At 33.7% G+C, this 121,896-nt stretch overlaps 8 protein-coding genes and 1 long non-coding RNA gene across 17 annotated transcripts; 4 read left to right on the top strand and 5 right to left on the bottom strand.

Moving 5' to 3' along the window:
• The first annotated feature begins 1,487 nt into the window (after window positions 1-1,487).
• Window positions 1,488-4,871, top strand: LOC126725179 (non-specific lipid transfer protein GPI-anchored 12-like). The gene is made up of 3 exons (XM_050429723.1): window positions 1,488-2,012; window positions 2,958-3,014; window positions 4,508-4,871. The coding sequence occupies exons 1-3, from the start codon at window positions 1,625-1,627 to the stop codon at window positions 4,633-4,635; spliced, it is 573 nt and encodes a 190-aa protein (XP_050285680.1). The 5' UTR covers window positions 1,488-1,624; the 3' UTR covers window positions 4,636-4,871.
• A 7,285-nt stretch (window positions 4,872-12,156) lies between these two features.
• Window positions 12,157-13,260, bottom strand: LOC126725171 (NDR1/HIN1-like protein 13). The gene has a single exon (XM_050429711.1). It carries the CDS (start codon window positions 13,153-13,155, stop codon window positions 12,301-12,303), a length of 855 nt encoding a protein of 284 aa, XP_050285668.1. The 5' UTR covers window positions 13,156-13,260; the 3' UTR covers window positions 12,157-12,300.
• An 8,304-nt stretch (window positions 13,261-21,564) lies between these two features.
• LOC126725165 (uncharacterized) lies at window positions 21,565-30,662 on the bottom strand. Its single transcript, XR_007655336.1, has 4 exons — window positions 30,116-30,662; window positions 29,004-29,063; window positions 23,145-23,211; window positions 21,565-21,876 (listed from the first exon to the last, which is right to left on the bottom strand). It is a non-coding gene; the product is annotated as an uncharacterized LOC126725165 (long non-coding RNA).
• A 9,435-nt stretch (window positions 30,663-40,097) lies between these two features.
• Window positions 40,098-47,803, bottom strand: LOC126725131 (probable inactive receptor kinase At5g10020). Of its 5 annotated transcripts, none has more exons than XM_050429688.1 (5): window positions 47,409-47,803; window positions 47,188-47,245; window positions 46,194-47,099; window positions 42,486-44,054; window positions 40,098-40,969 (listed from the first exon to the last, which is right to left on the bottom strand). In XM_050429688.1, exons 3-5 carry the CDS (start codon window positions 47,095-47,097, stop codon window positions 40,380-40,382), a joined length of 3,063 nt encoding a protein of 1,020 aa, XP_050285645.1. In that variant the 5' UTR covers window positions 47,098-47,099; window positions 47,188-47,245; window positions 47,409-47,803; the 3' UTR covers window positions 40,098-40,379. The 5 variants fall into 5 exon arrangements, with proteins under 5 accessions (XP_050285645.1, XP_050285625.1, XP_050285651.1 ...); XM_050429668.1 differs by having other exon boundaries at window positions 47,199-47,245; XM_050429694.1 differs by having other exon boundaries at window positions 46,194-47,091; window positions 47,199-47,245; window positions 47,409-47,801.
• Window positions 47,804-56,130: 8,327 nt separating this feature from the next.
• Window positions 56,131-59,472, bottom strand: LOC126725125 (protein ETHYLENE INSENSITIVE 3-like). The gene is made up of 2 exons (XM_050429659.1): window positions 59,286-59,472; window positions 56,131-58,522 (listed from the first exon to the last, which is right to left on the bottom strand). The coding sequence occupies exon 2, from the start codon at window positions 58,359-58,361 to the stop codon at window positions 56,511-56,513; it is 1,851 nt and encodes a 616-aa protein (XP_050285616.1). The 5' UTR covers window positions 58,362-58,522; window positions 59,286-59,472; the 3' UTR covers window positions 56,131-56,510.
• Window positions 59,473-82,473: 23,001 nt separating this feature from the next.
• Window positions 82,474-82,794, top strand: LOC126732096 (14-3-3-like protein). Its single transcript, XM_050435103.1, has one exon. It carries the CDS (start codon window positions 82,474-82,476, stop codon window positions 82,792-82,794), a length of 321 nt encoding a protein of 106 aa, XP_050291060.1.
• A 7,584-nt stretch (window positions 82,795-90,378) lies between these two features.
• Window positions 90,379-91,341, top strand: LOC126725118 (lamin-like protein). Its single transcript, XM_050429646.1, has 2 exons — window positions 90,379-90,803; window positions 90,880-91,341. Exons 1-2 carry the CDS (start codon window positions 90,557-90,559, stop codon window positions 91,209-91,211), a joined length of 579 nt encoding a protein of 192 aa, XP_050285603.1. The 5' UTR covers window positions 90,379-90,556; the 3' UTR covers window positions 91,212-91,341.
• Window positions 91,342-91,546: 205 nt separating this feature from the next.
• LOC126725089 (protein argonaute 4) lies at window positions 91,547-99,702 on the bottom strand. 5 transcript variants are annotated; one of them, XM_050429603.1, is made up of 24 exons: window positions 99,592-99,702; window positions 98,897-98,957; window positions 96,990-97,277; window positions 96,680-96,885; window positions 96,363-96,587; window positions 96,113-96,249; window positions 95,931-96,028; window positions 95,742-95,839; window positions 95,434-95,602; window positions 95,222-95,338; window positions 95,029-95,136; window positions 94,842-94,904; window positions 94,657-94,770; window positions 94,416-94,581; window positions 94,204-94,316; window positions 93,908-94,045; window positions 93,585-93,715; window positions 93,172-93,237; window positions 93,024-93,087; window positions 92,792-92,903; window positions 92,617-92,690; window positions 92,411-92,505; window positions 92,281-92,312; window positions 91,547-92,091 (listed from the first exon to the last, which is right to left on the bottom strand). In XM_050429603.1, the coding sequence occupies exons 3-24, from the start codon at window positions 97,272-97,274 to the stop codon at window positions 91,916-91,918; spliced, it is 2,787 nt and encodes a 928-aa protein (XP_050285560.1). In that variant the 5' UTR covers window positions 97,275-97,277; window positions 98,897-98,957; window positions 99,592-99,702; the 3' UTR covers window positions 91,547-91,915. The 5 variants fall into 5 exon arrangements, with proteins under 5 accessions (XP_050285560.1, XP_050285567.1, XP_050285580.1 ...); XM_050429610.1 differs by having other exon boundaries at window positions 99,588-99,684; XM_050429623.1 differs by having other exon boundaries at window positions 99,584-99,658.
• An 18,384-nt stretch (window positions 99,703-118,086) lies between these two features.
• LOC126713772 (protein CLAVATA 3) lies at window positions 118,087-119,242 on the top strand. Its single transcript, XM_050413636.1, has 3 exons — window positions 118,087-118,535; window positions 118,673-118,743; window positions 118,853-119,242. Exons 1-3 carry the CDS (start codon window positions 118,448-118,450, stop codon window positions 119,027-119,029), a joined length of 336 nt encoding a protein of 111 aa, XP_050269593.1. The 5' UTR covers window positions 118,087-118,447; the 3' UTR covers window positions 119,030-119,242.
• The last annotated feature ends 2,654 nt before the right edge of the window (window positions 119,243-121,896 follow it).

The following is a 121,896-nucleotide window of genomic DNA, read 5'->3' as shown; positions in this document are numbered from 1 at the left end:
TGAGCTTTACAATCCTTACCCTCTCCCTATAAGCAGTACACCCCGTAACCAACTAACTACCTACTTGATACCCTGGCACAACCAACTAACAACCCACAATAGCAGTATAGTTTATCTGCAGTAGTACACTCCCACGCACCCACATGCAGGCACACACGCACACCCCTGCAGGTATATACGCACCACCTTGCACACACACACGCACACTCCCCTGCACACACTACAGCTATCACACCTACATACGCACACCCCTGCAGGTATATACGCACCACCTTGCACACACACACGCACACTTCCTTACACACCCTTACACACTACAACTGTCACACCTATTACAAGTATCTACAAATATCAACAATAGCCTACAACTGTCACAATGCCTATCTACAAATATCTACAACAAATATCCACAATAGCATACAACTACTGTCACACTACAGTACCTATCAAACTCATAAACCTCACCAAATACAAAACACTCTCAATCACTTGCAAACACAAAGGCAAATACAAACACAAACACAAGCTCTCACCAATAAATCAAAATCATAAACCTCACCAAATACAAAACACTCTCGATCACTCGCAAACACAAAGGCAAATACAAACACAAACACAAGCTCTCACCAATAAATCAAAATCATAAACTTCACTTCTCTCACAAGCCTAAAACCCATTGTACCCTTTTTTACAACCCCAAAAAACTATACGAAGTACAAGAGATCTTCCAATTTAAAAAATAACTATAATCAAACATCGTTGGTTATGGATATTTGAACCCATGAATTTTTTGGTTAGATATTATTTTACAATTATAAGGTAGTAAATCCCATTAAATTGATCATAACTTTACATACAACGATTGTAACTTGGTATTGACTCATTCAATAAATATAGCCAGAAAACTCAAACATCACGTATAAAGGATTCGAGAGTACCATAGGATTTTTTGTGCTCTATAATAAGACAATTGTGCATGACTAAGCTAAATTTATTTATTTATTTTAAAGAGTTAAGGTGCCTAGTCCCCACAATATGTCCTTTGGAAATAGTATGACACAGAATAGAAAATAGATAGCTTATCATGCATGCTCATCCGAAAAATTGATATCACAGCGGTTCCATTTGCCTAGTTGTAACTTGTAATAGACATTTGATTATATTAGGGAAATGTTAACGAATATTCTTAGAGCATTGTTTTAGGAATTATTTTTAGAAATCTTTTACGGAAATATGATAAAATAATTAATTTTTTGTCGATTTTTTATATTTCTCATAAAAATGATGTCAAATGTTTTTTAATATAGTTCATTAACAATTGTTCTAAGAGCATCAGATAACATTAATCTATTATATTAGTATTTCACATCCAAGTAGGAGAGAGAGAGAGAGCTTTCAAGTTCAAATTTATTATTTGCACAACATAGTTAGCTGGTAGTTACAATCAATAATTTCGGCTACCAACAAAAGATGGGGAACCCCCTTTCCCAAAGCCTCTATTTTAACTCCTACAACAACTCTCTACTCTCTACACACAAAACTTTTATTAGTGGTTGTATTGCAAAGTAGAAAAACAGAGAGAAATTTGAGCTAAGAGAAAGACACAAGAATAGATCACAAAAAAATGACCATGGCCACTGCCAAAGTCTTTGCCATGGTTGCAGCCTCAGTCGTATTGTTTTCTGCATTTTTTCACAGTGTTTCAGCTCAGGCAGAGGCACCAGGTTCATCACCAGCTTCAGCTTCGGCACCAGCAGTGGATCCTTGCCTTAATAGTTTGGTGAACATGTCTGACTGCCTAACTTTTGTGGTGACTGGAAGCAATGCTACAAAGCCTGATAAGGCTTGCTGCCCTGAGCTTGCTGGGCTGCTTGAAAGCAACCCTATTTGCTTGTGTGAGTTGCTTGGGAGCAACATTGCAGAAAGTTATGGGTTCAACATTGATGTCAAAAGGGCTCTCAAGCTTCCTTCTCTTTGTGGTCTTCAAACACCCCCTGTTAGCACTTGCTCAGGTACACTCCACAGTCCACACCTTTGATTCTTTGGAAGATTTTTATTCTTTTTGTACATAAGAAAAGTCACGAGAAAGTTAAATTATGTGGATAAATAATAAGTGTCATTCATGCCATGGTGGTTTAGATTTTGTTGGTTATTCAATCACATCATATAATATCACCTTATATGAGAGTTTAAATTTTTAATGTAGTCTTCCATTTATTGGATAAAGTTGAATTTTTAGTGAAAATCACAGATCATTTTTGGATCTCCTCCCTAGTTATGTTTTAATGGAATTAATAATTGAAATTAGCTTAATTTTGATCTTTTAATTTTAATTTTTCTATATTAATCTCAGAGTGTGCGTTACATTTGCCACATCAATTATTTTGGTTAAAAATTAAACGGAGAGGAGATCCAATAATCAAATTGATTTTTTTTTTTATAGTTGATAGACTAAATTGACACAATTAATAGTTGAGGAACCAAGGGCGAAAAATGAACTTTTTAAAATTGATGGATAAAAAAAATTAAAAAAATAAAAATTTTTAGTAAAATTTAGAGATGAAAACATTATCTTACTCTTAAAATTATTAATGTAGTTTGTTTTAAGTAGAACTTTAAAATTTAATTTAGTTTATTTAAGTAAAATTCTAATTTGCTATAAAGTAAATTAAAAATTTTTAATGTGAAATTATATTGCCTCTACCTCAATAAAATCAGGGTAAAATTGTGGCACAATAGACTCTGTTCCTACATTTTTTGAAGACAACGAGTTGTTAAGAACACTGACATGCTTGTACTGTTAATGTGACCAACTTCTGTCCATACGAACCAACCTTTTTTTCTTTTTAGGTTGGTGAACGGTGATTGGCATTCAATGTAGGTAGGTACTAAAATTAATGCATCAAAGGCTTTGAAATGATAAATACTAAAATCAATTTTTGTGTTGTGTTTGACAGCTGCGGGATATCCAGTGCCTGGCCCAGTAGGAGGTCCATCACCGAGTGAGTCACTAGGTAATTCCTCCCTCTTTTTAATCTTTTTGTTTGTTTTCTTAAAAGATCACATCATTTTTCACAATTTTTTGTTGCAATTGTGACGATTAATGAAAAAAAAAATTGTGAATTTATGTGTAAGTAATGATTAACTACTCACAGTTTGCCACATCAAAATTTTGACAAAAAAATTGTGGAAGAATTTGTAGTTCTTAAACTAATCTCAATAAAAAGTAAAGGGCAAATACTATTATATATTCACACACTTATTTCACACAAACTTACACGCACATGCGAAATGCACTAAAATTGTGAAATGGTGAAAGTATAATGACTTAAAATCACAATCTCAATGCATTTTGCACGAATATGTAAATTGTATGGGTAAATATATACACCACTCAAAAGTAAATGTAAGCAAATAAGTTAGACTAAAAAATGAGGATGGCAAACGCACTCTAAAGTTTAAGATGGCCGGAAAGGATTTCATTGCAAAATTTGTGCTAATTCGACTTGTATGTAGTATATGTCTAAAAAGCTTGAAATTCAGCATAATTAAGGATTTTCTTTTATTCTATTTTTCGGTTGTATTTCTGTCAAATCTCAAATTTGTACTTTCGTAGTTGGATACAGAGGACTGTTGGGTCTATATAAATAATGTGCAATCTGTTTCTAGAACAAAAGAAACAAACACCATTGTGGACCTCTTCCAACATTCAGCATCGTATTTTGACCCTACCACAAATGGGGATCACGATAGCTGTCAGCATAGTTTTAAAACCCATACCGGATCAGTCTAATTGAGAATTGGGTATCAGTTTAGTCCGGTAAAAATATCAAAATTCGGTCAAAATTGGGAACTCGAAGCAAATTTGGTTTTACCCCCGGTCCGGTTTTTAAAACAATGGTTATCGGAATAGTTATTAAACTAGTAATGCTACTTTTACTATATATATATTTTTAGGATAATTTTATAATAAATTTTAAGTGACAAGTTTTTATTAATTTTAAACTAAGCATATCACTGACATCATTTTTTTACTCTATCAATAACAGCTTGCCACCTAAATTTGATATGAAACTATTTATGAAAATACGGTATACATAATATTTCTCTTATTTTACTTACGAGAAATATTCACAACATTTTCACAACAAATCTTAAGTAATAGATTGTTATTGGCTGTTATCAAGTTGGCAAAAAAGTAATCTAAGTGTTGGTAAAAAAGTAATTTCAGTGCTTGATTCAAATTAGAACCAATAACATCTTATCACATATGATTTGTTGTAAAAATGTTGTTAATGCATCACTTCTCTTTACTTGCATTATGTTTTTCTTATTTTAATTACATGGGCTTATTTGTCTAGATCCTTAATTATTGGGCCGTTTAATTGAGATCATAAAACTCAGTCCAATCTCTAATTCATTCTTGGCCACTGAGCTGCTTATATGCTTTTACTTTCAATGTCCTAACAATGTCCTAACCTTATTTTTTTCCTGGAAAAAAAAAAAGGATTATCACCAGGAGCAGAACCAGCTGCCCTCCCCACATCAGGGAAAAATGGAGCTTCAAGCAATTTAGGGTTCACCCTAGCTTTTACTGTTGGCTTGGCATTTGCATTTCTTCCAGTATTCTTCTGATTATATATTACTAGCTACTATCTGATTGAAATTCATATTTATTTAGATGTTGTAACCAGATTTATTTAAGAAACACATATGTCGTGACAGTACTAAATCCTTTTGCCTATATGCCAATAATGTGTACGAGTCCTTGATTTCGTTAAAGGTTTATACCTTTTGTATTGAGCTTTGATTGAGATTGATTATTTTTTGGGATGATCTCTATTATTCAAGTTTGAGCCTGTTTATATCTACATCCAATGTGGTGATTTCTAGAATGCATGTTTAAGAATTGATGATGTTTAATTCTGTACTATATCCTCTTCTCAAAACAAAAACAAAAAAAATCTGTATAGTATCTATTCACCAAAAAAGTGTTACACCATTATACAATATTCTATATCATTCACTAATATAGGAGTATTTAGTTGTAGGTTCTAATTAGTTCATGGAATCCCTAGGAGAGCCGCCGACTCCAATTGGAAAAAATTTGTCATCGAACAAGGTATTTTAGGTTAAAATTCCACCTAAAAAAAACTAATTTCATGCATTTTAACCTAACGATAAAAAAATATTTATCTTGGAGTGATAAATAAATAAATATATAATTATTATTCAGAAAAAAAAAAAAAAAAAAAAAAAAAAAAAAAAAAAATCTAATCATATCTATCAAAAAATATAGTATTATATTCATTCAAATATTTATGGTTTTTACTTGTTATTAAAGCCAAGATTCTAAAACTTCACATTTCTCCCTTTGTCCTATGCTCTTCCTACTCCTACATCATCACTTGTAAGATCTCTCATCATCAATCTACAAAATGTCGAAGAAGTCATTGCAAATAGACAAAATATGTGCCTACATGCACCGCCTAAAGGTTTTGTCTCTTATAGCTAAATGCTTCACATGCCACAAACTTCGAGCCACACATCAACATGTGCCCTGTCAAACTCATCTATACGAGCTAAACACATTGCTCTGCCACACGTCAACACCAGATTCCAACACGTCGACCCTAGGTACCACATTAGCTATGGCACATCATCACAGGTTGCAATCAACATTCAACACCATCCTAACTGCCATGCCACTTTTTTTTTTGGTTCTAGATCTGATTTTATCCATCCCAAAAGACCATAAAGGCGTAAACACTTCTAGTTCTAACTTAAAATTGATAATAAAATCAAATAGCAAAATCACATCTTAGAAGTCTGATGATTAGTAATGAATCCTTATTTTATTTAAGGTGGCAAAACTTGATACGATCCATAAACTTGACATGACTAGTCTGTTTATAAACATGTTATAAGTTAAGGTTAAATGAATTCGAATCATGTTTGGGTTGATGCAACTAACTCGTTTAATAAACGCATCTAATTTTATCCACCAACACCCCAATTAATGCAAAATGAATGTACAGAACATATCCACGCATAACATGTGTTGCCAACCCAAGGGATCAAAGCCAAGAGGAATCTTGGTGTTACACTAGTGTCTCCCTTTTTCCTTTGTTTTCTTTCCTATGGTCCGTTTATATCTCTCTTGTCTGACAATACATAGTTTGTATGCAACTCAGTTTGGAAGAATTCCTCCAACTAGGTTAGGTGGCACCTTAAAAAACTGACATGTGTCTTGACTAAAAATCACCTAGCCGGCTAACCCACTTAATCATAGTTCACACACTTTAGTGGGTTAGGAGATTTTGGATCAAAACACATGTCAATTTTATAAGGTGTCACCTAACCTAGTTTGGAAGAATTCCTCCATTTGGTGTGCATATAAACTTTATCCTATAAATTAATGCAAAGAATTTTGAGCTAGGATTTTATCAAATTTGGTGTCCCACTGGGCTTGGGCCAACCCAAATGCCAAGAAAGAGTAAAACATTAATATAAGAACCTGTGGCCCTGTTTGGTCATCCAATTTTTGTTTTCCAAAAACTTAGAAAACTGTTTTTTAAAATTGTATTTGGAACTAGTTTTCAAAACACAATTTTGACATGATTTGTGTTTGGCTCCTATTTTCTAAAGGAGAAAACCAAAAAATGTAAGTGGAACTTAGTAGTACCAGTACCACCTATCATCTATTTCTTGTACATTTTGCGGTAATATAAGCTCATGTAGTGTGCAATGGCAATTTTTGAACGTTTCATTATTGAGATTGTTTAATCAGAAATTCTGCTAATTAAAATTGCACACGACTTGGTCCAACAGTTGGGAAAGTTTCTTCGTTCAATACTGTTTCTTCTTGATGGAAGTAATTGCAGACTTAGACAAAATCTTAACTGAATAATTTTCTTTCTACTAGTTTCTTAACAACCCCACGAGATCCAAATTTCAGAAACATACACGCAAGCCTGCACAGAGATTATAGATATATATATATATATATATATATATATATATATATATATATTAAAGAATGAGAAGCAGGGCAGCTTGTGTATGTCAATATGTGTATACAATCTTGCGGTCTTTCCTTCTCGTTTCAATCGGTGAAAACATGAACGAATAATAATTTGATAATAATATATGGAATTTTTATACATTAATTGGTCAGGATGTTTCAGAGTATAGCAATTGCGTCACTTCAAGACTGGTTCATCACATCACCTCAAATAACTGAAAAGAAAATGGAAACTTAATTAGGGAGCACAAACTGCCACGTGAAAGTACAATTTGCATTAATTGTTGTATTAACTGTCACAGTGTGTTAAGAGTCTTATAACTAAATCGATATTTTTTAATATTTTCAAAAAATACGTTAGAATTCAAATCCTTCCTCCCAACTATTAAATAATCCAAAAAAAAAAAAAAAAGTTCTATGCACCATTTAAGATGGAAAGATCGATGAAGCACCAAGAAGAGTGCCTCAATCCCTATAATGGCAGAGCCTCGTGTGAGAAAGGCCAATTGCTTTCTATTTTTTGGATAGAAGGGGCGATTGCAATCTTAACATTTTTTTTTTTTTTTTTGAGAATGACAATCTCAACATGATGCAATGTAGAACAATAAATTAATACTGTATACCATATAATGTAATTTTTTTTTTTTTAAGGGAACTTATAATGTGAATTGAGTACTATAAATCATAACTATGCCAAGGATTCATCATTTTTATGCGATATATCGCTACAATCTCCTTTAATAAATTAAAATTTTAAATAAATTACATAATTTTTCTAATGGTCTAAGATAGTTCAAAATTTTAAAAAATAAATTATAGTTTTAAATTAAAATCACTAACTTTCAATAGTTTCAATTCACACTCTCAAGGAGTCTCTGATAAATAAATTATTAATAGAAATTTATATAAGTTGTTACTAATAAGAAACTTTGGTTTGAATATCGCCTAAATCAAAATGAAATCCATCGATGTTGTTACTAGAAGGTAAAGAATACCATCATGGAGCTGACATCATCTATCCAAATACAAAGAAAGAAAAAAAAATATCTATGTTAAATTATAAGACATTTGATACACTTCAAGTTATGACATTGTTTATTAACCCATCATTTAATGTCAATAAATATTCATAATAAGGTTACATATTATGTCAGTTAACATCCAAATCTTATAATATTGTATCACATATTATATAACAAAAAGTTAAAAACTTTATGTAGCCAAGGCCATGGCAGCTCCCGTGGACAAACTACCTAGGCCATGGTAGTGATACAATATAAGTATATTAAAATATTTAACATATCTACTTAAGTGAAGCTCTATTGCCAGAATTTCAAAGAATAATACCCTGCTTAAAATTCTACTACCAAGAGCTTTTAGAAATTTAAAAGAATTTTCATTATTGATTTTATATTATATTAATAACTTACCATAGTTTTTTTTTAGTTTTAATTATAAAAGGGGGAAATATACATATTTTGCTCACACCATCTGGCTTAATATATGTATTACAAGTTGTATAACATAACTTTGTCACGTGACTCATTATGACTACATTTATAATATTAACACAATTTACTTTAAGTGAAAAAATTACCAAGGGTTTTTTTAAAATAAATTAAAATTTTTAAAACACAATTATCAAAAGTTTAAAGACATTTAGAAGAAGTTTAATCACTTATTTAAAATTATTGTATAATCTATTATCATATTTGGCTTTTCAATAAACTCTTGGACTTACATCAAGTGTATTTTTTCATATAACTTAATTTTTCTTCTCTTCTTTTTACCATCTATTTTATTATTGAAATAATTTTTTAGTTTACTTGTAATACTTATTAATTGTATCTAGAAAAACCTGAACTCTTCGGTTTGGCCAAAGAAATTATTTGACACATACATCTCAACTAATTCTTTGCATTTATTTTTTAAATCCACCTTTAAATGCATCTTCAAGTACAAGAGATAGACTAGTGTCGATTTCCCTTGGAAGATTAGTACCTCTTAAATTCTTTTATCTGGATCGATAACCCATCAAAGCAAGTAAGACATACGGATTCAATGCCCACAGCAGACCGTCATGCAGTTTTGAAGAACTGAAAATAAAAAATAAAAAATAAAAAGAAAGAAAGAAAGCAAGAATAAAAATAAATAAATTACTCGGTTAACAGGTGCTCTTAAAATATTCGTTTATTGACTATTTTAAAAAATATTTTATACAACTTTTATGAGAAACATTTTTTTTAATTGTTATAAAAGTTATTTACTCTTTTATTTTGTCATAAAATCTTTTTTAAAAACTGATCTATGAATAAATATTCATAGAACATCCGTTAACTTTTGCCATAAATAAATGAAGATTAAATAGAGGATATCCATAGTAATAGTAGTATTTATTCCCTCCAATAGAAAGTGGTTTAGGTATTTGAGCATGGGTCAAATAATGCCTACCTAATTTTATATCAAAATTCTGGCAAAGACTGTTTCCTATTTATTGAATATGACACATGCTAAAGTGGTTCTGCAACTAATTAATCAGTAATCATGGACTGCCTTGTTAAATCTCATCATTTTTTTCCTGGGTATAGTTGAAGATGTCTTTAACAAGTTAAGAAATGAGTACAAGTTTACACAAAACTTTTTAACCTCAATTACTTGAGTTTTACTTTTAAATTACTTCCACAGATGATTAATGGTTTCCATGTCTAAATTTCGATAACTTTTGGATTCCCAAATGTTGATGACCACTTCCCTTTTTTTTTTTTTTTTTTTTAAAAAAATTAGGTGCAATGGTGAAAGAGAGAGTCTTGGACTACTTCACTTGTCAACTCTATAAAATTTTCAAAAAAATACATGATGACCCACATACAAACACTAAGTCAAGGATGAGAAAATGTAAATTCACACTAAAAATAGTTAAGAATTGGATTAAAATAAATCATATAATAGTGTTGAAAATGAAATAAATAGTATCATATCCTACATAGCAATGTTCTCCATCAATCTGCTGTGTACAACAAAGCTAAAAATTTATTTCATATATCAAATAACATATAAAAAATAAAAATTTAAAAAAAAAACATATCAAGCACTATATGTTTATACAACATTCTCTCACCACTGAAACATCATTGCGCAATCAACGACTTTATGCATCTTTCTTACATCCAAGTTAGCTAGGTGTGACTGTTTCACTAATTTGACAATTTTGATTTGTTTCAGTCCAGCGACTTTAATTAATGCAGGCTGGCTTGTACCAAACCTCAGGTGTCCCATTTCTAAAAAGTCAATAAAGTTTAATAATACAAAAATTTTCACTATTTTTTTACTATTGTTTTTAGAACCTTCTTTACTACTATTAACGTCACGTGTAATTATTATTAAAAAAAATGTGACTAAGGTAGCATTTGGATGGCTGATGTGTTTCAGCGTTTTGCGTTATGATGACCCATGTGTGAACAGTAATTTTTTTATTATTTTTAGTTTTCAGTAAAATAAGTTGTATTTAAACGCACCATATAATTGGTAGATAATAAAAAATAAAGACAAAGTTTATCTACAATATTGTTTGTAGCCTTAGGTTACAAACTTATTCAATAAAATAAACATTATTACATATTTTAAAAATCTAATTGTTGAATTGCATATTCTTTATACTCTTAATACATATGTCAAGATTTGTATCATTCAGATATTATTTACTATATAATTTAGAAGCTCATATTTTATGTATAATTTTAAACTACGAAAACTTGCAATTCAAACAATTTATTGATGAAATAACTATTGACTTTTAATTTTTTAGAAATTTTGCAAGTATGGAGGATATAAGAAAAAGATGTAATCCAATGGTAAATTTGTCAGAATTCACCTCTAATAAGAAGATATTGAGTAATAGAGTAAGATTGTAACATAAGGTTACAACCAATTTTGTAATTAAACTTTATTCTAAAAATAATATTATAATAAATAACTGTGGAAGTGAAATATAAATAGTTAAGTACTAATCTATCTCTTGGATTTGCAAAGAGATGCATATTCCCAACAGGTCCTAGCCAACGAGAAAGTATATCCTAGATCTGGTGTATGTAATGGATGTCTTACAATACGTGTGGACCATACTAGTGCATGGAGCCCATTAATTGTGAGAGAGTTGTTACATGCATCGGTAATTTAACATAGTATCAAAGCAGAAAATTATGAATTCAATTCCTATCTTTACTCTACCTTCCATTTAAAATGTTAAAAATAAATCTCATGTGTTAGGCTCCATTTATTAAGGGGATGGTTAGATCCATAAGTGAGGAGGAGTGTTAGAGTTATGATTGAGTGATTAAATTCACAGTTTTCTAACAGTTTAAACTTTTGGAACAATTTGTTATTAAATTGATGCCGGGTAAACTTTCTCCCAATCAACTCCCTATAAATACTCAAAGTCTCCGTTTTTGTGCGATATGAAATATACTACTTAGAAACTTTGTTGAAACTAACTTTCACATTAGTGTCCTAACTAGACTTTTGGAGCACTAGTTTCCAACCAACTCTAATTGGTCTCGATTGTAGTTATTAAGTTCAATCTCTTTTGCAAGATTCGTCAAGTAGCTCAAGCATTTAGAAGAGGACATTCCTAGTTAGGAGTATGCATGGGTCGGATTGGACAGATAAAGGGTAATATTTTTAACCAACCTGCCAATGGCGGGTTAAGAAAATTCCAATCCACCACCGACCCACCAATTTATAATTGAGGATCGAAGTTTCACTAACAAAATTTCTTATTTAAAAATTAAAAAAAAAAATTCATGTCATATTATACACACACAAAGGGAGGGGGGGGGGGGGGGTGGGAGTGTCATGCGTGATAAGAACTCATATAAACTAAGGGGAGTGCCATTTATACCAAAGTTTTTCTATAAAATATTAGATGAAGAGAGGAAAAATTTCTATTTTTTTTAGTAATTGAGTTAGCATATTTTTCTTGGTCATCTTTACCTATTATGCTATTATCGACAACTTGCTACCCCATGCTTGTGAAATCTTTTTAGTCCAAAAGCAATTCCCAATTTCTTGGGACCGAGCCCCATCTTCCAATCCCAAATTATACAATAAGATAATTTTGAAATAACAAAGATAGATGGTAACTAAAACAATGTGTATATTACTTTCATAATCTGTATAAAGAAGCTATAACATAATCACAAAAATTAAAAAAGAAAAATTTATACCAAAAATCCTAATTCTAAAACCAAAATAAACATACTGCCAAACACGTAGTATGTCTACCAAATCTTCACACCGTAGTGACAATCCTTAGAAAATATTTTAGCATTGGCCGTTAAGCTATCGACCGTTATGTCACAGTCAACCTTAACGGTAATCGTCCAAGACTTAACGGACCCCACTTTAATTTTAACCGGAGCTCTAACCGTCAAAAGTAACGGCACTTTCCCTTGGCTCTGAGCTTGCAACAACGAATTCTTAACCGTACTGGTCAAAACCACACCGGAGCCCTTTAACGCCGTTTCGAAAACCGTCACGTTATTAGACGGCTGGTAAAACGAAGGCACCGCGCCGTTACAGAGAGAAACGTCGTCGTAATAGATCTCGACGGAGCTCTTCGGTTCGTAGTAGATCCCGATCTTCTCGTTCGGGTTATCGGCTCTAACTGTAACGTCGAACTCAGGTGAGACCGTTAGAGAAGCTGATGACGCGGCGGCGGCGGCGGCGGTGAAGTTCAGGCCGGAGACGGAGATGGCGTCGACGGAGTAATTCGGAGACCGGGGCTTGACTACGAGGTAGAATATTGCGGCGGAGACGGCGAGGAGGGCGAGGAGGAAAGCGAGGATTCCGAAGGACCAGCAGAGGCAGCGACAGCACGGCCGGCGGCGAGTTTTGGATTTGCGAGTGAGGGCTTGGTAGCGATCAGCGTTTTCCGGCGGAGGAACACGGTAGACTTGGTCCTTAGGGATGTGGATCACGTAGGTACCAGGTGGAGGAACGGGTTTGTCGGGACAAGGATTCGGACGAGTGGCGAGTGTCAACATTGGTTCGGAACTCTCCGAGGATGTTTCGTCGTTTACTGAAACCGGTGGCTGTGGCGGCGGCGAGTCGCGTGGGTGAACTCGGTCGGTCATTTTTATTACTATTTTTTTTGTGGGTACGGAGTTATAGAATTTAGATATAAACTCGGTGAGTGAATCAGCGAGAGAAAATTGTAATGTGTGAGAGAGAGAGAGAAAAAATGGGATATATATACGAGGCTAAGAAGAGAGAGAGAGAGAAATGTAGGAGCGTGTCGAATGAGTAAACAGCAATGGATTTCACAGGTCAGCATGAGATGTCTAATAAATTACCACATGAACAAGTCCAATCCGTGTACCGAGTTCGTGTTTCCTTGCCTTTTGTCTGTTTCTTTTTTTTTTTTTTTTGAAAGACCGTGTGCAAGAGAATTTTTAATATATGTTTGTTGGATTGGCTACACACGGTTTTCTTTTCTAATAAAAGGTAAAGTCAAAAGTCTACCATTTTTACTATAATGTAAAATTGTTTTACTTACCTAAGTCTACTGTTCTAACCGAACAACTTATTTAGCTTTTTATTTAAAGCATTGTAAGTAAAAAATTCATGTAAAATCTGAAAATAGTAGGGGAAAAAAAAGTTTGCTTATAATTAAAATTCAAATTGTACACTTAAATAAAGCTTTTAAGTATCACTGATTGTTGTGATGGAGTGAAGACTTCAAGGAGTGTATCTAACTTAACAAAGAAGAAAACAACAAAGAACAAAGGCAAATACAATGTTCGATAAAGCTCATCAATATACTATTATGTCCCATATAAATCCCCCCAGAACTTGACCGAAATGAGGCCTTTAATACTGTCAAATGTCATTGAGAAAAGCAAAAATTAATAATAAAGGAACATAAATCTGTGGGAATAAGCACCAACATCGAAGGGTTAGGGTATTAATTATTAAAATCTTTTCGAGTTATTACCATTCTTCATTTCTATGGTTGGGATCGCATGGAGTGTTAAAGTTCAATTTGGTTTCCCTTAGGTGACAATCAGGGGGTAGAGTCCGCGCCAGGGCGGGGTGGTGGCAACTGACCCCCTAGCTCCTCCAAAACTTTCGTAGCTATAGGCATATGTGAAGAGTTTGTCCCCTGTCATTCATTAACTTAAGGAAAAAATAAATAAATAAACACCACTCAGTAAAAGGAATAAAAAAAACTAACACATTCTTACTCAAAAAGACAAAAGAAAATATAAGAACCTGCCACCGTAATTAAGGCAGCAAGAAATTCCCTAACACATCAAACTATTTTTTTTATTTTTATTTTTTGATCTGGATACATTAAAGTCAAGAGAACTTCTAACTTTTTTGGCTTGTCTTAGATTTTCACTTTCACAACACTTCTGCCTTTTTTTTTTTTTTCTTTTTTTTTTATTTAATTTATTTACATAGTAAGAAACACAATAATTTACACAACAATTGAATTAGTAAATTTTTACTTTTTTTTTTTATTTGGACTCATCTTTGACATTCTTATTTATTTACTAGTTAACAATTAACCACTTAATAATTATGAAAATTTTTGTGACTCCATAATTATTGAAATTTGTTCATATCGCTCACTATTTTAATTAGTGGACCCCATATTTTACCAATAATAATAATAATAATAATAATAATAATAAAACTACCTAATGTTCATACCACTAAAACTCTAAAGACACCACTATTTTTTTTCCTTCTATCTCTTGGTGTTTTTACAATTTCAAACTCAAGGTTTTTGACCCCCCGGAACTAAAATCCTAGCTCCGTCATTGGTGACAACTCTTTGATTCATGCTAAATGATGATTTTTTATGTATATACTAATTAACATATCCCATTCAACCACCTGTTAGCCTGATGAGGTAATGATACATGGGATGTTTTTGAATGAACTTAACATTATAGGTGATATATTAGATCACCTAGAAGAGCAGGTCAATCTGCAAATTTTAATGTATGATTAGAAAGTCTACCATATGATTAATTTAGATGTTGTATTTCAAACCAATCTGATTCATTAGCCTGATGAGGTAATGATACATGGGATGTTTTTGAATGAACTTAACATTATAGGTGATATACTAGATCACCTAGAAGAGCAGGTCAATCTGCAAATTTTAATGTATGATTAGAAAGTCTACCATATGATTAATTTAGATGTTGTATTTCAAACCAATCTGATTCATTAGCCTGATGAGGTAATGATACATGGGATGTTTTTGAATGAACTTAACATTATAGGTGATATACTAGATCACCTAGAAGAGCAGGTCAATCTGCAAATTTTAATGTATGATTAGAAAGTCTACCATATGATTAATTTAGATGTTGTATTTCAAACCAATCTGATTCATTAATAAAATCTTTCTTGCCTTTTGCTAAAAAGACCCCAAAAAAAGAATGGCCCATTTGTTTCCAAGGTAGACTTTTGTTATTTTTGGGGGAGAAAAATTAGCATTTTGGTCAAAAAGTCAATTATAAGCCAGATTAGTGTATTTGGCAACAGCTTATGACGTAGCTTGTTTTACTTCTTAACTGGTATGTACAGCTTATACTTTCAGTAAACGTTTTCAGCAATAAGCTAAATAAGCTGCGCCAGAAACGCCTTTTAGATTTTACGCGGCGTTTTTCAGATGAGATCTAGTGGGAAACCGCGTGGGGCTGGCTGCAGAGTACACTGGAGGACATAATTGTCATTTCATCAATTTTTGTGGACTGGGTAGTCTGGGTCTTTGAATTCTTCAGTTCTTTTTAGATGTGGACGCGGGTTTCTGAACTGGGAGTTGATGATGACACACAGTTTTTTTTTTTTTTTTGATAAAGACAGAAAGTTTTGAGTGATCAATTACTTTATTTATTTATTAGTTTATATTTGGAGTTATGCTTCTTATATATCTCTTCCCTTGGTTTATACCATGATGTTGGATTTTTGAAAAAAATGTATACTTGTTGAACTGGTAAAAGAACAGCACCAAAAAAAATTAAAAAGAAAAAGATAATTGTAAGGTTGAATTTATTCAACCATCTAATTGGCTTTATTCCGTGCCAAATTTGCTTGTAATTCAGCATTTAGTAACCCTGTATTTAGGTGGGTTTGTTGTAAGGGTAGTGAGTGAGATAGAGTGAAGATTGCTCAAGAGTGTGCAAGAAAACAGAGACTCGCGGCTGGGACTCGCGGGTGACTCGCGGCTGGGACTCGCGGGTGACTCGCGGCTACAAGCCGCCAGAAGCAGCACACGTGCCAAGCATGCTGGAAGATGAACAGTCATGCTAGCTGGAGCATTACAGGACAAAACAGGACAACTGGCCATACGGTTAACTCGCGACTGGAACTCGCGACTTAGTCAAGCCGCGAGGTCAAGCCGCGAGCCACCCCTGTTTTGTAAAACCTGACATTTCACATTCCTCTCCCACTCCAGTATAAATACCCCTTTTACCCACGATTGAAAGAGAGCTTCCAGAGAGAATTTTGAGAGAGAAACCCTAAAGAAAAACCAGATTGCTTCACCCACAATCTCTACCTTAGAGTCTCTTCAAATTCCTCAACTCTCTTCCTCTCCATTGTCAAATCCTTGAGAGGCATTATACCAAACCTGGTTCTCACCATCATCTTTACTGTGAGACAGTTGTTTGGATTTCTGGGAAGCAGTTAAGAAGGAGCCAATCTTCATTGGTTGATGCTACGGTCTAGTAGCGGAATCCGGGAAGCTAGAAAAGAAAAAAGTTCGGCGCAACCTCGTTGGAGCAAGAAGCTTGGAGGGCTTAGGTGCACTGGGTAGATTAGGCTTGGAGGGTCTATTGCTGTCCTTGTATCCCAACTGTATTTTCTAGTGGATTGATTACCGCTTGTTGTCTTTGTGTTTGCATCTTCCTTCCTATCTATCTTTGCCTTTATATTATCTGCTGTGGTTTTATTTTGTTATGGCTTAGATAGTCTTTAACCAATTTCGTATTATAGCATGTGTTAAGTTTCCGCACACTAGTTGTTTGACATATTGCTTGTATTGGTTAAGTTGTAATTTGGGGGTCTAAACGTTCAAAGGTGTTTTGTACACGTTTTTGAACTTTCAATAATGATAAATGGAAAAACCAAACTGAGATGCAGAATATGACAATAAACAGGGCAGACCAGACCAACTCCAAGTTTCCTATATCGGCTATGGCCTCATTCTCCTAGTTCATGAAAGCTTCAGAGCATCTTCAACAGCTTAGTTAAATTTTTGTATTGTTTTGATAGTGAACAGTGATATTTAGTTTTTACTTACCTACTTTTTCAAATATACTTTCTAACAAATTTTCTATCATTTTCTCCATCTCATTTAAATATTATTTTTGCATTCATTTTTCATTCATTATTTATTTCTTTTTTTAACAACTACACATCTTTCAACATTTTTTTATTCAATAGCTGATTATTATAATAGCTAAAAATGTTTGAAGTGTAAACAGTAAACGCTACAGTATTCTCTACTTGTAGAGAAGTATTGGAGCAATTCTAATCTAAAAAATGGAGATAGAAAAGCTATTGGAGTGGGTTTTTGAGGTGTTTTCTCTCTAAAATTAGATTTAAAGAAGCCATTGGAGATACTCTCAAATAGGAATCTAAAAGACCCTATTATGAATGGCTGATTCACAAATTTCGAGAGATTTTTTATTTTGTTAATTATTATTGTACACATTGAGTTATAGTATTAGCGTACACATTCTAGCTGAAATTGTGTTTTGAGGATTTCATAATTTCATAATTTTAGTTAAAATTGTGTTCCAACACACCGTGTGTTACTATCACCGCTCTTTTCATTTTTTTTTTTCAGTACCTTTTCTGAGATACTTGTTAACTTTCTCACATTTGCCAAAAGTTTCCTACAGTGTTATTTTCCAGGTGAATGTCTAAGCAGTTGGAACTTTCTTGCATGACAGAATATTCGCCATTTTGTGCCTTACCAGTTAGAACTTTCTTGCATGACAGAATAGCAATGTTGCCAACGAAACTTGTGGTTGGACTCTGCTTACTGTGTCTCCGAAATAGATTTCCAGGTTAAATTCTCCAATAATAGCACTTACTTGTAACCCAAAAAAAAAGGAGAGTCATAGCAATGTCTCCATTGATTATGACAATGTGATAATGTGGTTTTTATGGCTTTCATGAGTATTTGTACTAAAATAGATCAATATAGTTCTCAATTGAAATATATTGAGTTTTAATCTTAATTGAATTAGGGTCATCAATACATATTAAAAAACAAATTAGGTCATCGCTAGAGTGGCCAAAAGTAAATGGTCTTAATTAAAAGAACTCTATGCGATTAAGTATCTTAAAAACTCTAGAGTATCATGATTCCCTAATGTCAAAGCAACTATCCAAACTACACCATGTTTGAATCTTCACGGAGCACACAGGGGCGGCTCCACATAGAGTCTAGGGTGGTCACAAGACCACCCTGACCTGGAAAAAAGAAATATCATTATGTATAAATTTTAAAAATTTATGATTTTTTTATCGTTAAAAAAACTTTGTGACCACCCTAAAATTTTTTTAGATCCAACATAATTAAACTTTAGCAATATACTTGGTTGTAGACTAAGACTACAACTCCATTCAATATTTTTTTATTGGATGTGAATTTTGGCAAATCTATTGTAGGGGTAATAAGCCCAGTGGTATATATCTATGTATATATTGGGCCGGGAGTCCAATCCGAGGACATTAAGTAGTCCGAGAATGGGTAAATATTGTCATAAGAATCTGTGTTAGTGAGTAAGGAGGTGAGGTCTAATCATAATTGTCCAAGAGGGCGGTCCAAGGAGGAATGCTTCCTCGGCTGAGCAAAGCCGAGGTCAGAAGGTGCAGTTTGCATCAATAGCAATGTTCCGAACAATTCCACTATTAAGGATAAGTATCAGGAAGGAACAGGATAGAGGGAGGCTATGAAATATCTAAAGGAAAACTGCTACCACCGCATTGAATGCTCTGCAGCTAACTCTCTAGCCGCATTAATGAGGAAGTAATACTTGAACAATAGTTTTTAGCCTTACAGCTACTCCCTAAAGACTTTAGGAAGGTGCTGATGTGATAAGGATCAACACCAATAATCTAATCTACATGTGGAGGGCAGAGATAAAAGAAGGAAGAAAATATAAAATAGAAGGGAGACCCTAAGATAAGGGGATCGGAGAATTGAGAGAGAAATAATGTACCAATAAAAACTGTACTTGTAATCAACTTCAAGAATTATATACAAAAACTGATCTCCTTGATCTCTGCCAAGGACGATTTTCTTTAGATCAAACTAGTCTATTTTTAATTTATTGTCATTTGGATCCATTATAATCGTTACCCAACTCATTAGAGCCTAATTTTTCAATCCACTCTCTACAAATTCATTGTATTAGGCTCTTTGGACCTAAATCCTTTTAACTTTTGGGTTTAGGACTCAAATTCCGTCCCTACACCCCCTAGCCCCTCCGACTTGAGCCCACCGACAATAAGAGGAAAAGGGAGTAGAAGGGCAAATAGGTGGTAGAAACAGGAAAAGGCCACCCCTCTCAGGAGGCTAAGCCTCAAAGAAGGGCCAAACAAGCCAGAGTGGGGAAAATGGCGGCTGAGAAGAGACATGACTCTCAAGTTAGACCTCCGGCCTGGACCCCTACCCTCATGCTGGACAGAGCCCCCCTGCCTGTCAACGTGTCTATCAGGGAGTTCTAGTAGAGGCGTGCTGGCTATGTTACCGATGCAGTGGAACAGGCGCTGCTGCTTCCCGACGCGTTTCCACCAACTTGGGACTCCAATAGTTCTTGGAGACTTGATCTTGATCTACGTTGGATCCCCATAGCGTTTAGAATGTCAATGGCTTCCTAGTCGTGGCTAACTTGAGTTGGGAAGAGATGGCCGAAATCACTGGTTCAGTTTCTAGGGACTGGGGCTGATTGAAGACCTCATAATCGACCTCCGAGTTTGAAACGTCTACTATTTCTTCTCCTTCCTCTTCTTTGATTATTGGTTGAGAGGGAGTTGCTTCTGCCTCAGTTGCAAACCAAGAGGGTAACTCTACTTGCAGTACACCCTTTGGAATGGGGTCGAGGATAAGGAAGCTGGGGGACTGCTATGTTGATTTGATGCAGATGCGGGTCCTTCGCCTTGATCACACACTTAGGTGCTTGGAAGTTGGAGGAGATTAGGTCATAGCCGAGGATGAGGTGGGCTACCCTTAACTACCCATCACTGTGGACAAAGACCTCAGCCTTGAGTACTTTGTCTAAATCTACCTTGTTAACAAGATTTATGTTTGTGATGGCAGGGCGTGGATGTGCAAAACCAACAAAAACAAATAAACACTATTAAGAAAACAAAGAAAGAAAGGCAACATGAATCAAAGAAAATGAGAGTTGTAAGTACAAATAGGGAAAAACAATAATGACAATTGCGAGATATGCCAATTAAAAGGGGGTTGCATTACTAAGAACAGTAAACTTAAACCCATAATACCCCACTTAGTGTCCCTTCTCTGGTCAAACAGTGAAGCCCAGTGTACCATTCTCCCGAAATGATTAAGAAATCTTTGTTCATGCCCTTATTGGACTCGGGTAAACATGATATGAGCCTAACTGCAAATTCTCTAGTTTTTAGATAATATCCCTACCCCTTTAGTTTGTGGCGGTTGTAGACCCAATTAACGTCGTAATGGGAGAGGTTCACACCCATCTTTTCATTAAATGCGTCAACACTACCTAGGATTCTAAACATGTTGGGGGTACACTGGGTGGGGGCTAATCTATGAGCTATCAAATAATCCCTAGTGACTCTACCCATGGGAATTCTCATTCCTCCCTTTATGAAAGCAATCATCGAGATTACCACTTCTCCCTCTTGCCTTTCAGTGAACCAATCCCCTTGTTTACAATATCTAATGGAAACCACCTGTGGGATTCACTACAAGAAAAACGGGCTATTGCGGCGGTCCAGAACCGCCGCTAAAGGTACATTCGACCTATAGCGGCGGGTGCTATTGCGGCGGGCCGTCCCGTCGGTGCTGCAGTGCCGCTATAGGTATATTGCGGCGGTCGTTAGAAGCGCCGCTATAGATGCACCTTTTAGCGGCGGGTGAAGGTTTACTGCGGCGGGCATAAAACCGCCGCAATATGTCTTCAGAATTCATGAGATGGACTTTTAGCGGCGGGATAATGCCCGCCGTTATTGGTATACTTGTAGCGGCGGGCAGATACCGCCGCTATAGAGAATCAATGAGAAGAGCTGAATGTACTTTTAGCGGCGGGTGCATGCCCGCCGCTATATGTTTAAACCTTTAGCGGCAGGCTATAAGCGCCGCTATAGGTATTTATTTAGAACGTAAAATGTGAACCTTTAGCGGCGCTTTTTGACCGCCGCTATAGGTTTTTTTTTTTTCCCAGTGGGTTTTAAAACTGTTGTTTGCTTGTAAATAAGTTCACAAACCTGTTATAAAAGACATGTAATAATTTTAGCTCTACTAACATAATATTGACATAAAAATATATTATCAAATACATAACATTGTCTATAACCACCATCTTTAAATTAACAAAAAAAATATGTGGTCATTTGAATAAAACAACTGCTGAAATTAATCTAATACTATAATCAAAATTCTAAAGTGTTTAAAAATGTCTTTCAACACTTGCAAGAAATGCGGTTGTTCTTCCATAGTTCTCTGTACACAAAAAAGCCCAAGAACTCCAAGATAAAACTTATAAGCTTCTTGGTTGATAAGATGCGGCTGATGATTTGGGGAGAGCTGGAGATTGTTCGATCAGAGGAGCATCCTACATACAAAGTATGATTACTTAATAAGTGCATATAAATGAAATAGAATGATAAGAAAATATTATGAAGGTAAAAAATGGGAAGAAGTTAAATGAAGACATGTTTCTTGATCTGGGGTAAAAAAAAAAAAGCTATTTAAGCTGGCAGTGTTTAAGATGATAGAGGAGATAAGGTTGCTGATGGTCTCAATGACAACAAGCAGTAATAGTGATAACCATGTAAAGAACAACACACTCACACTTAATAGTGATTGTTAAAGGTGGCCAAACCATGCTCATGTTGGTAGTAAGGACAACAAAAAGAGGACAACCATGATTGTGACAATGTTGGTGGGAGAGGCAATTGCCAATGGCATTAGGCTTGCAATTGAAGCACCAATACTTTTAATTGGGATTGCATTTTCATGACGAAAGACTAATGAAGTTTACTAATAAGCAGTTAATTGTGGGGGGGAAACAGTATATTTCAGATTCAAATTTTAGGGATGATGGATCCCATTTGGTCACCATGGTTGCCTTGCGCATGTTCCCAATTAAGTAGTGTAAAATTGTTCTATAATTGTAATATATATCTATATCATACTTTACAGGCAGCAACTATACTTTAACCTAATCAACTATAATGTGATTTCATGAAAACACAAATCAAGAGTTAACATACATTTTATTTACATAATTTCACATCAATTTAAGAAATAAATCATCTTTAACCATTCACTTTTAACTATGTTCCAAATCAAACAATGAATTTAAATGCATAGAGAAGTTATCAATACATTTGGTAACTATAACATCATTACTAGCAATATTCTTTAGGAATGGACATCTCTTTAAATATGCAATTCCATTTTAGCATTCCATATGTGTGAAAAAGATAGAGAGAAGCCCCTAAAATGAATTAATCAAATAAAACAACTCAACAACAATCATCTTTACTCATTCACTTTTAGCTATGTTCCTAATCAAACAATGAATTTAAATGCATAGAGAAGTTATCAATACATTTGGTAACTATAACATCATTACTAGTAATATTCTTTAGGAATGGACATCTCTTTAAATATGCAATTCCATTTTAGCGTTCCATATGTGTGAAAAAGATATAGAGAAGCCTTTAAAATGAATTAATCAAATAAAAACAACTCAATAACAATCATCCAACATTACACAAAATAGTCAACACTCCCAATATCAGCTAAAACCACCTTATTACTCCATGCAAGCCACCTGCTTGCCCCAATTCAACAACCCACACAGAGAAAGAGAACCTTAAGTTTTTCACCAACTTCACTTGTTTTGATCACACAAACTTATAGTGCCTCTTCTTTTTGCAATCTGCCAACAAGAAAAGAATATATATATATATATATATATATATATATATCTAAGTTAATTTTCAAACAAGACTCATTTCAAAGCAATTTAACTGAGAGTGAGTCACAAAGGAAGCTTATCTAGATACAACACACAAGTTTATGCTAGTATATTTGCACCAAAATGATAAATAAATAAATAAAAGAATTTGGTATGAAATTACAGCATAATCTCATTAAATGAAATTACTAATTATCTCATTAATAGCATCCAAAATAAAATTACAACATAAGTGCTTATGTGTTGATTCTTTTTGTAAGTGTGTATATCCATGATGATTGTAGAATAGTATTGTGAGGGATTTTCCTTTTATAGTTCCATAGTGAATGTCCCTTTTGCCCCATCACCCTATGGATCAAACAAACAAAGTGAAGCTTCTTTCTTTAGATCCTTTGAGTTTTGACTAAAAACAATGGATCTCATTGTAAAATCAAGGTCTAAAGTTAGCTTCTTTATAGACAAACAAATATAAATGAATTTTTTATCAAGCCAAGTGCAAGATATTTATGAGCAATTTGGTGCATTTACAATCCTAGAAAGTTAATGGATCTCATTGTATTGAAAAGTAACAAAAGCAAATAAATAATCATTTCTTTAACTAACTCATGTATAGCTTTCCAATTGAATATAATATATAAAAGGAATGATTTGAAGATTTATTTATAGAATAGCATGATCTTGAATTTCTATTCGTCCCTGCCTCTTAACAGTGCTGAAATCACTCTCTATTTCAGCAAAGTTGGTTCCCATTAAAAAATAGGAATAAATCCAACCAAAAGATGTGCTATAAATAAAAATATAGGAAGTGGGATCACACAGCCTTGGTGCTTGTCAATTAGTCATACATTAGAAATTGATGATAATAATAAACAAATGGAAAGGAGGGTGAGAGGCAAAGAAAAAGAATTGGCTTTATGAGAAAGTTCCAAATTTGGATATAATTTTGATGGAGATAATTAAATAAATAACTTTCTAACAGCTTTTTAATTTTTAATTATAAGAAGAAATCATATCATTGATATCTCAACAGTAGTGCTAAGTACCAATGCTTTAACCTTCAATCCAAAAACCAACCTCCTTTTAAGAATATCAATACTATTGGTTTCTAAGATGAACTCAAGGTCACTGATATAGTATGTTCTAATTTGAAATATATTATTATGATAAAATGCATAATGTCATTTAAAAATAAAAGCTAAGGGGCATGAAGTCACTAGTCAAACCTATGAAACAATTTATGCCACTTACTATTTTATTAAGGTTGGTGGATTCAGCAAAAAAGCCCATTGGAAGAGCCCAATGTAGAATGCTCTAATATAAACTCACGCCCAAAAAAAAAAAAAAAAACCAAGGCTTTGGGATTTTCTTTTTGGGTCGTCGAAAAAGGCCCAGTTAGACTACAACAAAAACATCTGAGGGCAAAATTCCAGCCATTGGCATTTCTCAGAGTTCAACATACTATAAAAAAGAAAAAAAAGAATTTTGGGTTTGAAGGAACGAAGGAATTCATGAAGGGATTTTTAAGCTCTTTCACTGTAAGTCATATCATGGTTTGGTCAGCTTCATATAGACTCCACTCCATATATTTCAGACTCAAATTATTAGTAAAGAATAAAATATATAGGAATTCAAGCTTATTCAGCATTTAAAAAAAAAAACCTAAATAAAGAAGAATGAAATATATTAAAAACCTATAAATTATGCATACAACTAATAGTAACAGCATTTTCAATGTATTTCAAAAACAAAATAAGACCTATGCTTATCCCAATTCCCAAACCCTCCCCAATAGAAAACTAGTTTAAAGCTCAACTACATCAACCTTCATGATTAGGAAGCTAAAATTTGAAGCTTTTAGGGAAAGAACTCTACAATTCACTAATCATGCTTTATAAATCTACCACTTTAAAGCATTGTTTAACACAATTTGTCAAACACTCAAAAGCCAAAAAAGCTAAAGAGCTTCTCAGTTAAAACTCTATATTACAAACTACTAAAACTCTATAATTAAAACTCTCTTCCTAAAGTAATGCCAAACATGCATATAATTTTATCGATTTCATTTGATTGTCAAAATTTCTTAGTGGAATAGCAAGTTAAAAGTTCAACATTGCAGACAGATCATATAAAAAGTTCAACATATATTAGAAGTATTAAAGTATTACTTAGCCTAGGTGGAGCCTAGCAAAAATTATTTGATAAAATAATGAACATTAACCATGGGTCACAGTGTCAGTGGAGCCCAGAAGTATTCAAGACAAACTTAGCGTCGAGGTCTAACTCTTACTTTTATCATGACAAATATGGACCTAACATGAACTAGAAATTTTGGAGGTTTTCAATTATCTTAAATATGCAAGGATATTGGTTGATTTACTGAATTGGTGTCTAAACCAGCCACAACTTAGGAACATTCATCATTAATAATGGTCAAGTGACTGAGTTTAACTGAAATTTTGGTCATTAAGAACTGTGACAATAAGCTTATACTTCTCAAAATTGTAGTTCACAAGGCTAACTGGCTTATGAAACACTCCAGAATTTAAGTTGACAGGAACCTTAAAATTTTAAGAACCAAAGATCAAATCAAAACAGAGGCCACAAAACAGAGCACCCATGTTCAGTTTTTGTTAGCTTTTACACAACTGTGTTGACAATCTTATGACAAAATCAAACTCATTATATGCTACACTAGTATTTTAAGCATTCAAATGCAATGGACAACCCCACATACTTGTACCAAGTAATGCTACCATTGAAGCCATGAGTCTCACAGTAACAGCCATTGTCCCCAACAGAAAATTTTACTGACTCCCTGAAAACCAAAGATTTAATCTTCAGCCCCGCTAAAAAGAATTGTGAAAACATAATTGTGAAAACCAAAGATAGCATATTTCAAAAAAATGTTAATTAAGTTTGTTAAGAAATATTTTGCTTCATGTGAAGAATAATAGTACTTAAAAAAAGATAAAAGTTTAAAAATTAGTTCTCAAGGGTCCAATAACCTTTTTCCTTTTTTTTTTTTGGAAAAATGCTTGTTTATTATTATTTTTCCCACAAATCAGTGAAATAATTTTAAAATCTTGGTTTTATTTTAGTATCTTGAGAACCATGTATAATATTTTAAATCTAATAGAGTTTACTCAACTTAATTGGTAGACCGAAATTATTAGTAGTTTTTTAGAAGGTTTGTGGCCTGTGTTTTGACAAAAGTCGTCTTAATTTGTGAAATTTACAAAGCAAATAACTTGTAACTAGAGGAAAATGGGGATTATAAAAAATTATATATTAGCTGAAAGATTATAAATTTTGAATGCAAGAGGATTTTGCCATTTTAGGTGTATGTGTGACAGACAGTGTGAGGAAATTGATTGCAAACTCAAAAAAAAAAAAAAAAAAAAAAAAAAAAAGCGATGATAATCCAATCAGACTATTTTACTGCAATAATATTTTACATACATACATACATTATATTATATTCATAGATGGCGTTGGGTACTTCCAACCATGTGTAAATAAGCTAAATTCTATTCTCGAAATTTATTAGTAAACAAAAAAACAAACTGACACACATTCTTCTTTTTTTTTTTCTTTTTTTTTCCTAAACTTCAATATCATCCCTAAAATTTAACAGAGATTTATTAGAGCACTTTATTAGAGCACTTGGTATGACGGAAAATGCAAGTTAACAGAAATGTTTTTTCAACTGACAAAATTCCCAATAGAGTGAAAAAGTTAAGCAAAATCACCAAATAAAAATTAACAAAGCATTATAACTACCGAGACAGATTTAACCAAATCACAAATTTTTCCAAATTAACATTTAACAACCATTTAACTTGGATTAAACCCAATTACAAGAGTGTCCAATTTTTTCAACGTGCCCATGATTCTTAGCTTATATAACACTAATAAATAAATAAATCAAAACTAAAAAAAATAAAAAATAAAAAATAAAAATAAACATGCTGAAGATGGTAGTACATTAGGGTACAATGAGTGAGAATACATACGAATTTGGAGAGGGACCCTGAAAAGCGAGGATTTGAAAACCCAATTGAGCTGCCATGAAATTTGGCAGTGGCAGTGGCAAAGTGAGAACCGTTTGATGGTAGAGCACTTGGTAATAACTCATTACCAGCCCTACCGTTTGATGGTAGGGATTGACCCTAAACATTTTCACTCTATTGCTAATAATACTTGCATTTATTGGAGCACTTTTTTTAAATAACTCATTCCCTAAAATTTTTTTAGTAGCATCCATGGCTTAATAAAGTATCTTAGTGTCTGTTTGTTACTTATTATTATTTTTTTGTAAGTGATAAAAATTTCACTATAGTACCAATGGAATTGACTTGCTAGCTCTAACAATAGTGTTCCATAGAAAAGACTCCAATCCCTCCACCCCCAAAGAAAAAAACATGATAATGAATAGCCATTGTTTTGACTTAATCATTATAGTTTAGCATAAATTCTCATAATGACAAGCTAGCAGAAATTAGTATAAGGACGAACAAGAAATTCAACTGGTAGTGGAGGTTTGAGAGAATTTACTACGTTGCATTAGTGGAGAAGATTAAATTTGAATAACAAAATTTTATTCAAAAGTTGAGTCATAAATCCAAAAAGGAAAAACCTAAGATTCAGTGAGAAGAGAATAAAGTTAATCTAATTCAAATTATTCACTGGAAAATTTAAACTAACACATAGAGGACAAACACAAAGATGTCAATAACAATGAACCAAGACAAAACCTTCAAAGCCACATACCTATACCAATCAAACTCATTACAAACTAATTGTATTTTATACAATGAATTCACTTCAATTGGAATTCCTAGAACACCAGGTTGAACCATAGAGACATAGAACCCAGTCCCTAAATTCGTATGGCTTAATTAGGGGAAAAGTAACCCCAGTTCAATCTTAATAGATTCTTTGTTAGTAACAATACGATATTTAAGTTCACTATTGAAATAAACAAAAAATCCACATTATAGAATTTCCATGCTTAGCCCATTGTACATCACTTTCCTCTAAAATAAAATCAGGTAAATACGTAGTTATAGTGGGGGTAACAAAACATAGGTAATAATACTATGTTGACTACTTTGCAAAAACTTGTAGGTTGAAGTGAAGGTACCAATGTCAGAGGCTGAATTCATTCAACTACATGAGACAGCCCAAATAGTAACTTCATGAATATTGCACAAAGAACATATCAGCTATTCGTAACTTGAAAAGAAGTAAGAGAAGCTACCAAATATATAATTTTAGTAATTTAAAAAGATACTTTACCTATTTTAATAATTTATTTTACAATACACTTTCAAAACAACTACATTTTATAAAATCCACGTTTTATATTATTGATCCTGCCAAAACAGGGCCCTGAGAGAGGTGACTTGGTGATATCTCCGTCCTCTCACCATTACAATGGTCACTATTTTTTTTGGTGTAAAAGCACCAATAATCATCAATAAAGCATACAAACATGAGAAATTTGATCAGTTCATCAGTCACTATTCACTGCAGAAGCAAGTATTGCAACAGAAGTGAATTAACATCTGAATAGCTATAATACCAAACACAGCAATGTTGAAAATTAAAAATAAATAAACAAAGAAAAAGCTAAGTTCAATATCTATCCTGTAGCCCCATAGGAAACTGCACAAACATCAACTTGGAGTAAAAGTTTCAGTAATCATGCATGATTGTGACAATGCACCAAACGAATTTTGAACTTATCATACTTTATTTAAAGAGCCAAGCTGTACAACTCCATGCGGGGCAACAGAAACAACAACGATAGTCTACAGGACAAAACAAGAACAATATTGTTAAAAGGATATGAAAGTGGATTAGTGAAAACCAGAAACCATAAAAACAGAGAAAAACAAGATACATCAATGGAAATGTTGGACCACCTAAAACCATATCTCCTACCATGCAGCCATCAACTTATCACAATACAACTATTAATAAGTCATCTGTTTATTCATCTCTGTTGTCCAAATGTTAATAAATTGTACCTCAGGTTATGATAAGTCAGTAACATACGTAGCAAATTAGGAGTTGAATGAATACCTTATTCTAATTGATATTCTACAAGGTAAGGTTAGTTTAATCTGAGTAGCCTATCAGAGTGGCATGCACCACTACTGTTAGTCCAAGCAGAATAAAAGCATGCATTGGTCCAATGGTTGGAACACATTCAGACACTTAGGTGTGGCACATGGACAAACAAATAGTATCTTGTGATTCACAGTAATATATATATATATCAACATGCTTTAAGTAAACAAACTTCAGTAAATTAACTGGTTGTTCCATTTTCAATCTCACAAGCCAATTAAATACTAACTTAACAAATGAACATCAGGTCCATTGTATTTCTCATAGATAATGCCACCGTCACCACCACCACCACCCACAACCGCAACCCCAACCACCAAACCCACAACTGCATCACCACTACCAGTCGGGAAAATAAAAACAAAAACACCACCCCCCGTTGAAATCAAAAAGCCATTAAAATGCACACAACCATGCTTAGCCCATTGTATACACTGTTTGACTCAAAATTGAAACAAAGCTGATATAAGATCAGTCATTATCATCAACATAAGAATTTCCAAAGAAACCCAACTAAGTTCAAAATTGTAAACAAAAACAAAAACATCTAAAAAACAAAACACCTAAAAAAAATAAAAACAAAAACACTACCCCCCGTTGAAATCAGTCTATAACTTTGAAGAAATGGTAAAATGCAGATACCCAGAAACCAAAACATCTAAAAAAAGCAATCTTTAACACAAATTGAAGCGATAAATGTACAAACAAAAACAAAAACAAAAAGGCAGACCTGGAACTTTGCGAACCAAGTTGGACAAAACTGAGTGGTCGAATTCAAAGCTCAAAGGAATGTTGATCGGAAAGGCCAATCAAGGTCTAGAGGGAGAGAGAGAGATCGAACCTAGATTAGAGAGAGATCGAACCTAGATTAGAGAGATCTCGGTAAGGGTTTTTGATGAGGAGCAACCCGCCTCTACTGATGGCGGTGCCGGTTTGAGGCGATGAGATCAGGTTGCTCAAGCCATTGGTTTCTGTCAAGAGGGAAGGTTCTAGATTAGGGGCATGAACCGTTAGGGTTAGAAAGGATAAGAGAAATGGGTCGGGCTAGACCTAACCCATTTCTTTTTGGACCTAACTAGGCTCGATTTTTGGGTGGTGGTGGTGGTTGTGGTTGGGGGTTGGGAGGTGGTGGTGGTGGTGGCTGTGGCTGTGGGTTTGTGGGCAGTGGTAGAGATGAGACAGTGAGGAGATTTTCAGTGTCTGAGAGAAAGAGAGAGAGTGTGGGAGACAGAGGGAAAACGAAGAGGCGCTAAAATGAATAGGGAAAAAAAAACAGAGGGAAAATTTAGGATCGGGTGTGGGAAATGTAAGGGCCTATTGCGGCGGGTCAATGACCCGCCGCTATAGCTAACCTTTGGGCCGCTGAAACACGTTTATTACGGCGGGATATTGGCCCGCCGCTGTAGCGCGCCGCAATAGATCTCCTCTACAGCGGCTGGCCCAATTCGCGCCGCAATAGGGCGACCTATAGCGGCTGTTTTGGCACCCGCCGCAATAGGTCCGCCGCAACTGCTTGATTTTCTTGTAGTGATTCCATATCGTGCTTTAAAGCTCTCTGGGGAGTCTACCAGATGAGCAAATCTACCTATTTTGTCAAAGATAGATGAAGGAGAAAATGAGGTGAAAGGAAATTAAGAGAGCCAAGGAGAAGAGGACTCTTTATAAAGAAAAGTAGAAGAAAAAGTAAACAGAAAAGGTTAAAAAGACTTATGCAAAGAAAGAATTTCTCCTCACACTAGCTCTTGATATTTATGAATGCAAAGGTTTAGTGTAAGAATGCAAAGGTTCAGTGAATGAAATTCAAAAGTGAAGTGAAGGAAGTGTACGGACAATATTTGTATCAGAGAGGTGGGTAAGCAGGAAAATTCCCGCTCGAGTTCCAATAAAAATCCCAATCGTAGGATCTGCATCTCATCGTAGAACGGGGGGGACATGGAGTCATAGAAATTTAATGAAGGCGCGTCTCGGATGCCGAAGCGTCAGGAGCGTGCGTTGGGCAATTAAAAAGGTACCTACGTAAAAAGAAATGATGTGTAATAAGGGCAAGATAATTGTAGTGACATCAAAATCCTCCTTTCTTCCAGAGGAGTCGAAGAGGAGAATTTTGAGGGGCTATTGTAAGGGTGATAAGCCTAGTGGTGTATATATATATATATATATATATATGTATATATTGGGCCGGGAGCCCAATCTGAGGATATTAAGTAGTCTGAGGATGGGTAAATACTATCATAAGAATCCGTGTTAGTGAGTGAGGAGGTGAGGTCTAATCATGATTGTCCAAAAGGGCGGTTCGAGGAGGAATGCTTCCTCGGCTGAGTAAAGTCGAGGTCAGAAGGTGCAGTCTGCTATCAAGAGCAACGTTCCGGACAATTCCACTATTGAGGATAAGTAATTGAGGATAAGTATCAAGAAGGAACAGGATAGAGGGAAGCTATGAAATATTTAAGGGAAAGCTGTTACCACCGCATTGAATGCTCTGCAGCTAACTCTCTGGTTGCATTAATGAGGAAGTGATACCTGAATAGTGAGTGAGGAGGAAAGGTTTAATCATGATTGTCCAAAAGGGCGGTCCGAGGAGGAATGCTTCCTCGGCTGAGTAAAGTCGAGGTCAGAAGGTGCAGTCTGCTATCAAGAGCAACGTTCCAGACAATTCCACTATTGAGGATAAGTAATTGAGGATAAGTATCAAGAAGGAACAGGACAGAAGGAAGCTATGAAATATCTAAAGGAAAGCTGTTACCACCGCATTGAATGCTCTGCAGCTAACTCTCTGGCTGCATTAATGAGGAAGTGATACCTGAACAGTAGTTTTCAGCCTTACAGCTACTCCATAAAGAATTCAGGAAGGTGCTGATGTGACAAGGATCAACACCAATAATCTAATTTAGACGAAGAGGGCAAAGATGAAAGGAGGAAGAGAGTATAAAATAGAAAGGAGGCCCTGAGAGAAGGAGATCGAAGAATTGAGAGAGAAATATTGTAACAATAAGAACTGCACTTATAATCAACTTCAAGAATTATATACAAGAACTGATTTCCTCGGACTGTACTGAGGACGATTTTCTTTAGATCAAACCAGTCTATTTTTACTTTATTATCATTTGGATCCATTATAATCGTTACCCAACTCATTAGAGCGTAATTTTCCAATACACTCTCTACAAATTCATTGTATTGGGATCTTTGGGTCTAGATCCTTTTAACTTTTGGGCTTAGGACTCAAATTTCGTCCCTACATCTACCATTTAATTAAATTTTCTTCTTATATTCTTCATACTTGCAAAATTTCAAGAAGATCAAAAATCAATAGCTATGTCATCAATCAAATGTTTAAATTTTGAGTTTTTGTAGTCTAAAATTATACATATAAAATAAGTTTATGGGTCGAATAGTAAATAATACCAATTGGCATGAAATTTGACATGTGTTTTAAGAACATAGAGAACATGCAATTCTAGATTTTCAAAATATGTAGCAATATTAACTTGTTTAGTGAGAACTAAGTTTGTAGCCTTAGGCTACAACTAAATTTGTAACCAAATTTTGTTCTTAAACTTTGGTCCCCTTAACAATATATTAGGTCCTTCCAAACAAAAAGTAAAAAATCCAAGAAAATTTTTATTTAACTAAAAATTTTGAAAGAGATGTAGTTTGCAACATTGATAATAAGACTATTATGTAACAATTTCAAAATAAGAAAATTTATAGAAGGAAATTGTAAGACTTTATGTGTTTGCGTGTGCATTTTTCATTAATATATGAAGTTATGTTTTTATTAGATTTTGTATAATTTAAGTTTCCTAATGACCACCCTTAAAAAAATTCATATAGTCGCCACTGGGAGCACAAACTTGATCCTCATGCATGGTGCCATGTGTGATCAACACAACACATTCATACAAATTCTCTTTATGGACAATAGATTCTAAAATGACTCTAAAGGATCTTTAGAAAGATGAATACTTAAATACTACAATATTGTCTAAAACACTTAAACTCTCATAAAAGTTGAGATTTGTGTAGACATGATCACTCTCTTACAAAAACAAGTTTTCTTGACAAAATCTTACGAAAATATTGTAGCAGACTTAAGAGAAACCTAACTCTTAAAAGATTTTTTCACCTAAGAACTAGAGAGACTCATGAGAGAGAAAATACAGCTAATTAAGCTAGGAACTCAATCTGCGGGGGCTACAGCAAAAGCTTGATGAGAGTGAATTCTAATATGTAATTAGTTGTCTAGTTGATAAAGCATGAGTGAGGATGATTTAAAAGGGAGAGAGTGACATTAAAGGGTGCATGCTTCATGTATTGTTGTAAAGACTGTGATTGGATTATATATATATATATATATATATATATATACATATTCATAATTTTGTTGTTTCAAAAAATTTTATCAAGAATTATACCCCATTAACTCAAATTGTTGTTAAAAAAATTTGTGTCATTATCATCTATATAGGAGTCTCAACACTTTCGAGATGAGGCAGGGGGGTCGAGAGGGGGCAATTGTCCCCCCTGACTCCTAAAAAATCTCATAGATACTAGGAAGAGGGAACCACTCTTTGAATGTTTTGCCCTTCTTCATACAGAAGGGGAAAAAAAAGCCAATCCCTTAGCTAAAAGAAAATTGCTTTGACACCAAAAGAATAGGGAAAGACTTCCAAGAAAACTGCAAATGAGGTAGGGGGGTCGAGAGGGGGCAATTGTCCCCCCTGTTTCGTCCTAAAAAAACTCATAGATACTAGGAAGAGGGAACCACTTTTTGAATGTTTTGCGCTTCCTGATATATATATATATAATTAAAAAAAAAAGGAAAAAAAAAAGCCAATCCCTTAGCTAAAAGAAAATTGCTTTGACACCAAAAGAATAGGGAAAGACTTCCAAGAAAACTGTAGATGAGGCAGGGGGGTCGAGAGGGGGCAATTGTCCCCCTTGACTCCTCCTAAAAAATCTCATAGATACTAGGAAGAGTGAACCACTCTTTGAATGTTTGGCCCTTCTTGATACGGAAGGAAAAAAATAATAATAATAACTAGATTTTTTTGTGATTGGAAAATATAGTAATTCCAAATTATAATAAATGCTCTAAATTAACTCTTACCCAAAAAATAGAAGAGCCTAACTAGATTTTTTTGTGATTGGAAAATATAGTAATTCCAAATTATAATAAATACTCTAAATTAACTCTTACCCAAAAAATAGAAGAGCCTTTGAGCGCGTGCTCAAAGGCTAGTCAATACTTATATTGTATTTTATAAGATACGTAACATTTTCTATGGAGTAGTAAATTAATAAGAATTTTGTTAAACGAAATGCTCCTAAAAAGATCCTAAAATTTAGTAACTACCCATCCATGTTTTTTTCTTTTTTCTTTTTTTTTTGTGTTTTTTTTCCTTTTTGGTGTTGTTGATGTTGTTCTTTTTTTCATATTTTATGTATGACAGTTGTCATTTTTTGTCTAATCCTAAAATATAGTTTTTTTTAATCCTAAAATTTAACCATTTACTACACATCCATAACATAAGTAAATAAAAGCTTAAATTGCAAACTTTATGGCAAGAGATACACGTTAATTGTATAAAACCACAATTTATTTTGAGAATTTTTTTTAATAAAGTATTAAATGGTGCTTTAACCTTAACAAAAGGCTAATACAAGTGGGAATTAATGATTAGAAGTATCTAGAAAAAAAATTGTATAAAAACTTCATGATTGTTTGTTGAGAAGAAAAAATAATAATACTCTAAAGTATTATTAAAGGTGGTTTAACAAAAACCCAATAGGAATAACAATGAACTTTTATTTTAATTCGTCAATGCTATTCTTCTAAATTTTTTATTGAACAAAAGTATATTAAATGTAGTTTAAGTTCATAGCAGTAGGAACAGCATCCAAATTCACGTTTTCCTCTTCTTCTTTTTTTCTTTTAAATCACTTCCATATTTTGGAAAAAAGAAAAAAGAAAAAAAAGACTTCTAATATAAAACCAGTACTATAACTTCTCCATCCAAATCCTTATATTTAGGCACTAACATATTTGATTTTGAAAGAAAATAAAAGGCTAAATTTTAGGAAAATTTAAAAGATTAAGGTGGGTAATTAGTGTGACCTTATCCTTATTTAAAAGTTTATAAAAAAAATATATAAAAAAAACTACACATTTAAAAAAAAATCTCATGTTCTGTCCATGAACTATTTAAAAAAATCCCACTTTCTATCCCACATTTAAAACTACCCGACCACCTTCTTTTTTTAACCCAAATTCACGTTTTCCTCTTTTTTTTTTCTTTTAAATCTCTTCCATATTTTGGAAAAATAAAAGACTCCTACTATAAAACTACTAATATAACTTCTCCATTCATATCCTTATATTTAGGCACTAACATATCTAATTTTGAAAGAAAATAAAAGGCTAAATTTTAGGGAAATTTAAAAGATAAAAAATTTAAATTGAATTTGACATAGAATTATACAAATTATAAATATAGTTTCTATTACAAAACAAATTTTTTTACAACAATTTCTTAGATAACAACCACTTTATGTGAGGTTTAATACATATAATAATTATTGTAAAATCTCTCACCCGAACTTATCTAATATTCCATTCCAATGACTCCTCAATGCAATTCAAAAAATTTGTGCGTACATGCTGAGAGAGATAAAAGAATTAGGGTTAAACCAAGTATTTTTAAAAAAAAAAAAAAAAAACTTTAATCAACAAACCAAAGTTAGCGTGCATGTTATTAAAGATAACAGCATAAGTTTGTTAGAGTTTGTATTTGATTTAAATTTTGATGAGATCATTTTTCCTGAAAATCCTATTAAAATTGTTCAGAATAAAGATAAATATTTTTTAGAATTTAAATCTATCATGGACTCTTTAAAATCTTATCACCACATAATCAACTATTTAAATAAATAATTAATGGAGATCTTAAAAAAAAAAAAAAAAAGGGAGTTAACGTGTCAAAATTACATTTTTATTTAAAAAAAAGGGAGTTAACATTTCAAAATTACATTTTTTTTAAATAAAAAAAAAAGAAAAAGAAAAAAAAGGGAGTTGTGATACATTTAAAAAAAAAAAAAAAAAGAAGTAGAACTCAAGGTTGCTACATACCTAAATAAAAAAATTTAATCAACAAACCAAAGTTAGCGTGCGTGTTATTAAAGATAATAGCATAAGTTTGTTAGAGTTTGTGTTTGATTTAAATTTTGATGAGATCATTTTTCCTGAAAATCCTATTAAAATTGTTCAGAATAAAGATAAAGATTTTTTAGAATTTAACTCTATCATGGACTCTTTAAAATCTTATCACCACATCATCAACTATTTAAATAAATAACTAATGGAGATCTAAAAAAAAGAAAAAAAAAAAAAGCGGGAGTTAACGTGTCAAAATTACATTTTAAAAAGAAAAAGAAAAAGAAAAAAAGAGAGCTAACATTTCAAAATTACATTTTTTTTAAAAAAAAAAAAGGAAAAAAAAAAGGGAGTTAACGTGATACATATTAAAAAAAAAAAAAAAGTAGAACTTAAGGTTGCTACATACCTAAATAAAAAAAAATTAACGCGAAAAACATATACAATGATGGTAAAAAATAAAATAAAATAATTTAACACCAAAAACATATACAATGATGGTGTAAAAAAAAAAAAAATCCTTAAAAAGAAAAGAAAAATATGAAGAAGGAAAAAAAAAATTGAGGAAGGAGAAGGAAATAGTAATCGATCATTTATATTTTGATCATTAATCAGGGAGTATTGTGGTAACTATTTTTATTTCAATTCCAAATTTTTAAATAAAATGTAAACAAAGGCTATTAAAGGAGGTAAGGGAAGCCATAATGTTTAACTATTTACGAATAATTTTGAATGCTTCTTTTATAGTATAAAACAACTCTATCTTTGGATCACAATACCTACAACATGAAATAACATTTCATTAAGAAGTACAGTGGTAGAACATATAAAGGAACCATTCATTTCAAAATTACATTAAAAAAAAGAAGAAGGAGTTAACGTGATACACATAATAAAAATAAATAAATAAAAAGTAGAACTCAAAGAAAGTCAATCATAAACAAAAGAAAAGAAAAGAAATAGGAACTTGCAAAAGATAGAACTTGAAAATTTGTTGGAACCTCTGACAGTAAATGTCTTTAATCTAAAGAAAAAGAAAGGAGGATATAGAGCTAAACTAAATGTCTTCAATCTGAAAAAGAATGAGAGATAGAAAGTGAGATAGAAACTGCAAAGGATACGTGAGTTTGTGGGTCTTAAAATGTAAAAGTTTTAATTTACATATTTATTCCCGTTAGTTGAAAACTTGTAAGTGGGTATGATGAGGATATTTTAGGTATAAAAAATGAGAAATCCAAATAGAAAAAGTCCTTTAAATAGTAGTATAGATAATCCCTCGGCTAAAAGAAGACTGCTTTGACACCCAAAAAAAAAATAGGGAAAGACTTTCAAGAAAACTGCTTTGACACCAAAAGAACAGGGAAAGACTTCCCAAGAAAATTGCTCTGACACCAAAAGAATAGGGGAACACTTCTCACGCACAGTAACTTTTTTTTTTGCTGGAGCATAGTAACTCACCCTTGAGGCCTTGACTGTGTTGTCTTGCACCCAATCACGGAATCATAAGCACTTATTTAACCCCCCCCTCCCCCCCCCCCCAAAAAAAAAATAACGGTACATTTGTATTTATCATTTTTTTTTAAAAAAAAATTATCCTTTTTTTTTTCAGCATTTCAATTGATAGTCCTATTTTTTACCCAAAATAGTTTTTAAAAGGTGTGTCCTTATACAGAACTAAACCCCTAAAGCCTCCATTATCTTTTTTTTTTCTCCTCCATCTCTTGATTTCTTTTTCAAACTCATAGATTTAAGTGATAAACCCAAATTTTATATACTTGAGAATAGAGAAAGAAAGTTTGAATCCTACCAACTTTTTAAAAAGTAATCAAGGTAAGGATTTATTTATTTATATTAATCTCTTACTTTAATGATATATGGTTGTAGTTAATTGAAAATATAGAGAATTCTAAGCGTGTTAACGAGTCCATATTGAATTTTAAACGAAATTGTGTTGAAATTGAAGTAACTATGCAACAACTTTAAAATACGGAAAAAGTCAAGAGTTGTTGAGTAAATTAAATTAGGTATCAAAAATTCAAAATTTCAATCTTAGTTTACATTTATATTAGATTTTGTATGATACTTATGGTTATTTACAATTGTTTATTTATTTTGGGATTGGGTTCAAGTTATACATGGTGTAATTTTAAGCAACATTATACCATCTAATAACTTGTTATAGAATTCATATTTTGAAACTCCTACCGTTGAATTACATGTTCTATATGTTCTTAACATTCATGCCAATTGAATATTATTTACCATTCAATCCATAAACTCATCTTTTATTTATTATTTTAAACTACAAAAACTTGAATTTAAATAATTTATTGATGACACGACTATTAATCTTTGATCACTTTGAAATTTTGCAAGTATGAAGAACATACAAAGATAATGTAATCTAACAATAAATTTGTTAAAATTCGCATTCAATTAAAAAATATTGAGTAATGTAACATTGCTTAAAGTTACACTAGATGTAACTTGAACCCAATCATTTATTTTGTTATATATATATATATATATATTGTCTTATTTTTTTAGGTTTTCTTTTTTTAATTTAATTTTTAATTTTGCCACCCTGAACTAAAATCTTAACTCCGCCACTAGAGATGGTTATTTAATAAACCATGTGAGTGTACACACAAAAATGTAAAAATTAGAAATATATAAATACGTATATAGAGTGAGTAAGTTTTGTTAATATTATATTGTGGGCAAAGAATGGTGTTTCTTTTTGTAGAACTTTTGCTCCGTGGAGTAGTGCAAACTCGAGCTTATAACATATGTGATGGGTTGTTGTATCCTTGGTTAGCATGCTAGTGACTTGTTCTTCTTTTCTTTTTTCTTTTTTTTTTCTTTTTTTTTTTTTCTTTTTTTCCTTTTTTTTGATAAGGCTAGTGACTTGTTCTTAGGTGGCCGTTTTGTTTTGCTTATGGCTGAATTGGGTCATTGGGCCCTTTTGAATCTTCCACGTTTGTAGGGTGAAACCCATAAGGGTCTTTTTTGTCCGTGAATTGGGCTTTTAGCATTCAGCCGCAAGAGGCTCCTTTCATCTGTAAAGAGATCTAGGCCTCAATAGCCTGATCTTGCTTCCTCCGTAGATTTGAGCCTTTTATGCCTAATTTAGTCTCTATCAAATACTTTCTGCCTGCCAGTCAGATTAGTTGAGTTCAAACATTCTGCCAAGCCCAATGCTTGTGAAGTTCAATCAGAAGTCCATGAACAAATTATAGTTTTGTAAAGTACCCTCCATATCTTCCAAGATTAATCACAATAATTTGTTTTTCCCACTAACTTTTGGACACCATATCTGTATGATAGTTCTTGTCCAAGCTAATCATGTACTGTTCAGTGAAAATCTCTTGGTGTTTGAGTAAATGAGATGAAATAAAAGTTATCTAGACCTTGAAATAAGCAAATAAAAGAAACAAGGCTAATCTTTATGCTGAAAATTGGTGAAAAGACGATGTAATCCAATTTATATTACATCTTCCTATCAATTAATTATCAAGCCTCATATGTATAAATACACCCAAAAGTAAAACTAAACGGATGAACAAAACCTCTTGCAAGGTTATTTCCATAATGAAAAATTAACACTACTTGAATTCAAGAATGAAATTACATTCCCAATTTGGGTGTGGAAAGAATGACCTAGCCTCAAGCTGTTAAAAACCTATCTAGAGTTGTCATTCACGATACTATTCACACAAAAAAAAAAAACAGTTAAAATAATTAAAGACAACAGAGAAGAAAATCAATTTAGGAAAAGAACCAACTAATAATTGGTGTGAGTACCAATAACAGTTAAAGCTGTTTTAACTGGTGGCATCTTCTACTGCATTACCCCAGAAAGATCATCAAAAACTGTTTTCATGTCAGGCCTCTCAGGTGCAGGAAGGATGCACCTTAGAGCCACATGTAGCATATGATCAAGAACTCTAGGAGGGTGCTCCACTTTGCTCCTGTCAAGAATCAGCCTGTCAAAGCACTCAACAGAACGATTTTCTCTTGCCAATAACCTCACCCAGTCAGTTAGACCAACCACAGCTGGGATCCCAGAGACTACCTGCCCAGAACTTTTACCAGTCAGAAGCTCTAACAAGATAACTCCAAATGCATAGACGTCACTCTTTAATGATGGGCTCGGTTTACTTGAGCTAGCAAACTCAGGAGGGAGATAGCCAAGGGCACCTGCATTTAGAACTTGCTCAGCTGTTCCTGCTGGAGTCAATATTCGATGTAGACTGTAATCAGTGAGGAGTACATTTAGATTAGGAGTTTCCAATAAAATGTTTGTGGATTTGAGGTTTCCATGGGGTATTGCTTTCTCGTTATGTAGGAAGTTCAGACATTGAGCCACATCTACAGCAACCTGAAGCCGTTCACCAAGGGACAAGGGTGACAGTTTTCTTGGCTCCACCTCTGTGGAAGATATTAAAGGCATGCAACATAATTTTCTATCAAATACAGGAATAATAAAGCCCGAATAAGTAACTTGAATAGAAATTTAGGAAAATGTATTCTCTATAATCAGTAGTCAGTCCTTTTTGCAGTCATCATGAGTGGTTCTATCAAATCATAGGTTTTTTTCCAACAAAAAAATTGGCAGGAGTCAACTAAGGATACTGGCTCTGTACATGCTTTATGCAAATTAAGTGCCAAATGCCAATAGCAGATGTTAACTTAGAAAAGCCTTAGGGCCCAAGTTATGGCAGGTGCCAAGTTATTGTGATTGCCATAATGTTTAATTGATTCCATACTTGTAAAGAATTACGTTATTGGGATATACATGAATGGATTAATTGAATCAATGTTAGGTTTCTAAAGTTTGTCAACAACTTTGATTTAAGGATTAAATAAGTTGTGCAAGACCATAGAAATATAGTGCATGGAAATAAATTTTTTTTTTTTTAAAAAAAAGAAAAAAAAAAAGGTAAAATAAGTACCAAAAAATTCCCTATGTACACACAAATCCAAACCACAATTTGAAATAAACATAACAAGAGCAAGTAGAGTTTAATGTGACTTCACGAAATCCAAGAATTCAAAATCTCCAAATTGATATTTCTAATGTTTCATCTTCTTTTTTTTTTTTTTTTTTTTCCATTTTTTGAATAAAGGAAATCCACTTACTGTGGTTTAGTTACTTACATTCAAAATTCTCTAAAAAATACGTTCCTACCATGGTATAAAAAATACGTTCCCACCATGGTATAACATATTAAAGGGCTGACTAAATGGACTCTGTGTTTCAATTCCAACTCCTTTTTATTAATTAATTGAGGAAGATGAGCTAATGAAGGCCTTGTCCCAAGCCCATTTCAAAAAGAGTATTCTAATTCCATCTCTTGATTCATCTGCTAATATATGTGTACAACTAAATTGTGAATGCCCTGTAACGTATACCCAAACTTAGGGTTGCATAGTTTACCACTGCTTCCTAGGACAAAAGTGCAAATATGGTTGGAGTCATCTGACTAGATAATTTATTGCCAACTGTCAAGGAAAGTCTCTTAGCTACATTAATCCCATAAAGAATACCTAATAGTAGAAAATAACTAATAAATAATTGATAAAATTAAGGAAAGAAAAGAGAATAAGACCATCATGGACATAGATCAGGTCTCATAGGATTGCCAGCCCAGATCCAGTGCAAGTGGCATAAAAATTCTGTCCCAGCTTTTGGATCTAATTGGCTGAGCACCAATCAGATTCCACAGTATCAACCATCAGAGAAATTCCTCATTTCAAGAAGAGATTCACCCGAAGGATATATAGGCTATAAATTTAAGGCAGCTTTGAGCTTACCATATTTCAGTATAGGCTATAAAAGGTGTGTCCATTGACTTGATATCCTATGAATTGAATTTCTAAAGTGAAAGAGTTCAAAAGATTCTAGAATGCATGTCTACCATTAAGAAGAAAGAAAGAATCTTACCATGAAGATGTATTGCCAGAGACTGTGCATTGATATAATTTGATATTATCAGTTTCTCATGCTCCTTTGGGCCCCAGTAGTAACCCTGCACAGAAACTAAATTTGGATGTTTGATGTTCCCAAGTTTCTTCACTTCCCTTGAAAATTCCTTCCTTCCTTTCACTATTCCCTCCCTTAACCATTTAACAGCCAATATATGACCAGTGTCAAGTGTAGCTTTGTACAATGTTCCATGACAACTCTTTCCAATGGCTTCTGCTGGAGCACGAAAAAGTTCTTCTGCTTTAAATAGAAAGGAACTATCAAAGAGATGTAAATCCCCAGCTAATTTATCTGGAGAACAAACTTTGAGCATGCCAGGATTATCAGGTAGTTGTTGGTTGTTAGAAGGTGATGGATTTGAAGATGAAAAGAGAGACATAGGAGAAGATACTCCTGCCTCATATTTTACTGATTCTGGATGCCCAAGATTTTTAGGCTTCTTTACAACTGATGAAGTGTCACCAGCAACATGTGCAGATCCCAGTTGGGATGATGATAATGTGTCTTGATCAAATCTAAATGAACCTAATGATGGGTCCACATTTTTGTTGGTTCCTGATCTATGAGAAATGGAGGAACTCCCTTGTGCAACACTTTTCTTTGCACCATTTTCTAATGAACTGTTTCCCCTATATTCCTGCCAGTGGGTTCTACAATATATCAATATGCACATAAGAGATATCACAGCAGTGCCACCAACCAAACCTGCAATCAGGGCAATTCTAACAGCAGTTGTCATATGAGACCTGTGTTCCCTTGGAGTCAAGTTGGGAATACCATTCGGAGGTGATGGTGAATAAGGAAAAATGAGCAAGGAATTTCCTGGATGGAATGCTGACTCAGGGAACCGTCTTAAGTTTTCAGGTACAAGACCAGAGAAATTATTAAATGACACATTGAATGCATTCAATTTATCTGTAAGGTCATCAGGGATGCTACCATCTAAGTTGTTTTTAGATAAATCAAGATATTCCAAGTTTTTAAACTTACTTATCCCTGGGGGCAAATGGCCACTCAATGAGTTTTTGGACAGATCAAGAGACACCAGGCTCAAATCTTCCACAGAACCTATTGAAGTAATATTTCCAATTTCTTCAAGAGGTATTGATCCAGAAAATTTGTTGCCTGATAAGTTAAGGCTAGCCAAATTGGTTAAAGTGAACAAGCTTGGAAGGAGGGCTCCATTAAGCTGGTTGAGGCTAAGATCAATCACTTTTAGTTCTGGGTAAGTACCCAATACTGGAGGGAGATCACCCACTAACAAGTTGTTAGATATCTCAAGCGAATTCAGCCTCAAAAATTGAGAAGTTTGGTTCGGAAAGTTTCCTGTCAATGAGTTTGAGCTTAACTGAATAACTTCAACATAATTACCCCAACTTTGGATTCTGGACAAGTTGCCTGAGAGCATATTATTACTCAGATCTACGATGGCACAGTGGCCTACCATGGCAGGTAAGGATCCGGTCAGTTTGTTTGAAGATAAATTAAGCTTCTTTAAATTTGCAGAGGTGATACTTCCCACTGGACCTGCCATGAATGTAAATTCTTCTTAAACTACAAAGGAAAATGGAAGAAATGGAGTATTGGAATAAGAACTTATTAGTTGCCAGCTATATATACTGGATAAAAACCAACAAAGAATGACACATTTTACAGCAGAAGAAATTCTCTCCTGAACAGTTAAACAGATCATTGCAATGGGATTTATCACACAGTATACATCTAAAAAGGGTATTGGAGTACATCATCAAGCAATGTAAAAGAAGCTATTATAACACGAGAATATGAGCATTGAACATATTTAAAGTACTGACTGGTATTGATGATGAACTTCTTATGATCTAAATTCTAAGATAGAAATATTATTAAGAATTTGAGCATCAGCAGCGATTTTTTTTATGAAATCATTAATTGACTAATCCCTTTTTTCCCTTAATTTTATGTTCCAACAAAACAGTTTATGTTCTTATTTTGATCACCATTAAACAGTTTATGTTCTTATTTTGATCACCATTAAAATTCTTACTCTAAGGCCAAATTCTTGCCAAATCACTACTGAGATTAATCTAATCCTACACCCATTTTTAAAAAATGAAGAATAACATTCTCTTTTACCTCTGTAACCATCCCATCGAAACTTCACCAAAAAGTTAAATGACTGAGGTCATACACAGATCAACCTCAGTGCAGAATTTGGTGTAGATAAACACAAAGTCACAATAAGGTACAAAACCTAATACACAAGACTTAAAATTGGATTGACATGAATCATACCATTCCCATTTATCTTCTCTGTTATATATGCTTTTCCTATACATGTTGCAATGCCATTTTCATAAAAAAGGAAAGGATTGACATAGACTGTGTTACTTTTATATAACTCATAGTTTCATTTAATAGAATAATGAAGCTCACTTAAGGTTTCCTGATTGGAACTTGAACATATATACAACTACATATTCCCATTAAACCACTTTACTAGGATCTTCCATTTATGCATATGTACAGAATTGCATTTTACAAGCTCACTTTTCCACCAAACAAGTGGGGCCTTCATTAGACATCACTCCAGGAGCTGAGGAGTTTAAGAGGTTTCTAAGGTGCACTTTCCAAGAAAACCAAGTTGTATAAAGACTACCAAATTTTCAAATTTACTAGCGATTCATTTAGATATAGAATAAGCATCATATTTTAATATCAACATAAAGACATAAAACATTAAAATAAATTTCACCATATTTTCTCATTCTATTCTTAGCTTTCTATTAGTGTTAGTGAGTACTTGATACTAATGGTCTACTTTCTAAAAAGGTTAAAAGTTTTTGAGAATGGATTGTTTCTAAAGCCCAGTTGTTCATGGTGACCCGCAACTGTTAATTTCATCAGTTCCAATTTGGTTAATTATTGTTGGGTGTGACTCCCACCTAGAGGCTCTTTCCTCATTAGATGAAGAGTTCAGTTCTAGCATGCTTTCACAAGTAAAGATGGATCAATAGAAAACATCATTAGTAAGTGTGAAAAATAATAAAAGGTGTTTTATTTTATCAAAACAGCTGATGTTTTATAGTAGAATTGTAAATGCCTCTTTGATAATTTTTTGATCACCTCTTACCACGTAATTATTTGATACTTCAGAGAATGCCATAGCTGATGTTCAGCCAAAAGCTTAAACACTTTTAATCCCTAGAGTTTAGCACACAAGCAATCCTAGGAAGTTTAAAGTGATTGTTTTTAGTCCCTTAGATGATGTGGCTAAACTAAAACCTAAATAAGCCATCACTCCAATAGACACATTAGGGGGTAAAAAGTGATCACTTTAAGTTTGTTAGGAACTAAATGCAATCACTTTAAACTTCCGGGACTAATATTGCTCACTGACAAGTTTAGAGACCCAAAAGTGTCTTTTGGCCTTAGCCAAATGCACTGACATTACTAGCAGAATAAAATGCATATAATCTACAGGAACATAAAACGCGTGAAAATAGTTTGATCTTTGAAGCATACTAGTCATCATATAACACAAGAAAGTTGTTTGAAGGATACTCATCATTTTGGCTATAAATAAATAAGAAAGTACACTCTACATGACGTTGTATCATTGTATGCCAAATTGTAATCTAAATACCTTTACAAAAAAGCTAGAGTAAAGTGTTTAAATAAAGATACCTTGGAGCTGGTTAAGACTAAGATCCAACTCAGACAAGACCATTGAACTCTCCTGGATAAGAGCTTCAGGTAGAGAGCCTGTAAATTGGTTGCTTCCAAGGCGAAGAACACGTAGAGAGACCACAAAACTGAAGGAAGGTACAGACCCCACAAGCTGATTATGACTAGCATCAAACACCTCTAAACTATCCAAAAATGACAATCCATCATGAGCAAATGGCTCACCAACCAAGGAATTGTGGCTAATATTCAAATACTGAATGGAGGAGACGAAAGAGGTGCTCCCAAGTCCCAGATCCAATGAACCAGAAAACTGATTGCTACTTAGGTCCACATGGACCACACTACCTATTTGGGACAAAAGCTGCATTATATCCCCAGAAAAGCCATTTGCTTGCAAATCTAAATACTTCAACTTTTCTAGTTTGCCAAAACCAGCCCCAGCTTTGCCTTCAAATTGGTTTGAAGAAAGATTCAAATACACCAAGTTGTTCAAATTGAACAATGCAGAGGGTATTGACCCTCGAAACATATTGCCTGAAACATCCAAATATTGAAGGGACTGAATTGAACCAATCATGGAAATAGTCCCTGTGAACTGGTTGTTGGAAATGGACAAGTTGGTAAGCATACCAAGGCCAGAGATAGCTGAGAAGCTAAACTCACCCACCAGACCCACACCATTGAGAGTAATTGATGTCACATGGTTATCACTACTGCAAGTAATCCCATACCAATTTAGAGGGCACCCATTAGAATCCGAGGACTTAGAAATCCATGAAGCAAGCACTTTTCCAGATGGGTCTTTTACAAAGCCCTTCTTTAGCTCCAACAGTGCTGCCAAATCTGATTGTCCAGAGGCAACTACTACCCACAGCAATATTATCAAACAGATTACCTGCATTCCTTGATTACACAAAAACCCAACTCTCAAAAACTTCAAAAAGAGAAAAACAACAAGGAATTGAAGGAAAATGAAAGAAGGGAATGATACATAATCAATACCAGCATCAATAATGAGTAAAAAGCTCAATAAAAGCTGCTCTCTTTCACTGAGATAAAACAAAAACAAAAACAAAAAAGGAGCTAAGAAAGTAGTCAAAGTACTAATAAATCTGAGTTATTAAGCTTTGCAAAATGGGAGGAACAATGTGGGGTTGGAAATTGGAGGCAGAGAATAGTTAGTAGAGAGTGTAGCCACTATAAATGTCTTACTATAAATTATATAGCCAGTGGCAGTGGCACTGAACAGTGAGCTATGAGAGAGAGTGACGAGTGAGAGTGAGTGAGGCAATGGACATTAAGATTGGAATGGTCGGTAGTTGGCAATGGCAATGGTAGCTGATCTGTTTTTTTTTTTTTTTTTTTTTTTGAAGATAGCTGATCTGTTATTATTTTATTTTAAGGTATTTGGATTTTGCAGGTATTAAATACAGCTTCACTTTGGGGGAACACTTCTGTGGTTGTGGACTCTTGACTGTTGAGTTAGAGTGTGGATGTGGACTGTGGAGTACATGAATTTTTCCACAGACATCGAGCACCTCTCCCAATGCATTAGGCACTGTGGGCCTGGGTTAGTTAAGGGGAGGAGTAGACTGGACAGGCTGACATCTCTAAGGTCTCTCTCCTGTGCTTCCGGTCATCCAATCAAGAACGCAGCTAGGATTTCGATCAATAAATACACTCAAACTCAGATGTTTAAAAAATTTGTTATAGTCAAAACCTTCGTATTGTACCTCTAGATTAGCCCAAAGAAAACTATGTATTTTATTCAAGCTTATTATATTGTTGCTCCATGTTTATTATATTGTAGCTTTAGAATAATATGTATGTATGTAGGTATATATGTGTGTGTTTTATTCCAAGTCTTTTTGGAGAACTTCATCAAACACTTAAGCTGTAATTATCTTATGTTAATATTTTAAGATAAATTTCATAAATCATTTAGAACCCAAATAGAAACCCACAAAAAGAATCAAAATTTAATGAAAATTTGAATAAAGAAAGTGTACTTTTTGTAAAAGCATGAAAGTATTGAACAAAAATGAAGTATGAAAATTCAAAACCAAGCTTTATATATTTATATTTTGTCTTTTCTCATTAGGCCAGAGGGGGTCATTGCCCCCCTTGGTTCAAGCATAGCTTTGTCCTAGTATCCAATACACATATACCACTTCAACGTTTGTTGAGGTCATCGTTTTAAAAACCGAAAAGGACTCAATTTTCGGTTTTTATTTGTTGATCCATCGATTCCGGCCATTTTTATCATACTGGTTTAGGGTATGGTTCCAGTTGAACAGTCCAATCCAATTTCCTTTTACAATATTCAGCAAAAAAATTGAAAAAGAAAATTTATTTTTATCCGTCATGTAAAAATTTGAATTTATGACATTCATTACATGATAATTATTTATTATTATTATACAAGAATACAATTAACTTTTATTATTGCTCTCTATATAAAAGAGAAGTAATAAAAAAAATAAAAAGTAAAAAAAAGAAAGTATATTGGGTATTAGAGTTGCCTATGCTTAGTTTAAAATTCTTACGAGTTTTAATATTACTAATAATTAGCTTATTAGGTGTTGGATATAATCGTGCTCTTCTTCGTAGTTTATCGGTTAGAGTCAGATGAGTCATGTTGAAGAGAATAATATGAGATGCCTTTATCCATTTCTAACCAAAAGCAAAAAAACAAAAGAGAGGTACCTTTTATTTTCGAAGATTACAAAATGATTAAAGATCAATAGTTTAGCAAATCAACTCCTGCTCCCCACCCTCGCCTGAAGGGTAACGCAATCGTGGTGGGTGCCACAGAGGACACGGGATGAAGTTGACAGGACAGGTAGATGGAAAGACCATCTTGGCCTAGTAAAGATTATAACAGCAAACTATATTTTACCATACTTTTACAAATTATTACTAAAATAAAATTTTACTAATTTTCATTTGGACTCATTATTATTGATATTATTTTTTCACTTACCAATAATTATTCACTTAATAATATTATAACCGTAAATCATTTTACAATATTTTTACAAACTATTATTATGACATATTTTTACTAGTTTTTATTTAGACTCACCATTGACTGATTTCATTTTTTCTCTTACTAATAACTACTCATCATATTAATAGTTTGTAAAAAAAAAAAATTATAACTCTTCTATTTTCCTTTTTTAAGTATGAGACAGCTGAGGCAATTAGAAAATGTTCTATCCCATTAGTGCCAAAAGGAGGGACAAAATTGGCATGGGGCACTGAAAAATTTGACAGTTAGCCATTGTATTGGAATGCTGAAATACATGATAATACAAGCTTTAGTGTAATAGAAATAGAATGCATAAGAGGTTGAAGAAAAATTTCTTTTGGACCGTATATTTTGTGTCACAATTTTTAATGAACGTGTCATGTTGTAAGTACTAAGTATTGACTAGTTGAAAAAAAAGGGTGATGAGTGTATGTGAAAATGATGAGCAATTAGTTACAGTCTTTCACATAAAATATTTGTGAAAAATAGTGTGGTAAAAGGTGTGGTCCTAAAATTACTTAAGGTTGAAGGTGTTATTATAGAGAGTTACGTCCAGGTTCTTCCACTTAAAGAAAGAATTACAACCCTCTACGGTCGCATCATCCAAAAAAAATAGACTCCTAGATAAATTCTTAAAACTTTCCTTCTTGCGTGTCTCTTGACTAAATGAAAAACTCTCTCTCTCTCTCTCTCTCTCTCTCTCTCTCTCTCTCTCTCAAGATTCTTTATTTTCTCACTTTGCTAAATTTAATATCCAATATTCACAAATTCTCTTTGATTTGTTTTCACATAATCCTCGGAGAAAACCTGAAACTTATTGTATATCTCCTTATATTACCTCCTAAGTAAAAATCTTTTTTTCTTCTTTCTTTTTTTACCTCTATTGATTTCATCTCCACATATGGGAGGACTCTTAAGCCAAAACCAACAAACTCTTTGCTACTCTATCTAAACATATAAAACTCGAACTATATTCCTTAGTGGACAAGGAATATCAATTTTTTTTTTTTTTTAGGAATATCAATTTTTTTTTATCAATGAATAGACTTTCCTTCCATGCAAAAGAAACCCAAAGATGACCACGTCACCAAGAAAGCACAAACAAGCAACTTGATTTCAGAGTAGCGTACACTTAGCACTATTGGCAAGACACCAAGGGTTGTAAAGTTTAGGTGAAAAACATATTTGAAAAAATTTATTTAGGGTGTAACAAATTAATCTTTCTAAATTACAACAATAACAAATTAAATTATAAGATTTAAAAATATAAATAAATTAAATACTCGACACATATTAAACCCAAATATAATATCATTCCACTTAAATGGATTTATTACTTTTTGAAATCTTATTATTTAACTTACTACTTATAAAACTATAGGAATTAGGAACTAATTTGTTACCCCCTAAATTATAATATTAAAAATGAATTTTTCTCAAACATAATTATAGTCTTCCCGTATGTAGCAGAGGCAATGCCACAATGGTTCTTGAAGGAGTTATATTGAGGGGTATGATTGAGATGAGCAACTCCACTAAAAATATTTCACAGTTTGTGTTTGAGACTAGCTTATTTACTTTTTAGTTTTTATGTATTGATTTAAAGCCTCATTTTTTTTTTCTTACCTTTTCTCATATTTTTAAAGTATAAGTATACTTTATTACATTTCCAACAAAAGCTTTTAACAAATATTTTAAAAATAAAAAAATTGTTTCCTAAATGTGTTCGCATGAAGGTGGTATCTCATGTTTTGATGGATGCAGCACAAATATAAGATCCTTTTTTCTTAAGGTTGATGACAAATGGGCTCTTAGGTGTAAGTACAGTGGGCTCTTACTTCCACGGGCTTTACCTGAGGCTGTAAAGAGGTCCATTGAACTTTTATATTGTTTTGGGCCTTCAATAATATAAATTTCCCTTTTACTAAGCACCCACCAGAAAAAAAAAAAAATTAAATAAATAAAATAAAATAAAAATATTTCATGTTGATTCAAGTTCACTGTCAGCGTATTCAAATACATACAATTAAAATACATCAGAAAATTTCTATCGTTTGTCTCAAAAAAAAAAAAAAAATCAGAAAATGGTTTTAATTTTTATCAACTTTGACGCCATATAGAATAGAAGTTGATGAAGGAAGCTTATATTTGTTAATATTTTTTTAATTAAAATATTACAATCAATAATTAGAAATGTTATATTTTATTAAAAAATAAATTCTACAGTATTAATGTGTGAGAGAGAGAGAGAGAGAGAGAGGGTTTTGAGATATTTATTTATTTATTGAGTTATTATGTGGGTTGGGAATAATTATTGGCCAGTTTCTGGGAAGTTGTTTGAACTAGTGAATTATGCTTAAAAAGGATTTTTTTTTTTTTTTTTGGAATAAGCAAATGGAATAAAACCCAATTTATTATTATTCCTGCATACTAATTATTTCTTATAAAATACCATATATAAAATATATAGCATTAAAATAAATCGTCAGCAAGGTCACAGTCTTGCACTGTTAGGTGGGAGGCTTAATCGGGTCATGAATTATGAGCCAAAATACATTATAAAATATATTGAGCAAAGGTCACAAAGTGACAACCAGATCATCCACTCCTAATTTAAACACATGCTGCAAAGTCAGCCAAATATATAACTTATCTGGAGCTAGTCTTCCACGAAATGATTGCCACTTTTTTAATCAAAGACATGCCCACATGTTTCTAGATCTAATACAAAGCTAAAGTCTTCTTAAAACGAGCCTATTATGAGTTTACTTTTTTTTTTTTTTTACTTACAATAATAAAGAATATATGAATAAATTATAAAATCTCTAGATTGGAATATCATGTATGTGAATATATATATATATATATATATATATATATATATATATATTGTTGGGAAATTAGAGAGAACAATGGAAGAAGAAGAATAGAATAAAGTCTGTTTAGACTTTAGAGACACAATGGTTTTTTTTTCAAAGACAATATATGTCTCCATTCAAACCATTTACTAAAGAGTTACAAGCAAATCATTTTCAGGATAAAATCTAGTTCGAATTCTATGGATGGTAATTCTTAAGGAATCTGAATGTGATCGTATAAATAATCAATGAATGAAGAGACACCAATAAAAAGGAACATTGAATAGACACAACATTGAAAACTCTATTAAAACGGTTACTAGACATTAAAAACAATTAACTCTCACTTAGGTACCTTTTTTTTTTAACAAAATTCTAAAATGAGTTATTCTAGTGACAAACGGTCACAAGACTCACAACTATCCATTTTACAACTCACAATCAATTATATCAAATATATTGTGAAAATGGGTGTAAAATTGATTGTGGTCCTAATTTTTTTTTTTCTTGAATTCTGTCCACAATCTCGCTTGGGCGAATTGCCTTTTCCTCAGGCAACTATTCAATATATATGAGAGGAAAAAAAAAAAAAAAACCCTTAGATAGAAATTTCATTTCTGTTTTGCTTGTAATTTCCCTCAAGTGATCATTGATCATTCAAGTGAATTACTTTTTGCTTAAGTGGATATTTAAGAAACACTCTTCTTCATTATTCCACTTTCAAAACGAGATTACCACATATATTACAATGTGTAAATATATATACACATACTACTCCTTACTTAGTGGGATTACCACATTTGTGTCTTTTGAATCTCGTCTTTCTAACCATTCTTCTTAATGAGTTAGTAGTTAAATGCCACATAAACTCAAAACGACATAGTAAACTAGTATTGTACTATTCTTCTTAATCCATATAATTCACTTTATAAATTATTTTCATGTTTTCCTACTTTCCTCTAGTCTCTCTTCTATATTTCTCTCTCCAATATCCAATCTTTTTCTCCTCCACCAGGACCACCACCACAACCCACTACTTAATCCCATGCCACCAAAATTATCAAAAGATGAAGAGGAGGAACTTGGCCAATATTCTAACCCATTGTTTACCACCAAAATACATGGTTGCTACGATAATTGTATAAATTTACAATGACACTATTCATTTTACATTTAATTTTTTATTTCTTTTTTACATATCTCAATGATGAATGATAATTGTTGATTTGTTGTGTCACTATCATTATGTGTGAAAAAAGAAAAATAATTAAAAAAATAAACAAAAATTGATGTTTTAATGAAATATAGTGTAAAATATATAATTTGATATGTTAGTGTTTTAAAAAGTGAGGATGTAAATTTTTTTTTTAAAAGTAGATTCTTATCCTAAAATAGATAGAATTTTTGTTCGAACTGATGTAAATGCTCTATGGATCATGTTTTTTTTGTTCTTATATTTATTATTATGTCCTGGGTCATGCCTTTTTTTAACATCAAATTTTTTTTTAAAAAAATTAAGATATTTTTAAGACACTTATTTTATTTAACTCGATAATTAGGGAATAGGATGGGATGGGTTTTTGTTTTGTGAAAAAGTGTTGGTGTAGGTGAAGTGAGTGCGGTCTGAGGGTTGGGTTGGGGTTAAGGACACAGAGGGAGGTGAGCTTTTTTTTTTTTTTTTTATTTTTAAGCAATCAATGCTAATTAATTGCTTTAAAATTTCTGTTTCTTAGTTGAAATTTTTTTTTTTTTTTGGTATTACTGTATCTTTCTTAGTTTGAATTGATTTTTGCTTATTTTGATAATTTTTGTGTGGGGACTATCGAGTATCGATTGTATTTATGGTTGTTGATGACCAAAGTTTTGCAGATTGATATATTTGGACCGTAAGAAAATGGTGGAAAGAAAAATATTTGGATTTTAGTGAAACGTTGCAATTTTTTAAAGTTTTGTAGGCTATTTAATTGGGGCTCAAATTGACATAACATAATATGATTGGACTTTTAGTTTTTGCTGAATGGTTTGATTGATTGGACTTCTAACATAGAAGACAAGTTTATGTGGAATTTAATGGTCACTTCTTGAAGGGAATAATAAAATATAAAATGCAACATAACTTCTACCATTTTTTTTTTTTTTTTTACTTCCATAGTTATAGGAGAGAAAGACTTGAAACTTGAATATTGAAAGATCAAGAGATGCCAATAAACTATGTAACATTATAAATAAAAACCTAAAATCCAATTTTTTAAAACTAAATAAATAAAATAAAAATAAAAATAAAAAAACCTAAATTTAAAAGGTACAATTTACACATTAGCCACCCTTCATATAATAGTAACAAAATAACCATGGATAAGAAGACCAAGAGAAGCGGCCATAAATGCCCAGAAGATAGATGTACGTTTGTTTTTAAGGCTGATTACAAGGAAGAAAATATAGCCGCCACCATTAACAATACGTTTCCTCATTATCTTTGATTATCCTTAACCTACAATTAGGATTTGTGTAATGTAATAATCACTTTTTCTATATTCAATCTTCTAGCATCTCAGTTTTAACTGTTTAAGATCTTCGTAATCAGAATCATTGTATATATACCATATTATTGTTTTAGGACTAATTTAACATTCAGTTAATGAACTAGACAGCTTACTTTGTCTATTGTGTGAAATTGATATTAGTTGGTACATTATTTCATAAATATTCCTTTAAGGTGCTAGAATAAATAAAAAATAAAAAAAAGTTGTAAGCAAGCTGTTATGGAATTAGATTTGTCAGATTTGGAATGATTCAGTGATAAGCAAAGCTTTTGCTTAGACGAATAAAAAGTTGAGTACGACTACAAATAAGCCTAATAATAATAATATTCAGCAGGAAAATAATAATATTATAAAAAGTTAGACATGAATATATGATAGAAATATTTGTCCAAGTTCATGATTATTTTTTTTAGGAAAATACTAGTTACAACCCACCTAATTGCACACATATTTACCCAAATGTAAAAACTACATTGAAAACGTAACTTAAAATGAATAAAATCACGATTTTTACTTGAAACAATTTTCATGTGCCTGTAAAGATGTGTGCAACAAGTAGCGTGTAATATTTCTTTTTAATTAAATCAAAACATCAATTAAATTGATTAATGGGTCATGTTAACGTCCTTAGGACATTTGTTAGGAGACCACTTTAAGAAAATTTTGATACTTTTTTTTATATGACCAAATCTCTTATTTAATAATTAGGAAAATTTTGATACTTTTTTATAGATATAGTTTCAACATATGACATTCGCTCTTAAATAATTGTTTTTTTTTTTTTTTTTTTATCATCATTTGACTAAATCTCTTATTTAACCATTATTCATTGACAATTATTCAACTATAAGAAACTTTACCAATTGAGCTAATTAGAACCCACAAAAATTTTAATAGCCTTTTTCATTAAAAAAAAATTTAAAAAATTGTAAAATAAAATAAACTCAATTTTTTCCCTTTTTTTATTAAAAAAATATTTCAATGTTGTTACATCACATCATCAGTTAATTTTTTTTTTTTTTCTTGATTACAAAATTATTTAGCCAAGAAACAGTAAAATATTAAGATCCCGATAGAGAAAAGTAAGGAAACAAGATGCTTTCAGCTTTCCACTCAAAAGATTTGACTCTTTTCCTTTATTATCATGATTTTTTTTTATTATTTGATAAAGTGGGGGCAGAGAAAGTCGTATTCTTAGTATGGGATTTAAGTATTTCCATGCTTCCTGGTCATGGGGGCTATGAAAAAAATGAAATGAAAGTGAAGTGTCTTTCATCTTTTCGAAGAGCCAAAGAGTGTTGACAGCTGGATGAGAATATATCATAAGATTATTCCACAGACGCCTAAATAGTTCCTTCTTCTAGTTGCCATCCTTGAACAGACCACACCACACAAACTTCTTGATAAAGACGTTTCTCATTCATTCAACTTGGCATCTTACTGTTCCAACTCCACACTCTTCACCACAATCTCTACACACATATGGTTGGAGATCTAGATAATGAAAACAAAAACATACATCCCATTCAAACACAAGCTATATCCCAATACAATGTGCCAATTACAGGACATGATTGTTGGTTAAAATTGAAATCAAGAAGAAAAACGAAAAGGAAAATTACACCTAACTTATTTATATGACAGCCATACATGTAGTAATTAACAACAGGGACTCTAATTCTTTATTAGGCCATTTTAAGGCCTCTACTAATCTTAAAAATTCTAGACTTACATTGCTACCTTTTGAAGGCAAATACTACTACAACAACAACAACAACAACAACTGTTTTTCAGCTTAAGGAAGGTTTTTCTATTTCATCTCAAAGGACTTGCATTGCATTTGAAGACTTGAACCAGAAAAGGCCGAATCTAATTGACATTTTCACTGGTACCAAATTGGAATATCCTGCTGTTTCGTCAGTGTATCCATTGCTACTCCTTGTTGTTCCTCTTTGTAGTCGAAGGGAGCCAAATCAAATGGAGAGCCATACATCATTTGGAAATTATTGCTGTTATGGTTGGTCTCGAATGGGGTATTCAATGCCTTAAAACGGTCAAACTGATTTTCCTCACGCGGGAACATCTGATGATTATTGTGGATGTTGGATTCTTCAAAGAAGTTTCCTTCCATCACAACCCCTTGACCATGAAAGTAACTCTCCTGTTGTGGTTGAATTTTCAGCTGGGGAAGACTCTGATTCTCTGTGACTGAACTGTTACTGGGAGTAACATTCTTATTGCCTTGAATGTTGGTGTCATAGATTGACATAAGCTCGCTGATCATCTTCTGCCCATCTTCAGGAACTCCAAGTCCTGATAAATCAAAGGCAGACTGGGCTGAGTTTACTGATGGAGCAGCTGGCTTGGCTTGAGCAAAGGACTGAGGGAAGATAACTGGCTTAACCTCATTAACATGAAAATTTGACCCTCCAAACTCTGAAGTACTTCTATATGGACAAGTCAATTGATGATTGTCCCTGGAAGTCCTGTCGTTAAAGCCAAGGCGGACTTCACTGTAAGGACACTGAAGGAACTCACATGTATAGATCCTCTGATCCATCATCATGTTTAAATCACTGGATGGCTTCCTCTTCCGAATAAAATCCAAATTGGTAACAATTTCTCCCTTGATAGGATATGGTGGTTGTCGAACTGACAGCCTTTCCCTCATCCCCATAGAGGATAAATTAAGATTCTCAGGTTTGCGCTCTTGAACATCAAAGTTTGGTTCATCATCAGCCCCTTCAACATCATACTCACTGCAATCATTGATGACCAAAGACCCGCTCCCCCCAGCAGAGGACAATGGGGGGCATGAATCAGGGTAAAGATCTCGAGCCAAGGCTTCCTCCTGGTTTATTATGGCAAGCCAGGTCGCACTTTCCTTGGCTGTCATCTTGTCCTGCAAGCATTTAGACTGCCTTACAAGCTTGCGAATCTTGGCAATATCAGGGGACATGTGCTTGATAACTGCAGTGAGGACACCCACCTTCCATGCCTTCTTCAAGTCATGAGGCTTCTTGTAAGGAGGAGGGCCTTGATCCTTAGGCAGACCAAGCTGGGGCCACCATTCCTCATTTCCAGTGGGCCACCATGGTGGGGGAACACCTTTCTCTAGTGGAAAACGCCTCTGAGGAGGGTCACAGTGTTGCATGAGTGCTGACAACAGAGAACCAAGGGTGGTATCCTGAAGCTCCTGCAAGGTGTGTGGTGTTGGACCAATTGAATTACAGCCGTCATTCTTGCCTGGGATGGCATTATCTGCTTGGTACTTGGCTATGGCAGCTGGGCCGTTACGATCAAACCGGACTTTATCCTTCCACCACTCACGAAGATTGTCAGATGCCCCAGTCACAGGTTTTCCCTTCTCTGGAATAATACCATAAACAAACCCTTGGGCTTTACATACTTCCATCATCTTCAACATGTACTTCAAGATCCCATCTTGTGCCCTTGACATCTTCTTCCTCCTTGCCTGTTCCTGGGACTGTCGCTGCTTCACTAAATCAATCCCTTCCTTACCCTTACTCTGCTCTTTGAGCCTTTTGAGACGCATCTTGTCCCTCCACATCCTCCTCTCAAGCTCATCTACATCTATCTCTTCATCAGTATAATCATCCTCCCCTGTGGCTTCTGGTTCAGGTGGCGGGGCAGCCATATCTCCTTCCCCAAGAGGGGCAGATATGAAATCCATATCACAACAAAGTCCCATATCATCGAACATCATCATCATTTCCCAAAACAAACCCCCCCTCCCCCCAAATAAACAGGGAATCACAACGATCCCAGATGATATTTTCTACCAAAATCTTCTACTTCTCAAACTACCTTCTGATCACTAGATACCAAACTACCTCTGAAAACCCAGTTCGGACAACCTTTCCACCTGTTAATCTGGTAAAACAGAAAGTAACAAAGCAAAGTATGAATAATCTAAACATACCCCGTTGAAATAAGTACATTTAATAATTAAAACGGAAGAAACTCAGTTTGTTTTCATGTAATACAATCACTAATTATACGAAACTATAATATTTTCCAAAGATTCTATTACAGAGCATCCATAAAAATAAAATTTTGTTCCATCTCCTAGATGAGATCCTCTTTCAATACAAACCAAAGCTTTAAAACAGAAGAACAAAAACACATACATCAATTGAAATCAGAAGCAGTGCATGTACTCATGTTTCACAAAACCATGTTTATGAACAAAACTAAATCATGTAAAAGTAACTTGAAAAAAGAATTCAGTACCACAAAAAGAGACAAAAAAGAGAATCAGTTATAAATTAGAAACATCAGACTACTGTTTCCAGTGAAGAAATGAAAAACCCAGATTGGCAAAGAAAAAAGATCCAACATGAATCACAATAAAGCAAAGCCAGACAAGTTTAGATCTAAAGAGGCCAAAAAAAAAACCTCAATTATCTCAGACAATCCAATACAAAATGGATTTACACAGCAAACAGATTGGACATCAAACAGAACCCAGTTCAAACTTCACAGATCAGAGTAAAACAAGGAAGAACAAAACCAAACCAAACCAAACTAAACCAAACCACACCAGAACATGAAACACCAAAACCCCACTAAAAAAAAAAATCAGATTAAAGAATTAGTACAAACAGAAAACACTTAAAAATAAATAAAAGAGTACCTTGAAAAAAAAGAAATAAAATTTGAAGATGGGTATTATTCAGGGGTGTTCCCTGAACTTCTTGTTCTTCTCCTCTGATGGCTCTGAAGTCAATTTCAGATTTCGCGCACACAGAGATGGAGAGAGAAAGAGAGAGAGAAACAGAGGGGTCAGGTAGGCATTATCTCTATCCTTTTGCTTTATGGGACTTTACATATTTTAATGTGAAGAAGTGGTGGGGTTGGTGGGTCCTACTCCTTGGTGAATGTGAAAAGTGTTTTGTATTGGTGGAGGTAAACCCGAATTTGAGGAGATGGGTACATTTATTATGTATCAAGATTTATAGTTTATATATAGATAGATGTGATGACTGATGATATATATATATATATCGTACAAAGTCATGGATCCGGGTCAGGTTAATCCCATCTCCTATCCCAACTCAACTCCAATCTTGGGATTATCGCTTCTGGCAAGTTTTTCCTTTTTCCTTAATTTTATTGGTCAGCTCTGAGGTGGGTTTTTGTTTTCGCAACTCCTTACCTATATAGTTTGTGAATAATGTTTGGGACACATCTAAAATGTTGTCTTTGCTCTTTAGCACCTAATAAAAGTAGTGGTTTCAATAATAGAGCAAGGTTATTTCATGTATTAGATATATGTTATCTTTTATATTATAGTATGTGAATCTTGTATAATTGTGGAACCAATCAACTGTGAGAGTGAGGATATAATATATGTTATCTTTTATATTATAGTATGTGAATCTTGTATAATTGTGGAACCAATCAACTGTGAGAGTGAGGATATAATATATGTATCTTTCATATTATAGTATGTAAATTTCATATAATTGTGATACCAACTCACCATAAGAGCAATGATACTATATCAATTACATAATAGTAAGATAATTATTAAAATAGGTTTTCAATATTTATGAAAAAAAAATTATATTTTTAACATAATCATCACTATGTGTGCAAGTTACATAAAGTGATCTATGGTCTTAAGCAAACATGTGGTATCTGACTCTACCCTTAAACATGAACGTTGAGCTCGCGAGATTCCCACGCTTAACTATATCAATGAATTTAACGACAACCCAGATGAACTTCCCGAAAAGACAAAGTGACTTAAGCTCACGCTGCTATAGAAAAGTCAACTATTCCACATGAGGTTTTTGATGAGAATCAAGCATCATCTACTTTATCAAAAGTACTGAACGAGATTCTTGAATAATTTGCTAAATTCTACCTTAGCAAAATATCAAGATCCAATGTCTATTCTTCTCAAGAGACACTCCTGTTTTTTTATTATGTGTCATGTGTTGCCCCCACACTTATTTGTTTTTTTTTTTTTTTTTTTCATTTATGGACACTTATTTGTTGTTAGCTTATTTACTTAAAGGTGGAATGAAAAATAGTTTTAAGTAAATAAGTTGACTTATTTGTTCAACACTACCTCATTTGCTTGAAGTTGCCATCTTTAAGCAAATAAGCTAAGCCAAAACATCTGTTTCATTTCAATTTTTTTTAATGATCTTACGGGTATTACAAATTTTAGTATATACACCTTACAAATTGATAGGTCACCAATAATTAAAAATAAATAATGCTAATATTTGTTTAGCACTACCTTATTTGCTTAAAATTGCTATCTTTAAGCAAATAAGCTTTTCCCCCAAAAAAAGAAAAAAGAAAAAGCAAATAAGCTAATGAAAATAAGGTAGTGTTGAACAAAATATATCAAATGGTTGGCACCTCCTAATCTTTCTAATGAATACATTTAAAGTATAAATCCCCCCATCCCTAATTGTTGAATTATTTTTTTTATTATTTAAAAATCACTATTTTTAAGCAAATAAGCTAGCCAAAACAAAGTGTCTCATCAAATTTTGTTTAGTGATGTTACAGATGTAACAAATTTTAGTATATACACCTTACAAATTGATGTGTCGCCAATAATAAAAAAGTTTTCAATGTTAGCATAATAAAACTAGAACAAAGTTTCTCTCCAAACCAATTTGGAGAGAAATCCTACAAACTCATCATATATATTTATATTGAGTGTGAATTTTGAAAATCTTACCGTTGGATTGCATGTTCTTATTACACCCTTGATGCTTACAAAATTTCAAGAAAATCAAAGATCAATTGCTAAGTTATCAAATAAATGTTATAATTTCAAGTTTTTGTAATCTAAAGTTGTATATAAAAAATAAGTTAATTGATCAAATAGTAAATAATGTCCGATTTGAACAAAATTTGATATACATGTTAAAAACATAAAGAACATGAAATTTAACGGTTAGATTTTCAAAATTCACACCCAAAAAAGAAATATATAAGAAGTTTGAAGAGTTTCTCTCCAAACTAGTTTGGAGAGAAACTTTGTTCATAAAACTATCACCAATTACATGTATTATTATGTGTTTTTTTTAATACAAGATAAAAATTATAATCTAAGCTTATTTCCTTGTTGAGTGATTATGTGTTTTTAGCTTTAGCATTCTCCAATTTTAAAGCCGTGTTAAGTTTCCTAAAAAGGGATTGTACACCATGACACCTACCCAATAAAAAAACAAAAGAAAAAATGACACTTGCCCAATTCCATGTATGTAAAGTCTTTAGCAAATTGGCAATGCATTTAAGAGCAATTGCATTAGTTGATGCAAATTTTCCTTTAATTTTGCACAAAAAAATCTTCTTCTTTTTTCTATTTTACACACTCATTTTTACAAAACACTCACATCAGTTTATCTATTCTACACATTTATTCAATAAAAAAATTCATTTTTTTACAATTTTTTATTACTCTCCCTCACCGCCCCTGTCTTTCACAGACTAACACTCTCTCACAGACCCAGACCCAACATGCAAAGAAATGTAGTAGTTGTTTTCATCAACGTGCGAGCTCCATTGTTTTCGTCGGCGTCCGGTTCCGCTGGTCCAGTGATCGGAATGGCTCGCTTCTTGGATCGGTCTTCTTATGCTCGTCTTAGCACTGAAGATCTAGGTCCTTCAAGCCTTTTTTGTTGTTAATTTTCTTTATTTCTTGTTTGGTTGGTGAGAAAGTGGTGGAAAAGACTAGAAATAGAAGGAAAGACAATCGACAACCAAAAATCTGTTGATTTTCACTGTGTTTGGTTAATTTTCTTTATTTCTTGTTTTCTTTGTGTTTTTCTCGACAACCAAAGAAATCCTATGTAATACTAATTTCTTGTTTTACTTGATTTTGGAAGAAATTTTTTGATGTGGTGTTCTCTGTTGATGCATGATGTGGCGTTCTCCAATGATCGGTGGCAGTGAGAGTGAGAGCAACCAGAGAGACAGAGAGAAGGAGAGAGAAAAAACTAATAAAATAATAAATGCAAGTAGTGCATGGTTACTGTAGCAATTGTGTATAAATGTACAATTTTACACCCACTGATGTGGGTGTTTTTTTGCTCAAAATGTGTAAAATGAGCACCTTTTTTCATTTTGCACAATTTTGCATCAACTGATGCAATTGCTCTTAATGGCAAGGTGGTTCGCTAGTAACGCTTTTTGTTCACTAAAATATTTTTTTTTTCTTTCTCAATTGTCAATTCTAAACCACACCTTCTTAAAGAAAATATATATATATATATATATATATATATATATATCCTAAAATGGAAATATACAAGTGACAACTGTAATTTCATAAAATAAATAAATATTATAATTTGCTTGATCCAAGAGAATTTATCATTTTGTTTATAAGTTTTTGCTTAGAACTTTAGAAGCTTAGGTCCTTTTGCTTCATTGGCTTCTTGTTCCTTGGTACCACTTATCTTCATCTTCTATTTTCAAATCTCTTTTTTACTTTTCTTTTTTTGAAGTGTTGTGTGAGCTGGTGAGGTTTTTTTTTTTTTTTTTTTTTTTTTTTGGAAACCAATTAAATCATTTTCCTCTTTGGTGAGAAATATAAACTCTTTTTCAAGTGTAATTTTTTTTTTTTAAAGTGCCAAAATTATGTTTTAAATTAATGTTGCTTGGAAGACTTAATAGTTACTCTGCCTATGCATCAGCAAGGATGGATCACATTGACCATATTACTTTATTTATTTTAACATATCACTTTATAATATATCATACATTACATATTATATTTTTTTACTACTTTATTTTTTAAAAAAATTATTCTTTCTCTTTTATTGGTCCCAACGAAAAAGATATTAGAAAGAGATAGTTTGAATAATTATTAATTAATTCCCAATTGTCATGAAGAGAAAAAGTTTGAATAAAAAATAATTAAATATTTATACCACATCCTCCCATATGCTACTATCATTAAGGGCAGAGACATTTTTGAGAAAATGTTTTGCTAGCACATGAGTTAGTGAAATGGTATCATAAGACTCTTGCATGGAAAGATGTACTATTAAGGCTTAGTTAAGGAAAGGTTATTTATTTTAATATCTCACTTTACAATGTATCATATATTATATATTCTATTATTTTACTACTTTATTTATATATTATTTCTTTATTCTTTGCTTTTACTGTTCCCAACGAAGAGATATTAGAGAAAGAAAGTTTGAATAATCATTAATTAATTCCCAATCGTCATGAAGAGAAAAAGTTTGAATAAAAAAAAATTAAATATTTATACTACATCTTCCCATATGCTGCTATCATTAAGGGTAAAAACATTTTTGAAAAAATGTTTTGCTAGCACATGAGTTAGTGAAATGGTATCACAAGACTCTTGCACGGGAAGATGTACTATTAAGGCTTAGTTAAGGAAAGATTATGATTTTGTTAGTGAGTAATTTTAGTATCATATAAAAAGTCACAACTTTTGCCACAACTATTCTACGTGGCAGACTGTGACTGGCTGTATGTCATTTTCGCATAGACTAACCATTTTTTCTCTACCACTCACAATCTGCCACATGGACAAATGTGATTTATCATGTGGTCTTAGAATTTTTGTTTGTTAGCTGGAATTTTGTGTTGATGTAATATCTGGAAGCTGGGGCCTCTACAAGATTTGTAAATTAGATTAGGGCTTGCATTACAAATCCTAAGTTTTCAATTGCTGTTAATGGCAGTTTGGGCTATTTTAAAGAAGGTAAGTGCCTTAGTGGTGGCCATGGAAGCATTCACAAGAATCATGCATGGGAAAGTAACTGGTTCCAACTTCAAATTCAACCATCATTGCAAAAACTTGAAGATAACTCATACGGGCTTTGCAGATGACCAGCTTATTTTCTCAATTGCATGTCAAATATTTGGGATTGCCTCTAGTTTCTGGTAAGCTCAGCTTGAAATACTTTAAACCTCTACTTGACAAAGTTGAGGCTAGAATCAGCTCTAGGACAGTTAGGAAACTAACCATTGCTAGAAGGTTGCAACTCCTTCAGTCAATGCTACGCAATATTCAGACCTTTTGGTCAAGTCAGTTCATATTGCATAACAAAGTAATCAAAGTCTTGGAGCAAAAAAATTCAACCAATTTGTATGGTATGAACAGAATATAGACACAAAAACATTTGACACCTGTTAACGTAGCAAATTATTAATGGTAAGTAAAAAGTGATATCAATAATGAGCACAAATGAGAACCAATACAAACTTGTCACACCAATTGATATTAAAAATATTGTCAAATTTTTTGTGTATATAATATTGCCGAGGTGGCAATAGAGTAGCTTGGGACACAGTTTGTCTCTCATCCCCTTATTTTACTCTCAAGTCAGTTCACATTGCCTAACAAAGTAATCACAGTCTTGGAGCAAAAAAATTCAACCAATTTGTATGGAATGGATAGAATACAGTTACAAAAAATTTGACACCTATTAACGTGGAAGATTATTAATGGTAGGTAAAAAAATAATATCAATAGTGAGCATAAATGAGAACCAGTACAAACTTGCCACACCAATAGGTGTAAAAAATGTTGTCAAATTTGTAGTATTGCCTAACACCAATGGTGGCACTAGCTGCTATTGTAGCTTGGGACACAGTTTGTCTCCCATCCCCTTATTTGACTCTCTCTCTCTCTCTCTCTCTCTCTCTCTTATTTGGTTGTGAGTTTGATTTGGGTGAGCAAGAGGAAAACTAAAGAAAATATAAGATAAAAGAAAGGAAGGACACAAAAATAATAATAGAAAATCATATATGAATTTCTTGAAAAGTGGTTAACTAATTTTTTTTTTAATTAAAAAAAAATTTGGTTCTTATCTTAAAATAAAGCAAATTTTAGGAAATACAATAGGAATGTGTAAGACCCATATTGCAGCTTACCCTCTCTTATTCACTCTTTTTATATACTATATATATTGATAGAACGTGATTTCACCTCATCAATATGTCCCTCGTCAGTACGATGGATGGTCTAGAGATCCTGTTCACAAGAAACAAACAATGCAATGAAGACACTGGTGTGGGGTCCACCGGGGAGCCTCCAATGCTTAAGTTAGCTTATTTCTCATGGAACCAAAATAATATGAATGTAATTGAGCTTGTCCCCTACTCACTTGTTGCTTCTTGCTTCTGGCTTTATATAGCCTCTTTGTGAGTAAATACTCTGTGCATTTATCTTCTCAGGCATTATGGTTGAGCTGGAGGGTTAAATGGCTCATTTAATAGCCATTTAACTTCCCCATTCAATCCCATCAAAAAAAAAAAAAAAAAAAAAAAAAAAAAAAAAAAAACTTCCCCATTCAATGTCCTATAACGGCTGTGTAACAGTCAACTTGAGGAAGCTGTAATTGTGAGCCGGTAGCTGGAAAGGCTGTACGTCCGTTACACTTGTGCCATTTAAGTGAGGAATTTATATTTGAGCATTAATGTGTGCTTACGATCATTCTTAGTAATGACGGTCACTTTATAGACAACCATTTTACACTACTCGTCATATATATATATATATATATATATATATATATATATATTTTTGGTTGAATCTTTTTAAATACTATATTATATAAATCTGAGTAATCCCATGGGCCATGGATGACTTTTGCTAGAAGGTTGCAACTCCTTCAGTCAATGCTACGCAATATTCAGACCTTTTGGTCAAGTCAGTTCATATTGCATAACAAAGTAATCAAAGTCTTGGAGCAAAAAAATTCAACCAATTTGTATGGTATGAACAGAATATAGACACAAAAACATTTGACACCTGTTAACGTAGCAAATTATTAATGGTAAGTAAAAAGTGATATCAATAATGAGCACAAATGAGAACCAATACAAACTTGTCACACCAATTGATATTAAAAATATTGTCAAATTTTTTGTGTATATAATATTGCCGAGGTGGCAATAGAGTAGCTTGGGACACAGTTTGTCTCTCATCCCCTTATTTTACTCTCAAGTCAGTTCACATTGCCTAACAAAGTAATCACAGTCTTGGAGCAAAAAAATTCAACCAATTTGTATGGAATGGATAGAATACAGTTACAAAAAATTTGACACCTATTAACGTGGAAGATTATTAATGGTAGGTAAAAAAATAATATCAATAGTGAGCATAAATGAGAACTAGTACAAACTTGCCACACCAATAGTTGTAAAAAATGTTGTCAAATTTGTAGTATTGCCTAACACCAATGGTGGCACTAGCTGCTATTGTAGCTTGGGACACAGTTTGTCTCCCATCCCCTTATTTGACTCTCTCTCTCTCTCTCTCTCTCTCTCTCTCTCTCTCTCTTATTTGGTTGTGAGTTTGATTTGGGTGAGCAAGAGAAAAACTAAAGAAAATATAAGATAAAAGAAAGGAAGGACACAAAAATAATAATAGAAAATCATATATGAATTTCTTGAAAAGTGGTTAACTAATTTTTTTTTTAATTAAAAAAAATTTTGGTTCTTATCTTAAAATAAAACAAATTTTAGGAAATACAATAGGAATGTGTAAGACCCATATTGCAGCTTACCCTCTCTTATTCACTCTTTTTATATACTATATATATTGATAGAACGTGATTTCACCTCATCAATATGTCCCTCGTCAGTACGATGGATGGTCTAGAGATCCTGTTCACAAGAAACAAACAATGCAATGAAGACACTGGTGTGGGGTCCACCGGGGAGCCTCCAATGCTTAAGTTAGCTTATTTCTCATGGAACCAAAATAATATGAATGTAATTGAGCTTGTCCCCTACTCACTTGTTGCTTCTTGCTTCTGGCTTTATATAGCCTCTTTGTGAGTAAATACTCTGTGCATTTATCTTCTCAGGCATTATGGTTGAGCTGGAGGGTTAAATGGCTCATTTAATAGCCATTTAACTTCCCCATTCAATCCCATCAAAAAAAAAAAAAAAAAAAACTTCCCCATTCAATGTCCTATAACGGCTGTGTAACAGTCAACTTGAGGAAGCTGTAATTGTGAGCCGGTAGCTAGAAAGGCTGTACGTCCGTTACACTTGTGCCATTTAAGTGAGGAATTTATATTTGAGCATTAATGTGTGCTTACGATCATTCTTAGTAATAACGGTCACTTTATAGACAACCATTTTACACTACTCGTCATATATATATATATATATATATATATATTTTTTTTTTTTTTTTGGTTGAATCTTTTTAAATACTATATTATATAAATCTGAGTAATCCCATGGGCCATGGATGACTTTTGCGGTAATTCTTCATTTTCATAAGATAAGCTTATTAGGCAAAATGGATGGAGAGAGATGCGGAATCTCTATCACGCCCACAGTTTTTGACCCAAGCATAAATTTATGAGGGGGGGGGGGAAAAGTGGAAGAGTATCTAGGATGATTTTGTTTTTACAAGTTTGCTCCTCAACCTCTTTGTATATTTTTCTTTTGTTTTAATAAGCCTAATCTCTTCACAATCGGTTTGTGCTTGCAAGCATTTCTTAGAAACACTGAAATGATGAAGTTTTTACAACTTCACAATCGATGACAAAAAATTTAAGGAACATATTTTATATATAATTAAGTTTGATTCTATACTAAGAATTTGTTTAGATAAGCTTATTTTTATATGTTGAAATATTTTAATATTAAATAATTAAAATGAGTAAATGTTATAACATAAATGTAAAGATGTGGGAGTGAATATGAAAGATGAAGAGTTGTGAAAATGTTTAATCCCACATTGAAGAAGAGAGAGACTTTTTTATTCTTTTTAATTGTGGTGATTAATGGGCTAACATGAATTATCTTAGATATTGGGCTAAATACGTGAGCAAGGGGGAGGTGAAGAGTGGAGGTATCAAAAATAGTGTTGTGTATTTCCTTTCTTTACATCAATAATATTTAAAAGTATTATTCAGTTTCTCTTTGTGTGTTATTTCCATTATTATTGTGTTTGCACCAACATTATAATATATATTTTTTGTTTATTTAATTAGGCTCAAATTTTAAAAATTTTAAGTAGTTATAAGTGTACTTTCAAAGAACTTATTTTCAAAAAAAGTAAGCCAATAAAAGTAACCTCATCCAAATATATACTCCTTAATATATATTAAGGAATAAACAAATTATTTAAAAAATGATTATATTACATTAGTTTTATCTTGGCCTAAAAATAAAGAGCAATTATCATGGATATTATAAGTTAAAGTTCTATTATATCTATAAAAAAAAATTTAAAAATTGCTGATAGTTTTCATCTAATAAAACAGTGTTTAAATATAAGTAATTGGAAAGTTGGAGTATATCTTGAAAATGGTTGTTGTTAATTTGAATTTTATAATTAGAAAATTTGAAAAGGAAAATCAGAACAAGGAGTGGTTTCCAATTTGGCAATTTTGTGGTCCACAAATGACATCTGTAGGGGCTTTGGCTCGGGTACTCGGGAACGGCCCATGTAACCAAGGCCCAAGGTTGGCCTGGGTAACAAATGCTATCCTAGGAAATAGAAACTAGCCTGATACTGTAGGGATAGGCCCAACCCAATGACAAGTGTGCAAGGGTTCAAAGATTGACGTTCGGGAGAGTCCTATTGTGTCTGGAACAGATTAGGCCCAATACCGACTAACAAGCAAAGGGAAGGCTGATGAGGGGTCGATCAAATTCAGGTTGGTCCTCGAGTACTATTAGTGTCTTTGGGAAGTTTGCTGTTGAACGCTATTTGGCGTCTGGAACAAGTTTCAAGAGAATTCTTAAAAGAAATGATTTTTCCTTGGGACTCTAGGTAGAAGTGGGATTATGGAAAATGATGAAAAAGTAATTATTTGAACCCCCACTATGGAGAGACTATAAAGGAGGAGGGAGGACGAATAGTGAGGGGGTTCAAAGAGGAGAAAATAGAGAGACAAAGGGAAGGTGAGGGCAAGTTGAAAGAAAGGGAGAAGAAAAACCAGAGGATAGGTGAGAACTGGGTTTAGAATCATGTAAGTAAAAGAGGTTGGGCTATCAAGGCAGCGTTTGAGGCAACTATCTGTAGAAGTGCAAGGAAACCTATTAACAAGTAAATTAGGAGCCTAAGTCCTTTATCCTTGAAAGCAACACTCTCGGGTTTGAGCACCACAAGTGGCGCCATCTGTGGGGATCCTACTCAACAGGAAGCTTCCAACTAGCCTGATATTGTCTGCATATGGAAGGCCCGCATGCTGAAGGAGGATCGAATGGGGGGAATCATTCAAGGGCCTCATCATAAGGCCAACAGAGGTTGGAGAGGGAGTGTAGAAGAGAGCAGCACCGCATGCAAGAAGTGTTATAGACCGGACTTGAGTCTAATGAGGGATCCTCACAAGGGGAGTGAATTGTATCTTACATCCTCGAGTAGTCGTATGTTAGTGAGCGGGAACAGGAGTTGGAGAATTTACGAAAGCAAGTTAAAGAGTTAGAGATTGAGCTCAGAGGTCAACGTTGTAGGAAGGATCGGGAAGGGTCGTCTAATGACCCCAACTATACTGTGGGCAACACTGGAAAATCGTCCCATTGTAGTGGTTCATGTCGGTCAAGGGATAGGTTTCATGAAACCATGGGACATCATCATGACTCTCCCCATCGAGATAGGCGCGGGCATCATAATGCAGCTTTGGATGCCATGAGCCGTGCGCTAAGAAGAGCTGTTGGTCACCCTTTTTGAATGAAATAGAACATACCGAAATGCCGAGGTGCTTCAATCAACCGCCATTCACTTCTTATGATGGCAAAATCGACCCGGTGGAGCATGTTAGCCATTATATTTAGATAATATCTCTCTATTCCTAGAATGACGGGTTGAAGTGCAAAATGTTCCCGTCCAGCCTCGGGCTCACAAAAATGAGATGGTTCAATGGTTTGAGGAGAGGTTTTATTCACATTTTCAGGGAATTAATTCAAGCATTCGGGGCGCGATTTATAACCTGTAGTAGGGTTCCTCAACCAATCGATACACTATTGTCCATGAGGATGGGAAACAGGGAAACTCTTTAGTTATATGCAAATAGGTACTAGGAGCTGTACAACGAAATAGGAAGAGGGAATGAACAGGTTGCTACAAGTACATTTAGGCTTGAGTTGCCACAGGAGTCAAAATTGAGGGACTCTTTGACCATGCGTCCTCCCGAGAATATGCATCAGCTAATGAGAAGAATTGAGGAACATAAGAGATTGAAAGATGATAGGCTGCAAGGCAAGGGCAAAGCCCCAGCCTCCTCCCAATACAATAGAGACTTTCGGCTCAAGAGATACCAGCAGAGAGCTAGAAGGAAGCCTAAGGTCCCGAGTTTGAACTTGGCACCACGGCCCAAGGGTGTAAATGTGACCTTCAAAGAGCCTATCTACAAGATTTTAGAGCGTAATAAGAATGAGCCATACTTTTGATGCCTAAGGAAGATGGGTGGGGATCCAACCAAAAGGAATCAAAATCTGTATTGCACTTACCATAGAGTGAAGAGTCACACCATCGAGCAATGTCGCGTGTTGAAGAACCACCAAGAGTAGCTCGTAAAGGCGGGGCATTTAAAGGAATTTGTGGCTAAACAAGGAGGAGCAAATGCAGGTTAGAGGTCGAGAAGCCGAGGTAATACAATTCCTCCTTCCTTGGGAACTATCGAGGTTATTCATGTAGCTTCCATTGGTGTGAGTATGAGCCGTCGGAGGGGCGTACTAAGTGTGGCAACCCTGTTGAAAGCAGAGGTAGTAGGTCAACCCGAGAAAAGGCTCAGAGTAAGTAGAGATTCGATCACTTTCGATGAAGCAAACTTGGAAGGAACATCACAGCCGCATGATGACGCTTTGGTTGTGACTTCACGAATTGGAGGATTCTTGGTGAAGAGATTCATGATAGACCAAGGGAGTGGGGTTGAGATCATGTATCTTAACCTGTATAAAGGGCTGGGGTTGAAGCCTGAAGATCTGAGCAAATATGATACGCTGTTGGTAGGATTCGATGGAAAAGTAGTGGTGCTCAAGGCAAATAAAGCTCTCAGTGGTGATCGAGGGGAAGGATGTCAGGGTGAATTTCATAGTGGTGAATGTATTTTCACCATACAAAGCGATTTTGTGGCGACCTTGGATTCATGTCTTGGGGGCAGTACCTTTTACGTTACATTAGAAGGTTAAATTCCCTACTAAAGATGGAGTGACCATGATTCGAGTTGATCAAAAGGTGGCAAGATAGTGCTTAGTGGCCGCAATAAATCATGAGATTAAGCAGAAAGAGCAAGTTGAAACAGAGCAGTTATAGCAATTACAGGGCCTTGAGGGCCAAATAGGGGCACACAATGCGGAAGAGTTCGTTCAGATATAGATTTTACCGTACACTAACAAATATTTTTAGATAGGAAAGAGTTTGCGAGTAGAAGATCGAGTGGAAATTCTCCTATCACTAATGCATAAGTTTGACATGTTTGCATGGAGTCTATATGAGGTGCCCAAGGTGGACCCAACCTTTATTACACACAAGTTAAATGTAGATCCCACGGTCTCGCCAAAAAAGTAGAAGCCAAGGAGATTGGCAAAGCCACATGTGGAAGCTGTGAAAGAGGATGTTGAGAGATTGAAGAAGGCAGGGGGTATAGGGGAAGTGTTCTTTCCTAAGTGGCTATCAAATATGGTTGTGGTGAAGAAGAAAAATGGAAAATGGTGAGTTTGCGCGATTTTACCAAGCTTAACCGAGCATGCCCGAAGGACCCGTTCCCTATGCCAAAGATAGATCAGATGGTGGATGCTATATATGGACACCTGCAAATGAGTTTCTTAGATGCCTTTTAGGATTACCATCAAATTGCTCTGGCACTCGAGGATCAAGAAAAAACTTTTTTCATATTGCTTGAGGGTAATTATCATTACACGGTGATGCCTTTGGGGTTAAAAAATGCAGGAGCTACATATCAACAAATGGTTACTAAGATGTTTAAAGATCAAATCAAGGACATAGTTGAAGTTTATATCAATGACATGGTGGTTAAGAGCAAAAGGAGTGGAGAGCATGTGTCAAACCTGGTCAGGGTTTTTGACATATTGAGACATCATAAGTTGCGCCTCAATGCAGGCAATGCGCCTTTGGTGTAAGGTCAGGTAAGTTTTTGGGCTACATGATAACCACTGAAGGGATAGAGATCAACTTCGATCAGATTACGACAATTCAGCAGCTTAACTCGCCTAGTAACCTAAAGAAATGCAAAAACTCACTAGGATGATTGCTACCTTAAATCGATTTGTTTCGAGATCAATAGGCAGGTGTAGAACGTTCTTTCAGCTATTAAAAAAGTGGAGGGGTTTCCAATGGACAGAAGAGTGTGACATGGCGTTCAGAGGTTTGAAGTGCTATTTGGCTAGCCCACCTATTTTATCTCGGCCCGAGCTTAATGAAGATCTATAAATGTACTTAGTAGTCTTCGACCATGCAGTGAGTATTGTTTTACTTATACATCAAGATAGGATCCAAAGACCAATGTACTACCTCAGCAAAACGCTGGTGGATGCGGAGACTCGGTACTTGCCAGTAGAGAAGATGGCACTACCACTAGTGCATGAGACAAGGAAGCTACCACATTACTTCCAGGCCCATACGGTTTGGGTGCTGACTGAGTATCCCATGCAATCACTTTTGAGAAGATCAGATTTCACCAGGAGGATAGCCAAATGGGGAATGAAACTTGGGACATTTGACATACGATACAAACCGAGGAATTCCATTAAGAGCTAGATATTAGTAGACTTTATAGCCAAATTCACACCCGCACCAGGAGTCTCTCCAGGGGTATACCAAGTGTTTGTTAGACTGTGGCAAGTGTATGTAGATGGTGCATCTAACGCAAGGGGATCTAAGGTCGGGATTGTCATGATATCTCCTAAAGGGCTACAATTGGAAAAATCATTAAGATTGGGTTTCCACACCTCCAACAATGAAGCTGAATATAAGGCACTTACTGCTGGTCTTAGGGCAGTTCAAAAGCTTGGTGCCGAGAAAGTGGAGATATTCTCAGACTCAAAATTAGTAGTAAGCTGAATAGAAGGAAGCTTTGAAGCAAAGGATTCTCGTATGTCATAGTATTTGAAGTTGTTCGAGGCACTCCGAGCAAGCTTTCAGAGAGTAAACGTGATCAGAGTATCGAGAAGTTAGAATAGTCATGCTATTTCATTGGCCACTTTGGCTTCATTATCCGATGAGTGCATTCCACGAATGATCTTTATAGAGTTGTTGGAGCAAACGAGCATAAAGCATCACCCGATCGTAGCTTCGGCTTCGGTGTTTGAATTAAATTGGATGGATCCTTATATTTCTTTCCTAACTGATAGGTGTTTACCGACCATTGTAAAAGAGACAGAGAAGATACGAAGAACGTCGGCTCATTTCTGGTTGTTTGAGGATAAAAAGTTGTATCGGCAATCGTTTGGAAGTCCTTATTTGTTATGTCTCCATCCGAATGATGTCACTAAACCCTTGGCCGAGATGCACGAAGGGATTTGTGGTGGACACTAGGGGGGAAGGTCTCTATCCCACCGGGCTATAACTTAGGGATTCTGGTGGCTGAACATGCAGCATGATGCAGCCAACTATGTCAATAAGTGCGATCAATGCCAAAGACACGCCCTAATCATTCATCAATCGAGTGGAAACTTGAACTCGATCACCAGCCTATGGCCCTTTACATAATGGGGTCTAGACATAATTAGGTCATTCCCTCGGGCGACGGGAAACAGAAGGTTTGTATTGGTCGCTACTAATTATTTTACAAAGTAGGTGGAAGCTAAAGCCTTGGCGAATATCAGGGACGTTAATGTGAAAAATTTTGTATGGAAGAATATCATCACAAGGTTTGGGGTACCCCGGACACTGGTTTTGAACAACGGGTTGCAATTTGACAGTAAGGCATTTCGGGAATACTGTAACGATCTAAGAATCATTAATAGATACTCATCACCAGCATATCCTCAGAGTAACAGATAGGTGGAAGCTACAAACAAGACGATAGTCAACGGTTTGAAGAAAAGGTTGGAAGGGGCGAAAGGGAATTGGGTTAAGGAGTTGCCAAGTGTTTTATGGGCTTATCGAACTACATTGAGAAGGTCAACAGGTGAAACTCCCTTCTCCATGGAATACGGGGCATAAGCAATCATTCATGTGGAGATAAGCATGTCAAGCATGAAGGTCGTTGGATTCTCTTCGAATAGTAGTGATGCACAGATGTCCGAGAATTTAGATGTCTTGGAAGAAAGACAAGACATGGCGTTTGTTCAGCTTGTTGATTACTAACATAAGTTGGCCTGCGGGAACAATAGGAACGTAAAGCCCCAAGAATTCGTGGCAGGATATCTTGTTTTGCGCAAAGCAGTGGGAAATATGAAAGACTAGAATGCTGGGAAGCTTGGCTCAAACTGGGAAGGGCCTTACCAGGTGAAACCCGTGGCTAGTACAGGCACTTACTACATACCTGAAGGATATCGATGAAAGACCCCTACCCCAACCGTGGAATGTCTGTAATCTAAAGAAGTATTACCCTTAATGTGGTTATTGTAAGAAATGTTCAATATTGTGAGTAGATTCAAACAAAAAACTTGGAGTGGATTCAATTGCTTTGCATCATATTAATTTTGGAAATTAATAAAGTTCTCCAGGGATAGAAGCCTAGCCTCGTCCTGGCCCCGGTCACCAAATAGGTGGAAATCTTGATAAAATTCTCTAAGGACAGAAGCCAAGCCTCGGCCTAACCCTGGTCACCAACTAGGTAAAAACCTTAATGAAATTATCTAAGGATAGACACCTGGCCTCAGCCTGACCTTGATCACAAACTAGGTAAAAACCTTAATGAAATTATCTAAGGATAGACACCTAGCCTCAGCATGGCCCTGGTCAGAGATTAGGTGGGAACCTTATGAATTTCTAAGGACAAAAACCCAATAACGTTCAAACTCCAGTCATCGGTAAGGTGGAATCCCCACTAGACTTTCCGCTGTTAGGACAAGGGGTTCAACACCAACCAAAGCAATGTCAGCAGAAGGACTTTAGTTGCGAGAGTTAAACTACAAGTCTTTCCGTTCGGGAAATTTCCCCAGTATTGACAACGGACGCCCACAAAGCATGATAACATTAATGAAAGGGCACATTAAACCACAAAGCTTTATATCATGATCAGGTCACTGACCAGATATACTTAGGATAATTGGTAAAATTCAATGGCTCAATTTCGTTCAAAGGCGGTAGATTATACATATGAAAGGATTCGGCTATGTAAGTGACATACTAATTAGAAATCTGTAACAGTCTGAGGAGTGGAGTAAAATAAACATGATAATGAAATGAAATAAAGCATTGAATGGAAAACTTCATTAAAAGAATTCAATCCTTACAAGTAACAAACCAAATAATTTTCAATACATGAAAAAAGAAATGAAGAAACAACAAAAAGAAAACTGTTGGCAAGTCGGCAGAATCATGTAGTTGGGCCTTGGGTCACGGCCAGGGTGGCGAGGGAGACTTCACTAGCACCAGGTAAGGTCAGCCCTTGGCTTTCTTGAGGGGTGCCCTGCCCCTCAGTAGGAATGGTGGTTGTCGGGTCGTCCTCATCAATCACCACCATATGGGAGTCTATCTCTTGGGCCAACTCCTCCATCCCGGGACTATCCTCTCCCTGTTTAGCACCATAATCTTAAGGCTACTCCTAGACAGACAGATCATTGGGCAGGGGTATTTGGTTAGGATCCCTGAACGCTGAAGAATCAAGGAGACCAATGGTGTTCATAGTTGCAGGTGACAACTGTAATTTCATAAAATAAATAAATATTATAATTTGTTTGATACAAGAGAATTTATCAATTTTTTTTTTATATTTTTGCTTAGAACATTAGAAGCTTAGGTCCTTTTGCTTCATCAGCTTCCGGTTCCTTGGTACTGCCTATCTTTCTCTTCTTTTTTTCAAATCTCTTTTCTTTGAAGTGGTGTTGTGTAAGTTTTTTTAAGTTTTTTTAAGTTTTTTTTTTTTTTTTGAAACCACTTAAATCATTGTCCTCTTCGGTAAGAAATTTAAACTCTTTTTCAAGTGTAATTTTTTTTAATGTGCGAAAATTATGTTTTAAATTGATGATGTTTGGGAGACTTTACAGTTGCTCAGCCTATGCATAAGCAAGGATGGATCACATTAATCATGTTACTTTATTTATTTTAATACATCACTTTATAATACATCATATATCACATATTATATTCTTTTACTACTTTTTTTTTAAAATTATTCTTTCTTTTTTATTGTTCCCAACGAAAAGATATTAGAGAGAGAAAGTTTGAATAATTATTAATTAATTCCCAATTGTCATGAAGAGAAAAAGTTTAAATAAAAAATAATTAAATATTTATACCACATCTTCCAATATGCGCTATCTTTAAGGGCAGAGACATTTCAGGAAAAATGTTTTGCTAGCACATGAGTTAGTGAAAGGGTATCATAAGACTCTTGCACGGAAAGATGTACTATTAAGGTTGAGTTAATAAAATATTATCTATTTTAATATATCACTTTACAATGCATCATATTATATATTCTATTATTTTACTACTTTATTTAAATATTATTTCTTTTTGCTATTCCCAACGAAGAGATATTAGAGAGAGAAAGTTTGAATAATTATTAATTAACTCCCAATAGTCATGAAGAGAAAAAGTTTGAATAAAAAAATAATTAAATAATTATACCACATCTTCCCATATGCTGCTATCATTAAGGGCAGAGACATTTTTGAAAAAATGTTTTGCTAGCACATGAGTTAGTGAAAGGGTATCATGAGACTATTGCACGGAAAAATGTACTATTAAGGCTAAGTTAAGGAAAGATTATTATTTTGTTAGCGAGTAATTTTAATACCACATAAAAAGTCACGATTTTTGCCACAACTATCCTACGTGGCAGACTGTGACTGGCTACTATCACTTTCACATGGACTTACCACTTTTTCTCTATCACTCACAATCTGCCACATGGACAATTATGATTTATTATGCGGTCTTACAATTTTTGTTTGTTAGTTAGAATTTTGTGTTGATGTACTTACTGGAAGCTGGGGCCTCTACAAGATTTGTAAATTAGATTAGGGTTTGCATTACAAGTCCTAAGTTTTCAATTGCTGTTAATGGTAGTTTTGGCTATTTTAAAGAAGGTAAGAGCCTTATTGGTGGCCATGGAAGCATTCACAAGAATCATGCATGGGAAAGTAAGAGCCCTAATTGTTGTTAATGGTAGTTTGGGCTATTATATTCTTTTACTACTTTATTTAAATATTTATTTATTCTTTCTTTTTTATTGTTCACAACGAAAAGATATTAGAGAGAGAACATTTGAATAATTATTAATTAATTCCCAATCGTCATGAAAAGAAAAAGTTTGAATAAAAAATAATTAAATATTTATACCACACCTTCCCATATGCTAACATCATTAAGGGCAGAGACATTTTTGAAAAAATGTTTTGCTAGCACATGAGTTAGTGAAATGGTATCATAAAACTCTTGTACGGAAAGATGTACTATTAAGGCTAAGTTAAGGAAAGATTATCTATTTTAATATATCACTCTACAATGCATCATATATTATATATTCTATTATTTTACTACTTTATTTAAATATTATTTTTTTATTCTTTCTTTTTGCTGTTCCCAACAAAGAGATATTAGAGAGAGAAAGTTTGAATAAAAAAATAATTAAATATTTATACCACATCTTTCCATATGCTGCTATCATTAAGGATCCGTTTGGTTGGAGGGGTGGAAAAATGGGAGGATAGAAAATGGTGAGAGGATGGATAAGTGGGAGGATAGAAAAAATTTTAGGTTATGTTTGGTAACAATTTTTATTTTCTATTTTCAAAAACTTGTTTTTGGGAATATAAAGAAAAAAAAATTCTTGTATTTTTTGAAATCAAAAACATGTTTGGTTAGTTAAAATTTTTAAAAAAAAGTTTTTTGAAGAAAAAAATAGAAAATACTAAAATATGTTGTTACTAGGATTTGAACTTTAATACTAACTCATTAAATAAGACAGATTCATTAAATTAAATGCATATTTTCATTAACTTTTGAAAATTAGAAACTGAATTACCTCAAAAAAAAAAAAATTTAAAAACTGAAAACAGTCTTTTGCATGTTTTCGGTTTTCTTCACAAATTGAGTTTTGAGAGCAGTTTTTGTTTTCTGTCCATTTTGAGTTGCCAAACAAGTTTTTTAGTTTCAAAAATAGAAAATTGTTTTTGAAAACAGAAAATAAGGGGAAAAAATAGTTATCAAACATACCCTTAACTTCCCTTCTTTTTGTTTGGTTGGGAGTGGAAAAATAGAGGGATAGAAAAAGTGAGTTTGTATAAATTTACGCATATAACCTTATTAAAAAATGATACCCAATTAAACCAAAAAAAGTGATAAACAACCAAAAAAAAAAAAAATCAAGTCCATAAAAAAAATCACTTTAAAAAAAAAAAAAAAAAAAAACAACAACAACACACAAAAGAAAGCAAAAGAAAAAAAAAATACTGGACAAGCTTGCCCAGTAAATCAAAAGAAAAAAGAAAAAGAGGTAGGCAACGTCCAAAAAAATAAAAAAAAGCAACGGGGAAAAAAAAAATATATATATATATATATATATATTTTTTTTTTTTAAGTGTGAAGAAAAGCAACGTGGACGAAGGCAATGTGCACTTGCACATGGGCATTTTTGTCCAAAAATGATGTCTAATTTCTCCCTTCAGTTTTCTCTCAATTTTGGGGAGAAAACTTTTTGGTGGGCCCAAGGAGAAAACATTTGGGCCCCACTATTTATTTTCCTTCCTCCCCACCCAACCAAATACTCTCAAAAAGGTTTTCCTTCCCATTTTCTCTCTAGAGTTTTACATCTACCCTATTTCACCTCCAAACAAACACACCCTAAGGGCAGAGACATTTTTGAAAAAATGTTTTGCTAGCACATGAGTTAGTGAAAGGGCATCATAAGACTCTTGCACGGAAAGATGTACTATTAAGGCTGAGTTAAGGAAAGATTATGATTTTGTTAGCAATTAATTTTAGAGCCACATAAAAAGTCACAACTTTTACTACAACTATCCTATGTGGCAGACTGTAATTAGCTGCATATCACTTTCACATGAATTTACCACTTTTTCTCTACCATTCACAATCTACCACATGAACAATTGTGATTTATTACATGGTCTTAGAATTTTTGTTTGTTAGCTGGAATTTTGTGTTGAGGTACTTGTATGATAGCTTCAAATTCAACCCTCATTGCAAAAACTTGGAGACAACTCATACGGGCTTTGCAGATGACCAGCTTATTTTCTCAGTGGCATGTCAAATATTTGGGATTGCCTCTAGTTTCTGGTAAGCTCAGCTTGAAATACTTTAAGCCAAAAGTTGAGGCTAGAATCAGCTCTAGGACAGTTAGGAAACTAACCTTTGCTGGAAGGTTGCAACTCCTTCAGTCAATTTTATGCAATATTCAGTCCTTTTGGTCAAGTCAGTGTTTATTGCCTAACAAAGTAATCAAAGTCTTGGAGCAAAAAAATTCAACCAATTTGTATGGCATGGACAAAATATAGACACAAAAACATTTGACATCTGTTAACGTGGCAAATTATTAATGGTAAGGAAAAAATTAATATCAATAATGAGCACAAATGAGAACCAATATAAACTTTTCACACCAATAGATACTAAAAATATTGTCAAATTTTTTGTGTATATAATATTGCCTAACACCGAGGTGGCACTAGAATAGCTTGGGACACAATTTGTCTCTCGTCCCCTTATTTTTCTCTCAAGTCAATTCACATTGCCTAACAAAGTAATCAAAGTCTTCGAGCAAAAAAATTCAACCCATTTGTATGCAATGGATAGAATATAGATACAAAAAATTTGACACCCGTCAACGTGACAGAGTATTAATGGTAGGTAAAAGGATAATATCAATGATGGGCATAGATAAGAACTAGTACAAACTTGCCACACCACTAGGTGTAAAAAATGTTGTCAAATTTAGCCACTATTGTAGCTTGGGACACAGTTTGTCTCCCATCCCCTTATTTCTCTCTCTCTCTCTCTCTCTCTCTCTCTCTCTCTCTCTCTCTCTCTCTCTCATTTGATTGTGGGTTTGATTTGGGTGAGCTACAGAAAAACTAAAGAGAATATAATAATAATAAAAAGAAGAAGGGAGGACACAAAAATAATAATAGAAAATTAATGAAATAGGATATATATAATAGAAAATCATATATGAATTTTTTGAAAAGTAGTTAACTAAATTTTTTTTTCATTTAAAAAAAAATGGTTCTTATCTTAAAATAAAGAAAATTTTAGGAAAGAAAACAGGAATGCTCTAAGAACCATATTGCAGCTTACCCTCTCTTTTTTTTTTTTTTTTTTTTGATGAAATTAGTTTCTCTACTTTTTTCTGAATGCAGCTTACCCTCTCTTATTCACTCTTCTTAAATACTATATTATATAAATCTAAGTAATCCCATGGACCATGGATGACTTTTGCGGTAATTCTTCATTTTCATAAGATAAGCTTATTGGGCAAAATGGACGGAGCGAGATGGGGAATCTCTATCACGCCCACACTTTTTGACCCAAGCATAAATTTTTTATGGGAAAAAAAAAGTGGAAGATTATCTAGGGTGATTTTGTTTTTACAAGTTTGCTCCTAAACCTCTTTATATATATTTTTCTTTTCTTATAATAAGCCTAATCTCTTCACAATCGGTTTGTGCTTGCAAGCATTTCTTAGAAACACTGAAATGATGAAGTTTTTACAACTTCACAATCGATGATAAAAAATTTAAGGAACATATTTCATTTCATATATATTTAAGTTTGATTCTATACTAAGAATTTATTTAGATAAACTTATTTTTATCATTTTTTTTTTATTATTTAAGGCGAAAATGCACTTTTGGTCCCTACATTTTGGGTCTATTGTCAATTTGGTCCCTAAATTGATTTCACTCATAGGTCGGTCCTTGATTTCAGAAAATTGTTTTTTCTTTGCCCCTGCCGTCACCCTAGTAACAGAAAATGCATACGTGGCAAACGGAATTCACTGTTTGCTGACGTATCTAATAAAATAATAATAAAAAACCACCTTAGCATGCCATGTCATCGTCTAATTTAAAAAAATTAATTTATCAATTTTAAAAAAATAAAAATACATAAAAACAAAATAAAAAACATAAAAATACACAGTTTCAGATTTGAACAGGAATACACAAGAACTCAAGAACATGAACCTAGATCACAAGAACTCAAGAACACAAAGTTCCTGGGCATTCAACATCTTTCCAAGAAAATTTCACCAAACACTAAAAAAATTCACATCTAAAAAGCCGATGCCTAAGATTTTCATCACAACATTTTCTTTCCACCCAAAACCAGAAATTTTCTTATGAAACAATCACACACAAACCCAGCCAATTTGGCTCACAATAACAACAAACCCAACCAACCTCATAAATTTTCCTTAAACAATCATTAATATTTTCCCCAAAAAATCAAGATTTTCTTCCAAACCAAACACTAAAATAACTCACATTTAATAAGTCGATGCTTAAAATACATACAAAATCCCTATCCTCCACCGAAACCTCCAACAAATCAAACCCATAAACCCAGAAAAATCATCAAATCCACATGAAAAAAGACAAACCCAACAACAAGTGAACAGATCAGAAACCACTGATCGAGCCACATCGCCACCGATCTTGCAATCCGAAACCCACATGAACAGATTAAAGCACCAATCAAAGAGGAGATGGTGAAGCTTTCCGAGCAAGCCTAGCGGTACAAGACGATGGTGGAGTTCATGGAGAAGGTCTCGGCGGTGGTGGAGAGCGAGGAGCTCACCGTCGAGGAGCAAAACCTTCTCTCCATGGCATACAAGAACAAGATTGGCACGAGGCGAGCATCGTGGTGCATCATCTCCTCGATCAAGCAGAAGGAGAGTCGCGGCAACGAGGACCATGTGTCCATGATCCGGGACTACAGATCCAAGATCAAGTCAGAGCTCTCCAACATCTGCGACAGAATCCTCAAGCTCCTTGACACCAAACTCATCCCCTCTGCCACCATCGGCGACTCGAAGGTCTTCTACCTCAAGATGAAGGGTGAGTGAGCTCCGGCCATGGACAGTGGAGAGTGAGAGACTCTATCCATTGAGCGTGAAGAGAGTGAGAGAATTTGAGATTAGTCTTTCAGTGTAGGGATTTTTTTTTAAGTTGATGAGGTTAAAGAAAAATAAAAACAAAATCAAAAAGAATTAAAAAGATAATGATTTCTGATTTTTTTAAGAAATTATTTTAGTTTAAATTAGATTTAAGGTTTTTTTAAATTTAATTTACTTTTTTTAAAAAAACAAATTTATGAGTTGGTTTTTTTTTTATTAATTTAAATGCTGATGTGGCATTTAAAAAATGTTAAATACATTTTTATTATTATTATTTTATTAGTCACATCAGCAAACAGTGCATTTCGTTTGCCATCTCAGCATTTTCTGTCACTGGGTTGACGGTAGGGACTATTTTAAAAACGATTTTCTGAAATCAGGAACCGACCTAGGAGTGAAATCAATTTAGGGACCAAATTGACAATAGGCCCAAAATGTAGAGGCCAAAAGTGCATTTTCGCCATTATTTAATTAGGTTCAAATTTTAAAATTTTAAAATAGTTTTAATTTTACAAAGTTTAAAGTCTCAACTTATTTTCGTCCTAAGTATATGCACTTCTCCCCGCCCCCTAGAAATCTCACATTTTATAGCTATAAGTGTACTTTCAAAGAACTTATTTTCCAAAAAAAGTAAGTCAATAAAAGTAACCTCATCCAAATATGTACTCCGTATAATATATTAAAGAATAAAAAAAAATTAAAAATTGATTATAGTACATTAGTTTTATAAATAAACTATAATATAGTTAATGGACATCATTACCATTAAACTAACACTTGAATTGAAGTGATACTTAATAGTTAATAGATCTTAAGTGGAAATTAATTCTTCCTCAAAAAAAGAAAAAAAGTGGCAGTTAATTGGTGTGACCGGCATAGTCTTTTTTTTTTTTTTTTTTTTTTTAAAGATTATAATGATTTTCATGATGTTATTATGATAATAATAATAAGAGGTTTTTCTTTTGTTGTCAACTATAGGGTCCATCTGTTTTTACTTCTGGAGGAGAAGAAAAGTCCTTTAAATGGATTCAAGCACTCTTAGTTGAAATTTGGCAATTTCACAAAACAGCTTTAAGGAAGTCTTGACGCTAAGGCTGTGTTTGTTTTGGGTGAAAATCACTTCCGGAAATGCTTTTCCGTAAAATAAGCTGTTTGGTTGATTTGGAAAATTGGGTTAAACAGAAATTATTTTCCGTTGACCGTAAAATAAGCCCTCTAATTCCGGAAAAGCATTTCCCTTTTTATTTTACCTTCAAATCACTTCCGGAACTGAGGAACTGAGATGCGCAAAGGGAGAAAGAGAGAGAGAAAGAACGACTCAGCGGAACGGCAGAGAGAGAGAGAAAGAAGAGAGAGCAGGGAGAGTGAACCGGGTCTGATCGTTGCAGCACCGCGCCGATCGCAATCTCGCTTTTGAGCCAATCACGATCGCAGCACCATGCCACGCCGCCGATCTCTCTCTTTCTCGATCTCCCTCTCCCTTTTGAACTGGGTCTGATCGTCGTAGCACCGCGCTGATCGTGATCTCGCCTTCACGCCAATCGCGATCGCAGTACCACGTTGATCGCGATCGCAGCATCGCGCCACGCAATCTCGCACCCAGATCGCACCCTTCAACTTCGTCGGCGAACCTAGAGCCCAGATCACGCATTCGACTTCATCAAGATCGCACCCCAGGATCGCACCGAGACGGCACCGATCGCACTAATCGCACTGAGATCGCAAAGAAATGGTTGGGTTTTGATGAATGTTTTTTGGTTGGGTTTTGTTTCTGTGTTTATCTATTGAGAAATGGGATTATATATTTGTTTGGGAGCTGAGAAAATGTGAGGAAGAAGAAGAAAATGTGTTTTCTATATTATTTTCAACAACACAACCAAACACTAGAAAATATTTTCCAAAGCATTTTTCCATAATGCAACCAAACACTTGAAAATATTTTCCTTTCCCGTAAATAGCATTTCCAGAAAATATTTTAAATAAACCAAACACGGCCTAAAATTTATATATTTTACTCACAAAAAAAAACCCTACAACTCGTTATTTATGCTTTATAAACTAAAATATTTAAGGCAACATTCATTGTAAAAAAAACTTTTCAATAAAAGTTATATGGTGCAAAAGATCTAGTTTATAGAACAATGTCAAATGGGCACATAATTCTAAAGGAGAGAAATTTCAAATAGTTGTGAGTTATAGTTAGTTAAATTGATAAAATCTCTTATTATCAAATAAAATATTTAAGATTCAAATCTTATCTATACCAAAATTCAATTAGTATTTTGGCCTAAAAATAAAGACTAATTATCATGAATGTTATAAGTTAAAATTTTGTATTTATAAATATTTTTAAAAAATTACAGATAGTTTTCATCTAATAAAACACTGTGTTTAAATTTAAGTAATTGGAAAGTTGGAGTATATCTTGAAAATGGTTATTGTTAATTTGAATTTTATAATTAGAAAATTTGAAAAGGAAAATTGGAACTAGGAGTGGTTTCCAATTTGGCAATTTTGTGGTCCACAAATGTCATCCTAAACAATTTTTCATAAAACAAGACAAGAAAGCAATTACTTGTGTGGTTGTTGGTGAAGAATTGAAGGGAAAAAAAATAAATAAAAAAGCCTTCAAAAGGTTAAAGAAGAAAGAGGGAGGGAGAGGCAACGACCAACGGTGAAGTGCAAAAGTGAAAGGTGAGAAGAAAAAGTGAGACCTAGAGGCATATAAATACAAAGTGTATGTCAACCTGCATATAATCCGAACCCATTTAGTCTCAATTATTGACTTGTTTATGAACGGGTTTGTGAGGAGGATTTTTTTCCAGGCCTGCACAAGCAGTTTGTCCGCTTTGGGACAAGCTCGCACGGTTTTGTTCTCAAGTGACATGGGAAGACTTTGAGTGCAGTCCCACACCGACAAGAGAAGTGCCCCACCCATGCCTTAAAAGCTTGAACTCAAGGCATGAGTGTACCACTACTACACATGAGAAGACTTTGAGTGCAGTCCCACATCAACAAGAGAAGCGCCCCACCTATGCCTTATAAGCTTGAGCTCAAGGCATGAGAATAAAACCGTGCGGGCTTGTCCCTGTGTAGTAGTGGTACACTCATGCCTTGAGCTCAAGCTTATAAGGAATGGGTGGGGCGCTTCTCTTGTCAATGTGGGACTATACTCAAAGTTTTCTCATGTCACTTGAGAACAAAACCATGCGAGATTGTCCCAAAGCGGACAAACTGCTTGTGCAGGCCTCCTCCCCACAGGGTTAGTTGGCCATGTCGGGTTTGCAGGTCGTGTTAGATTTTGCCACCTAGTAGGTAGGGGGCGTTTAGGGTTTCAATGTTGACTTTTTAGATTTTGTTTAAGGAATTTTTTGATGGTCGATTTTGTTTAGAGAACTGATTATTGATTAGCTATAAAAATTTATTAGGTGAATTAATCAACTTTAAATCCTTAACAATCTGAACTAATATATATATTTATATATATATATATAAATTAAGCGTGTCATTACATCTGCTGAGCTTACTGAGACTACCTATCTTTTTTTTAGGATAGCGTGTCATTCTTTGTGGCCTATTTCTCATCTCCACACCATCCTTCTTGAACAATGCGTGTTTTTGTACGCCTTTGTTTCTGGTACGTCTATTAGTTTTCTTCATCTGTTTCTTCGTTCTTTGAACGAAGTTCATAGGAGTTCTGCCGTTGCTCATGCTCTTATCCATCCTATTTTCATTCATAGGATTTTGTTGTTTCTCGATTTAGTTGATTTCTCTACTGGTGAGCCCGTACCTGTTATAGCCCCCATAGGTGCCACCTTCCTTAGGCAGAGGGCTGCTCACTTGAGAGTTGGCTTTTCGCGTCCTAAAGGTGAGTCTTCTAGTGCTATACCCCCTCCTCCCTCTTCTACAGGTGCTGTTACGGCTAAGGCGTCTGGTGCTACTGCTGCTGATGCTGATGTTCCTCCACCGACTACTTCAGATGATTCAGACATTCGACGTACGTTGGATCATGTCTTGACCGTTCAGGCGGCTCATGGACAGATTTTGGTGCTCAATGAGATTCGTGCCTTGCGAGCAGAGTTGGCACAGTTTCGACGATCCCCACCGCCACCTCCTTTTGATGATGGATTTTGATTGCCTTTTGGCATTCCGTCACAAAAAGGGGGAGTACATTTAGAGATTTGAGACACGTGTAGAGGTTTTTGTTTTCAAGGGGAGAGTTGTTTTTTGTTTGTTGGAGCTTGTGGAGATTAGATTGTATCTAGGTGCTTCACTTTGTATTTACCTTTTTAGCTCTTGATGTATTTTTATTGGGCTATTCATGTTAGGGGGAGATACATTTTTTTTTTTTTATATGTTTCTTGTTTCACTGCTTATTGATTTATATTTATGAGTTATTCATTGATATATGTCTTTATTTTGTGTTGAGTGAAATCAAGAACTTATTTTGTTTACTTGTATTTTCCACACATACATTTATGCATTTTGTTTAGTGTTTTAGGAAATATACAGGTTGATTCAATTGAGCTGCTGTCTACATTTGTAACTAATGGATAGTAGTTAGGATTGGATTTGTTATAATGAGCATTTTTTGTAAAGGGATTTTCTTTGTAAACTTTGAGTTTTTAGTTGTGTTTTGTCACGGATTGCCAAAGGGGGAGTTTGTTAGGTTCTAAAGACTTAGGAACTAGAACTCTAATGTGTATTGTTGCCAAACCATGATCAAAACAGGTTGTTTAGTCGTGTTTAGACTTGTTCAAAGTTGTGTCTTTTATGTAAAGTTGGATTCAAGCTAATACAGAATTGATAGTGCATTTCGGCCTGGCTCGATCGATCGAAGCTTAGGCTCGATCAATCGAAATTCGGCCAAAATGCGTTTTTTTGTAGAATTCCAACTCAGCCCTAGTTCATTAAAACGTTTAGGGTTTTATGTTTTTGCCCTAGGTATATAAGGCAAACCCTAGCCACGTTTTTTAAGTTGCTCATATTGCGGTTTGTGTAAATCTCTTGTGAGATCTGTGAGGAGCTTTCTTTTACACAAGCTTAGGGTTATCAAGAGGAGATTCGTTCAAGAACTTGATAATCATTCAATTGCTGCCATAGAAGCTTAAAGAAACATAAGCAGGTGTGCTTGTACTTGCTGGAGAATCCAAGAAAGAAGAAGTCTGTGGTCTCGGAGCTTGCACGTAGTCGTGTCAATAAGTTTCTACTGTAAAACTTCGATTCTTTCATAGTGAATTCAGGTTTACCTTGAGAATAGCTAAGTTAAATCCTCCTCAGGTTTTTACTAGTGTGGTTTCCTAGGTCATCATATCATTGTGTTATTTATATTTCCGCTGCTATGCATGATATGATTGTTTGATTGTGATAACCTAGAACTGAAATTTGGACTAAGTAATAACTTGACTAATTAACTAAGTTAATCCAATTGTGTTTTAAGGGGTCTAAAAACAAACATATATATATATATATAAATTAAGCGGGCGGGTCGGATTGTAGTGGGTTGGCAAATTTTCAATCCATAACTTAACCCAATCCGCAATTTTGGGGTTCTAACTCGCCCAACCCAAATTGCCTAACTTAATGATCCGCACGAGGCAACCAGGTCGGATGGGTCAGCAGGTTAAATGGATATTTTGCACATCCCTAGTTTTGGATAGAATCATTGAAGACATGGATTAGTGGGAGAGTAATCTTGTTTTGTAGGCATATACTTTTACAGGGTTGTCTCCAAGTTTTCTCCCGACTTAAACGTTGAGTATAGGAGTATTTTGGAATCAAAAAAATATTCAGTCCAAATAGGAGAAACTCTTAAATAGCAGTATAGATAAGGCTATTTAATATAAAATAAATAGAATCAAATTAAAAAACTTTAATAACTAACAAGTAACAACACTAAACTGAAAAATATCTAAAGAATTAAATAATTTTGATTAACATTACAATGATAATAACAATACTCCAAGTATATTCTAGTAGGAATATTCACCCACCCCTGTTGCCCCCGCCCTTTTCCTGTTAGGAAAAGGAAAAAACAAAGAAAGAAAGAATATATGAAGTCATACACCTAAATAAATACTGTTACTTGAGTCTTTAGCTTTTACATGGTGAAATTTGTGAACAACTTGTATATAGCAGTTTCAGTGGGTGTCCAAGTTGTCAAGTAAGATAGTGTGTATGTGTGTGTGTGTATATATATATATATATATATATATATATATATATATAACACTTTATATTACTGAGGATAAAACTTACAAAGTTGCAATACAAATAAGTGCATAACTGAAAGCTTGAGCACATATTTAAACTGTTTACAATAAGGTTGGTAGAGTTCCTAAAACCCAAAAGTTCTCCTGTTTAGAACTCTGGAACAAAATGATAAAACTGGTAATAAAAAATTGAATGCCTTCGGGCTTCTAAATTATAGAGACCGAGGAAGCATTGGATCCTTTGAAGCTCCCAGAAATTTCAATAGTGAATTGCTTTTACTGTGGTGAAATACACTAAAAGCAAATCTAATTTTTTACTGTTGAAGCTAAGTGAGAATTTTCAGAGTGCGACGGGACTGTTCATAAATAGTGTTTTGTTAGGATACTGTTTACTTGTTTTTGTCTTCTTTTGTCAATAAGGATACTGTTTACTATTAATTGGCGAGCAAGATCCTTTAATTCTTCTGTGGTTTTTCTAGAAACTGAGATGGAATCCAAGCTTGACTGTGATCTTAGTTTGAAGGCAACTGGCTGAGGAGCTGAGGGAGAAAAATCCTGTTGTATTTCTTTTTATTTAAATATATATATACATATATATTTTTATATAGAGTAGCTTGTATGTCAATTAAGCTGTATGTGTTAAATATATTCTTAAAAAATAAAAAGAAAGAAAAAAGAAGAAGAAGAAGTTATGTGTTATACAAATTAGGATACTCGAAAATTTATTTTTGATAATCACGTATGGAGTTTGATAACTTCGTAAAATTATTTACACATAGTGAAGTTCTCCCTCTAACGAGTGTGCACCCCACTCGATAGCTTAGGAAAGATTTACAAAGATTTCTTGTTAATTTGTCAATTATCATGTAAATCTTTTAAAGACTTCTTTCTTGCCAATTTTTCAACTATTAGTACCATGTAAATCTTCAGTGTAACATTCTTATTTTATCATTTTTTTAAAAAGAAAATGGGACTTAATATTACAAGCCCTACATTGGAAACGAAAGATATTTTATACCTTAAGATTTTCAAACATTGAACATAAGGGATAGATTTTTTTCACATAACCTTCTTTAGTTTATTAGTAGCTTGTTTCTTGGCCAATTAACCCCCTTAAGAAAATAAATAATGTATGCAACCTTGAGAGGTAACATGTATGCATCGTAAGGGGTCATTTAGTGTTCTTTGTTTAAATGTCTCCAATAATGCAAGATCTCTTTTACGTTTTCATATTCGATGAGATGCCAAGATGCTCGCAGCCAATGTAAATAATATTGTTCATTGTATTTTCTTTGTAGATGTCCACTAAAAAGTAGGCCACTTGAGGCCCAAATAGCCGACGTGAGCAGCATTTGGTTTAGCACAATTCCAAACCCAAGTATTCAGCAAAAAGAATTCCAAACCCAGCTAGTCAGTTCATGCTAAAAAGCATTAGATTCTTCTGCCAAATGCCAAGTAAATGAATTAGAGATTAGCACTGGCGCCTTTACGCATGAGATATGCATGTGAATGTGCTTCTTGAACCCTTCTGCAAGGACTTGTGCTCTTGGAGAATTAGGCTGTTGAAAATGGAGAATTTTAGGAAAGTGGTTTTGTGCTTGATTGTCATTATGATGGGTATATTTTCCGCAAATTGCAGAGACCCAGTACTCCACAGGATTGGAGGTGGAAGATACACTTGGGCACCCAACATTAACTTCACAGATTGGTCGAGCCGCGAGCAGTTCTTTGTGGGTGACTGGCTCTGTAAGTTCTCTCTTTTTCTCATGCACTAATATCTCAAACTAATTTTTTGACCCTTTTTTTTTCTTGCAATTTCAAGACTTTGGGTTTGATAAGCACCTCTACAATGTTTTGGAGGTGAACAAGACTAGCTATGAAAAGTGCATTGACAAAGGCTTCATGAAGAATATCACAAGGGGCGGTCGCGATGTGTTCAATCTCACAGAGGCAAGACCATATTACTTCCTCAGCGGAAGAGGATATTGCTTCAAGGGAATGAAAGTTGAAATTCTGGTTCACAATTACCAAGCCCCACCAGCAGTGCCAATTGTAGTGCATAAAACTTCAGACGCAGATATCGGCAGAAACAACATTCAACTTGAGCTAATAGCCACCGCACTAGTCTGGACTTTCCTCTTCAAATACATATAAATTCTGAGGATTTCAAAGTAGCTTCAACCCACGAAGAAGCTCCCACCAAATAGGAGTTGGCTCTTTGCTTTGTTGTGGAAACTCTTTACTTTTATGGCAAACATATGAATTAAAATGATCACCATTTTCAGTTTTTCGGTTCTCTTGTTCTGAAGTAGATTTAAATTTTAACATAGCCATCCAATTGCATCATGGTGGCAGTGATTAAATGCCACTCACATAAAGTAGCTACTTTTATCATCATTAAAGTAATCCTGTAATAAGCCAGGGTCAGAAGTCATTCTTCCCATACTATGACAATAAGAATAAAATTCAGCCATAGGACCCTTCCGAAGAGATGTAAAATCACTAAGTGGCTCCCCCACATTCATTTCATAACCAAATTGATGGATGCTACAAAAAGATAAACTTCTGTAACTGGCCATCCAGATCAAACCCAGGTCTATGAATCCAACACAAAACCATCAGTAACTAGACTTCACACAGTCAGTAGATACAAGTAACTAGGATGGCCACAGTACAAGCAGCAGCATATAAGTGCAGAAAATTAAGAGGTACCACTGACAGGCCTAGACATCAACTTATCAAAAAGGTGGTCCAACGTCTCCACAGCCAGGGGAGGCCACACCAAAAACTACGGCTATATACAGACCATGTGTTCATAATACTACTGTCATTTTTCATAGGCAGAGGGTACAAGCCTCTCAACAAAAGAACATCGAGTTGCACACGTTCTCCTGCAATCTGGGAAGTTGCGGGACAGGAACAGCTCCAGCAGAAGTCACTCCACCATGGCTTGAGGATGTCTCAGATAACTCCTCAAATTTCATGAACTGTCCCATTTGGGTGGCTGCCAAGTGTGCATAACATATAGGAGCAACTGCAGGCAGTGAAAAAAATTTAGATAACAAAAGAATACAACTAATTTTGGGATTTAATTACACTAAATGAGTCAGTAGTACGATTCAGGAACCAAGTCAAATAATAAATCAAAATCTACTACAATCATAAAGCTGGGTAAATGAATTTAGTTGATTGCATCGGCAGGCAATGATCAACTCTGCATTACCTACAGAAATGGCAGTGGTGCTTCTCTGGTACCTGCATTTAGCACAAATATAATTTAGAAGGATTGTACCAGCTTACTCTAGCTCAAAACAAGCAATTGAAGCAATCATTAAGGCCAAAGATCTACTCACACATATGACAGGGAATGCACAAGTTCCTGTAGATCATCTGCTGAAAAACCAACATCATCTAACAGGACATGGTAATGCGTAGGCCTCGTGGTACCCTGTTGCAACAGAAGATCAAAAGAAGTCAGTACATTGATTTCTTGATATCACAAAAAGAGATCAGGAAATTAATCCGACAATCAGGTAATAGTAAACAAATTGATACTGACAATCATTCCAGCATGTGCACATAGGTAGAAATCATTGTTTCGTGGATGACAAACTTTGTTATCTATAACAGTTCCTGCACAAAAGATTGGACAGAAGAAAAAGGAACAAATCCTCAAGCTTAATATTGGATACCATAATGGAGTAATCTACAGAAACTTAGGCATGCTTGCTCACCAGGTGGAACATTATCAGGAGATCCAGGCTGGAAGAATTTCGTATGGTGGTTTTTCTGTGCAACAATTACCACAAACTTTGGGTTCCACTTCTCATCGAGAAACTTGCAGGACTAGAAACAGTAGCAAACATTAAGTTGATCCAGTTCAATGAACAAAACCAGCACACAAATAAAGCAAAGTTGCAGCTTTTAAAGATATAATTCAAGAGGACTGGTTGGGGGTTAGAGAACCTCAATGATTTGATCCAGTTCAATGTTCAACACTTGGTTGAATTGCGATTCACTGACTCCATCCCTAAATCCAATAAAAATCTGACTTGATATAGGAAAATTGAAGCATTAATACTAACAAAAATGAAAAACTTAGGGAGTGACATACCTGAATATGATAATCTGATCTGGTTTTCTTTTCCCTGAACTTGTATAGAAGTCCAGCAGAAGCTCCCTGAAAGGGGAGGAAAGAATGAGGTTCCAATTAGATGTCACTTAATCTTCTAATCTGAGAATCAGCAGGAAAACTTTCATTTTCATTTTATCCTTTTTTAATTAATAATTATACATGCACCTGATGCATCTTGGAACTCAAAGATTTAACCCTCCACCTTGCTCTTACAAGGGAAGTTATATTGGAGCTAGAGCTCACTGACTTTTTAACCCTTCACCATGCTCTTTTTAAATATTTGATTGTTTATTTATTGATATTTTCCTCTCTTTTTTTATTGGCAAAATTTGAACATACCACCTAACCCCTTAACACCACCCCCACCCATTAGATTAAGATAGAAACACCACCTCATTATGCCGTCATCTTCAGTTTCAGATGTTTTCTTAAATAAGGAATCTATCATTTCAACCTTCGGGGACTGTGTCCGAACAGATGCCCTATATTTAGAAATCAATGGCCACTGCCTTGAGCTGACCACCTGAGTTTTTACAAAAGGAATTACAACAAATTTAGTAGATAAGAACCGTTTCCAATGGAAATAGATTTTGATTAAGTGTATAAACAGCTCTTCAATAGTATATATTTACCCCCATAGAAAACACTGGGAATTGCAAAATTTGAACAGCAAAATACTTATTCCGAAGGATATGCCAAAGACAGTATATATTACCGCAGCAATTGATGGTACATCAGACTGCCCAGGAGAGCCATGAGACACATCCATCCCAAGTATGATGGTGGGAGCCTTGGAAACCAATGGGATTGAAGGAGTGTGTTCAACAGCTAGTAATGAATTCAAACCACCCATCTACAATCAAGACAAAAGGGCAAATTGAACAAGTGTGATAATACAATAGTAACAGTCCTGTATCCCAACAATCAATTTCGAACCAGAAGCAGAATAAAAGAGAGAGAGAGAGAGAGAGAGAGAGAGAGAGAGATGGACTAGCCCATACAGTAGCATACCTTTGCATTGATCTTCAAAAGAACATTGGTAAGATATTGGTCATTAACCCTAGTAGGAGCAATGCACTGAGTGACTATTCCATACTCAGCTAGATTCTTTCGCTTCCATGGACCTTAAGATTAAACAAATTTCATTTAGAAAACACTTACACTGCAAGACCATTCCAAAGCAATTAATGCTGTCAGTAAAGGAATTGATCATATCACTCTACCATAAAGATCGGAGTTTTTTCTCTCAGGAAGCAAGCATAGAAGAAACTGTGGAGCACCAGGAAGTTTTGATTGTATATCCTCAAACATCTTCTCCACTCTGGCCATGGGTGGAGCGCGTCTATTCTGAGGATTCTCTTGAAACACATCGAATGGAGCATCTATTTGCTACAAGAATGCAAGAAAGATAGCTATCAATTACCAGACAAGGCATTGTAGTATTCATATCAGGAACATACTTACAATTCCTTTCAGATCTCCGCATTTAATTAGATCCCGTACAAGACTTTGTGTATCACAACGCGCTGAGAAGTTCACTACAGCCCAGCGTTCAATCTTTGTTGGCTGCACTAATTTCTACACAAAATGTTGAAAATACCATAAGAACCACTGAATCAAAATTAGTATATATAAAAAAAAGGAAATACCTTATTATTGAAGTTCCATCTACCATTCCTAGGAAAGAAATCCTCTCCATTGCCCACTTTCAACTGTTGAGAAAACAGGAGAATAAGGGAAAGTTTGACTAATCCAGGGTAACAATGACTATTAATTTCAATCAAAGGCTATTTACACAACCAGGAGCCCACTTCATTATGACATAAAAGAGAATACCCTTGGGGCTGGCAGAACACGGCCATCAACTTGAGTGAAGCTAGTACTGATTGAAATGCCACATGAACGTAGCAAAGGTTCAGAATCATAATTGTTACATTTCAAAGCCTGCAACAGAAAACAAGGACCAAAATGTAAGAAGGGAATATGGCAGCAAGAACAAAATCCATCACAATTTCAGCAAGACACCTACCTCAGACAAAACCTTCATCCTCTCTTGTGGCTTTTGCCTTGATTTTTCCACTAGTGAAGCTCTTTGAAGAGTGGATAAAGCTTTTGTGTAACGTTGCAAGGACACCAATGAACAAAGCTGGAAAAAAAAAAAACAAGGGAGCAATAGAAACCACATTAAATAAGAACTCATATTTGTAGCACTAAGCCAAACAACTATAATCATTCATTCACCTCAAGAGGGAAGAAAGTTGGGCGCTTTGGCTTCCCAACATTAATACATGGTAGATCTCCAGAATATCGCAATTCTATACCACGATGATTAACAAAATAATCATAGACAGTCACTTCTATCGTCTGAGGTTCACCATCGGCGTCATTTCCTCTCTGCTTCAGTGTAAACCTACAAGCAACATAGCATAGAAATTACTTAAAAATTACATTACAAATGGGGAAGAGTTCAGGTTGTAATTAGGTGCTAGACGAGCAGAAAAAGAATGACAGGCTAGTTTCAACACCAATGAAGGAAAAAGATAAAATACATTTGATCTTTGCATGTCTTCTCGCTCAATCCAGTTATCTTGAACTCTTGATTGGCAGGACTCGTCTTAATCCTCAGATTTTTGAGTGTTCGTTTAGCCTGTTAATACAAAAAACCAACATAGCATTGAATAGGGAAAGGAACAAGTAACCAAAATAAAAGAAAGATGCTGAGTCAATAATTTAGTTACCTTTGACCAATCAAGTGAGAAGGGATCTCTCACATTCTGGTTGGCAATTAAGAAATCCACCACCGGTCCAGGCTGTATAATCATGGTAGTTGATACATCTATTCATATAGGAAACAGAACAAGCGACCATAAGAATAGATTCATAAATTGTCAAAAAAAGATAGAAGTGTAAATGATCTTACCAATATTCAGAGATAAGCCACCCTGGGAGGTTCTAAAACTTGAATGAAATCCTCTGCAGCCAAGAACACCACCTCCAACATCTGCAAAATTTTTTGGATCATTGTGAAAGAAAGATTGACGAACAAGCAGGCAGCCCCTGTAACAGCAACAAAATGGTTAATATGATATGATATAGAATTGAACTAAAAATACACACGCAGAAGGGCAGAAAAACAGATTAAAATTTTAAAATAATTATAATTTACTCACTGTTTAGCTGCATGCTGCCTCAATATAATATCCAACACTCTTAGGGCTTCTTGTGAGTTCTCTGATTCTTGACCCCTTAGGGCATTTGCAATGGCCTGCATGGGAATTTTTGCAGCAAAGCTAATCTCCACTTTGAATGTCTTTGACTGATAAGGACGCCTCATCCTCTTTCGGTCACCCTCATTAGGACTTCCGTGACCGTTAGGGCTACTGTTTCCATTATTTCTAGACAGAAAGGACATTCAAGAGAAATTAGAGATGAGCTCAGAAAAATGCAGAACATTTCAAATAAAAACAATCATAAATCATGCATGTACCTGTTTGATATGACATCCTCAAGTACAACAGTAAACTCAAGCTTGTTGCGGGGAAGTGGACCAACAGTGAACAAACTCTTCTCCCCATCATAAGCAAAGTCCTTTCCAGCTAACTCAGTATCATAAGTCTCCTGCACCCTATCAATCACTTTTCTACCAACACCTTTACCATCAACAGGGCGACCATCTTCGTAGGCCAAAGAAACCTGTTCAAAACACACAGCAGTCAAAATACAAGAATAAGTTCAAAAATGGGATATTTTCATCCAAACCCAACTTGGGTGTTGTATATGAGAAAATCAGAACATACACTATAATGGAAGAAATGGCCATCAACATTATTGACCCCAACTTTGAAGTGATTAGTAAGCAGTTGTATCTTCTGTCCTTTGTTTGCAAGACCACGCCTAGCAATGGGAACTCGCGTAACCTTTTTCTTAACTGGTTCAGGAGGTTGGTCTCCTTCTGCGCGGACTGGAACAACATTTGGAGGAATAACAGGGGGAGGAGGTGGCAATGCCTCCTGTGCTCCATTCCCATTTGTTGCTCCATTCCCATTTGCTACTCCATTACCATCTGGCTCAAATGAATCCATAACCTAAGAAGAAAATGAAAAAAAGAAAAAGAGAAAAGAATTTATTATACATGCGTGTGTACATGTGCGTGTGCGTGCGTGCGTGTGTTTGTATATATATATATATATATATATCTATAAATCAGGTATCTGATAAACCAAAGTTATTGTCATCAAGATCAACTCATGAAATTACTTTTGCATAACTTTCAGGCAGAACACTAAAATATAACCCCTCCAAATGCCTACAGAGCATAATAAAAACATAAAGGTGGTATCAGGAATCCTAAATAAGGTGCTACAAATCAAACCAAGTTCTAATAAGTAATAACTAAAAGGAATGAACCTATGAGCTCATAAGATTTTCTGTGAAACTCATGTTTTAATAGAAAAATTATGTCAGCAGAAGCACCCCGGACGGTATGAACAATACTTTTTTCATAGGTATTAGAACCCTCCACCTTGCTATTACAAAGAACGAAGGCAATAAGTTGCCATTTGAACTAGAGCTAATGGTCCCATAAGGCACACAAATTCTTTAGTACAAAACAAGAGAACAGACAACTAAAGTAAACATCATTGAGAGAAGACAATCCTAATAAAACAATTTTTCAGTGGCTAATAAAGCAGATTCTGACACTCAACCCATCAAAGGTACTCAAATTTTCAAACTCATAAACATAAGAGGTTATTACCACCGTCAGAAAATACAGCACAAATGCATGACCAACAAATAGCGCAATTTATATAGACTTTTTAATGCATACTGCAGAAATAAACATAAAAAAAGGTCTTCAAACTCAGGGTTTTGGAACTTCAAGTTTTATGTTAAAGCATAAGCAAGTTCCCCAAAAAAGAAAACCCAAAATAAAAAATGGTAACAGGAGCTGCAAAATTTAGTTGCAGATCAGAACCCTTCAAAGCAGTACACAAACCATGCATGAAAAAGATTTTTGAGCAACAAACTAGGACCCCTAAAAGTAAAAAATAGCTTGTAGTTGTACATAACAAAAACAAACCCAGACAAACAAGAAGTAAAACAGTTTATTTAACACCATAAAAGCAAGCTAAACTAATCAAAAGAAAGAAACAATGCATGTTAAATCACAGATAATAAAGCTAGAAAACCTTTAAATAACCAGACAAACCCAGCAAATGACATTTAAATAACACTAGTTTCTAGAGAGATTCAAGCATAAAACAGACATGCAGATTTGGAAAACAGAACACACATATTATATGGAAACATTACCAGCTAAAGAAGAAAGAAATTACTCAACCATTAAAGCTGAAGAAGCCTCTAACAAACAAACGAACATTACATACCCAAAAGACTGAACAGAAAGTACAATGTTACAAAGCACATGCAACACCAAACAACAGTCTCTAAACTTTATTAAGTCACAGACACTAAAACAAGAAACAAAATCAAGTTCAATAAACCCAGGAAAAAAAAAATTTACTCAACACAGAAAAAGCAAGCAAACTCAAACCAGAAAGGGAAATTTTTTTTTTACGAAAACACTGTTAATTACAGAGTTACCCAAACACATAGTATATAACGAAAATGCTAACACATTAACCCCAAACAGGCATGCAAGCAAGAACATTAATAATATCGTACATTCACAACAACATATTACCTTAAAAAGCTAAAACAAACGGCTTTTCCAAGCCCAAGTCTCGGAGATTCCTCAGTAAACTCTGCAAGCAAAACCCAAAACAGAGCAAATAAGCGCAGATCGAACCCATAAACCACAAAATAAACCTTTTTAAAAAAAACCCATGATTTTTCGAAGGACACAAACATAAGACCACAACAATATTACTGCAACCAAGATCATAAAATAGAAAAAAAAAATTAATTTTTTTTCAGAAAACAAAAAACTCTGTGCTAAACGACACAATAGACTGTCACTGAAACCTTCTTAACAGGCCTAAAAAAAATTACTTTTTTTTTTCTAATTTGAAGAAGAAAATGAAAAAATCACAGCAAGGAAGATTCTTTCCAGAAGCAGAAACCGAGAAAATAGTCACAGATCGAGCTCATACAAAGGAAATACCCAAAAAGCCCAAACCAAACAAAGCTTTAAACCCCACCCAAAAAAAAAAAAAAAAAAAAGGCACAGCATTACAGATACTAAACCTGAAAACACCAAAAACAGTTCTGAAAAAAAAAAAAAAAACACTACCAAAAAACCAAAGGGAGTTGGTAGACCAAAAATCAGTTACCTAAACCCAAAATGCAGAAGAGAAAAACAGTGAAAAAGAAAGAGTGTTTGCTCTTCTAAATAATGGTGGAAAATAGAAAAAGAGAGAGAGGTTTTTACTAACTCACTCGTCAGTCGTCACTGGACCTTGTCAACGCAGAGTGGTGAGTGGTCTGTTTTGTTCCGCTCAGCCTCTCAAAAAGTTTGCGTGATATTAGCCAGAACAAACAAAACCAACCCTATATTAGAGAAAGTAGTAGTGAGTGAAATTACTTAATTGTAAATATTACAGTGACGTGGGGTCATCCGGTCATTTTCTACTTACCTTTTGTCTCTCCCAAGTCTCCACTACGTTAAACCCTAGGCAACTAGTCCCAGATCCTCTGCATCTCAATCTATCATCGTTTCTGTAATTTTTATTACGATGGTGATGCACGGCTGAGATTGCTATGTGTCATTAATGAAAAAGTTTGATTACCGCAATTAGTTGCAATAGTTTAGAACCATAACTTTTACCGTAATTGAATAAAATGATGAGTCAATTTGAAGTGGCGTGCAGTTAATTACAATAAAAGTTGTGTAACTTGTCATATCATGAGTGATTATCGTATATTTTTGATGTGATGGTCACTTTATAAAAATAAGTAATGGTCACTCTACAAGAATAAATGTTTATAGAGTGGGATAAGGGTCGAGTTCAAGTCTCTAGGAAATAATTTTACATACATATACATATAGTCATAAATTAGGTTAGAATAGAATTTCTATCTTATATAAAAAAAAATGAGTAGTAAAAGTGTGGTCTCATATAAAAGAAATTATAAGGTCCATATGGTGGATAAGTGACATAGATCACCATTTCACTAAAAGACTTACACCTGTTTAAAATTGTTAAGTTAGAAAATTTTTTTAAACAGAAACTGATTGCTGATTCAATAATTTTAAATAAATGAAAGTCTTTTAATGAAATAATAGACAAATAACGTGATCCACTAGAGGACTGTATAATTTCACCTCATATGAACCTATCAATATCATTATAACTCGCCCTCATGTGATAAGTTTGCTGCAAAAGTTGTGTAAATTTATGTAGTCGCGCTCGACAATTAATGGATAGGGTTCGGTTACTCTTTTTATTTTCTTTTTTTAATTTAATAAGTGACGTTGAGTGCTCTGGCGGAAGCTCGGGAGTCGGGTCGAATTGGTTGTGTCACTCGCGCCTCGTGTTTCGCCTAACTCCACTAGGTGGGGCTCCCTAGGGGACAATGTTAATTTTTTAAGTTTACGGTTTTGCCACTGCTCAAAACTCAAAATGACGGATGTGTCCCCGTTTTTGGACCTTTATTAAAAAATCTAATCTAATCTAAATCTAAATCTAAGTAATAAATACACACAAACAGTAAAATGATACGTTTCTCCATTCTGTGGGAAAGACAAGACAGGATTTGATGAAGGGTGTCTCTGTGTGTTTCGAAAAGGTGGGATTTGGTTGTCATTTGCGTTTGTGGGTACCACGTGGTGGTCAACTACCACATTTAAATTTTAAACTGCAAATCATAATTTTTTAAAATTTAAAATTGTGAACAAGGATAAATATTGTGATTAGATTTTGCTACCTAACAACAATTTTGAATAGATATGATATCTGTCTGTATATATTAAGAGAATTCAGAAAGTTAGTTATTACTTTTTTTCTATCAAAAATACCCTCAAATTAATTAACCAACAACTTAAAAATGGGGTTAACATAGTAAATTGGAAAAAGAAAGTTAGTTATTGCTTTTTTTAATGACAAAAATATCCTTACCTAAAACTTAAAAATGGGGTTAAAATAGTAAATTGACAAAAATAATAAATTTCTACTTTTACATTGAAATGCTTTCCTACTTCTAAAAACTCCTACTTTTACGTTGATTTAAATTCCTACTTCTACTCACTAACTCCCCACAAAATATGATTACTCTTTTATTAGTTTTAAAATTTCTCCAATCTACAAAACTCACCCCGTGTATTCATTTTTTTTTTTACTTCATCACGATATATTTGTTTCTTTATCCAAAAAATGAAAATTATTAATAAATGTAAATTATTAATCTTTACTCAAAAAATAGAAGAGCTTCTGAGCACGCGCGTGAGCGCGTGCTTAGAGGCTAGTAATTTTTAAGATGTTCACTACTTCATAAGTAGAATTTGAATTACATAATTTTTTATTTGATGATAAACAAATTTATCAAATTAGAACCAGTTCAAATCTTACCATATTTGCAAGAGGTTCCAACTTATGTTATACATATTTTAATTTTAAACAAAAAATTTATAATGGTGGTAATGACATTATTATTCGTGAGGCCTCATATTAAGTATGATACATTAAAAAGAAAATATTGTAAAGTATAATAAACCATTTTAAGTTTTATTTTTTTCATCAAAAAAATAAACCATTTTATTTTTAACTTTTATTTTTTTTATCAATAAAATAAACCATTTTAATTTTAACTTTTTTTTTCATCAATAAAATAAACCATTTTAACTTTTATTTTAAGAATAAAGTTAGGGCATAACATTTTCACAAGCATAACAGTTTCACAACACAACTTAGGTAGAGTTCTCAAAAAAAAAAAAAAAAAAAAAAAACCCTTAGGTAGCAAACTGTAAATGGCACCTAAAGCTTTTGTTGTAGATGCAGTAATACTCTTATTTTAATACTAGCTAATATTATTTTATCTAAAATAATAATAATCATCTTTCTCTTTCTCTTGTTTCTCAAAAAATAAAAATAAAAAAATCTTTCTCTTTCTCTTTCTCTCTCTTATTTTGTATATAGAAGTGAAACTTTATAATTATGATGGTTACTAATAGGAATTTATTTTGAATGTATTTGTATATAAAACATTAAATATGAAATTTGATAATTATGGTATGTATTAATAGATATTTATTATGATTATGATTTTCTATGGAATTATTAAATGTATAATTATGGCCATTATAATAGATACAAATATAGATATTTATTTATGACTATCTTTTTATGTTGAACTTTTTTTTTTTTTTTGGATAGAATTCTATTATAGTCTTTTTTTTTTCTTTTTTTTTTTGAGAATCTTATTATAGTCTAATCTAAATGTACATATTAAATCAAAATAAATCAAAAAAAAAAAATCTAAATGTACATATGTGTGATCCTTTTATAAAAAAAAAAAAAAAATATATATATATATATATACATGTGTGTGAAGCTCCCCCTCCCTTAAAAACTTGAACCCTGACCCTTACTCCCCCACCTCATAATTACTTATACTTTCGAAGTGACTATCACACCAAAAGTGTACAATAGTTATATTGAACTATCTACTCTATCATTGAGTTTATGATTTTAAAAAGTAAGTAAATTTAAGTCCAATTAAAAAGCAACATATTAAAGAATTTTACTATGAAATTTTGAAAAACACAAAAACATACGTGACAAAATATTATAATATCAACCAAAATTCAAATCTCTTCTTTGAAATATTATGATGACCACATTCATTTGAGGGCTTCTACCTTCCAAATCATCATTCTTGCTTTCTAAAACCCTTCACTGCAATATGGTTAAGTTCATTATAAAAGCTAAAAAAAAAACGTCAATGGGGAATACGCCTTAAACATACCAACAACAGCAAAAGTAGGATGAGGAAGAATGAAGGAGACGATGGACTTCTTGTTGTATTTTTATTTTTATTTTTTTGTGGGTGGGTACCTATCTATTGTCTAAATATTGTTGGTAAAAAAACATCAAATATTTTTGTCAATATTTACATAAGTTGTCAAGTTTAATAAATATACATTTTTCTAGTACACATATAGGATTATAAGGTACTTAATTTATATTTTATATAATTGTATAGTACATTTTTTATACTATTAGATTATTAGTCTATTACATACAGTAGAAACATGGTACATGGGAGGAAAAAAAAATCATTCATCATATTTTAGGTCGCTTGGTTAATTTCTGACTCTGCCACTACTAGATAAATCTTTGAACTCTATAAAACTCTTGGGAGTGTTTTGTTATTTCATGATAATCCAGTTAGCCACAAGAGGAACTTTGAGTTTTCATGTGGTACAGTGTTAGAAACTGGGAGTTTACAAACTCAAATGTGTTTATTCAAGAAATGGGGACTTGTTTCTCAAAAATAAATAAATAAATTGGGGAACTGGTCATTACGTCCTGTGTGTGGGGTTCGATGATATCTTCTGTAGTAGGATGAAATGGAATTATGATAGCATATACCATATACATATAGCCATATTTATATTGGTAATGGGCTCTGTTTGAAATAATGGGTTCATCGCTTACACAAAAATAAAGCCCACAAAATTCTCACTTTTCTTTTGAAGCTCATTATGCCTTGTGAAGTTAGTAAAATAAAAGAAAGCCCACATTATAATAAACCTATAGCCCGTACTTGTTTTTAACAAAGAAAGCCCAAATCATGTATGGATTTACGAGCTAAGAGAAGCTTAAGGGTGTTTGGATTTCATGTTTTTACTCACTCATTACTCAATTTTTATCACCTATCACTCAAATATGGAGGGTTTCACGCTTGGTGTGCTTGTTTAGATTTGTTTTCAGTTTCAGTTTTCATCACTCATGACTCACCAAAATGAGTGATGAGTTACTGAAAATGAAAACACATTTTAGGTGTTTTTGAGTTATGAAAAACGAGTTATCATGGCAGTATGGTAATTTCATTCAACTTATCGGACCCACAGCTTTGTTTTGTCATGTCATTCCAACCTTGCACCCAATAACTCTCTCTCTTAGACTTTCTTTTTAGTGTTCTTTCTTTCTATTCTCCTCAACTACTCCATCCCAATGGCTCCCTCTTTAGATCTCTTCCTTCATTTTTTTTCTTCTACCACTTGAAATCTCTAACAATGACAAAGAAGAAAAAGAGGATTTCATCGACGTCTCCAATAATTTCAATCCTCCTAATCCGAATCCTGACCACTCCTCACAACGAACTTCGGCGATTCCAGCGACTCTGGCTTTGAATTCCAACGGTGAAGGCTCGGATTTGAGTTGGGTTTGCTATGTTTTTGGGTTTGGGTTTGGTTTTGGGTTTTCTGTGCATTTGTGTGTTGGTGGGTTTGGCTTTTTGGTTGTGAGTGTGTTTGATGGTTGGATTTTGTGTGGCTGTTGGTGGTGTTTATGGTGGTCAATTCTGGGTTTGCTGTTGGTGGTGGTGATGGAGCTGAGTTTGGGTGTGGGTTTTATCTTCTCAAAGTAGAGTCACGCGGGTAAGGAAAAAAAAAAGTAGTAAAAAAAAAATATGACCTTGTGACTTGTGGGCCCCACATGTTGGAGTTAGAGTTTAGTTTTTGTGATGAAAAAATTGTATCCAAACAAATTGTAGACTTAAGGGGAAAATAGAATTAAGATATGAGATATGAGTTTTGAATTTTGAGTTATAAGAATAGAGTGATAGAAACTGAGTTAGAGTGATCGATTAAACCAAACAGGGCTATTGCTTTTAAATATAACCAAACACTTTTGTTAAAATAAAATCCAAGTCCTTTTCAAAAAAGAAAAAATCCAAGTAAAAAAAAAATCATTTTTTTTAAGGAAAAAAACTAATAACTTTCATTGACTTAAAATCAATTTTTTAAAGTGGGAATCAGTGTCATTATTCGCGATTGTTATGGGGAAGTCATCAGAGCTCTATCCATGCCCATTCCTCTCCCTCTATCCATGGCTAAAGTGGAGGCACTTGCTTGTCGAAGAGCGGTGTAGTTTGCCACTGAAATTGGGTTAAAGGATGTGGTTTTTGAAGGGAACTCTGTAGTGGTGATTCAAACTATTACTGAAGGGTTGGGCTCTGCTTATGGGAATATTATCGAGGACATTCTCTATCAAGCTTCGGTTTTTCATTTCTCTGATTTTTGTCATTTTAAACACAATTGTAATATTGTCGCTGATGCTCTAGCTAAAAAAACTAAAGACTATATAGGGCTATAGATTAGGTTGGAGGACCTACTTGAGGATATTGCTCCCTTAGTATTACTTGGTGTTCATTAAGTTTGGTTCAATAAATCCCCAAACTGTTTTAGTCCGGTTTCTCAAAAAAGAAATCAATTTTTTTTAAATAAAAATAAAATTAGTTAATTTTAGCTTAAAAAAGAGAGAGTTAAAATTTAAGCTTTTTTTTTTTAGGGGGTAATTTAAGCATTCTTCATATGACAAAATTCATCTTATTTATTACTTGCACTTGTTAATTCCATTATAATTGCTAGTCTTGTAACATGAATTACCAATTGTTTGAGTTGTAGTAATAAAGGTTTGTTTGGAATTCGCTTATTTTGCAGAAGCTAAAAACTTTTTGTTGAAAGTACTGTACATAAAAGTAAAAGTTAGCTGAAATAATATAGTAAGACCCATAAATAATATCAAAAAGTACAGTAGGGCCCATAAATAATAGCAAAAATAAGTTAAATAGTAAAATAAGCTACATTTTTAATTTAGAGCAAAAAACACACTAAGTTAGAAATACCAATGTTTTGTTCATAAAACAGTATATTAAATGTTAAATAAAAAAGGGTAAACATTTTGAACATGCGCGAGTGCCTCACACCTTCTTATGGTGTAACTTTGACCCTTGAACTTGTCCTCTGATGACACATTTTTCTTTCTTTAAGGATAAGAACACAATCACACTTTGCCCTTGTACATAAAATTTGAGCGCAGCTTTGTAATTGCATTCACACTTTTGTCCATACTTCTTGCATATATTCCGACCTTACATCTTTATTTTATCACCAAAAGAGTAAAACAATTATTGCATGTACATTGTCAACTTTCTTTCGCAAAACATTAATACCTTCTTGCCACTTGTCTTTGAAAATAAAGACTCTTAAAAGATGATGTGTCTGTTCCATTAGTGGTTTTCTAATATGATGACACATTTTTCTTTCTTTAATATAAGAACATATTTTGGATTCCAGTTAGCTTAACTAATAAAGTCTTTGATGATTGAATAAGAGATTTAGGATTCAATTTCCACCTATATCAAAAATCAATTGGTATCTTGATCTGATAGCTATCATCAGGAGTAAATGCCATAAGTTAAATCTCTCTAAAAAAAAAAAAAAAAAGAACACATTAACACTTTACCCTTGTACATTAAATTTGAGCATAAATTTGTAATTGCATGCACACTTTTGTCCTTACTTGATGCATATCTTCCATCCTTACATCTTTATTTTATCACCAAAAGATTAAAATATATTTTTCTTTTAGAGTACGTGTAGGGTAAAATTCAAAACTCCTAAAATTTAAGAGGTAAAATTTAAATTATGAAATATTATGGTGTAAAATCTAAACACCCTTAAATTTTAGGGGTTAAAATTCAAATTTTGAAATTTTAGGGTGTAAAATTTATCACCACAACCAAATGTATTTTTGGCAACGAAATTTAGTGAAGAAATTTTTTTCATCGTCAAAAGCTTAAATATAGCGACAAAATTTAAATTTTGTCGCCAATTATTAAAAAATAAATAACTTTTAGCGACAAAAATACAATTTCATTGCTAAAAAGTAAGGCACCAAATAAAAAGCTAGGGTGTGGAACTTATTTGATCTACGGTGACGAAAGGTTTTCATTGCCGAAAACTTGCTTGGAGCCTTGGAATATATTCGGTGACAAAACTGGGTTGTCAACTTATCTTTAGGTTTGTAATTTGCAATTTATCCATATATGTAAATTGTGAACTCTCTTTCATGATACGTTAATACCTTCTTGCCATTTGTCTCTTGTTGTTGTTGTTGTTGTTGTTGTTTTTTTTTTTTTTTTTTTTTTTTTTTTTTTTTTTTTTTTTAACAAGATGGAATTTCTACTTTAGCCTAATCTAAGTGTATATGTGTGTGTTTCTCTCTCTCCTGGAGACTTGAACCCTGACCTTTGCCCCCTCACATCTCACAAGCACTTATATTTATGGAGTGATCACCGTATCAAGGGTGCGTGGTGATGCCATTTGTCTTTTGTTGAATGATCATACTATATACTTTGTAGTAGGAGATCACGTTATCTTCTTGCTTGACACATTAAATAAGATCACATTGTCTTTTAAAATCATGTTTTTTCATTGTGGGACTAATTATGAACTCGAGAAGCCACATTCTAGTTTGTTTTGTGTACTAAAATCTTCTCCCCTCTTTCCGTGTGTGTGTTAAAAATAGTTAGTATTCTAAAAAAAAAAAATTATTCAATTGTGAAGTCAACTTTTAGTTCAAAATTTTATCAAAGTCACATGGATCTTTGGAGTTGTGAAACTGTGTTTCTGAATAAACATTTCAATGAATTGGCTGAGAATCAAGAAAAATATAGATTTATGCATATTTGTCTAGTTCGAGTAGGGGTAAAACTCTTTAAAAGACAATGTCTGAATACAAGTGTTTTAATGTGTCTAAGAGCATTAGTATTGGTGGTGCTAAAAAACTAAATTGCTATTTTTAGCGCCACAATATAAAAAAGTGTGCAACATTAGTGGTGATATAGGTAAAAATTTTACCTACTCAGTTACAGTGCACATCCATCTATACTGTCACTGTAACTCAAAGTTAAAATCAAATAATGTTTTTTATTCTTACCTCTCATTAAAATAATATTTTTTTTCTCTCTTTTTTTTTTCCTCCGATTCACTCATTCTCTATTCTCAATTCTCACCTCTCTCTCATTCTCAAAAAAAAAAAAAAAAAAAAAAAAAAAAACCCTCTCACCTCTCTCTCAATCAAAAAAAAGAAAACAAAAACTCTCATCTGGAAACAAAAACTCTCACCTGAGCTGGAAAACATAACAAATTTTACGATTTATTACTAGGAATGGGTGAATCAAGATCTACATGAAAGTCTAATATATATATTTCACTACAAATAAGAAAGCCAAAATTTTAGTTTAAATTATTAAAATAATTAAAATAGTAATTTTTTATATATAAATAATTTGATACTTGGAGGAAGCAGGATTTAGGCTTTAGATGTCTTCATTGGAATCACACTTGAAAGTGGCAATCAATTAATTTACAAGACTATTGTCAATTAAAATAGTAAGTTAACAATGTAATAACTAAGTAATTTTAAATAAAACTCTAAAACACAATTAAATTTGGAACTAATTAAAAGCTTAATTAGGTAGGACACTTAATTGAAAACTTAGGCACTTGCATTGATAATTGATATTGAAGAAGTATTACGCTCGAGTAGATTACAAACAGTGACATATGAAAGGATTAGAAATAGAAAAGGGTTACAACTTAGTACTTACAAGTGATTTTTTTGGAGACGATGGCACATTTTCTTTCCTAAGGATAAGAATAAAGAGCATCGATAACACTTATCCTTGCATTGATTTTGAGCACGCCTTTTTTCTTGCATGAACATCTCCCTCCCTTTTACATTTTTCTTTTTTCACCAAAAGATGAGAACATTAATTCTTGTCTCTTGCATGACAGGTTAATCCTTGAATTTTCTTTCAAGCCACAATCCTTGCCATTTGTCCATCCCTGGAAATAGTCATGTTATCTACTTTATCATGTACGTAAAATCACATTAGTTAAGATCACAATGTCTTCTTGCTTGACACAATAGATAAGATTACATTATCTTATTTTAAAATAGGATTGTCTACTCCTTGCCTAACTCATTATCTTTTGACATTATTGTAGAACTCAAGGGAGTCAATCTCGTACTGGAGGTTGTATCGGTTTGACTAGTGGAACGATATATTTCGGTACCGGTCAATATCGGTGTACCGTTTCGGGTTTTTAGTTATTTTTTTATATTTATAAATATGTATGTATGTGTGTGTATATATATATTATAATAAATATAAAAGTTTACCATAAAACATTACCTCAATTTAGAACAAATTATTCATGATTTTAGACTTTAGCATCAATTAAAAGAAAAAAAAAACATAATATAAAAAATAGAAAGCTTAATTGTTCATTGCATACTAAAAAACAAATAATACTAATAAGTTAAAGATGCATAATATTGATATTTATAAGTTAAAGATGCATAATACTAATAAGGAAACATTTAAAAATATATAGTAAGATGCATAATATAATTCCTATATATATATAAAATTTAAATAATATTGATATTTATTTTTATATTTTGTTAACTCTTTAAAAAATTTTGTAAGGATATTATTAGGTATAAAATGTAAATTGTCCATTTAAAAAAAAAAAATTATTGTGAAGCACTTTTTTTTTAAGATTCATTTATTCTAAACTCTTTGGTTTTTGTACTTAATAACTCAATTTGATGAATATTTATGATGTGGTCCCACATTTGATTCTAAAATTAAGAAATAAAATTCTTTAAGGATAAATAATTTAGGACACATGGTGCAAAATTGAAACCTAATTTGGAATTCTAATTTGAGTTTCTCTTAGTTTCACATATTATTATATATATAAATTAGCTTATAACCTTGTTTGCAAGGGTGCAAGGTGCATTTCACACACACACACATATGGGCATTTGGTTTTTGTACTTAATAACTCACTTGGATGAATATTTATGATGTGGTCCCACATTTGATTCTAAAATTAAGAAATAAAACTCTTTAAGAATAAATAATTTAGGACATATGGTGCAAAATTGAAACCTAATTTGGAACTCTAATTTGAGTTTCTCTTAGTTTCACATATTATTATATATATAAATTAGCTTATAACCTTGTTTGCAAGGGTGCAAGGTGCATTTCACATACACACACACACACACATATGGGCATTTGCTTTAAGTGAGAGTATTTTGTAGGTTCCAGTTAACTTAAGAGTTATAACTATTGTAGTGTATTTAAGGGCTGAGAGAGAGAGAGAAGGGTGTGAGGAGAAGGGTTTGTTTGGGTCTGAAAATTCATTTAATTGGTGATGCACTTCTCACATGACCAAAGACACTTGTTAGCTTTTTATTGTGCCACCTAATCTTGTTTGCAGGAATTTATGCAACCTAGGTTGCAAAAAATCCTTGCCTTATTGAGAATGGTACCTCTCTTAAGGGTGCGTTTGTTTCGACTGAAAATGGATTTGGGAAAACAATTTACACCCTGTTGTGTGTTTGGTTGCGCTTGGAAAATTTGGTCAAACGGAAAATTATTTCGGTTGACTGTAGAATGAGCTTGGCTAAAGTGTAAAATAGATTACAGATCTATTTTACCTTCAAACCATTTCTAGAAAAAAAAAAAGAAAAAAAAAAAAGAAAAGAACCGAACCAAGAGAGAGAGAGAGAAAAGCCGGTCACCATCAGCGAGAGAGAGAGCCGCCCACCGTCAGAAAGAGAGAGGCCGGTCACCTAAACTTGAGATTGACTCCACCACCATCTGGGCCGTGCCTCTCACCGCCGATCAAGCAAAGATCGACTCCACCCGTCCCTCATCACCAATCCACAAACACCTAAAACCCACCTCTCTGATTGCTAACCATGCATCGATGAGTACAGGTTGAGCTCCAATCTTGACAATTGACTGCAGGCCGTGCTCCACCAGGCTCTCCAATGCATTGGCCGATCTGGCCACCACCACCGATCGCCGATCTAGCCGCCACCGACCACTAGCCCACTCCACTCCACCCCCAAACCCACCCAATCTGGCCGCCATTGCCTCCATCCACTCCGATCCTCTCTTTCCCGATCTATCTCTCTTTCCCTTAATCTCTCACTCTTTCTTCCTCCTCTCACTGAGTTTGTGAATAAAAGATGTTTTTATTTTGATTTTGGTTGTGTTAAGTGTATATTTTGAAATTTTCTGTTATAAAATTTGTTTGGGAGCTATGAATATGGCTAAGAAAATGTGTAAAATTTGTAGGAAAATAGCATTTTTAGAATGTTACCAAACACCGGAAATTGTTTTATAGACTATTTTCCATTGCAAAACCAAACACCTGGATTTCATTTTCTTTACGGAAATTCACTTTCTCCTGCATTCATTTTACACTCAAAATTCAATTTACATTGAACCAAACGCATTCTAAGTTACCAATGGGGGAATATCCGAACATCCAAAAAAAATAAAAAAAAAAAGCTGCAGGGATGTGTAGGAGAGTACAGCTGAGATGGTGGTGATGAATGATAATATGTGGTTCTTCATGGCAGTATTTATATATCTGATTTTATGGATGGTTCTGCATGATGGAAGGTGACTGAGACTGATTGAAATAGTTTTACTTCCATAATCGCCAATACATCCTTTCGCTTTTACTGTGGTTTTTATTTAATAACGCAGAAGATGCCGCTGCAGTAAGACTTTTGGAGCTGACATGACATCATGCTCTGGATTTGGAAAAACTCTAGGTTTGTCATCAGCTCCAGCTGCATGCAAATCTAAATCCACCACAGTACAATCATGAATGACGCAGGGGTCGATCTTTCTTTTATCCGACGGGTACCAAATTAAAATTAATGCGCAAAAGGGAAAATTCTTTTGATACTCCTATTTGTTTTCAGTTATGGTTTTCTTTTAATAGATTTTTCAGAATTTTCAATATGGTTGTGATACCATTGCTTCTATTGTCAATCCAATAAGTAGAAGCTGATAAATAATTTTTTTTTTCAATGAGGTTAAGCTAAAAATAATTAAATATTTTATTTAATATATATATATATATATATTAACACTGCATGTTTGTAAATGTATGTTTTTATGTATCAATTATGTCTCCAACATGATGCAGCATATTTTCTTGTTTCATATAGTAAGTTATATACTTATATCGAATTAATTTTCTATGAAAAAAGGGTAAGGGATATATAGTAGATGTCATAAGTGTCTGTTATTATACTATAAGATTAGGGATTATAGATTTATAGGGACTTTTTCCATGTAGGGATTTTAGGCAATAGCCTAAATGGCCTAATACTTGAGTCAAGCTTAATTCTGAGTTTTGACAAATCTTAACAGCTGAAAAAATATGATCTCAATCTAGGACTACTTATCTTATAATTAAAGAGGTAATATCTATTTCATCAATTAGGTTTAAATCTTTGAACCTTTCTAGGTTTTTAAAATTTTAAACATTGGATTTGATGATTGTACAATGTTTTTTTGGATCTTGTACATGTTCTCTCTCTAAAATGCATTAATGGGGTATAGGGATATTGGCTTTCCATTTCCCATCATTTATAAACTAATTATATAACCCACTTAAAAATTTTCTTAAACGTAATTTGCTTTTATCACAATTAATATGCTTTAAAAGTGGAGGCTTTTACAATATATTTACAAAACGTTGATGTGGTCAACCTCTTATTGGTTTTCATCTAGGCCCACAATTGATATCATTTTTTTATTACCAATAATCACTCACCACATCAGCCGTTTGTAAAATATTTTGTATCTTTAGCATTATTCTTTTTAAAGAGTAATACTACAGATACAAATTATTTTACAATATTTTTACAAAATATTAATGTGGCCAACCTCTTATTGATTTTCATCTAAGCCCCCCATTGATATCACTTTTTTTTTTTAATTACCAATAATCATTCACCACATCAACAGTTTGTAAAATATTTTGTAAAATAATTTTATCTCTAACATTATTCTTTTTAAAAGAGATTTACTAATCTATTTAAGGAGGCAAATGTTTTCTATGAACTTTTTTTTTTTTGAAAAATCTATAAACCTTAGATATTTTTTTAGAATAAGATAAACCATATTTGAGTTATGTACATAATACAAGAAGACTAAACTAAAGGGTGACTAAATTTTAAGCCTCAACTATGTCTATCGTGGGTTTGGGATACTAGAGGTAAAACAGAAACTTCGCTGTTTAGTGAGTGAAAAAGGTCCCCAAAGTTCTTTTTCTTTTGAAACCCGATTAGAAATAATTGGCTTTACTGGATTGAAGAGGAAATTGGGCTTGACAGCAGTCTGAAGAATTGGTTTGGGTGGTGGTTTGACTCCGTTATGGTGGGACAATGTGGATATTGATATCTAAATCTCTTCCCCATATTACATTAATGCTTTAGTAAATCAAAAGGTTGTCGTTTGATGCTTTACTGGTTTCTATGGACATCATCTATCAGATTCAATACACAGGTGAAGAAGAATTTGAACCCACTTTGTATTGCAGCTTCAGTGATGAGAATAACCTTGCAATTCTATCAAAATACTTGTTTTCCTAAAGTCATTGTGGAAAGTAATTTTGCTAAAGTCGTTGATTTTCTTACTAATAATAGAATCTGCTCTCTTGAGGTTGCTCGGATCCTTGAAGACATTAAACTTATTAGTGATAGTGTTTTTTTTTTTTTTTTAGCATACCTTTAGGATGTAATCATGCTTCTCTAGGCTTGGCTAGTGTTACAAAAGAGAAAAAAATGTCATTTTTGGTTAAAATAATACATTTCTTTTCTCTTCTCTATTGTACAACATCATTCTGTATAAATAATAATAAAGTCTACTATCGTTTTTGTTATAAAAAAAAAAAAGGTGACTAAATTATACATTAGACGTTAAATAAGCAAGGAAGTCAATATCGTACCAGAGGCTGTACTGGTTTGGCCAACAGTACGATATATTTCGGGTACCGGTCAATACCGGTGTACCGTTTCGGGTTTACCGTTATAAATAAATATATATTCATTAATTTAAGTTTTATTGATTAAATCTCATAAATATAAGTCATATAACCATATTGTCAATGACTCAATTCTTAACCTGTATTTCTAATCCAAGCTCAATAAAAAATAATAGATACACTTATTAAAAAATAATAACAATCAAATTAATATTATATTATATTAAAAATAAGAACCAATCTGCCACACATGGGACTTTTAAAATTTCAATTCATTTGGTAGCAAAAGTCAAAACATGCTAGCTGTAAAGTAACAACTATCAGTAAATATCAATTTGAAGAGTTTTTAAAGCATGTTAGCTGTAAAGTCTATTTCTTGGGCGTGCTAAATATCATTTGAGAGGTTAGAAAAACCGAGAAAGAGAGAGAGAAAGAGAAAGTTAGACGGAGAGAGAGAGAGAGAGAGAGAGAGAGAGAGAGAGAGAGAGAGAGAGGGAGGGAGGGAGGGGAGAAGAAGATGAAGATGAAGTAGCAACAGCCAAAATCAGTCCATGCCCCGACTTGAGGTCGAGAATGTAGAGATCGTCGCTGGTGGAAGGTGAGAGTGAGAAAGAAACACTTTTCTTTTTCCGGTACGGTATGAATTTACTGGCCGAAATCCGATATAAGTCTCCGGTACAGCCGAAATGACCCGGTAAGGCCGGTATATTTTCCGGAACGAAACTACCTTGTTTCTGTACCGGCATAGGCACCAGTACGATAAATTCTGGCTGTACCAGCCGGTACGGTACGTAATTAACTACCTTGTAAATAAGTGGTACTGTAGTGATTCTACCAAAAAAAAAAAGTGGTACTGTAATATTATGATTTTTCATTAAAATATAGGGGATCATTAAAAAACCTGTGGGCCAATCCATGGCTCCCCCCCGGCCGCCCCAAGCTAAAAAAAAAATAGTAGGTAAAATTTTCCAAAAAAAAAAAAAAAAAAAGACTTGGGCCCCCCTTATTTTCATGATCCATCCTGTCCTAGCTAGCTAGCCCAGTTAACGGCCCATGTAAATCTAAAAAAAAACAAATTAAAAAAAAAAAAACTAGCAATCCAAAACCAAACGGAACAAGCAAAAAATGAAGGAGAAAAGAAAAGAAAAGAGAGAGGCGAGACAGAGATAGTGAGAGGTAAGACTTAGAAAGGTTCACGTTGCCACTCATGCCACCGCCATGCAAGAGAGAGACCCATCTTACTGCCCACATTGCCACCCATCTCGCAGTCACAGATGGCAGACCTATCCTTGTCAACTGTTGGCGTCGCATACCCAAACGGGAAACAGCCACACCAACTTCACCACGACCCACGCGAGACCCATCTTACCGCTGGTTGCTCGATCTGCCTAACCCAGCTTCATTGCTCAAGCCTTCACAGTTCACAAGTATTTAATCTATCTTTTCCTTCAAAACCTAATATAATATTTGTGAATCTCAGAATCTAACAATCTGTGCTTGTGGACTTGTGGTGTTCGTATTTTTACTGATGAGTGATGAGCTGAGTTGGTGATTGTGAATTGAATTTGTGCTTGTGGTGTATTTTTTTTTTTTTTTTTGCTTTTTGGCTTTGTGACTCTCTGTCACTTTGTGTTTGTGACTCTCTCTCTTATATTATATATATATATATATATATATAGAGAGAGAGAGAGAGAGAGAGAGAGAGAGAGAGAGAGAGAGAGAGAGAGAGAGAGAGAGAGAGAGAGAGAGAGTTTGTAGAGATTAGAGAATATATTAGTGTAGTGTTTGACCGTTTGTTCTTTGTTGACTGGTAGTTGGGCAATAATAGGGACAAGTGACAGAAAAAAAATGGTAAAGTTAGAAAAAGTTTTTTGTTGCTAGTGCAGAAAGCAGAATAAATTCATAGTGTCGGTAGTGGGATTGGGTGAGTGTCAAAATAAAGGCAAAGATAAAGAGATAAATAAAGGCAAAGACCAAAGACAAAAGACAAAAACAAATCATATAATAGAAAATTGTCACACAAATTTAAGAAAATAACAGTGATTCACTTGCGCCTATTGTTAACTCATAATGCTAAATTAGATAAATTTATAAATTGAAAAGAAGTGAGAAATATTAAATTTATAATTAAATGCATCATGCATATTACCTAGAATGGTGAAACTTGTGCTTACTCTTCCAGATTTTACTGCTACTACAAAGCGAGTATTTTCAGTTATGAAAGTTGTCAAAACTAACCTTCAAAACAAAATGGAAAATGATTTTTTGACGGACTCTTTGATGTTATACATTGAAAATGATATAGCTTTGACATTTAGTTTGGATTCAATCATAGATGATTTTGAAAATTTGAAAGAGCGTCGAGTTCCCTTTTCATAGATGATTGTATTAAGAAACAATAATGTTTCGTGTCTTTTGCTTTTATTGGTAGATGATTGTATCTTAATATATTAAAAAATAATGATTTTTGGGTATTTGTCTTGGTTGATAATTTATTAATACTATATGGAAGTGTATTTGATTTTTTTTTTTCCGCTTATCTCTGGCACCCCAGCTTGAAATCCTGGGTCCGTCCCTGCCTCCCCCCAACTAATTCTTTGAGACTTCCTCCGACAGTAACTTGCACTGTACAAACAAAATTTCAAGCTAAAGAAATTATTGTATGTTGAATGAAACCTTGTATATATTTTGGGTTTTCTTTCATAGGGGAATAAGGAAGTTTCAAATTAAACAAAAATTTGATATTTTTTAAAAAAAAGCTACATTACAAATAATTTAGACGAATACTAATTTTATTTTTCTTTTAAATGAGAGGAGAAGTGTGTGTATGTGTGTCTATATATATATATATATATATATATATAATGGCTAGATAATATTTCAATAATAACTTGGGATTTGTACAGAGTAATATTCAGTTGATTATGTGATTTGTATTGAATAATAAGAAACTGATTGCCTTAAAAGGAATAGAACATTTGATTACGCTTCAAAAACAAGAGGTGATTAGTTTAAATCTCTTATTCTTATTCTCCTTGGAAATTAAAATCCATCAAATATTTGTTTATTTGAAAAAACCATGAATAAGAAGTTTTTTTGATAACCGAATATATGGATCAAACTTAGAAGCTTAAATAGTTCCTATGATATTACTAGACGAATATATCTTTTATAGTGGCAAAGAATAGATAAGTTAATGGTGGTTATTTGTTTTTTGTGATATGGGAAAAAAAGAAAAAATGAAAAAAGGTACTTGCAACTGGACGACTTGTGCGTTAATTCTAATAGAGAAGCCCAAGAAAAGCAAAGCAAAGGATCACGGAAGCAAAAAACAAGCACATCAATCAGTCATAATGCAAAATCTTATCCTCGATTACGCCGTATTATTATTAAGTGTATACCATCATCATTCACCATCCCCAGCTATGCCTAGCTATGCCTTGTGCTCCACCTCATAGATCATACCTCATCCTGAGAGAGCAATGCATTGCAAGTGTTAATTAAAGGCCTTTACAATTGAATCTCTCTGAAGCTACGAGCAAGGCATTTTCGCAACTCTAGCAGAAGATAATAAAAAATATCAGCTAGATATATATAGCTAGGTATGCAGCATATATAAATATATATATATATATATAAGAACTCGCTGATGTTGTAGCTCAAAAGGCGCACAATGTATGAAAAACTCTAAAAACACATCCAAATCCACAATATATTTAGCAGTTATTTGCCATTGGTGTATTTAAATCCACTTTTCTATCAAGTAGCAGCCAGTGTGGTTCCGTTTAAATTTTGTAACTAATTACAAATTAACACCAAGATACTAAATATAGCATAAATTAAACATATAATTGTCCACGTACTACTACTATTATTTTTTTTGTTTGTTTTGGTTGGGAATCATCGTACTACTATTATTGGTATTTGACGTGGTTGTTATATCAAAAAAATTGACGTCAGTTTCTAGATCAACGAGTCTCAGGTGAGTTGAGGTGAGAGGGTTTTTTGGCACTTGCAGAGAGAGAGAGAGAGAGAGAGAGAGAGATGTGGCTGTGGCTGTGGCTGTAAAGGATGTCAGTACTGCTAGCTAGCTAGCTTGAAGATGGCACTGTCATCCAGAGGGTTTTATTAATTAATAGTATTTGGTTAGATACTGCTGAGTTGGGGATCATTGGGTTGGGTTTGGATACGTCGTATATATAATTATCACCCCACAAAATGTCAATCATTTCTCTCCCAAATGGCTGCATGAGCAATCATTTGCATGTGGAGATTTCAATTTCAACTCCTCCTATAAATTGGCTGCAACTCTTCCTCTTAAAACTGCATTAGCTACTAGTATTCCCAAAAAAAAAAATACAGTACTTAATATACTTTTAGAGCTCATTCTAGGTTCAGCTGCAAAACCCTAAGATGGCGTCAAGATCCATGTTTATATCATGTGTACTTCTCCTTCTGGTTTTGTGTCTCCTTGTGCTCATGGAGGAAACTGCTTCTACTGGTCCATCTCTTTCTCTCTTTAACACTTTTTAACTGTTTTAATAACGGACTAAAAGGAGCAAAAGTACTCAATAATGAGATTGGTGTTGTTTAACTTTATAGTACCTGGTTAGTAATCAATATTTCTGTTTTTGGCAGATTGCAATACTGGTTATGTGTGCTTTTACTCCAAGGCATCTGTTTCCTTGATGACTACTCACAACAGAAAGGTCTGTTTTAACACACATATAAAAATGCTTTGAAGGCATTGGAAAGCCTTGAATGGGGTATATATATCTTCTAGTTTTCTTTGCTCATATACTCCGTTACTTTGTACAGATGCTTGCTGGTTTGGAGGAGAAGAAAAAGACTGTGAAGCTTGGCCTGCAAGTTTCAGCTGCAACCAGTATGAATGGTGGGAACTATGTGGGTTCGGAGTTAAGGAATACTCCCTCTGGTCCAGACCCATTACACCATAACGGGGGCAGTCCCAAAATGCCTAGAAATAGTCCTTGAAATGTTACATGTATAACAAAGCTCGTTGAAGTACTTAGTTAATTAGCGAGCCAGAGCTTTCAATGGAGAGCACATTTTGATTGTACTTGTTAATTTGCTATGAATTAGAAATAGGTTTTCCTTGTCTAGTCTAACTGTCATCGAAGAACACAAAGCTATCTCTCTCCATATATGGTTTCTGCTAGTATATCTTGTGGTTTTGATTGGGCTTTTTGTTGCGTATACATCTTGTTTGGGTGTAACACATGTTGTTGGGTATTAGGATCCTCAAGCAAACTAAAACTGTCTGTGTGGCCTCTTATTTTGAAGGACTACTATTACTTCAAATTCAACCATGCAAACACACTCTTTTACACAATGTATAAAATGCTGACATTTTTTAAATAGTAAAACTTGTTGCACACATGTCGGTTTATATAGGTGAAAAATGCAAGCAGTTGGTATGTATAATTAACGCTATCCTATTTTAAAAAGAGTATATTAACTAACATTCTTGGGGCAATTGTTAAGGTGCATAAAATAAATTCAACCCACATTATGAAGCAATAAAATTAGCCGAAGTTTATAAAAAGTTAGACTTTCTTACTTAAAATAGCTTTATTGTCTTGAAATTTTTTCAGGTGTAACAATGGCATTTGAAAACTCTACCTTAACTGTTACTCTTAGGGCACACAGTAACACTAACACAATCCTTTTGAAAAATATTGAGGTTATTAGTGTTCATGTTTTAAACATGAAATGAAATAACTTACAGTACTGTTAAACAATGTGAAATCATTATTAGCCTATTTTTAAATAGTAATTAAACTTAGCAAAAAGTACTGGTTAACCTCAAGGTCCTGAACGTTAAAAGTTTAATAAAAAAGCAATTAATTATACTGGTAGCGTCACTGAGAGATGGATGTGATTGTTTTCGGCTGGGACAGCAAAAATTGACCATTTATGCTTACAGACCGTTTCTGGAATGGATTATAATCAATAAACTGTGACATCTGTGGGTGCCATTGTAGTGTTCGATCTGCAATAACGAAGTAATTAACCTCAAGCTTCCAAATCCCTGAATGTGACAGTGATGACGCTAGTGCCAGACATAAGTGAAACATAAATTCGGCTCATCTCAAACCTTGAAAACTGAAAGATTAAGGGTATCCCGAAAAAGGGGGGGAAAAATGGTAATAGGAAAAGTGAGATTAGGATTATACCTTTCCGATGCAATTATCCGGGTAAGTGAGAGCATTCACAGTAGTGGAGTTAAAAATATAGTTATTTGATACTTATAAAAATCACTTTATCTATTTTACATCTTTACACCCAACATCAATGGATATATATTTTTAGCTATTTGATTAAAATAATACAAATAACTCATTAAAATAATAATAAAAACATCCACAGCAAAAAAAAAAAAAAAAAAAAAACCACCAACCCAAATCCTCAATCTTTTTCCTCAACCTAGACCAAACAAAATCACTAATTACAAACAAAATCACTAATCACAAATAAAATCGAAAATCACAAATTACAAACACAGCACAAACACGACGTGGGTCGACGAGCTGGATATGCAAAAACCCAGCATAGATGAAGATGAAGATCGACGGAAACCCAGCACAGATGAAGATGAAGATTGGTAGAAACCCAGTAGCTGGGTCGGCGAAAACCCAGAAATCAAGCTCCAACAAAGTTGAGGGATGAGGGAGATGAGGGAGGCACTAGACGGCTAGAGAGAAAAAAAAAATGAGGAGGAAAAAAGAAGAAAGAAGAGAAGCCATAGAGAGAGAGAAAGAAAGAAAGAAAAGAGAAAATATTTGTTTAATGAGAGAAAAGAGAGAAGTTAATAAAATATTATTATTATTTTTTATCTTCTTGCTACAGTGCACAACCATAAATAGTTGTTCTATAACCTCCTTTCATCAAGGAGTTTAAAACTTATAACTTCAAGATGTTTATTAACTAAAAGGTTTATACCAATTAAGAGTTATTTAGAAATTATTATTCACCATAACGTCTTTCACAAATAAAATTCTTAAGACAAGAGTTTTCATTTATCATTTAAATGTGTGCCACATAAGTTTTTTTAAAATCTTACCTTAGATACAAAATTATCAAATTGTATCTATATATTACTTTATAGTGAAAATTTTGAAAATTTGTAAGTTTAAAATTTTTTGACAATGTAAATAGACAGTTTAATTACAATGGAATCAATGAATTCTTTAAATCACGAATGATCCAAAATTTTACAATAAAAAAGGTCATTGAATATTTTTTAGGGGGGCTAATTCTTAAGTTTTGTTGGCCAAACCCTTCAAAATTTTAGTAAGTATATATACTATATAATTTAAAAATAAAAATAAAATTTGGGGGGCCATGGCCCTCACAAGCTTACACTTAGTTCCACCCCTGCAATTACCCATTCCTACTCACATTTTTTTTTTTTTTTTACCACTTTCAATTTTTACCTTTTTTTTTTTTTTCACTTTATTTATTCAATTGTTGGGATTGAAAGATTATTTTTCAACTCTCAATCTCAGCCATTGAAAGCTATTGCATTATGTGCAATCTCAATCTGAAAAAGTGAGGTTAGTTGGGATGAACTGTGATTAGAGTCGGATTTGAGTTATTCAAGACTTCAAGCTACTAAAATTAGAGAAGGGTATGAGAAGTCAATCTTAAATAATAAAAAAAGTATTTTAGGACCTCAATAAAATCAACACCTATTTTTTTTAAACTATCCTATGTTGTAGATTGTAACTGGCTGCTTGTCAATTTTACATAAATGCACAACTTTTTTATTTTATTTTATTTTTTTTATCACTTACAGTGAACTACATCATATTTTGATGCAAGTAGGTATGAAATTAGTT

The sequence above is a fragment of the Quercus robur genome, chromosome 1, assembly GCF_932294415.1.
Source record: "Quercus robur chromosome 1, dhQueRobu3.1, whole genome shotgun sequence".
Lineage (NCBI taxonomy): Eukaryota > Viridiplantae > Streptophyta > Magnoliopsida > Fagales > Fagaceae > Quercus > Quercus robur.
Note: the sequence above shows the minus strand (reverse complement) of the source record. Positions and strands in the feature narration are given on the sequence as shown.

What these genes read in the sequence shown, in the direction of transcription:
- LOC126725179 (XM_050429723.1), top strand. Translation starts at nt 1,625, where the DNA reads ATGACCATGGCCACTGCCAAAGTCTTTGCCATGGTTGCAGCCTCAGTC. An exon ending in CCCTGTTAGCACTTGCTCAG is followed by an intron (nt 2,013 to 2,957) that starts GTACACTCCACA and finishes TGTGTTTGACAG; the next exon opens with CTGCGGGATATCCAGTGCCT. An exon ending in ATCACCGAGTGAGTCACTAG is followed by an intron (nt 3,015 to 4,507) that starts GTAATTCCTCCC and finishes AAAAAAAAAAAG; the next exon opens with GATTATCACCAGGAGCAGAA.
- LOC126713772 (XM_050413636.1), top strand. Translation starts at nt 118,448, where the DNA reads ATGGCGTCAAGATCCATGTTTATATCATGTGTACTTCTCCTTCTGGTT. An exon ending in GGAGGAAACTGCTTCTACTG is followed by an intron (nt 118,536 to 118,672) that starts GTCCATCTCTTT and finishes TGTTTTTGGCAG; the next exon opens with ATTGCAATACTGGTTATGTG. An exon ending in TGACTACTCACAACAGAAAG is followed by an intron (nt 118,744 to 118,852) that starts GTCTGTTTTAAC and finishes TACTTTGTACAG; the next exon opens with ATGCTTGCTGGTTTGGAGGA.
- LOC126725125 (XM_050429659.1), bottom strand. Translation starts at nt 58,361, where the DNA reads ATGATGATGATGTTCGATGATATGGGACTTTGTTGTGATATGGATTTC.
- LOC126725131 (XM_050429676.1), bottom strand. Translation starts at nt 47,097, where the DNA reads ATGCAGGTAATCTGTTTGATAATATTGCTGTGGGTAGTAGTTGCCTCT. An exon ending in TAGTCTTAACCAGCTCCAAG is followed by an intron (nt 44,055 to 46,193) that starts GTATCTTTATTT and finishes CATTCATGGCAG; the next exon opens with GTCCAGTGGGAAGTATCACC. An exon ending in TCTGGCAATACATCTTCATG is followed by an intron (nt 40,970 to 42,485) that starts GTAAGATTCTTT and finishes TATCTTCCACAG; the next exon opens with AGGTGGAGCCAAGAAAACTG.
- LOC126725089 (XM_050429603.1), bottom strand. Translation starts at nt 97,274, where the DNA reads ATGGATTCATTTGAGCCAGATGGTAATGGAGTAGCAAATGGGAATGGA. An exon ending in GCCATTTCTTCCATTATAGT is followed by an intron (nt 96,886 to 96,989) that starts GTATGTTCTGAT and finishes TGTTTTGAACAG; the next exon opens with GTTTCTTTGGCCTACGAAGA. An exon ending in TCCTGATAATGTTCCACCTG is followed by an intron (nt 92,691 to 92,791) that starts GTGAGCAAGCAT and finishes TCTTTTGTGCAG; the next exon opens with GAACTGTTATAGATAACAAA.
- LOC126725118 (XM_050429646.1), top strand. Translation starts at nt 90,557, where the DNA reads ATGCATGTGAATGTGCTTCTTGAACCCTTCTGCAAGGACTTGTGCTCT. An exon ending in CTTTGTGGGTGACTGGCTCT is followed by an intron (nt 90,804 to 90,879) that starts GTAAGTTCTCTC and finishes TGCAATTTCAAG; the next exon opens with ACTTTGGGTTTGATAAGCAC.
- LOC126725171 (XM_050429711.1), bottom strand. Translation starts at nt 13,155, where the DNA reads ATGACCGACCGAGTTCACCCACGCGACTCGCCGCCGCCACAGCCACCG.
- LOC126732096 (XM_050435103.1), top strand. Translation starts at nt 82,474, where the DNA reads ATGGTGGAGTTCATGGAGAAGGTCTCGGCGGTGGTGGAGAGCGAGGAG.